Source organism: Onychostoma macrolepis, chromosome 05, assembly GCF_012432095.1.
Source record: "Onychostoma macrolepis isolate SWU-2019 chromosome 05, ASM1243209v1, whole genome shotgun sequence".
In the NCBI taxonomy this organism is placed as follows: Eukaryota; Metazoa; Chordata; class Actinopteri; order Cypriniformes; family Cyprinidae; genus Onychostoma; species Onychostoma macrolepis.
In genome coordinates, this window is record NC_081159.1 from 21,802,455 (window position 1) to 21,928,312 (window position 125,858).

The 125,858-nt window shown below is 36.9% G+C and overlaps 2 protein-coding genes across 7 annotated transcripts; both read right to left on the minus strand.

The window, feature by feature from the left end:
* Positions 1–1,520: 1,520 nt before the first annotated feature.
* Positions 1,521–85,548, minus strand: zmat4a (zinc finger, matrin-type 4a). 6 transcript variants are annotated; one of them, XR_009271535.1, is made up of 9 exons: positions 85,398–85,548; positions 69,439–69,540; positions 61,415–61,504; positions 44,132–44,288; positions 32,853–33,077; positions 31,610–31,678; positions 20,883–20,979; positions 2,933–3,240; positions 1,521–2,468 (listed from the first exon to the last, which is right to left on the minus strand). XR_009271535.1 is itself a non-coding variant. In XM_058777396.1 (8 exons), exons 1-8 carry the CDS (start codon positions 85,482–85,484, stop codon positions 3,213–3,215), a joined length of 855 nt encoding a protein of 284 aa, XP_058633379.1. In that variant the 5' UTR covers positions 85,485–85,548; the 3' UTR covers positions 1,521–3,212. The 6 variants fall into 6 exon arrangements, 5 of the variants coding, with proteins under 5 accessions (XP_058633379.1, XP_058633381.1, XP_058633383.1 ...); XM_058777396.1 differs by having other exon boundaries at positions 1,521–3,240; XM_058777398.1 differs by lacking the exon at positions 31,610–31,678 and having other exon boundaries at positions 1,521–3,240.
* An 18,828-nt stretch (positions 85,549–104,376) lies between these two features.
* Positions 104,377–114,599, minus strand: sfrp1a (secreted frizzled-related protein 1a). The gene is made up of 3 exons (XM_058774481.1): positions 113,631–114,599; positions 110,856–110,936; positions 104,377–105,837 (listed from the first exon to the last, which is right to left on the minus strand). The coding sequence occupies exons 1-3, from the start codon at positions 114,142–114,144 to the stop codon at positions 105,512–105,514; spliced, it is 921 nt and encodes a 306-aa protein (XP_058630464.1). The 5' UTR covers positions 114,145–114,599; the 3' UTR covers positions 104,377–105,511.
* Positions 114,600–125,858: the final 11,259 nt, after the last annotated feature.

Here is a 125,858-nt window from a genome sequence, read left to right on the forward strand (position 1 = left end):
TATTAGCTTTTCATCTTTGCAGCCCCCTGCAGTTCCCTCACAACCCCCTGGGTTTAATGCATAATGACTTTATACATAAAGGGAAAAAATACTAATGAATAATTAAAAATGTATTCTTGTTAATTTCTGATGGCTTCTAATGCTCAGAAAAAATAGAATTATAATAGCATTAAAGCTTTAAATGAAAAATGTAATTTACAGTGGAAACAAGATTCAACAATTATTATTATTTATTTACATTTACTGCTAGCCAGTTGTTCCTAATTTTTACTTGCCGTATATCACAAATGAACAATCTTTTTGAAGTATATTTTTATGTTTGCCAGAAATATTTACATTTTTCAATATTGTATTCTGGAAAGTAGAAAGCTATAAAGTATAAATTCATAATCACAAGTGACTTTTCCATCAACTGGACCCTCAGGCCATTCTTATTGCTGTGTACCATGTTATGGTTTTGGAAGATTGTTTATATTATGTACATCTATACAGGCATTCTCTGTTGACTTGCTTTGACTTCCCGTTATTTGTATCTCTACACAATGTGGATATCCTTTGAAAACACAAATGTGGAAAAACAGATACCCCTGACTGTTACAGGCCTCCTATGGATCTGCTTTTCCAGCACAAGGGCACAGAACAGGGGCTTGGAGCAATGGATTATTTATGGCTCTGGTGAGTTGCAGTCTATGGGGCCTAAAAGGCACTTACCTGTATACCAAAAATAACAATCAGGCAGACGTAGATAGCTCAGCACACCTGAGTGAGACTGAAAGCACATCGAAACTTTCACGTTGAACTTAGCCATGAGTTGTATCATCCTTCTTTTTTTTTTTTTGTCAGGCCAGTCACTGGACTCTTTTGGGATGGACATTGCTGCTTTATTACACACATCTACACACAGTCAGCTCCCTTTTGGGAGAATTCCCCATTTACATTCCATTATTTAAATTTCCTCATGAGCAGAATTAATGACTCAGGCCTTCTGATGAGGTGCTGCCATTGCCGGCATCACTTAATTAGAATAATCTATCTCTACGGGTCAGGATGCATGAAAGGGGGGCACAGCATTGGAACGTTTCATTAGAAAAGTTCATTATCAAATAAATAGCTTTGACTCGCAGAGAGACCGAAGGTGGAGATGTGCTTTGAATGAACATGGCAGTCTGAATATCGGTCCTTTGAGAGGAAAAGGAGGATAGAAAAGTGCAACAGCTGATTGTTTTTTATTATCGAAGGGTAAAGTATCGGAAGCATAGTGGGATTCTGGCAGGCAATCTCATGACATGTTGCAGCTTAATTAGTGTTGGAAATGGGACGTCTGAATATTAATTACATTTGATGAAGGCTTGTGCTCACTGCAGAGTGAATTATGAACCTGTGCCACTCCTTGCTCCTCAAATTAGGAAATAATGATGTCCCACCGAGAAATAACCTACTGAGCATATCTACTGTAAAAGCACATCTACAGTACACGTCTTAATGAAAGAGAGTAGAAATCAAAACAGTGTAACAGAAGTGATTTGAAGTGCCTTTTATTTTGTTTCAGACACTTTTATTTTGTTTTCAGATCACATGACCCAGAGCACAAAGAGGGAGAGAGTTGCTCTCTTAAAGGGAACACACACAAGTTCCAATGAAACAATGCATAAATGGATACTTCCATCTTTGTGGCGGAGCGGTGATTGTTTGTGCACTGAATTGCTCTTATATTAAAATCTTTATACACATTATAACCAATTAAGTTCGACCACACTTGGCTAAATATGTTATGTTTTGATCTAAAGATCTGGCTTTGATAAAATGTTTCTTCACGTCATGTGTCATTTAAGAGATTTTGCTATTTATTGATTGTAAGAAGGAATAAACATTGACATCTTTCTATAGAGTGTAAAATAGGGACGGGATAATGGGCGGTCAACCATTATCACAAAAAAAATGAACCCTGTCAGGTGTTTTTTATCACTTTAAAAATGATGACGCTGTAACTGTACTTACATTAACATACATATTTCCGAGTTGATCTGGGTTGAAATGACAACCGAGAAACAGACCATGAGCACACAGCAAAGAATACCTAGATGAGTGAGCAGTTGTACACTTTTGCATTATGCAGAAATATTTGACATTGGAATGCAAAAATTGACCGATCAGAATTAAGTATTTCAAAGAGCTGTGCAATTAAAAAGTCATAAAATTCAATTTTAAAGTAAACCTTCCAACTGTTACTTTTATAACAAATAAAATACAGGTAGTGCAAATGAATAATGACCTTTGAATAACTATATTATCTTTTAAAATCATATTTTTACATTTTTTAAATATTGTTAGAATACTATCAAAAACCAATTTTGTACGCATCTAATTTCCACTATGACATGTAAAACAAGTAACGGACAACCATATGAAGGATTAGCTGCTTGATCTTTGCTTTTCGATCTTCTCCTGAAGACCTTTAGAACTTCATTCTGTTCAAAATGTCAAAAATGTATTAAAAACCAGACCGGAAATCTGAATAGGCTTACATTAGCTTACAAATATTCTCAAATGCCCATTCATCAAACAGCTATATACAGATCACACATACATACAACAAACACATATAATAAATTTTGTTTCATTAGAACCCTGCCCCAAATGCCCATATTTATAGGCCAAAAACACATAGATATTTGTATAACGTGTATTGTTTGCTCACAAACAACAAATAGTGCATTAAAAATGAGAGACATAAAAATAAATGTGGACAACAGTTTCTATAGAGTGCATTCTCTTTTAAGTTAATTTTGATGATTTTAACTATTAATTTGGCAGATTTTGGACAAATATTGCTCAGCTGATAAAGTGACAACGAATACATTATTCAGTCATGCACACAACAACTGACTGAGATTAGCTATATGAACTTCTGGCGCCATAACAGAATAAGTACCGGATGGGTGTCACTGGATGAAGTCACATCTCCTCCAGAGATTCAGAGTATGATGTCTGTGTTTGAGTCATGAGGAGGAGAGCTGCTGTAGAGGAAAGGTTCAGGATGACTAAAGGCTGACTTTAAGAGGATCTTCTTTTGCAGTCAAGTTGAGAGTAAGACAACAGAGTAAAAGAAGGACAGAGAGAGAAAGGGAGGACAGAATAGAGGCAGAAAATCCTGGGCAAGCTGATCACAGCTTGTCTGACATCAATCCAATCATCTTGTTTTTCCTATTGGTTCACTGGACACACAGCTGATTCTTTAGGCTGGAAAGAGAAAAAGAAAGTTCAGAAGGTCAGGTGATCCAATAGGATGTTATGGTCACTGCAGTTGAGAACCACTTTAATGTAGAAACATTTACATTTTCACCTATCCAACCCTGTCATTTCATCCGAAAACCTTTCAGAGCTCAGCTTTAGGGCTTTGAGTGGTTGGTGTTTAATCCGGTGTCTCTATCTGATAGGTTTAAGAGTTAAAGTCTAAAGTCAAAACACAGTAAATGTACCCCACACTCCACACAGAAGAACCCATCCATTTCCCCCTCTAATGACAGGGCTGTGAAAAATTTCACTGGAACAAAAGATGATAATGTGCTGTGTAGAAACATGAGGGTGTTATGTCATTACACATTACCATAACTCTGACTCTAATGCTCTACACCGATGCAGCCATAGAGAAAAAAAAAACAGGTTGAGTGCTCACAGTAAAAGATGAAAGGGAAATTATGCTTGAGGCCTGTAATTTGCCAGCAGAATTATTTCTATATCCCGTAAACCATGTTAACGTCTCATTAAATATTTACATTGAAATATTGATAAGTGACTTTCGCCCTTGCAAAAGACAAATCTTCAGAAGGAACATTGCTGTTATTTGTCTTCTGGTTGTCAGTAAACTCACAGATGAAGGGCCCTATTTTAACGGTCTAAGCACATGGTCTAAAGTGCACGGCGCAGGTGCACTTAAGGTGTGTCCGAATCCACTTTTGCTAGTTTCACGACGAGAAAAACAGTCGGCGCACCCGGTGCACGGTCCACAAGGGTTGTCTCTATTGTCTTAATGAGTATTAGGTGTGTTTTGGGCATAACGTGCAATAAACCAATCAGAGTCTCATCTCCCATTCCATTTAAGTGCAGATGCATTCGCGCCATGGCAGATTTGCTATTTACATGGTGGAATTTGCAAGTGCAAAGACCGAACGTGTCTCCAGAGAGGAAACGGAGCTGCTCGTGCACGAGCAAATAGGTAGGCTAATTCTGATACATGCAATGACTATCCATTATGACATATTTTTATATTCATGTAGCCTACACATTAATAATCTTTTACATTGTAATCCTTTAATTTTTGATATTTGGCATGTTTGTGTGCTGTTGCCCTGTGTGTGTAATAAGCAGAGTGTACGTCCGTTGTGGACCTGCCTATTGCACATATTACTAACGTGCTCTTTAATTAACAAAAAAATACTGCGCCATTGACTTTAGACTAGGTTTTAATTGCTCAATGGCGCGGTCTATTTCAGTTGCCTCAAAATAGCAACGCGCCAACAATGCGCCTGAACACACCTGGTTTTCAGACCACCACAAATAGGCGCAAATGCATTTACTATTTAAACAACGTGGCGCAGGACGTGAAAATGATAACTGCGTCGGGCTGAAAGTAGCAAAAAACACCTGCGTTGCACCTGGCGCCGCATTGCACCAAGTGTATGATAGGTCCCAAAGCCAGTAAACGTTGTCATCTAGTATATGTTGGAATTTGTGCAAGTTTCTTGCAAGTTTTAGGTGACAATAAAATATGACACTGTTTCCTTTTCTGGATAATTCCTTTCTAAGGATCTTAAAGACAAGGACACTGTGATGGCTCAAAGAACATTCCTTGAAGTTAGAGATTTGAGGGCACTGTTGATTTAACTATAAAGAACAAGAGGCTGTATCTACCCAGATATTGCGTACAACAGGTTGTCACGCTAAACTCCCTAAACAAACAAGATAAAGGCTTGTTCAGGAAGCCACAGCGAAGCCATAATGAGCAGTAAGAGCTATGGAGACTGAAGTATGGAGGTGGTGTAACAAAAGAAGCTACTAACTAGAAACAACCATGTCAAAAGATGATTGTGACTAAGCTAAAACCAGAGTTATAAAACTATTATTAGATGACATCAAGAGACTTTTTAGCCTTAAATTCAGACTGCTTTTAATCAGCATCGATATTGTTCATCTTTAACAGTATGGAGTAATGAATGGTTTTAGTTTACCATAAATTCAAGCTTTCAGGACAATGACCCTAAATAGGCTACTAGATCATATGAACACTGGAGTGGCCCCAGAACATGCTACAATAGTCCGCTAAATGTTCTGACATCGATCCAACTGAAAATCTGTATTTCATATCTGTAAAACAACAAATTTTTTCAGCTCTTTAAAAATGAAAGCATCAAGGAGGTGAAATGAGAGACTTGCACTGAACGTGATATATAACCATAAACCAAAGCATGACAGGTAAATGCATTTGGTGAAGACTTTTTAACACGGCTCATTATGTTAAATTTAGCACATAGTTTGAGTAACACTGGAACTGATCGCATAGAGCAATAACAGCACCAGTGAGAGCACTTCAGGCTTTAATTACAAACTTAATCTTTGATGCACCCCAGTATTGTTACAGCCAACGTAAGCCAAAGAACGGACACAAAATCCTGTGAAAACACCAATTCATGTGACATTTCGAAGGACTCTGCTGAAGTTCAGGTCACTTGATACAGTGAGAGGGAGAGGATTGTTTATCTTTGCCATAGTAATGAAATACCCTAGATGCCTCTTCAAAGCGCAATTTGCATTTCAGGCCTCAGCACTAAAACCATCCTTCATTTCCAAATGCCAGGCCTCAGAGGGTTATTCACATAAATTCTGCAGTACACAATCTCTTTAAAACAGCCCAGTAAAATCTAGAAAGACCTCCCCCACCACCTACTTGTCTCCTGACACTGCTTCAAGCCTAAAGTGAATGAAAAGCCCTCTTTGACAGTAACTTGTTTTGCTAATTGTTTCATAATTGCTTAAATACAGTATGCTATAATTTTATTTCCTCACACAATGTTTTTGTATTGTTTTTTCCCACCCAAAAAACAAAAACATTTAATTAAAAAATAAATAAATAAATAAAAAATGCACTGCTTGGGGAGTTAAACTAATATGCATAATTTATCATAGTGATACATGATGATGTATGATTCTAAGAGATTTATGAAAGTGCACAACAGAACTATCAGCATCTGTGGATGAACCGTTTGTGTATATATATATTTAATATACATAATTTAGACATTAAGAAGAAAGTCAGTCCTAAAAGATTTGCATGTGAAAAATGTTGCCCGAGCAAGTAACATAAGCTGCTAGTACTCACTCGATAATAAAATTATGTATTTTTACCTAAATTATAGTGCGCATTTAATGCACAACAAAGCTAAACCCTGGATAGGCAATGGGCTCAATTAAAAATATTCTACAAAATCAAAAAAGCAAGATCAAAAAGTTATGTGTATATTTATCCAGTTGCTGAGGCAATTCAGAGCCCATGTGTATTTCAGTGTGTTTTTATTAGATTTGCTGTTTTATCAGCAGCCAAAAAAATCCAAGCAATCAAATTTTGGCCACATCTGATTGTCTGCATTTTTTACTTTGTGGCAAAAGTAAGCTTTATCTTACTTTCAAGATGTTTCTGATTACTTAACAGGTCAAGCTCACAAGCTGAAGGCCTACCTTCGTCATGAGGTTTTCATACAGCATTTGAATCTTTGCCGCTCCTCTTAAAATAGCTGTATTAAACATGCCGTCCGTTGTTAATAATTTACAGTGCTCACATCCCAAATTAAGCCAAACGAAGTAGCCCGGAGCAAAATTTTACATAATAATCTTCACAGCTTTAGATCCCACGTTCAAATGAAATTGCTGTTGCCAAACCAACGCTGACCTCCATCCACCTTCTCCCTCCCACCTTCCATTCATTCCTCCCTCTGGTGTTGTTTTCAAGTGGTGAACTTAAATGTAATGGAACGGTCCGATTTTCGCCCCTTCAGTGTTTTGTGGTTTCACTTACAAAGCAATTGAGACAAATACATTTAACAATGTTCCTTTCAGTTTTGTGAGGAAAATAAAGTGTTAAATGACAAAAACCTAAAAATCATAAAATGTCACAGTGACATTGTATTTTTGATTCTGAGACCTTTCAGTTCCTACCAGAATGACCACTGGGTCATTCTTGTGCGAATTTAATTATCCAGACCTCTGTATGAGCAGGACTCAGGCAGCAGAACCCTGAAAGTGAATGAGCTGCAGTAGTGGTGATTCATTCTTCTCTTAAGGCAATGCTCAAGCAGCTTCCCTGTTATGCTTCTGAGTGGAGGGTGGGTGTCTCAGGATAGAAACATCAAAGAGTCATGGTCTGATATTCTGCATTCGCAGCTGTGATGTAAAATGTAGGAAGCACTTGGGGCATACAATTTGCATTGAAGCTGTGGGATTGTGTATGTTAAATGCTGCTCTTCATGTGTAGGGTCCTCAGAATGGATCAGCCCACTATAGTGATACTGTTGCATTGTACAGTCATTTACAGTACATATTAAATAGTCAACACTGAAATTGTTTTTCAGAAATGAAAGAACTTGTTTTCATTGAGTCAAAATATAAGATAATATAAGTGCAGCTTTATGTTGGATGAAGAGGCTGTTTATTTGGGGTTGGTTTCAACAGACCTAGATGCTTATTACGATCTTTCAAGTCTAAAATCCAAGAGGCAATCCACAGGCGTAAATGACATGTAACAGTTTAATATTTACAATAAATAATAATTAATAAAGTGATACCAAAAATTTTTTTTTTTTTTTTTTTTTTTTTGGCATCATGGTTCCACGAAGAACCTTTAACAATAATACAACTTTTCCATTACACATTTCTTTAGTGGTTACCAGAAAGAATCAGCAACATTATAATTTTGATCGGCAAGTTAATAGCGTGGTGAAAACATCTTTTTTTCAGTTAAGAAAATTGTCTAAACTGAAATCCATCCTTTCAAAAAATGACTTGGAGACTGTTTTGCATGCTTTTGTTTCTACAAGGTTGGATTATTGTAATGCTCTCTATCTGGGCGTAAGTGAATCTTTGATTACCCGTCTTCAGTATGTCCAGAATGCTGCAGCAAGGATTTTGACAAATACTAAAAAACGAGACCACATAACACCTGTATTGATATCCCTTCATTGGCTGCCTGTAAAATATAGAATACAATACAAGGTGCTAATGTTTGTCTATAAAGCTTTGCATAATCGGGCTCCTGAATATATAAAAGACATGTTAATTCCTTACCAGTCCCAACGTCATCTACGTTCCTCTCAAAATATGCTTTTAACCGTTCCGCGCTCTCGGTTGAGGCGCAGTGGAGACCGTGCTTTTTCTGTGGCGGCTCCTACACTCTGGAATGTATTACCGTTATCCTTAAAATCATCGTCGAGTATGGACATTTTTAAAAAGACCTATTTATTCTATCAAGCTTTTGGCGTTTAATTGGGTTGAAGAATTGTGAATGGTTGGCTATTTGTTATGTCTTGTCACTCCATGTTTGTATGAATTTTAGTATTTCTATTATTATGGACAGCACTTTGGTCCATTTTAATGGCTTTGAAAGTGCTCTATAAATAAAAATTAAGTTGAGTTGAGTTGAGATTGTCACGAATCTGGTCTGCGAACTTCCGTTAACCCTCCACCAGAGGTCACTCGCTCACCACATGGACTCTTACACTGCACAGATCGTTACACTTACACTGAACTTCAGTTCCCACAATCCATTGCACTCATTACACTCAGCTGCAGCCAATCACACACTTACACCTGAGTCTGATCACACAGCTGATTCCCATTTCACCCCTTACATAAACCATGGACTTCCTCTTGCCCTCTGCCGAGTATTGTATGCGCTTATCGCTCCCCTAGCTACAGCTACTCTACAGTGCCCTTGTTAGTTTTCCTAGTCTTGCCTTGCCTTGCCTGTTTTGGATTGTGTTTTCCCCTGCCTGGACTTTTGCTTCTTTTTCAGATTACCTCTCTCGTCAAGCCCCTTTGGATACTGTTCGCTGTCGACCGACCCAGGCCCGTTTTGGATGACTCTTTGCCTTGCCTATGATATACCTGTTTGCCACTGTTCGACCCTGCCTGTTAAGACCACGTCTCTTCTCAATAAAAGCTTGCAAATGGATCCGCATGCCTCTCGTCTCGTTGGTCCCGTTACAATCATTGAATGTCAATGAAGAGTAGGAAAAATGCTTCTTTCAAGAACATTTGACTGAAAGTTTCTTTGAGGAACTAAAGTCATTATTTTTAAAAGTGAAGCTTATAGTGAACTATAAAAACACTACCTGTAAATGATGGGAGGCAGAAAATAATGTGTCAGAGCCATGTCTCCATAGGGTAGTGTACAGCTCTTGTCTATTTCTAGCTCATGTCAAAGCAAGTTCAAGTTCTTATTCTCTTATCTTACCTTCCATTTTACTTTATTTTACAAAATAAAGCAAAAAGCCCATGAATAAGAAACATAGGCATTCTAAAGTTAGGTTTTCATCTGACATTTCTTAAGACAACTAATTGTGAATAAAAGGAAAGTAAATGCAAAGCAGAGAAGGAAAAATAAAACCGAGAACAAACCCACAGATCACTGTCATGCTGATGGGAAACACTTTTTTTTCTCTTCAAAGAAATAATGAAATAATGAAAACAAACAAGTCTATACAAAGGGTGGCTTTTCAAGATGAAATACAATGTTTAAGGAATGAGTCATCCATTAATGTCACAGCAGGTTTTTCAATGTCACATTTAAAGCAATGTTTCTGTAAGGTTAACTGGTAGATAATGGCACAATCAACACCAAGGTCAAAGATTTGAGGGAATACATAGGCCTACTGATGAAATATATACATAGAAACACTTTGAATTGCTATGAATAAAAGTCCTTGTCAAATCAATAAATGTTAAAGTGGGGTTGACGAAGCTCCAACATCCCTGTGATCCTGTACAAAGGATGAGTGGTTTGGAGAATGGATGGGATAAAAGACAAAAATTCTGTCATCATTTACTCACAGTCATGTTGTTCTAACCTGTATGTTATACTCTGTGTTGTGAAACCAAAAAAAAAAAAAGTTATTTTTGGAATTTTTAAAAAATTTTGCACTATACAGTGAAAGTCGATGAGGTCCAGTGAGGTTTTGGACCCCACCGACTTTCCTTGTATAGACAAACAGTTGAGACATTCTTCAAAATATCTTCTTTTTATGTTACAAAGAAGAAAGTAAATCATACAGGCTTGGCATAACATGAGGGTGAGTAAATGCTATATTTTATCCTTTTAATTTACAGCTGAACCAGGACCATTGAACACAGTCGCTATTAAACATTTGTCTTCTCCACATTGTAATTTTTCAAGACAAGTAGCGTATCTTAGTTAAGTGGAGAAGAGAATTTTTAAATGCATCAAATCAATCTCAATTTCTCAAAAGACAATAGTCATCCAACATGATATAAATCATGTCGATGCTACTGAGTTTTGTAAAAACTTTTGTAAATTTAAGAATTTACTGTGAGATGATATTGGAATTATTGTTCACCTCAAAAAAATAAAAAGCTCCATGCTCCACTTCTGTCTCTGTTTTTATCTTGTGTCACACAAAATAAGTCCTCATCTTGTCTCATCACAATATGATGCAAAAAGCAAACAATTTTGTTTGAAGACTGTCTTAGGCTATTTGTTCAGACTGTAACAAAATCAATACTTCATGTTTTATCGGCGCTTGGAGTGTAGACATGTTTATTTTACATTGAAAAATCAAGATTACCCTAGGGAGCTTACTTCTTGTGTGAGACAAACAAATCAGCCAAGATGGTGTTTGGAAAATGGGGCAAGCGAGATTGAAGGCAAATAGCTTGTTTCAGACAGGATGAGACTGGAATGAAAGAGCTGTCAGGTGGCTACGCGGAGACATATCCTCCTGGCTGTAAGGTTGCTGAGCAGGAGAATTGTAGGGGGAATAAGATGATGGACAGGAGAGGGATCAAGATGAAGGAATTTCATTAACCAGCAGGGTTAAAAGCAGCGGTTGGGGTAAAGGATGGCTAGGGGAGGGGGACGGTGATGAGAAGTTATAAGGCAGGCGTCGTACTGTGTACCGTTTAATGTACTGAACAGCACCTTTAATCACTTCAGCTAAAGAGCAGCGGGGAGACAGACAAGATCCCTGATGCATTCTATGGGCACTTTCATAACCTTTAAGTTGTTGTTTGTGACGGCTAGTAAACTGAGATGTGTGGGAGTCTTTTTTATTTTACTCTTGAGGCAAACATTTACAGAACAAATTAATAATGACTGAAAAGGTGTTTGCGAGACAAATTAAGTCAAAAGTACCCACACTTTTGTACCAAATTAATACTGCAATATGAAAAATAGTCAAAGCTAATTGTCTTTGTTATCGTCTTTCTGCAGTTTCTGATAGTCAAAATAAATCTGTATTATTATAGTATTATTATCAAAAAATACTTGAAGGCTACATGCCTTTGTTGTGTGCCCCTGTGGTTAAAGTCCGTGTAAAGTCAATTCTGAGAATTGTTTGTAAACGCATTATAAATGTTAGAAATGCATCGCTGAAACATGTTACAAAAACTGTGAACTATGTAGTGCTTAATTGTGGAGTTAAACCGTTAAACAGTTTTTCACCATTTTTGTGACGCAATCGAGCCAACAAGCACGGCCCCTTTCCCAACACTATAAGAACTCAAAACACACATACACAATCGTAAAATTTCAATTGTATTTGTACCAACTTCTGAGCTGGAAAACCAAAAGCTATGGAAAACCCATTTTCCTTGGGATGCCCTGAAGAATAAAGCAATGTTAAACTAAATCATTATGCATGCTTTAGATTTCCTTTAATGATACTATAAGAGCAAACAACAGCACGCACATCTATCTCAAATGGGTGCTCGACTAAAAAACAAGTAGAAGCATATTGAAAATGCAAAGTCAGCAACACCTAAGCTCCAAAATTGGTTTATTCATTATTACCATTATTATTTTGGTTATATTGTGTTAGGTCATGTGACCTTTTGTTCACATGTATAAATAGAGGCACATCAGTGTTGTTCATTTGTCTGATGAAGAGCCTGTGTGCTTGAAACGTTACACTCTATGTGAATTTTTTTTGGAGCTTAGGTGTTGCCGACTTTGCATTTTCAATATGCTTTAATGATACTATAAAATGGTGTTATTAATTTATGGGTTCTCACACCTTATGTTTTTGAAAGAAGTAAATAGTTTTATTCAGCAAGGATGCATTAAATTGATCAAAAGTGACAGAATCTTTCATAACAATAGAAGTTTTTACTAATTCAAAATTAATCCTGTTCTTTTGAACTTTATATTTATCAAACAATCCTTTTTTAAATAATAAAAAAATTAAGCACTAAATCAGTGTAACAGAAGTGGCGTGACACAGATGGTAAGCACACTGAACAAAATTATAAACGCAACACTTTTGTTTTTGCCCCCATTTTTCATGAGCTGAACTCAAAGATCTAAGACTTTTTCTATGTACACAAAAGGCCTATTTCTCTCAAATATTGGTCTAAATCTGTGTTAGTGAGCACTTCTCCTTTGCCGAGATACTCCATCCACCTCACAGGTGTGGCATATCAAGATGCTGGTTAGACAGCATCATTATTGCACAGGTGTGCCTTAGGCTGGCCACAATAAAAGACCACTCTAAAATGTGCAGTTTTACTGTAAAAAATTGGTTTTCTGGGTCTGAAAACCAATCAGTATCTGGTGTGACCACCATTTGCCTCATACAGTGCAACACATCTCCTTCGCATAGAGTTGATCAGGTTGTTGATTGTGGCCTGTGGAATGTTGGTCCACTCCTCTTCAATGGCTGTGCGAAGTTGCTGGATATTGGCAGGAACTGGAACACGCTGTCGTATATGCCGATCCAGAGCATCCCAAACATGCTCAATGGGTGACATGTCCGGTGAATATGCTGGCCATGCAAGAACTGGGATGTTTTCAGCTTCCAGAAATTGTGTACAGATCCTTGCAACATGGGGCCGTGCATTATCATGCTGCAACATGAGGTGATAGCCGTGGATGAATGGCACAACAATGGGCCTCAGGATCTCATCACGGTATCTCTGTGCATTCAAAATGCCATCAATAAAATGCACCTGTGTTCGTTGTCCATAACATACGCCTGCCCATACCATAACCCCACCGCCACCATGGGCCACTCAATCCACAACATTGACATCAGCAAACCGCTCACCCACACGACGCCATACACGCTGTCTGCCATCTGCTCTGTACAGTGAAAACCGGGATTCATCCATGAAGAGAACACCTCTCCAAAGTGCCAGATGCCATCGAATGTGAGCATTTGCCCACTCAAGTCGGTTACGACGACGAACTGCAGTCAGGTTGAGACCCCGATGAGGACGACGAGCATGCAGATGAGCTTCCCTGAGACGGTTTCTGACAGTTTGTGCAGAAATTCTTTGGTTATGCAAACCGATTGTTGCAGCAGCTGTCCGGTTGGCTGGTCTCAGACGATCTTGGAGGTGAAGATGCTGGATGTGGAGGTCCTGGGCTGGTGTGGTTACACGTGGTCTGTGGTTGGATGTACTGCCAAATTCTCTGAAATGCCTTTGGAGACGGCTTATAGTAGAGAAATGAACATTCAATTCATGGGCAACAGCTCTGGTGGTCATTCCTGCAGTCAGCATACCAATTGCATGCTCCCTCAAAACTTGCGACATCTGCACATTTTAGAGTGGCCTTTTATTGTGGCCAGCCTAAGGCACACCTGTGCAATAATCATGCTGTCTAATCAGCATCTTGATATGCCACACCTATGAGGTGGATGGAGTATCTCGGCAAAGGAGAAGTGCTCACTAACACAGATGTAGACAGATTTGTGAACAATATTTGAGAGAAATAGGCTTTTTGTGTACATAGAAAAAGTCTTAGATCTTTGAGTTCAGCTCATGAAAAATGGGGGCAAAAACAAAAGTGTTGCGTTTATAATTTTGTTCAGTGTAAAAACAATGACCTTTATTTTTGCACAGAGGAGTCGTTACGGATAGTTGGGAGATGCAAGGGCAAGTATAACAGTCTTTAGACGTCTTCCTTGGAGATCGGAATAGAGTGTAACATGGAATCCTTCCTTACAGATGACCAGGAGACCAGGTGACACAGAGCACACACCTCAAGAGCACGGAGACTGGAGAGAACGTGGAGACACAGAACACTAAGGAGGAACACAGGAGGTAAGTCACACAGGTACGTAATATAGAATGCTGAACTAAGTCAGAGAGTCCACTTCGTAGATATGAGACCGGACAATGATGGTGACTGAGGTGTGTGCTTATGTACTTGACTGGTGATTGGGTAATTGGATGCGTGACAGGTGTGGGTGCTCAGAACTCAGGTGAGAGTGATATCTGTGATTGGGTGGTGGTGGAGCCTGGCCGATTCGTTACAGTACCCCCTCCTCCACGGCCCGCTCCTGAGGGCCGAATACCCAGACGTCGTGGTGGTCTACCTCTGCCACGGGGTGCAGGACGATCAGGATGAGCAGCGTGGAATTCCTCCATTAAGGAAGTGTCTAAGATGTCATTTCTGGGTACCCATGAACGTTCCTCTGGTCCATAGCCTTCCCAGTCCACCAGGTATTCCAGTTGACCACCACGGCGTCGGGACTCCAGGATCTCTTTGACCTTGTAGATGGTACCCTCTTCAAGGATCAAAGGAAGAGGGGGCTCCTCCGTCTGTCCAGGCTCTGTGGGAATAGGAACAGGTTCATGGTGAGGCTTTAATAGTGAAAAGTGAAAAGTGGGATGAATTTTATATTGAGGAGGAAGTTGAAGCCTGTATGTGACCGGGTTGACCTGTTCCAGGATGGTGAAGGGACCAACAAATCTGGGACTGAGCTTCTTGCTGGGCAGGCACAGCCTCATGTCCCTGGTGGACAACCAGACCCTCTGGCCTGGCTGGTAAGTTGGTGTTTCAGCTCGTCGAAGATCTGCGGCTATCTTCTGCCTGTGCACTGCCCGCTGAAGCTGATGGTGCGCTGCGTCCCAGACCCTCTCACTTTCCCAGAACCAGTGCTCGACGGCAGGAACATCGGAGGGTTCCCCTGACCAGGGAAACAGGGGAGGCTGGTAGCCGAGCAAGCACTGGAAGGGAGTGAGACCAGTAGATGGATGTCGCAGGGAATTCTATGCATGGGTTACCTCCAGAGGGCGGCAGGTCTGTTATGAAGTCAACTCCTAGGTGTGACCATGGGCGATTGGGTACGGGTAATGGAAGGAGCTTGCCAGCTGGTAAATGGCAGGGACTTTTGGACATCAGTCTGGACATCCCTGAACCAACCTTCACACATCCCTTGCCATATTTGGCCACCAGAAGCGTTCTCGTAGCAGCGAGAGGGTGTTGTTGGCCCCTGGGTGGCCAGTGCCCCCAAAGGTGTGAGAGGAGTAGATGAGTGGAGTGCGCTGTGATTGTGGCACATACTGACATCCTGGTGGGCAGCCCGGGGGATTGTTGGGAGCTGCATCCGTGGCGACTGGAGGAGTGGTCCATTGGATGGGACTGATGATCAGTTTGGAAGGAATGATGCTTTCGGGCTCCTCTTGTTTCTCAGAAGGACTGCAAATTCGAGACAGGGCATCAGCTTTAACATTCTTGGAACCTGGACGATAGGAGATGGAGAAGTTAAACCTGGTGAAGAAGAGCGCTCATCTTGCTTGTCTGGGGTTGAGAAGCTTGGCATCACAAAGATATTGCAAGTTCTTATGGTCGGTAAACACAGTGAATGGATGAACAGTTCCTTCTAACCAGCCTCCTCCAGCGCTAATTTGATGGCTAGCAGCTCCCGGTTACCAATGTCATAGTTAACCACTGCCGGGCTGAGCTTCCGAGAATAGAAGGCACATTGATGAAGTCGAGCTTGTTTCCCCTGCTGCTGAGACAACACCGCTCCCACTCCTGTGGTAGATGCATCGACCTTGACTATGAAGGGTAGATCTGGGTCAGGGTGAACGAGGAGCGGTGCGCTCGTGAAGGCTTCCTTCAATGTGGCAAAGGCTGTAGAGATGGAGACCAGGACAGAGACTTGGGTTTACTGCGTAGAAGGTCTGTTAATGGGCTGACAATCTTGCTGTAATCTTGGATGAAGTGGCGATAGAAGTTGGCAAATCCGAGGAATCTTTGGAGCTCTTTGATAGTGGTGGGTTCTGGCCAGGAAGTGATAGCTGCTACCTTCCCCTCGTCCATCTGAATTCTCTTGTGGTCGATGTTATATCCCAGGAATTGCACGGAAGGTTGGTGAAAGGTGCATTTCTCTGCCTTGAGGTAGAGATTGTACTCCCTGAGTCGTTGTAGGACCTCCGCAACGTGACGGCGATGTTCGGCCAGGCTCCGGGAGTAAATCAGGATATCATCAATGTAGATGATCACAGAACGATGGAGAAACTCCCGGAGCAGCTCGTGCATAAAGTCCTGGAATACGGAGGGGGCGTTGACGAGTCCATAGGGCATGACCAAATACTCATAATGGCCAATAGGGGTCACAAATGCAGTCTTCCATTCGTCCCCCTCGCGTATCCGGATCAGATTATAAGTGCTGTGGAGGCCCAACTTGGTGAAGATTGAGGCACCCCGGAGACGTTCCAAAGCCGATGGGACGAGGGGAAGTGGATAGCGAAATTTGACTGTGATCTTGTTAAGTGAGCGGTAATCAATACAGGGCCTCAAGCCTCCGTCCTTCTTGGCCACAAAGAAGAAGCTAGATGCAGCAGGGGAAGTCGATGGTCGGATGTATCCTTGTTTCAGAGCTTCAGCGATATATTCTTCCATGGCCCTCTGTTCTGGAAGCGAGAGTGGGTAGATCTTTCCACGGGGCACTGGCTCACCCGGTAGGAGATCGATAGCACAGTCCCATGGCCGATGTGGTGGTAGCTGGGATGCTCTCTTGGGACAAAACACGTCACTGAAGGGGGCATAATAGGAGGGAATGTTGACCGACTGTTTCTCTACGGGGCTTTCGATGGATGTTGAACACACGGGTATCACTTCAGCAGGAGATCTTTGTGGTGAGAGAGTGTTGGGAAAACATCCTGGAAAGCAGTTTTTGCCCCACTTCAGGACTTCTCCCGTCTTCCAAGAGAGGATGGGATAGTGTTTTACCAGCCACGGGCGCCCTAAGATGATGTCACGGTGGACCCCTCCAGAACGAGAAGATGGATGGTTTCGGAATGAAGTTGACGAATGAGCAGGTTGATGGGTCCCACACCATAGCGCACGTTCCTTCTGCATAATGGTTTCCCTGTTACCGACTGGACTTGGTAAACTGTTTCGGTGGCGATGGTTTGAAGTTGGAGCTGGCGGCAGAGATTTCTGGAGATGAAGTTTCCTGCTGACCCGGAGTCGAGTAGGGCAGATACTGAAACAGACACAGAGGCAGTAAGCATTACACAAGTAGTGAGTGGTTCCATCTTAACCTCCGCAGGTTGAATGACACTCACCACAGGTCGTGGAGGATGAAGGGGGCATGCCAGGATCATATGCCCACTCGCACCGCAATACAAACAGAGACCCCGGGCCAACCTTCTCTGCCGCTCAGCTGGAGTGTGTCTCTGGTTTTCAACCATCATGGGTTCTGGAGATAATTCAGGAGGGGTCGTGGGATCTGGTCGGCGGAGGAGTGATGCAGACACAGCGGGTGATAGCTCTGCTAAACAGGACTGCATGTGGTTTGCACAGCGAATCGTAAGAAGCAAGTTGCAAGCGAAGTTTTGGAACCAATCCCTGCCGGTAGGTGGTAAGTAGCGATCTTTCATTCCATCCGCTGTCAGCTGCAAGGGTTCTAAACTTGATAGAATATTCTTTAATATTCATAGCGCCTTGCTGTAGATGGTAGAGTTGCTCACTGATTGTAGTATCTCCATCGGTCCTGCCAAATACCTCACGGAAATGAGAAATTAAGACTTTGTGTGGCGGGGCTGGTCTGAGCCCAGATTGTTTCTGCCCATGGCAATGCAGTTCCTGTTAGAGAAATAATGAATGCTATTTTAGATCGTTCAGTAGGATACATTCGTGGTTGCATCTCAAAGGTGAGGGCACACTGTAGGAGAAATCAGTTGCACTCCTCCGCCGAACCAGAGAAGGGCGCTGGTCTGGCCATAGGACTGGCGATGACGGTAGGCGAAGAAGTGCGTGCGGTGTTTGCGGAAGTGACTGACGGTGGTGGTGATGGCGGAGCTGGAGCCTGGAGTAATACTCGCCGGAGGGAATCCACGAGCTCCTGAAATGGGTCGTGGGAACTCATCTGTGCAGATGGTGTTGGTTAACAGAAGTGGTGTGACACAGATGGTAAGTAAAAACAATGATCTTTATTTTTGCACAGAGGAGTCGTTACGGATAGTGGGGAGATGCAAGGGCAAGAATAACAGTCTTTAGACGTCTTCCTTGGAGATCGGAATAGAGTGTAACGTGGAATTCTTCCTTACAGATGACCAGGAGACCAGGTGACACAGAGCACACACCTCAAGAGCACGGAGACTGGAGAGAACGTGGAGACACAGAACACTAAGGAGGAACACAGGAGGTAAGTCACACAGGTACGTAATATAGAATGCTGAACTAAGTCAGAGAGCCCACTTCGTAGATACAAGACCGGACAATGATGGTGACTGAGGTGTGTGCTTATGTACTTGACTGGTGATTGGGTAACTGGATGCGTGGCAGGTGATCTCTGTGATTGGGTGGTGGTGGAGCCTGGCCGATTCGTTACAATCAGCATATAAGAATGATTTCTGAAGAATCATGTGACACTGAAGACTGGAGTAATGGCTGCTGAAAATTCAGCTTTCACATCTCAGGAATAAATTATAAAAAATATATAAAATATATTCAAACAGTTAAAAATTTGGCAATATTATTGCTTTATTTGATTTTTTATCAAATACAGCAAATGTAGCATAATATATATATATATATATATATATATATTCAATCTTGTCAAATACTTTAACTTCACTATATAAAATATAAATATATATATGTGTTTTTTGGGGGCTCAAGATTAGGATGTTAACTTAGAAACATTCAGATGTCAAACTGTCCTGTGTGCTTCACACAAAACACATTTTTTTGTGTGACACAGAATTGCTGCATACAGAGCACATCAGACAACATATCAGACAACAGTTCACTGTTACCTACTGCCTCATGTCATAATCCTAGACAGAGATACCACATTCATCAGCAATGAATGCCCTCACATAAGAGAAAGAAAAAGTGTCTCCCCAAATTAAAATACTCTTAGAGCTGAAGTGAATTACTGAATATAAGGTTGCTCTCAATTTGGCAGGGGAAACATATTTGGCTTGTTGTAGGAGTGTGCTTGACTGAATGAAGAAAGGAAGGGGCAGGAGGGTTCATTTAGTCTGTCTGAGGAGACGCGGAGTGTGTCTATTGATCTGCAGACTTATCGATACTCTTAACACGAGAGGGTCATTTGTTTCACCATCCCCCCACAAAGAGTGCGAACTGAATTTCCTCATTGTGCATGTGTGTGTGTGTATACTATTATTGAGTTTCTGCGTATATCTGATGATTGTTTTTATCAAATGAAATGTTTGTGAAGTGAACTCTCAAAGCCGCTTCGGAGATGAAGTTCATGTGGAGTGCCTTTAATGAAAATGGCACAAATGTGTAGTAGATGAAACAGAACATACATGTCTTTTCACTAATTAATATTCACAGACATTATTCCATATCGTGATTTAAGTGAACAACACTTATTAAAATTTTGCCAAATCCTGTGTTGCAGAAATCATAGGGCCCCATTATTATATGCAGCATGCCAGCATGCTCTCTGTGTTTGGTTATATGTTTGTGTGACAGTGTGTATTTGTATCTCAATCAGTCAACTCGTTGAGGTGGTCCACTCAAAACAAACCACCTGCATAAGGATCAGCAGGCAGAGTGCAGAACAGTACACCCCCAAAACATATGCTACTGGACTACACGACAGGGAAGACATCCAATATGACGGCAGAGGGTGATAAAAGGGCTGGACATCTGACAGCTATGTAGATGGAGTCAGGCTTTTTTTTTTTTCTTTTTTTTTTTACAGGGCTCAGAGTTATAGAGCAGTAGATTTTGTCTAGTGAGGAGCAATGGAGAAGGATTTTTAATAAGTGATGGAGAGCTGACTGAGAGTCTAGTCTCAGTGCTCACTAAAATCTCAATTTTGGATGTGCTCCTAATGTTTGCACAGCTAATGACCCGCATGTGTGTGTAAACAGAGGAACTGGGGTCAGCACCAAAATTATGGAGTAATTGCTTCAAACACGCTTGGAGCAGAGTGTTTAAAGAAGGGGGAAATTCTGAACAAACAGTCAGACTGCCAGTTCAGAGGTCTGAAAGACTGTGAGCGAGAATAAGAGGTAGTAGGCTATATCAAAGAGAACAAAAACTCCACTTTAGGGACAACTGAAAGAAGAACAGTCCAAAAATTCAATAACAATCTAGGAACATTCAAAAATGCCCTGGAACCTACCAATACTTCCAGAAAATCTGTCTAGTAAACTAAACTATTGCGCTCTGTTTGTATTATTATCCTCATCACCTAGTAGAGTTACAATTGCAACAACTCTATGTTTTATGTATGTGTGCGTATATATATATATATATATATATATATATATATATATATATATATATGTATATATATATATATATATATATATATTTAAATACATATAAAACACAATGCATAAATTAAATAAAAGACATGTTGGTGCACGTTGGCGCTTACTTGTTTTGGTGCTTGGATCCCTGCAGGTGTGCATGATACTGTGCCACTGAATTCAGTGTGACACTGCAGACATCACATGTGTAGCAGCGTTTTAAACCTACACAGAAAAGAGACACACACAAATTTTGTTTTTAGCAAGTACAAATTCAAATGCACATAATCTAGCATGACAGTCATAGCAAGAATATTCAGCTGTGAAATCTCATAATGTATATATTTCAATGACATCATCATTTATAGGACAAAACGATTTTATTATATTTGGGTTGAATCATAAAAAATAACATTACATGCATATCCTTTGACTATCTTTTGTCCACGGCCTCTGCACCATGCTAAGCTGAAAACAGAGTGGTCAATAAAGCCTTATCATGTCATTCCCGAGAACAGAAGGACTAACTGGGGAATAAGATAACGCTGGTCTCTATCTCTCTCAGTCAGCCGGGGCTCAGCACGGGTCACTGCTCGGCTGTGTTTCGCGGTTCTGCCTGATCAACTCTCCTGATTACCGTACCCTGAGGGAATGTGTTTGTAGAGAGAATCAATTAAAGAGATATAAATATAGAAATGTCAAGCCTTTTTATTTATTTATTTGTGTTTTTAAGAACAACTATGAAATTACAATGGAAGATCTCTACATGAAATGCGATCCGTGTCTAGGGAGGGGGACCTTAGTGGAGACAAGTTCCTCTGTTCTTGTGTGTGTGTGTGTGTGTCAAGTGACATTATAAATATTTGAGAAGGCCATGTGGCTTGTAATGCAGCTTGGGATACTGATGTTGTTGCACCCATAAGGACAAGAGAGGGGAAGCCACGAACTGTGACGGTCTTGTGCAGCTATGAAGAAATATAAGTGGAGTGAAATTTGGCCGAAACGAAATAACACTTCATATTATCATTCAATGGAGAAGCCACTTTAAAACTTTAAAGCTACTTATAATTTTAAGTAGTTTATAAACAGATGATACTTTTAACATTAAATTGAACTTATGCTCAAGTTAGATTCTAAACAACCAAGAAAGCTATATATTTATATTACTAATTCAAAAAACACTACCTCAAAACCTCATTTGTTTACATAAACAAGTGTATTTATTATATATGACAAAAAAAGACAGAGCATGTCTGATCACAGCCTCAGCTTGCTCTGTCTGCTATAAAATAAAATGAGACAAAAAATACAGTAATATAGCATTCTGTCACACTTCTACCTCTTGGCACTACTAAAAAATGTAGTTAAGTTAGTAGCATCACTATTTACAGTTACCCTCCTCTACCTATTTGTGTGTTGACTCTGGACAGCAAAAAGCGTGTTACTAACGTGACACAGCAGCACTTTGGCTCTATCAGTGCTGTTTCCTGCCTGCGCCCCCGTTATGGATTAAGCGTCCCGTATAATTGCTGTCATGTTGCACTAATGATATTGCAGCTGAAAAATGGCCTTTGCAATCTCCTCCTCTCCAAATTGAGTTAAACCCATAAACAACATTTGCAGGAGAAGGGCACGGAGAAATTAATGTTGTACTGTTGATTCATCATCATGCTTAATTTTATTCATTCTCATACATCTAGAGTTTGCTGCCTCTGTTGATATGCACTTGCTGTGTATTACAGTAGATTGGCAAAAAAAAAAAAAAAAAAAACCTGACACTGACAGACCAGGAACAAAGTCTTCCTTGTGTCTATCTGTGTTATACCCAAGAGTCTGATTATTTCTGCCACTGTCCAGCCAGCAGGAGTTTTTAAAACTTGCTAATCATATCAGAAACAGTGAAACTGAAAAGCACAGCAAAAAAAAAAAAAAAAGTCCTTTCCCTCCACAACTTTTTAAAGCTCCTAGACACATGGTGATAAACCAAATATTTTTTGACTTCAGCAGTTTAACATTTGTACAATGTGCCCATGGTTTGTCTCAGGCTGATGGCCCAGAAAGAATTTGCATATGTTTATTGTGTTTTTTGCACTGATTTTTTGGGCAGAAATTTCTGCATAATTCTGCATAAAAAGTCTGCTGAGTTTTGTGGGTACCGATTCAGCTGACCATATTGTCAACTGTTTAGTTTAGCTGGTATATTTTATTAGTGGGATAAATACAACCACTTGCTTTATTCCCCACACACACACACTCTTGGGTACTAACATTGAGAGGATGTGGCAGAGCCGTGTAGCTTCTGGTGACTCCCAGCTGGCCTTTTGACAGGCCGCCTCTCAAATGCTTTTTGAAAAGGTGAAATAATGGAGCACCGCCCAGGCATCCATCAATGTTAGCCATCCGTTCTGCTTGTCGCACTGCCCACGAAACACATGAGCAATGAAGAGTTGACCAGTACGCATCTCTTATGAAGTCTCTCTCATCTGTGTCACCCTTGCCTCAGATTTATTGCCGTTAGCACAGAATATCCTCCGAATGGGAATAGAGGAACCACAAGTGGAAAAAATTAGATGGAATGTTGACTCTTTGCACGGTGAATATATATATATATATATACAGTGAGGAAAATAAGTATTTGAACACCCTGCTATTTTGCAAGTTCTTCCACTTAGAAATCATGGAGGGGTCTGAAATTGTCATCGTAGGTGCATGTCCACTGTGAGAGACATAATCTAAAAAAAAAAAAAATCCAGAAATCACAATGTATGATTTTTTAACTATTTATTTGTATGATACAGCTGCAAATAAGTATTTGAACACCTGTCTATCAGCTAGAATTCTGACCCTCAAAGACCTGTTAGTCTGCCTTTAAAATGTCCACCTCCACTCCATTTATTATCCTAAATTAGATGCACCTGTTTGAGGTCGTTAGCTGCATAAAGACACCTGTCCACCCCATACAATCAGTAAGAATCCAACTACTAACATGGCCAAGACCAAAGAGCTGTCCAAAGACACTAGAGACAAAATTGTACACCTCCACAAGGCTGGAAAGGGCTACGGGGAAATTGCCAAGCAGCTTGGTGAAAAAAGGTCCACTGTTGGAGCAATCATTAGAAAATGGAAGAAGCTAAACATGACTGTCAATCTCCCTCGGACTGGGGCTCCATGCAAGATCTCACCTCGTGGGGTCTCAATGATCCTAAGAAAGGTGAGAAATCAGCCCAGAACTACACGGGAGGAGCTGGTCAATGACCTGAAAAGAGCTGGGACCACCGTTTCCAAGGTTACTGTTGGTAATACACTAAGACGTCATGGTTTGAAATCATGCATGGCACGGAAGGTTCCCCTGCTTAAACCAGCACATGTCCAGGCCAGACTTAAGTTTGCCAATGACCATTTGGATGATCCAGAGGAGTCATGGGAGAAAGTCATGTGGTCAGATAGAACTTTTTTGTCATAATTCCACTAAACGTGTTTGGAGGAAGAAGAATGATGAGTACCATCCCAAGAACACCATCCCTACTGTGAAGCATGGGGTGGTAGCATCATGCTTTGGGGTGTTTTTCTGCACATGGGACAGGGCGACTGCACTGTATTAAGGAGAGGATGACCGGGGCCATGTATTGCGAGATTTTGGGGAACAACCTCCTTCCCTCAGTTAGAGCATTGAAGATGGGTCGAGGCTGGGTCTTCCAACATGACAATGACCCGAAGCACACAGCCAGGATAACCAAGGAGTGGCTCTGTAAGAAGCATATCAAGGTTCTGGCGTGGCCTAGCCAGTCTCCAGACCTAAACCCAATAGAGAATCTTTGGAGGGAGCTCAAACTCAGCGACAGGCCAGAAACCTGACTGATCTAGAGAAGATCTGTGTGGAGGAGTGGGCCAAAATCCCTCCTGCAGTGTGTGCAAACCTGGTGAAAAACTACAGGAAACGTTTGACCTCTGTAATTACAAACAAAGGCTACTGTACCAAATATTAACATTGATTTTCTCAGGTGTTCAAATACTTATTTGCAGCTGTATCATACAAATAAATAGTTAAAAATCATACATTGTGATTTCTGGATTTTTTTTAGATTATGTCTCTCACAGTGGACATGCACCTACGATGACAATTTCAGACCCCTCCATGATTTCTAAGTGGGAGAACTTGCAAAATAGCAGGGTGTTCAAATACTTATTTTCCTCACTGTATATATATATATATATATATATATATGCTGTAAATAATTTTTCACATATGGATGCAGATGAAGACTCAGTTAAAAAGAAATGTAGAATTTTCAAGGAAATCATTTTTCTATACATTAGGAATTACATTTTGACCATTTGGCTGAGAGTGTTATTCAGAATAAAAATGTGAAGTAGATGGAATGGAACACACAGCTTTCAGAATTCCTAGAGCACGATAAAGTTTAATGATGCCTTCAGGGATATTATCACCTCAGGCTTCTGGTCCCGTCAGGGATCATAACACCACTGAACTGGGACATGCTCCGGGACATACTTACTGAGATTCCCATCTGTCGATCCTACAGTTTATCCAACTTAAACTAGTTAGAATAATAGTTAGACTATTAGTCACTAACCATTACACTCTAAGACTCAATTTGTTTTGCCATCAATAATCAGGACACACTCACCACAGCTGGTATTTCAACAGACACTAATGTGTAGCAACTATAGGTGCTATAGGACTCAGCTTCAAACAGGCTTTAGCTACGTATTTACTTTTTTTAAGGTAAAAGTTAGGTGATTGGCCATTTTTCATTTCCTTCTTTATATACAGTGAGATTCAAATGTCGGAGTCAGCTGTTTAGAACGTTTTTTTTTTTTCTTTATATAAAAATGAATTTCTATATTCTTTTTGAATATATTTTAAAATGTAATTTATTTCAGTTATGACAAAGCTTAAATTTCAGCAGCTATTACTCTCATTCTCTGTCTCATAATCCTTCAGAAATCATGAAATCAGAAATGCAGCCTCGCTAAACAAACTACTACTACTAATTAGAAAAATGCTTTAGCACGCCCACATGTTTTTTTTTTTTTTTTTTCAATCTTGCCTCAATAGGACAAACTCTCTGGCAAGTTGATCATTTGTGAACTTTAAGGCAACACTAGTTCATCTATTTTTACCTCCAGGCATCTGTCCTCCTGATGGTACAGCACAGATCTCACTTTGACTCTCTCAGTGAGCCAGAAAACCCAAGCATATGTTTTATTATAGTATGATTCTGTAAAGGATAAGGTGTTCCAACTACTACATCATTTACATGGGCAGTGATCATGAGGGCAGAGGTCATATTCACAACATCCTCTCATATTCAGCACATTATCAACCACTCAAGCATGTTTGCACTGTAAATAGACACTGTTTCTGCCTCAATTTGTCATCAGCTCTGCTGTGTGAATTCAAACATGAGCAAAAATATGCTAAACAACAATGAATGAGAAAAATATGCCCATATATGTACAGTGACACGCAGATGGCATATAAATGGTGGGTAATTCAGCAAACACTGATCCACTTCTGCTCCAGAAGAAAATATATCAACCATATCAAATTGAAAAAGCCCATGGCTAGTGCCCATATTTAGCAGTGCACATACAATACAACACAATTCATTTAGCATCTGATTACATTTACATACTAATAATTACAGTATCTCAATTATGTGATAAAAGTACCTTATACAGTTTATTCTGGCCACCATTTACTTTCTTTTTTTCTGCAGAAAACAAACTTACTCCTATATGTAGCATATTAGTAACTTAAAGTGCACATATTTTGAAAGGATACCATCTTAAGTGACAGCCGTTGTACCAGCTGTGTAAAGATGCAGAGTGTAAAGACCGTTAAAACATTCCTCTGAACATTTTCTTTTGTGTTTTACAGAAGAAAGTGCAACATAAGGATGAGTTAATGATGACAGAATTTTATTTTTGGGGTGAACTATATCCTTTAAATAAATTCTGACAATTGCTGGTGCAAGATGTCTTAAATTAGATCTTTTTCCAGGACATAGAAGCTACAAAAATAAAGTACTGCTTTTTAAGTCTTTCCAAAATCATTTTAGAAACAAGAGCTAACGTCTTACCAGTACAATAAAATATAATTTCAACAAAGCCTAAAAGAATACAGATAACATGTCACCTTGGCATGAAATCGCAATAACCACCAACACTCCTCGATTGGATTCAGGGTGGCACGTAAGACTAATGGCTTGTACACTGAAGCACTAGGCAGGAAGAATGTAATTGCACAGTCCTTCGGAGTGAAGATGCTGATTACCAGACGAGCCAAATTATATCTCCAAACTTGTCTTTCCAATTAACCAGCAGGACTGTGTTTGGATAGATGGAATTTGTCACAGGCGTCGCCTGATTGGCTTGGTGATGACACTAAAAAAAAAAAAAAAAAAAACTCAGAGAAAAGAGCCATAATCACTTCTGAAATCATATCAGTTTGAATTATATCAGCATTCTCTGTTAAAATGAGGACAGCTAAGCAGACTTGATTGATAAAGTGTTTGAAATTAAAGCTCTTTTCCTCAAAGGCAAACCAAAGCATTAACTAAAGTCCAGCTTTCAACATTCATTCTGGTCACTGCATTGCTAAATATATGCCAATAATAAAAGAACTGTTTGAGACCATGATTAAAAGCAGGTTAGCATGCTGTTTTATTGAAAATATGATGAAAACCTCATTCTGTTGTTATTCAGGTTTTGCATTAGTAAAAAGAGCACAGAGATTGAATTATTTTTGTAGTTTTGAAAACATAAAATGTTGTGATAGCTGATAGTTACATGATAGCTGTGTGAGACAGAATGTTAAAAAAGGCCACTATGTATAATTCCAACAGGACACATTGGAATGCCGGATCAAATCACAAGGGCTTCCTCCACGTCCTCCACGGAGTGCTGAGAAAGAGGAAAATAATCCCAATTTGCTGCCTCTCCTTCAAAATGACTATGGATTGGCCCTCTAATGAGTTGAGTTTTTGTGCAGTGTGCAATGTTAAGTGTTAAAAGGACAGGTTGGATGAATGTGAGGGTGAAAATAGCAACTACACACTCGTACATGAGAAGAGTGAAGAGCAAAGAGACATTAAATGAGGTCTGCTCTTCAGTTCTCTGCTGAAAAACTAACATTTGACAGGCTTTAGAAACCTATTACTGCACAGAGTCCTAAAAAGCCACAAAAGACAAAATAAATATAAAGAGGAGATAAAAGGAGGGAAAAACCCTATGCAATAGTAAAAGTAAAAATATATAAAATATATTTAATAAATATTATATAAATATATACATTTATAGAAATTCAAATATCATATGTATTAAATTATTTGTGTATTTATTCTTATGGTAACACTTTAGAATAGGGAACACTTATTCACTATTAACTATGACTTTTTCCTCAACAAATTGATTATTTTAAAAATTAATAGTTAGTAAGGTAGTTGTTAAGTTTAGGTATTGGGTAGGATTAGGGATGTAGAATAAGGTCATGTAGAATAAGGCATTAATATGTGCTTAATTTGTACTAATAAATGGCTAATATTCTAGTAATATGCATGCTAATAAGAAACTAGTTAAGAGACCCTGTGTTACCATTTTTATTTGTGTTATACATTTAAATTAAAATCTGATCAGTACATCATGCTAGTTACAAAGAAGAGATAACCTCCAAAAAAAGGTGTCAATTATAATAAAAAATTAATAATAATAATAATATTAATAATTATGTATGTCATGAATGATGAATGTGTATATACATAGATACATTAATCATACTATATAACAATTATATATAACATCCCTCTATCTGACTGAAATAAATTTATTTTGATCAATAATTGATAGAAATGTATTAAATGATTATGTATTTTTGTCCTTTTTAAGGCTATATTTAGCATCATGATACATCATGATAGTTGCGAAGAAAAGACGACTTCCAACATTTTCTGTCAGTCATCATCACCTTTACCAATAACTGCATACAGTTTAAGTTCATGGGTGTGTAAACCAATTTTAACATTCAACTGGTATCGCCTGGATAGTGGCCCCATTTCTGCAGTTTAGAAAAATTCAGGAGACCCACTTGATGTTCACCCTCCCAAAAATCTACAGAACACAGAAGCAACAGTTAGCCCTCCCTTTGTGTAAATAAAAAGGTGCTGCAATTCAAAGCAGTAGGAAAAGAAAACGTGCCATGCACTCACAGATACACACACACACATTCATGAGAAATCACGCAGACATAGTGCTCAACAGAAAAGCTATGAATATTTCATGATGTTGCAGTCTTCAAAGTGTGACTGCTGCCTCCCTCTCTGATGCTCTGAACATCAGACAACACTCAAAGGATGCCCGGGACAGATATATACAAACAGAGAAATAGGCAGAAAAATCTAAGGCGAGCAGACTAAAGAAAAAAACAAAAAAAACATGGGATGGATACTGAAAGAAAGACAGAGGCAAGTGTTGTAGGTGCTAACGCTTTGTGTGAAAGATGAGCCTGCCACCAGCAGCTCCCAGCCCGATGAATTAGACAGCAAGTTCTCCTGCAACATTTCCCTCTCTGCCAAACTCTCTCTCGCTCTGGCCGTTAGGGTGATTTGCCACATCATTACTAATTGATAATCACGTTGGAGAGAAGCCATCAGAGGCGTACTACCGAACGCTGCGGTGTCTGCGCTGACATTTCCTGGCTGGAGTAATGACTAGGTGACATTAGTGAGAGACCTTGCAGGGCAGACAGTGAGAACGGGCAGCCGAGGGGAAAATTGCAGAGATGGTTGGCCCATCCATTTTTCCCTCCTTAACCCAGTGAAGAGGAAATGTGTGTGAAAGATCAGCTATGGTGCAGTATACCGACTGGCTATTTCTAAAGGTCCATTTTTGTCCTGGTCTTCCTGATGCTGAAATCACAGTGTGTGGTAGTAAATGCAAACTGAAAATGGATAAATAGGAGAGGCCGAGGATAACTATGTTAGACCTTAAACCAATTTAAACTGAAAGAAGTTGTAAATCACGGTGTACAATAAGGCTGGACGGTAAAACGGTAACAGCAATTATCACGAAATAATTTTCCTCGATAAAATGATAAAAAGAGTTCGATAAACGTTCAATATAATGTTTATGCGCCAAAAGCGGAACGAAATAGTGCTATTTGTTTATCTGCTTGGCTCAAAGTTCAAACGGCAGCTCAGCGCAAGCTTACTACAGCAGATGCATTTACTCGCTGATAAGATTCGGTAACGCAAGCACTAAACAGCGCTGTGAGATCCAGTGTGATGCGCTTGAATTCAATGAAGAATACAAATGAATCTGAGATTTAAACTAAAGCCAGATGAAAGCGCTGACAAACAGGTGAAACACTGTGCGCAACGATACAGTCAGAAGGCTATTCTACAAATCTAATCTAATCTAAATATACTAATCTACAAATCGCCATAATTTACCATAATTTACAGTAGTAACACAAACTGCACCATTGTATTGTGGGAGAACCATATTTTACCATGGTATTGAGGTGCTATATGTGTGGTTTTAACTGTAGTTATCATAATCTAAATGTATGCTAGTATGGAAGACCAATGGTTAATTTTAATAAAACTCTCACCAAATAAAAAATTTCACCATATAAAAACGATGTTGCAGATGTTACTGTTTTTTGTTAAAGAACATAAATCCTAACTCAAGTTACTACTGTCAAATGTGCATTTCTAAGAGATAAAAACAAATAATACATATATACATTATATTATTATTATTAATATTGCAGCCACAATTAATGGTCTGGTTTCTACAGCTTTCACTTAGGAGCAAAAATCTGCCTTTAAACTTAAAGATTTGAAATTTATCGGGATAATTATCAATTTACGGCTGATATGAAAAAATGTTATCGTGATAAGATACAATAGAAAAAAACATATAATGGAAATAAAAAGGATTTACAGAAGAAATAAAAACCATTTGGAGGTAGAAATGTTCAAAAATTATGGGTGAAAATTTCATTTGCGATCATGTTGATGTTAAATGACAGAACTGGTATCATCTGAATTAGCACATTCTCTCGTTTAATCTCTTGTTTTAACTTCCACCTTTACTACCAGTTTGGGATTGGTACGATTTGTTTTCAAAAGTAGTCTCTTATGCTCAGCAACAATGTAAAAAAATAAATAATAGTAATATTTTGAAACATTATTCAAATTTAAAATAACTGTTTTCTTTTTTAATACATTTTAAAATGTAATTTATTCTTGTGATGGCAAAGCTGAATTTTCAGCAGCCCTTACTCCTTTCTTTTTTCCCCAGTTACAATTATTAAAACGGTTGAGAAAATGTGATAAATTATATCAAAGTTTGGGATAAATAGAACAAAAATCACTTACAGTTAAAGGGAAAAAGTGGACCTAAAACAGTGATCAGTGAACTCTCCCACTTTAAAGTGTAACCTACAGCTTTGAGCTTGCATGTGAAGGAGGATGTTTGATAAAATCTTAAAATAATTCATAAATCTGTTGTGATCTTGGGAAATGTAGATAACTTCTATCCTCAAGTGAAGTAAAAATCTGCAGTTTATTTTCACATTCGGCACTCAGCCTAATTGTTTTCCATTTTAATCTTGTGTTGACAGAGTAATAGTCACTATGAGCCTGGCCAAGTCTTCAGCGTGTCTTCCATTAACAAGGATGCCCTGAATTCACCATCCATCACTCTAAGCTAGGGATAACCTTCAGTCCAAACAAACTAAACCCAACCTCAGTCTCACAGCGCCAATCTCTCCGAAGCTTTGATCTGTACCTCAATAGCTCTAATGAGTTGAAACATCCCATGTTACCTAATAGGTCTGCTAGGAGGTGGAAGCCCTCACAGCAATGACTGCTGGTCTGGTCTCTTTCCCTCTCACCTAAGAGAAAATTTATTTGTAATTGTCATTGACATAATGTGAGTCATGAGACAATGGAAAAGCACACTCTTCATCCCTGAGAAATTAATAGCCTGTATCAAAGTCTCTGGACGCACAAACCTATTGCTTTTATTCTCTTGGAGCCCAGGCTGGAGAAGAGGCAAGGGAAGTAAAAGACACATTAAGAAGTTTTATTGTATTATGTGAGCGCTTTCATTAATCTATCGAGGAAGTGAGCCCCACGGCACCAACTGCCGCTCTGAGCTGGGAATAGCCTTCAATAAAAGAACACAGTGAAATATAACATGAGCAACATAGGTCAATCTTTGTGACCTCACAGTTTGCCATTGAGCTCTCATTCCTTGAGTAACAAAGAGGTCATATAAAAATTCACACAACTCTGAATTCCTTTTTCAATGCTGTTACTTTTAAAGACATCACAGCATCAAAGGAAAAGGAGCTGAGATTTATGACATATCTGTGCTGCATGATAGACAAAATAAATAAAAATAAATATCAAAAAAATACTGAGACCAAAAACAGTTTATAAGATTTTTCAAAAAAACCCATTATGATGTTTGATGAACACTGATTATGGGACTTTCGGTTCACAGAACCAAGTGCTGCTATCAACAAGCAAAAAGGTGGCAAACAATTGTTTTGTTTTTTTTACTTTACATTCTAATTGTTTTGCTGATAATATAGTTTGTAATGATTTTATATATTTAATAAGAAAAATGGTAAAATAGATGCATTTTGAAGAATGGTCTCAGCCTTTTGGACCCCATTGTAAATACTTGGGTTATTTAAATGAAATATAATAAATTACTATTGTAAAACATTGAAATGTTTTACAAAAACCATAAGGTAAATATTTGCATGTATTCAATACATTTCTCATTAAACCTCATTTACCATTAAATGACATCACACCTAGTCATTTCAAGCCTAATTATATGACAGAGTATGTAATTTTGCATAACCAATTCATTTCTAGGCAGTTGCACTGGCCATTATAATCAACATTCTCATTTCCATCAAAGACCAGCAGGACAGTAAAGCAATACAAATCTTTTATCATTCAGTTCAATGCTTCATCATCTAATGAACTAACAGCCAAATTAATCATGCAGCCAAACAGCCATTAAGAGAGAGTTTATAAGTGTGTCTGTACCTTTCATCTCTCCCATGTCTAACGTCTTCCCTAGTTGTTCCAGTAGGTCTGCGCGTGCTGCATTTTTCTTGTGCTTTTTGCCATCGTAGTGTTGCTGTGCCATTCCAGGATTGTTGAACCAAGCATTGCACAGCTGACAGTAGCGATCAGAATCCCGGTGCTGACGGGTCGAGCTCACGGGTGAGGTTTCTGTGGAGGGTGTTTTCACTGGACTAGGTGTCACCTCTGAAGAAACAAAGCAGAACAAGAATTAGAACAGAATAATGCTTTATTTTATATTTGACATATTTAAAGGGGTCATGAACTGAAAAATCATAATTCCCTTAATCTATTGACATAAGAGGTCATTGTGCTATAAAAACTTTCTGTAATTTTCAGAACTCAAAACTTTCTCGTTATTCTAAAATCAGCTTATATTGAAGCCAGTCTGCCAAAATGATAGGTTTTGGAATGTACCACTCTATGATGTAATAGTGTGGCTTAACTCTGCCTCTGCAGAAGATCAACACCTGCTTCTACATCACTGCCTGTTTAGCCCCACCCACCGATTCACACACGTAGTGTAAATAACGAGAGAGGCGAACACAGGTCTACGCAGAAACAAAATGATCAAGATTCAGACTGCATCAGTAAGAACTTGGTCCTTTGTTCACTTCAATACCATGGATTTGTTTACAAACAACGCACAATTCCACACAGGATTTTCAGAAAGACTGAAACTAAAAGACGATACTGTGCCAACTATACGGATCTGACAGTAATGTTTTCATTAGAAATTAAAAAAAAAATTGATAACATTATAAGTGGACCTCAGAGAACAGTATGCAGTTTATGACCCCTTTAAGACCAGATTTGAACGCAAAAGCAAAATATGTTGGACAGGTGTGTTTGGTAAGGCAGCAGAAGTTTGGCAGCCAGGTACAAGATGGTAAATTCTGTAGATTGCTATATAAAACTTAAGGCAATGGCCAAGATTCTGTGCTCTCTGGGACATACCCATAAATACTGTAGGAGAGATTCAATGCAAACTGCAGGAGACTTTTTTCCTCCATATTGCCATCACACTCTCTGTACATGTTTGTTGGAATTGTGATACAAAGTTACTGCTAACCAATTCTGGAGAAAATGTACATAAAAGTCATAAGCATTTCTTACTGCCCATTAAACTATATTTTGTATTATTTTATTTTATATATATACACTACCATTAAAAAGTATGCATTAAATGAATTAAAAGTGACATTAAACACTTCAAAAGATTTTCACTGCAAAAGATTTTGATTTCCAATAAATGCTGTTCATTTGAACTTCCTATTCATCAAGAATCCTGAGGAAAATAATCTATAGTATAGATATGGTTATTATATTTCAATTATGTTTTTATAGATTGCTATTTATATTTTTCCATTCAAATTCCATTCACTTGCAACACTTCTGTTTCCACCTCTCAGTGACGTGAAAATGCTACAAAGTCAGACATTTTTCTAATTGCTGTTTTAGAAGCTTAACATGAAGAATATTCTATACTTTTGTCACAACATGGTTTTCTGAGGAAAAAATGCCTTTGTTCTGGATAAACAAAAGTTGTTAGAAGAGGTGAGGTTCGGGGCTAAGGTTTTACAGTTTGTGCTGCTTTGATTCTACTGCTTACATCACAAGGGGCACACAATCTGTTTTAAATCATGTAATGTTGCCATTTCTAATAAAATTATCCGCCAACTTGCAATGAATTATGTTTTATTCACTTGCCAAAGCCAAGTTTTACTCTCATTTGGTGCTTTAAGAGTATGATTTTGGACCCTGGTTGCAATCCAGATAGCTTGAGGATTTTTGGATCTTCTGTAAGTACATGCTCAGAAAGCAAAAGGGAAACTCACAAAACAAATTATTCCCAGCTATGTGATGACATTTTACTGTTTGGATAACCCAGTGAATCAAACAAAAGTATACTTCAGTGATTCTTGTCGGGAATTATTTCTGATCTTGACAGCAACAACCCAATTATTGAGATTTTATTCATCGTTGTGTTTGAATGTGTCCTCTGCTACATAACTAACAAGCTGTTGCCACTGACTTTATCAGGAAGGTGATGCTTTGCATTGTTTCTGACAGTCCTGAGTTTGACCCACACACACACACAAAGCCAAGCTTCTTTACTCATTTACTGTTGTGCATGGATATCACCACCACAGAGCAGACAGAATAAACACAAAACACACCAGAGAATCATAATGCCAGGCCAAACAATCAGGTTTAACACCTCAGTGGCTGTTCACTCTGCCATGGACAATGTTTACTAAAGCTCTGTTCAGCCTTGACATCATATCAATTTTTTGGCAGAAGGGACAATTGGAAAGAATAAGCCACTTCCTGTCTGAGTTTATTAGTGTTCATAAGTATTATTGAGCGGTGAGATTGAACTGACCCAATATCTTTGACAGAGTTTGTATACATTTACACTGCCCTAAACTCAAACTCTGTTTTTCAGCCCTATTTGTACCTTTATATATGATTTGATATATAAACTACATTAGTAGTGACTGCAAAAGCTATGGCAGAGGCTAAAGAGCTTCCTACAAAGCTTTGATTTATTAGCATATCTGTAAAAACTGGGACGCGAACAAGAGACGTGCTGAAAAGTACTCTTGTTGTGCCAGGAAATTTATACCCTGCCAAAACACGTGCATTATTCCTTCAATCTGTTTTTCGCTCTTTTTTTACATTCTTTCCAGTGGGGTTGATAAAAGTATATTGCATGGTTTGGTTGGGACACAATATTTAATTTAGGCAATTAAACCACTGCTGCAAAAATTAAATTTGATACCGTAAATTAAAATGCTACATGAGATGAAAATTTAAAGAAGATAAATGAGCTGCCACAAGAGAGGACGCCTGTACATGAGCAGACAACTTCATTTTGAGAAAGCTTAATCTAGTTTATTTTTAACTGACGGTCATTCTCTGTAAAAGAAATATTGTTTATTGCAGGGCCTATGAGTTCTTGGCACAATGAAAGACAATACATTTGCATTAAAGCCATTAAATTAATTAATCCTGCCTGAAGTGGGGTCACACTCCTCTTACAGGAAATTTACATAGCATTTTATGTGTGGCAACGCTTAGCTGTCTATGAAGAAAAAATGTTAAAAGTGCAAAGCAAGTACAAATTTAATAAAAGTGACAGTAAAGGAAAGCACATAATGTGTAATTCAGAAACCTCCCTTAAGCCCCAGCTGCCGTTATTGGAGTATCTGACAGACTCTTGCAGTATAACACTATGGATATTAGCAGAATCCGGCACTGAAACATTGGAGTATTGATTTACAAGCTCAGGGGTTTATGGAATGACATCCATCAAAAGGAAAAACAGGAAAGTTTTCTATAAACACACGACCGAGGCATCCCTGGCTTTAACTCAAGTTTTTCATTCCATGTTTAATACAAGGTCACCAAGCTTTTTGACATTATTTACTAGATTATCTGCATTTTTTGTATTCGTTGTTACCTTTGAGTCATGTGTCACATGGTGACAACTTAATAGCAGTTCCTTGCTTTAATAGTGAGTGTCACTGTCACTGTGTTTTGTGTGTAGAATGCAATATGCATGAATGTCTTGATTTATTGTTAGATTTGTGTACTAAAATGCCATATACTCTTATGCCTGTTTCACACCGCAAGCTTGAGCTTCGCATTAGCTTCATGTCAGTGTAAATACATCATTACAGCAGCTGCAGGATCAACAAAGTATTCACATTGGAAGTGTTTGCACAGCGCCACAGCAAAGCTAAATATTTCTTTACAAAGACAACTATAAATTTGTTTTCAGTCATACTACGCTATAGAACAATAATGTTCAATAGTGTTTTTTTTTATAATACCATAATTTACCCAAACTAAATAATTAAAAACAAGTTTAAACGAGTAAATCTTCTATACATATTTTTGATTCTGTGCATGTTCAGCACTTTTTATGTGAAATCATATTTATTTTGTCCATCAAAAGTGCTGTCACTTTAATTGAGCGTGAGCAGCGCAATAAAAACTGAAACCATCGCTTCAGTGCTGCTCATGCGCCACTCCTGCTCCCAGCGTGAACACACTCATTTGTTAACATGCATGCCGAAAGAAAATATGCATTGCTCATGCACCACTCATGCTTGCAGCGTGAAACCGGCCTTATTCTGCACAGACCCTCATTATAAAACATTGCTCACATGACATCACATGACAGTCCACTTGTTTGGCGAAACATTCTAAAATATTACAATTTAAAATAACACTTTTCTTTTTCAAATATATTTTTAAAATGTAATTTATTCCTGTGATGGTAAAGCTGAATTTTCAGCAGCCATTACTCTAACCTTCAGTGTCACATGATCCTTCAGAAATCATTCTAATACACTCATCTGGTGCTCAAAAGACATTTCTTATTATTACTAGCGATCTTGAAAACAGTTTAGCTGCTCAATTATTTGTTATACATTTCTCAGGATTATTTGAGCAATAGAAAGTCAAAAGGTAGCATGCATTTGGAATAGAAATCTTTTGTGACATTATAAATGTTTTACTGTTACTTTTGAATAAAAAGTAGACTGAAGGCTGGAATACACTACACGACTTTTAAATTCTGAACAGATTTTTAAAACACCAGGCATCATACACTTACATGACCGAGGATCATACACTACCAGACTTTAAAGTTGTTCCGATCACGACAAACTCACGCAGAAACGTGCGCCTTGTTGCTAGGAGACGCATGACAAATGAAAACCATATGTGTTCTAAAATCGGCTGAAAATATCAAACATGTTTGATATCCTCCGACTGGATGGAATCAAAGCCAGAAGCCAAAAAATCGGAGTCTGTGACCATCATACACTATGCGATTTTCTGTGGAATCTGTCAGCTGTAATCTGTAGACTGGCTATGACTTTCCTCAACTAGCGTCAACTTGTTCAGACTGGAAAATTGGGGCAAAAATCGTGTAGTGTATTCCAGGCTTTACTGACCCCAAACTTTTGAAAATATAGTTCATGAGGACAGTGTGAAGTCCTTCCAGAAATATCACACAGCAATTCACTGGGTATATTTAAGCATATTAGCTAAAACACTGAGCCTCACAAAAGTGATAAAGGATAAATGAATATATTCCCTGGGAATGTCCCCAATAACACTATCACTCACCATCACTAGTCTCTCAATGCAGACGGCAATGTCTCACCCAATGTAATTACTGCAACCAGACTTCTGCCTTAATAGTCCTTCTGTATTGCCTAAATTAAATTTGGTGCCACAGGCCTGTGGCACTAAAGTCATTCATTACCGCTATTGCAGTTTTACTTAATGTTCTCTTGGTCACCGGGGGTGGCCAAAAACTTGTTCAGAACTGTTACTCCTTGATCTTTTTTTGGGCATGAAACCAGCTCTTGCACATTATTTTAGTGTATCATTAGCACCTCACTGTCCACTCCCCCACTGTGCCTCTTATTCGCAAGCTCAGGGAGAAGCGATGAACATGTCTGTTCCCCAAAAGACAGATACACCTCCATCCTTCCATTTATTTGCTGCCCTTTGCCTACTGCAGCATAAAAGCACTTTAAAATCTCTTAGAAGGCTCCCGAGTATCCCTGGTTAAGGAAAGGCTATATATATATACAGTAACTGAAATGGAATTAGGAACAGACAAGGGGATAGCAGGTCGCGAACAGTGACAACAAAAAACAACAACAAAATGTTCATAGTGCACTGATTGAAATCATTTCATACCCTCTCACGTTCTAAAAAATTCAGTTCATGGCCACTGCTGCAGTGAAAAACATTCACCGGTAATGCGTTTCCTGTCTTCTTTATAACAAACAATAGTCTGACACCAGCAGGCAGGAGATTTCAAACATTAATGAGATTCTGTGGGAGGAAATAACAGAGAAACTTCAGGTAATTCCAGGTGACAGTTTAGGCAATAAGGGAAGAGTCATCTATCAGGAGATTTACTGCAGGCACAAAGACAGCTACTGGATTTGGGTGACATAAAGATGGAGAGGGACTTTCGAAGAGATCATTCATCCAAGCAGAAAAACTGCACAAGTCATGCACAACACTTTGTGTGATTTCTTAGTGACAATTGTTGCGGGTCGTTAGGTCTGAGTACAACCACACGTCTACACATTTTTATCACATTTAACTGTGGGGGGAAAACATGTAAAATACCTGATATATTTATTAAGCGAACATGCAAGGTGCAGGCGATGTGTGTATAACTTTATGATGCTTTGTCAAACTTTACAGCTGTAGAATCCATGCAAGGCCTAGTTATGAAGTTTATGCTGCCTTCACATGTTACCTGATTTATCGTGAAATTTCAAAGTTTTATAAATCGTTTCTGACTCAGAAGTTGCACATGAAAAAAATCATTATGACTTATTTAATTTTTCCAAATATAAATTGCCATACATATACACATAACAGAAACCATTCAATGCATATGATATTATAGGCTATTTTTTACATAGAAAAAAAAAAAAAAACATAAAAAAACCGCCGAAATTCCATATATTGCTATTACTATATTTCTGTAAATTAAGGTTTTCTTATTTTCTTATTTACATTCAAACTAAATTCCTAATACATTTCCCCCAAATACACAAATCATTCTAGAACCTTATAAACAGCTTTAGTGCATAAAAAAAAAAAAAAAATGGCACAAACCACTGAATGTGCATTTCACATGCAATCTTATCCTAATGCAATGAAGGTGTACGGCTTGAGAGATTCCATTTCTGGATCAACCAGAACAGGATCAAAGGCTTTTTTTTTCTTTTAAATCCTTGCAGTTATCCGCTTTCCTCTCTAAAAAGTCCTCACTGGAGTTTCTGTTCAATTTTCTCACTGCTGAATCTCATCTAGCCCCCTGCTTTATATAAGCAGGGAATTTTTGACCACATATTTGAAATATTTTACAAGATAAAAACACTTCTCATTAAAAAAAAAAAAAGCTTTCTGAAGATGCTGGAAGGCTTAAAAAATGAAAATCGTAATTATATTTAAATTATAATTAGGTAGCTTGCTCAGTTTCCACAATAAAATGCTGTGTCTAGACACACATTTGCACAAACAATTTTCCCATATTTACCAGAAGCAAAGATGTTTATTATAGTAACAGGATGCACAGGCAACCAGACCTGACTGCAAACCACCCTGCTGAGTAATTTAATAAGATGGATGCAGTACCCTTAAATGTCATGTATAAATAAACAAATGTACATGTAGGTCAATACACACAGCCTTCAAATGAGTGAGTTTCTCATTTGTCTTACTGAATACAAAAGAGGAGGAGGAGAAGGAGAAAGAGACAGGATGTTTTGTATTATTAGCTGATATCCGGCAGAAACAATAGTGTTTCCCAGGAGATGAGCTGGGCTCAGGTCACTGGCTTCACTCAGCCGCGTCACTTATGTTTGTTATGCAGAAATCAATAAGGGTGGCCTTTCAATGGCCTGGTTTTATTTCACACAAACTGAGCTAGAGCCACTAAGATCCTAACACATCACACAATACAAGCTAACTTCTTAAAACCAGCATCACTGAGCATTACATTACTTGCATGCACAATTATTTTTAACCTGATCTATTAAGCTGAAACCTTAAATTGTAACCGATGCAATGACTAGAATATAAATCATTTCAATTTCTAAAATTATGTTGACATTTTTTGTGGCGCTTAAAGTCACAATGTGACTGTGATAATGATTTTTATAAAAAGCCAACCTAGACTTCTGTTTTTTTATAAGGCGGCAAGGTTAGTTCAGATCAAACAAGTAAGCAACTTAATGACATGAATTCATTATAAAATGATCACGCAACATTTTTAAAGTCAATAATTACATTTAAAAATGTTATAAACATGTTTTCAGAAATAAAACCAACAAGAATACAAATAATCTTTCCCTCTAAAAGCACCAGCAACTTGGTTTCCGTGAACATGTTGAAGTGGCACTGCAACATGTTTACAGTTTGTCCCCAGATTGCCAGGGCATTGAAAAGCTTACTGAGTTTCAAGAGAACTCCTCTCTGCTCAGTTAAGCTGGGCCTGAGCTAGTCTGTCTCAGTATGCCACATGTCAGAGGGATTGATGGTCTGCCTCAATCCCCTCGGAGTGGGACACAAGCCTCGTCTGTCTCTAGCCATCAGACGCAGATGGCACAGCTAATGATGGCATCAGTCAGTGACAGGAAACATGGGAGGAACAAGCAGAGAGAGAGAGAGAGAGAGAGAGAGAGAGCAAAGAAAAAAACAAGACTACAGTGGTAATTCATTTTAAACCAGATATGCTACATAGCCTTGCATTTAAAACCAGACTGTGAAACATGGCAACATGCAAGACCATTAAACAATAATTTGTACCATGACGTTGATAAGTAATGGATAAATGTGCAATCATTATCAAAAATAAGCCCATTCATGGTGATAAGGTAAAGAAGTAATATTAAACCAAAAATTCTAAACCAAAAAATTTATAAAATAATAATGGTAAATATTACTGTTTATTGTATTTAGATGTTTAATAATAACAATAATTTATGATTCGTTTTTATTTAGATGTTTTTAATCACTAAATTGATTTTATAATTATACTAAATGTGTAATATTTGAAAAAGCAAAAGGATAATTATTATAATAAAATATTAATAAATCTAAATTAAAAGTATTTTTTTATATTTATACTAATTTAATAATAACAATAATAAATATTACTATTTATTTTATTTAGATATATTATAATAAATATAATTTTTTAATAATAATAATAAAATATTATTACTTTTTATTTAGATGTATTTTTACTTTTTTGTTTTTATTATAATAATTATGATTGTTTTTCAAATAGTATGCGTTATAATAATAAAATCATTGGGCCTCATTCATGAAACATTTGTAAATATAGGAGTAAATTCTGAGTAATTTGCGCGTAAAACGGACCTTCCCGAAAACTCTCGTCCTCCGGATTCACAAACGCTTCATAAACGTCCGATTTGATAGTAAAACATGCGTATGTTAATGAATTCCAATCATTCATAAATAGGGCTCTTGTGCACGCTCATTCAAAATTTGCATAATCCCCGCCTATGAGTACAGCTATGCAAATTTTGTGTCCAGGAATGCAGTGGAATATTCTGGTTCACTTTCTCAAGTTTGGCTCCAGTATATTGCATAAATGCAATAAAGACTAATAGGCCATATGGCTAACAATAAATATTCAATAACGTGAATTACACCAAAGTGTTTTTAGCCACCTGAAAAATGACACACAGCGTTTTTCCCATTGGCTGTAAAAAAAAAAAAAAAAAACAGAAAGTACAGAAAAAAATTGTAGCCTAATATTGTGAATTATTATTACAATTTAAAAGAATGTTTTTCTATTTTAATATACATTTATACTATTTTAATAAAATATCATTTATTTCTGTTATTCAAAGCTGAATTTTCAGCATCATTACTCCATTCTTCAATGCATGGTCCTTCAGAAATCATTCTAATATGTTGATTTATTATCAATGTTGGAAACAGTTGTGCTGCTTAATTTTTAAAATGTTTATTTAATTTTTTTTATTGGAATCTGTGATACTTTTTTGGGGTTCACTGATAAATAAAAAGTTAAAAAGAACAGCATTTATTCAAAATATAGATTTTTTTCTAACAATGTCAATCTTTATCACTGTTTGTTTCTATCAATTTAACAAATCCTTGCTGAGTAAAAACTAATTTCTTTAAAAAAAAAAATACTAAAAAAATACTGACCTCAAGCTTTTGAACGGTAGTGTAGGCTATATTGTTACAAAAGTTATATTTTAAATAAATGCTGTTCTTATTTAACTTTTTATTCATCAAAGAATCCTGAAAAAAAGTATCACAGGTTTTCAACATTGCTAATAAATCAGCATTGTATAAAATGCAATAAGTAAAATAAGTAAAAGTAAATAAGTAAAATTTTGATCAAACAAATGCAGGCTCGATGACTATAAGTGACTTCTTGCAAAAATATAAAATAGTAATGTATCTAATCTTTTGACCTATAATTTTTCCCCCCTCATATTGCCCCTTTTTTACATTTGAGCCCCTGAGGAACTCTCTGCACGTCCCTAAGGTGTAGATTTATTTCGTACCAACTAACATTTTGACATTTAACATGAATCCAAAAATTTACGTCAGAACAGCTTTACGAACAATTTACACAAAAATTTGTTCTGCTCGTGTTTCATGAATGAGGCCCAATGTAATTATAAAAATAACTCTATATAATAATAATAATTTTATTTAGATGTATTTTATCATTAAATAGATTTTTTATTATATTAAATGTGCAATATTTGACAAATCATATTAATAATAATTATAATAAAATAAAACTACATCTTTTATGCTTTATATTAATAATAATAATAATAATAATATATCCCACAGGATACACTGTGGTGTTCATCCACCAGTTTGCCTTGTACGCCCATTAGATTACATCAGTTTGACATAGATAGTGGACAGACTGTGGCTCCATCTCAAGCGTTAGAATTGTGTAATTGATCCTAAACACTGGATGTGATGTGGTGGGCCTCCTAACTATGCCATATGCGGCACAGCTGCCCAGCGAAGAGTGTAATTAATAAACACATTGGGCATTTGGAGGCACAGCCAGTAGGAAAGCTGGTGACTAATGGATACTGAACACAACTGAGAGCCAGTGTAGTCTCTCTCCATTGGCTGAAATGGAAATGGACATGAAGCCTCTCTCTACTGTACACACTGTATATCCTTTGTGCATCTTCCTACAGGCAGAGGATTTCTGAGAGCCCACAGATCCCTGAGTGTTTCCTGCTCATTTCTATTGTGCTGTAAACAGGTCAGAAACCTAACATGCACAGCAAAGCACTGCATGACAGAAACCTAATGCAAGAATGAACACAGACATAAACACAAATATGCAGACAGTGTGACAACAGTATTCTCAAACTCTCTGCTTTCACTCGAGTGCTTCTGTAAAGCTCCTTTTACAAAGTCGCAGACAGACACATACACACTCCTATACCTTATTTTTAGGTCAATTACCCCTGTAGGCAAGTAGGCGGTGAGCAATGATGTGCAGTGCAAGGCTGTGAGTGTCCGTTTCTGTCAAACGCCTGCCCTGATCCTCCAGCCACGCGCTCATCTACGACAGATCTCCTCATACATAAACACCCTCCAAGAGAACTTTTTAGTGCTACGTGTGTGTTTGTGCGTGAAACACGTACCTTTGGCTGTTATGGCAGGCTGTTCCCCCAGCAGAAGTTTGAGCCTCTTAGCATGGATCTTGCCTTGGTAATGAGACTGCGCTACCACCGCTGAAGTAAAGGACATGTTACACAGTGTACAGCACTTGTTCTTATCCACATCTCCCTCCTCACTCCCCTGCAACACATCAGACACATTTATCACGGTCAGAAGGTCAGATGGAGCAAGGGCACGGGGTTAAAAGAGGAAATCGAGAGCTTAGCACAATATTTCTCACAGCAGATTTTCTCCTCCTAACCCCCCAGTAATGCTTGAGGGTAAATGAGCTACAAATGTAAGAGTGAAGAATGAAAGCGAGAGGGGGGAATGTCTCGGCTTCTTTGGGATTGCTAATGTGGTTACTGGCGGGATGCAAATGGTGGTGATTTAACAGTAATGGGGCCAGTTTGATTGAACTATCACAGGCAGAAAGTGAGGTGATCGCCCACTGCCAGCAGTAAGATCTATTACATACTTTACATCAAATACAAGATGCGGAATCTATGGAGCCATTTCATGACTGAGTTCATCTTCCTTGTGATGCATTCATTAGTATATGCTTGGGCTGAAGATCCAATAGAATTCACTTTTAGGGATGCACAGTTTCTTGTCTATACCAAAAAGCCGAAAGTATATGTGACCCGTGCTGGTAAAATGAGTCGGAATGCGCACAGTCTAATTTTGAGCTACAGGCAAAAAAGTGAATAATGTCAGTTTATTTGTCATCTTTGTTCTAATTTTTTTAATAAGATAAAATAAGATAATTTAATAAGATAAAATAAAAATTGCTATATTGTGATTAATAATATAGTAATTATTATTAAGAAAAGAATTGAAGGAAAATATGCAACGTTGCTTTGGTGATTTTGCTTTGGAATCTTCAGAAAACTGTAAATCGATTTTTCTCAAAATCAACTCTGCTGACTCTATTGCCTTCAAATGGCTGTAACGTCCGATTCCAACAAGTCATATATCACTTTGAAGGCATTTTTATGTAGAGTGTGAAAATAAAAATAACATTTTGCCAGTACGGGTCAATTATAAATGATTAATAAACAAGCTAATTATTTGTATTATTAAATATTAATTTAAAGTTATTTAGTCAGTGTTTAAAAGAAATGCATTCAAACAGGCCGATTAATTTGAGCAAATGTAACAGTAAAGACATTTATAATGTTACAAAAGATTTCTATTCCAAATAAATGTTGTTTAGAGCTGTCAAACGATTAATCGCGATTTGCATCCAAAATACATTTTTTGTTTACATTATATATATATGTATGTGTACCGTGCATATTTATGTATATATATAAATACACACACATACAGTTCATATTTTGAAAATATTTACATTTATACATTTATATATTCATATTCTTATATTTTATATTATATATAAATATATTTAATATATAAACATAATTTTTTTCTTAAATATATACATGCATGTGTTTGTATTTATATATACATAATAAATATACACAAATATATTATGTAAACACAAACTTTTATTTTGGATGCGATTAATCGCGATTAATCATTTGACAGCACTACTGTTCTTATATAATAATAATAATAATAATATGTTTTGAGCACCAAAATCAGCATATCAGGATGATTTAGGAAGGACCACGTGACACTGAAGACTGGAGTAATGGCTGCTGGAAAATTCAGCTTTACCACCTCAAAAATAAATTACATTTTTTACATATTAAAATACATTTACAATTGTAATATTATTTAAAAAAATTGCAGTTCACTGTATTTTTGATCAAGAATAAATAAAGCAAAGCTGTATTATCAGATGATATCCAGAATTTTGCCTTCTACAACACCCCTCACCTACTAAGGGCTTCAACATCATCAAAACAGAAATAAGGCGACAAATCTGATGTGATGTCTTTCTCGTCTATTCATTCAACTTTTCTCTCTTCCTTTCCCCAAAACACTGCAATTTTGTTAAAATTCCACTGTGAAATTTGCTAGTCTTTGGCCTTGTTAGATGTTCCTTACAGGCATTGTAGCTGTTAACTGTAATTACAGGAAGAGACTTTATATTGATAGTAATCAAAAACAATGGGTGCCCTACAGCTCAGGTTCCAGCTCTATGAATAAAACAAGGAGCTTATTTGCATAAATTTTCCAGCAATTTTGTTCCATTGCCACACAGAGCCTTGGACCATAGGAAGGGCAAAATGATATGACACATGTGGAGTGAAAACAGGCTTAGGTTGCGCTTGGAGGCATTCTTACACAAGCATATAAACACACAAACTCACTCTGTGTCTGTCTTCCTAAACTACTAGACTGAAATACTAACACTGCTGAAGTATGTTAAAAGAGAGCTAGACAACAATGAGGTCAGAATTCCTGAGTATGTTCTATCCATATGGAGAAACTTTATCGGTCATACTACAACAGCCATGTTGGTTTTTGTCCATTGCATTGAAGCTATATTTGGTCTGCAGGTTGGTCTGCAAAAATCCATTGTTTTCTCTGTTTGTAAGTATCATAGAAACCAAGCACCCTCAGTGTTAATGGAGGGAGCTGAACACACAGCACACACCAACACAGCACTTCTCCAGATGACCTTGCTCTGTGCTTCGGTATGTGTACTGTACATTCAATATATCCATTACCACATCACCTGCTCTGAAAAGAAGAATCTCCCACACAAGTCCTCATATAGTGCATTCAGAATGTTGTGGTCTTTGTGTTACAGTGGCATTCACTATGAAATACAGCAAAATAAAATCACTGAGAAGAGCAAAACAGAATGACTCTCAATTAAAAGATAATTTGATAAAGAACACAGGTGTTAATGACTGCCATCTGCAAAAGGGGAAGGTCACCATGTTGCAAATTTGCATTGGCTCGACAAATTACAGCAGTTTAATTGTTAAATTACCGTCTATGTTTTTTTTGGACATGTATGATTTGGATATGCATAATGGTGCAAATTACCATTGCATAGCAAATTTGCACTGGCTGAGAGTATTTCAGTTGTTAAAACTGGTCATTTTGGGCATGATGAAAAAGTTTGACTTAAGTTATGATATGAAATGAACAAGCAATTAAAAGAACTGCTAAATGAACTTTCTCACTTTAAATATTTATGTAAATGGTAAATTTTAACAAGTGGAAAGATGTTTACGAGTCAACATACTTTAGAGTCAATTTTTTAACAAAATGTTATAAACTGCATAAAAAATTATCTTCATTTTAAACAGTTTTCTTTGTCTGCTGACATTGCTTAGGTTGTCTCAAACTCAATTTCTGGAGGGCCACAGCTCTGCAGAGTTAAAGTCCGAGACACACTGCACGATTTTAGCAATCCTATAAGATAATTGCATGCCACACTGTGCGACATGTATCTAATAAACTTGGCTACAACGTGTGTAGATTGTACGATGATGACACCTATTGACTCGGTACGCTACGAAGCACATTACTACAGAAGAATAAAACGTCATCAGCATGCGCTAGTGCTAAACAAAAAGAGCATGATAAATCACTTTTTAGCGGTTGTAGTTTTTATGTGTGCTGAAAAAAGTGGAAGCAGTGAAAGAGGAAGGCATAAGAGCTTGAAGTAAGCAGTTTTATGTTTTAGTGCCATGTTGCATTGATTTCAGGTCGCATTTTTATTGGTTGGTCAGTAAACGTGGATCATAGCGGCAAACACTGTGTGATGATCATGCCGTATCGTAGGCTATCTTTAGTTGCAAGACCATGACAACGGCCGTCTTTGAACCTCTCACTGTACGACACAGGACCACCGATTAGGAGCCATGATCACAGAAATCTCCACGATTGTTTCACGATGCCAATCTTTCGTCTGGGACAGCTTCAAATCACACCTGCTAGGAAGTTTCTAGTGATCCTTAAGACCTTGATTAGCTGGATCAGGTGTGTTTGATTAGGGTTGGAGCTAAACTGTGCAGAGCTGTGGCCCTCCATGCGGACTAATTTTAACTAACAGCCAAATGGCTACTTACTTTGGGATTAAAGGCATTTTGATGTGTATCAATTCCCAATGGAGTGTTGAACTATATTATTTTCATATTGACTGTCCTTATTCACTTGGAAATACATCAGATTATGGAAGTGAACTGTGCCACATTAACAATCTATGTTGTCTTTTAGATAAATGAAAAATAAATGCATATATTTAAGCATCAAATCCAGAGTCTAAGGCAAAACGCACAAACATGTGCGTGCATGAATAATATTGATAACATTTGAACCGAAAAATGACATCCAGGGCTCTTCTACAGGAAAACGCAACAGAAAACCCCTGACTCAGCTGTATCACCCCAGATTTAATCTCCAATGTGATTTGTCAGATATGTGCGGCTCACTTATTCTAAAGTCATGCGCAAAGCTGAAGATAATTACACGTCTGAATATACGTCTACACAGCAATTCACAGCCTGTCACTAAGAAAGACGCATTGCTCTTCAGCAAAACGGATTTGTGTCTATTTCATTCATGCAATAAAATAATCTTTTTATTTGAAAGCGGAAAATTCACTTTACTGTCAACACAAAACAGTGTTTTCCATAGAGCTTTACTCTCATAATAATATCAGTGCAACTTCAATAAGCAAACAAGCAAAAAGCTTATTGTTGTCCCTATATATTAAGGTTGGAGATGAGAAAGTATTTTAAATAACACACATCACTTTAACAGAAAATAAACATTCTGCACATCTCTGCATTTCAAAGAACTGCAACTATGACCTAGGTAGACAACATGGTCTTTAACGTTGTTCTACTCAAGACTAATGCTTGGTGAATGCATGTTTTCTAATGCAGCCTATTCACACACAACAATGAAGCCTCTTTGCATTCAACCATCATCAGCTTCAGCTAAAGCTAATCTTTTCTGAATGCATGCATGCATGTCCATGAATACCTTTTCCAACCCTACTCAGTTTAGACTAGAGCTTTATTTATTTATTTTTTTTCATTTCGGGTTTTAGGTTTTATTGACAGACAGTTGAGGGCAGACAGGAAATGAAGGAGAGAAAATGGAGTGAGAGTGAGAACAGTACATGACACCATAGCCACTGCTCTATGACATCATGGCTTTAACATAATCAGTTTTCTTCATAATTATTATAATTACTTACAGTAGCAAGCAATATGAAGATAAGATTTCAATTAATAAATGAGGTTTACATTCAATTCCAAACTTTTTTTGGCACAAAAGAAGTGTTACCAAAGCATAAAGCCACATGCAACAGATATATAAATGAAATCTTATTAGGTTAATTTACCACTCCTCAGAGGACTTAAACGGAAGTGTTTTTGCAAATACTGTTTTATGTTGTTAAAATTCTAAAAATTCTATTGTTAATAGTGCTAACAGTTAATAGTGCTTTTCGTCACTTTTTGCCTATTTGCCTATTTTAAATTGTAATCATATACTGCACATTTAAATTAACTTTGTACTTCAAGATGTCATTCACAATTCTGACAACTGCTGAGAATAAAATTATGGCAAAAACTACATACAATATGCTGGTTAAATGGATAGGCTAATTCACCACTTGCAAGAGATAAAACAGAGAAAAAGGGATTTGGCAAAAAAACGTAGGAAAACATCAGCATCCATAATGCAGTGGGCTTAATCTGACTGTCTGTGAGCAGGTATGCAAAAATGCAGAAGTACAATCTGTAGTTCCCACAAAATCCATGGAGTACATCATCATTACATCATCTGGCAGATTTAGCTGTCAAATAACATACAAAAATAATAAACAATGTTCATTTACTTATATTACTGACACTCAGTGATGGGAATAACGGCGTTATAAATAAACGGTGTTATTTTTTCAGTAATGAGTAATCAAACGAATGACAGTCTGAACAGCACAAATCTGATTTTTTCAAATCAGGCCCAGGCCACTTTCATATGTGGTCCTAAATCGTATATATATCCGATGTTTTGCAATGGGACTTCTGTTTTTTTTTTTTTTAATGAATCACTCAAATACAACATTTTACAGGAGCCAGGGGGTGAACACACACACACACACACACACACACACACACACACAAAAGAGATACAAAATTACAATGAAATAGAAAAAATAAAATAAAATAAAAATAATATTAAATAAAAACATGGAAATGTTTACATATATTAATACACTTAACAGCTTTCTTGTTTATCAAAGTGTAAATAGATTTTAGGTATTGCTTAACTTCTGATTTCAAAATGAGAAACAATGGTTTGTAATTGCCGTACTTACATTTATGAATACTAAACTTTGCCAGCAAAAGTAATAAATTAATCAAATAATATTCCTTATGGAATGACATGTTGTAAGTGAAAAAATCAAATAAAACATTTTCAAAACAAAGTTGAAAGCTGGGCACGATATGATCTCTAACAAATGAGCAGAAGTCCGACCAAAAATTGGCTGAGTAAGGACAACTCCAAAATAAATGAAAAAAACGTTTCTGTATGTAGACCACAAAATGTACATAGTATATCAATATCACAGTTAAATCTGTTTACAAGGAAATAGTTACTGGGGTAATATTTATAAATGAGTTTGAAATAAATTTCTTTTACTCTATTTGTGATTAAATATTTATAAAAAGAGCAAACAACAGCACGCACATCTATCTCAAATGGGTGCTCGACTAAAAAACAAGTAGAAGCATATTGAAAATGCAAAGTAGGCAACACCTAAGCTCCAAAAGTATCAAAGAAAAATTTATTTATAAAAAATTCACATAGAGTGTAACGTTTCGAGCACACAGGCTCTTCATCAGACAAATGAACAACACTGATATGCCTCTATTTATACATGTGAACAAAAGATCACATGACCTAACACAATATAACCAAAATAATAATGACAATAATGAATAAACCAAAATAACCACAGTCAAAAAGAAAAAACAACAACAACAAAGAAAAATAACAAAATACAATTCTCAATAAACAATACAACAACATTAATTAATACCTGCCTACATACATAAATTCAACCAATACCATCAAAACCTTTATTGGAGCTGTATAAAAAGCCACAAACGTCGGGTTAATTGTTATATTCAATATTCGCCTGTTTCGAAGGACATTCATCATGTTTTATTGAAACATTGGCACATCGTAGAGAGTGATCCCAGGCTCAAGAAGTGTTTTGATGAACCACCTCGTTTAGTGTACAAGAAAACACCCAGTCTTCATAATATTTTGGTCAGATCTGATTTGAAACCTGCTCCTCATTTCTTGAATAAAATACCGTATGGGAATTATAGATGTGGTAACTGTCAACAGTGTAATTTCACATATAAGACATTGACTTTCACACATCTTCATACGACGAAAATATTTAAGATTCGGGGTACGATTTCGTGCAAGACGGCTAATGTTATTTATTTGTTGCGTTGCCCTTGTGGTTTATGTTATGTTGGTAAGACTAGTAGACCTTTGAAAAATCGTATTTCTGAACATCGGTGTGCAACCAGACATCGCGATCCGAAAAGTCCAGTGGCTCAGCATTTTGTAAAATTGAGACATTCCGTTTCCACTCTTCAGTACATAGGAATAGAGGTAGTTAAGTGTCCACGGCGCGGTGGACACATTAATAAATTACTTTTACAACGTGAGGCCTTTTGGATTTTTACATTAGATACTTTGTCCCCGAGAGGTTTAAATGAGGACTTTGATATTCGTCCATTTCTTTAAATATGGAATGCCTATCCAATTATGTGGCTTTTTATACAGCTCCAATAAAGGTTTTGATGGTATTGGTTGAATTTATGTATGTAGGCAGGTATTAATTAATGTTGTTGTATTGTTTATTGAGAATTGTATTTTGTTATTTTTCTTTGTTGTTGTTGTTTTTTCTTTTTGACTGTGGTTATTTTGGTTTATTCATTATTGTCATTATTATTTTGGTTATATTGTGTTAGGTCATGTGACCTTTTGATCACATGTATAAATAGAGGCATATCAGTGTTGTTCATTTGTCTGATGAAGAGCCTGTGTGCTTGAAACGTTACACTCTATGTGAATTTTTTTATAAATCAATTTTTCTTTGATACTTTTGGAGCTTAGGTGTTGCCGACTTTGCATTTTCAATATGATTAAATATTTATGCAATGCGACTTCTGTCTGAAAGGCCATGGGCATGATTTTTACGTCATTGAAATGCGACAGACTCACAATTCTGCGCTGGAGGAAATCGCGCTCTCCTTCTTCTTAATATTCTTCTTCTTATCACTTCGTTATTTAGGCTCCGATTGCACATTAACGTAAAAATTTCTAAACACGCGCTAACATGAGCAGCATCCATTTTTATTTCTGCAAATACAGTGCGCTGTGTCTGACGTCACGTCTTCTTCTGCGCATGCGGGTCACTTCAGGGCCGTATACGGTTCCCACGAGACTGATGGCAGTCGCATTTAAATGACAATGTGAACAACAGCGCAAAAAAATCGGATTTCAGCAAAAAATCCGATCTGAGCATGAAGACCTGCAGAGTGAACCAAGCCTTAGGGTTGTGGCGACAGACGATTGTATCGTGTATCGACAATAGTCAGAGATATCGCTTGTGGATGATGCCTTTGACGATAGCAAGGCGATTATTATTATTATTATTATCAGGCTAGTAATACTATCTAATTAATATTCGAGCTTAACTGTTGCATTATATTTCTTTTTCCGCGTTTTTACAGTGTTGCACGTTATTATAACCAATCACACGATTATGCTGAGTTTACGAATGCAATGGCCAATCAGAGGCGTTCAGATGAGTCATCGCTGGAACAGCAGAGTTCCGTTCTGCGCGTGCTGACTGAATTCTAACTCGCGAGTTCTCTCATCATAAACAAAAAAGTGCAGATGTATGTGCGATGTAAGTATAAGAGATTTATTCATCATACAGTGTAGATTCACTGATTATAACGGGAGTGTTTTTAAAGTGCATAAATTCGCGCTAGGCCGAGCTTGTGATGATGTTCTTTGGTAATGTAATGTTCTTTGCTTGTTTTCTGTAGCTGCTTTTTGAATAACTGAGGAAATGTAAGCATTATAATTAGTAACTTACGATGTTTCTACTAATTTGTTATCATGTTAAATACAAATTCAGTCATATTAGAAACATTAGGCTGCTTTTAGCCTTACGCTGGAGTTGGTTCACTTTCCGGCAATGAAACTAAGTAAATAAATAATTAAATAAATTAGCATGATAATATCGTGTATCGGTGATCTCACAGGCTGATGATAGGACGATATAAAAATTTAGCATATCGCCCAACACTAACCACCATCAGTCCTAAGTTCTGTCAACATGACAAATATGCATTCATACATGTTTATTCTAATTACTAAAGTTCTATCATCATATAATGCTAAATTATCGTAATATCATATTATAATACTTGATTGACTGATGCTAAGTGTCAGATATTTATAAAAAACTGTTCCATTTTACAAACATAAGCTTTATATATATATATATACTGTATATAATATAAAATAGTATATCAGATAATTAAAATTAGTCTGGCGAGTAAACTAAAAAATTGACTAGCCAATTGCAATTCTATTGCCAAGGTGTCCATATGGGGTGGATAATATTTACAATCATATATTGAATTTGATAGGTGTCTCTCACATTGTCCCACAGAAACATTAAAATAGTGTAGATTAGTGTACAATATTTTATAATAATAATTTATTCTATTTAGTGTCCATTTCATTCATTTAACATATTTAATATTGTGGGCATCCAAGTTATTTGACATATTAGAATATTTTTTTTATTTTTTTTTTAAAGTAACACAATAGTTACTTTCCCTGGTAATTAGTTACTTTTATAAAGATGTAACTTAGTTACCAACTCAGTTACTATTTGTGAGAAGTAACTAGAAACTATAACTAATTACTTTTTTAAAGTAACATGCCCAACACTGCTGACACTCTAATGGCATTTCCATGAACTTGTGTCAGAAACATGCAGTTCAAACTGAGTTAAAAACTGAAATTAGTTTGTCTGTTATTTTAGTGCTTCATTTATGCAGCAGTCTAGCATTTTGCATATCTCTGCTGTATCAAATAAAGTCAATTCAAAGTGACAAATGACTGCCTATTGCCCAACTAAGCAGAGACAGAACTGTTAAGAGTCTGACAGAGTTCATCAGGGCTGTGATGGAATAATCAGGAGGCTGATAACCATCTGATTGGAACAGCAGAACCAGCCTGTGGGAAAGAGATGCTGAATTTGTAATTGCTGTTCAAATACCAAGAAGAGAGAAGGAGATTTGACTGTATACAGAAGATCAACGAGTCTCAAATGGAAAGATAAAATGCATTCTTTTATGTACAATCTCTGTGTTTTATATTTTTATGTAAGAAAATAACTATAATATACTAATAAAATTGTAATAATATCAAACTGCCAGTAAATTAATGACAAAATATAACAACTGTATGTAACAAATGCAATATACAAATAATTAAAAATAAAAAGTAGATTAAAATAATATGTCAACTGTATATAATGTAATAAATGTTATATTAAAAAAAATATATTTTTCAAAAGCCATGTATTTTCTTTTTGTTAGGTTTTAGATCTGATGCTTAAGCCTGTGCACCTATAGGCCTATATATGATCATAAAGCAGAGTACATTTTTGTGAACAACGAAAGACTTCAATTCAGCACTGCGTCTGAGGCTTTCAGGCAGTAGTTGCTGGTGAAAGCGTTCTGGGGGCTTTGCAGAGATTGCTTTAGTGCAAAACCTTTTGAGACTTAATTCTGTTTACACTGTATATACGGTTACTGTGCAGCATGGCTATTGCTTTGTGGATTCAGAACGCTCAAAACCAAATGTTACAAGCACAATGTGCTTTTAACTGCAGTTTAATTATGGATTACTCACTTATTTTTTATTTACTGTTTACTACTTATTTCTTCCAGCGAGAATGGAAGAGTGTCCACTTTGAGAAAGAAACACAATGATAGAGAAAAAAAGGTCAGAGGACCCATGACTCAGCCTGGTCTGCGTCACCATGAGAACAAGATGCTATGCCAACCATGGCAAGCACAGTGCTGTCAGTTCACATCACATCAGTCAGGTTTCAATGGATACTTCAAAACCATCCCCATATTTGAGGAACTTATCTTGTAAGCCATAGTGTAAATATATTTAATTATTACAGCATCATTCCTTAAACAGTAGGCAGTACTTATTAACACTGGAAAGATACATTAGATCTTAGCTTTTGAAGACTAATGTTTAAAAATCTAATGTTTTGAGAAGTATGTGTTATCTGTCAGTCAGCACACCGGTGTGAATCCTATACTTAGTAATCACAGATTCTAGCCTACGTCTTGGAATATATGGCCCAAATAAGAATGTGAGAAAAGGCTATAAACAATTTGCCACCTGCAGGATCCTCACATGCGATAGCCTAGAAGCCGGGACAACTTATTTATGTTTACAGACGTGACGTAATGACGCAGCAGCATGCTCGAATTTCCCGCGAAAACCTACCCGTACCACTCAAATTAGAAAACATTATTAAAAGCTAACCGTTGTGAATCAGGCTAAAGTAAGGCGATAGTTTTGAACACTGGCTGGTTATGTACTTGCTCAAATATTGATTTTGTATAATTTTTAACCAAAAAAATTTATGGACTGCAGCTTTAAGTAAAACAAAAGCATTTATTAGGTTATAAAATTACTAAAATTACCAAAAATATAATGAAAAAGAAAACTGAAAATATAAAATATAAAATATAGATACAAAAATATATAAATAATAATAATAAAATAACACTGATCAGCAATGATAATACACAACCACTGGCTGCACAACACTGACTAGGCAGCAACAGAGCAGGTTTTAAGGGGATATCAGATGAAATTTTCACTTTTTTATTGCTTTCTTTCTTTTTATTTTTTTGCATTTAGTTAGGTTTCTGGTGTGTCTGCCAGCTCCAAAACTCTGAAAATAAAACACGCAGCAAGTTTTTTTTTTTTTTTTTATGGGCTGTCTGAGTCTGAAATGGTGTCTTTCAGTGAGCTTGAGTTGTTTTTGACAAGGTAAAAAGGTTGTTGTTTTACACAACCATTGAGGAATTTTAACCAAAGTATGTTACAGACATTTTATGAAGACCCTGAAGAGTCATACCAACTTGGAAAATGTCCCCTTCAAACAAAGCTTCATCTGTGCATACATCCTATTAGTTTTTCAGTGTTTTTATAGGTTTGCCATATACATATATTGTGATTATTAATGCATATGGAACCCTGACAAAATGAGTTCTGCTGATACCCAAGAGAGAAGCGTAAACTGAAATGTAAATGTAAAGAGGAAACTGCTGTATCACTCTCAGGCTGTCTGGACATTCCACACACAGTCACTGATCTGTCATTAACTCAGTGAAACAAAGTTTAGAACAAAAGCTGAAGATCCAGGCTCGAGTTCCAGCTCACTTTCTTCTCTCACTTTCTGTTCTTGTCCTCCACACACGCTCCGTCTGCCCTGCTCTCCCCTGGAAACACGAGCCCCAGCAGGGGTTGATTTAATCACCGCTAATTAAATAGGAGTAAGTATCCGATGGGCTATTCGATCAGTGCAGAAGTTGTCCCAGGCCGCTAATTGTATCCTCCGCCACAGCCCTTGCATTGAGTTACAGTGTGCTGGAGACTTGGGGAGAGATTTTTAAAGTGTCCTTAGGGGACCATGTAGCTATTAGTAGCTGCTGCAGACAGCTGATTTGTGTTAAGCAGATGGATGTGACCAGTGATCTCCTGTACGATCTGTGGCCGCTTTATTAGGCGTTGAGAGAGCAGAGGACAGCTTGTTGGAACTTGGCTGCTTACTGACTCTTAATGCCGATGAATTTTAGTTCTCCGCTGGTCAAGGGCCAGTTTACCCTCATATAACCCTGTGCTCTGTACAGTTGGACTGGTTGACAATATAATGAAATGACTTACCTTTAATTATTAACATTTCAGCACTCCCCTTAACATTTAAACTGTAGGTGTAGTTTTAAAGAATGGTTTGGAAATAAATGTTCACACAACATTGTTATTGAAGAAATCAAGAAAATCAGTATGTCTAAGCTTTTTATGCTGAAGCAAAATTGCTGGCGCAAAATTTTCTGTTTTTCTTTTTCGTTGCTGTGGACCCAAAAACATTACAACAGCATTCACACAACAGTAGCCATGTAGAGTTCATTGATCTATAAATATCAGAAAGAGCAATGTGGTGTAAAAATAATTGCTTTCAGTTCCACTCTACTCCCTCGGTCCCACTGTGAAAAGTGCTGATTTTGACTGAACGCCACCTGACTTCGTTTTCTCTATCACGTTTATAGGTTAATGACTGAGAAAAGGTAATCACAAAAATTCCACATCTTGCACTATTTTTATATTGATTTTCAGAAGTACATTAACTGATTAGTGATAAGAGAGTATAAGAGGATTAACTCAATATTTAAGTGGGGAAACATACCCTAAACATTCAGATTTAATTAATTCAAACTAAAGACTTAAATGAACAGTTCTCTCTCTCCACTTAAAAAAGTAACATAAAATTGGCTAATATGATTCACATGCTATATATCAGGTCTCATGGAGTCTTATGATAACTTTGTTTGAGAAACATACTGAACGGGTGTTTTCACCCCCTGGCTTGTTCAGAGCATTTGTCTTGGAACCTGGTGAATTTTTCCCTAGGCATTTATGAGCATGACAATCACGCTTGGATCTGCATCAAAACAATTGTATGAGACTGTATGAGATTGCCTAAATGAGGTGGTGAACTCTGGAGTGGCTCACTTGCGGTGAGAAAGGAATCTAACCAAGCTGTATCATCATTTATAAAGCATAACGTAAAAAGCAATAATGTTTAATTCTAGAGGTGGGCACATTTTTCTTTATTGCAGTTCAAAACCAGAGTGTATAATATACAGTTAATAAACAGTCAGTTACTTGTTACAAAATCAAACAGTCTATAGGTCTGAAAGTGCCCTAACTAGTCTCTTAACACTAGAACCGCCAGAGGTCGCTGTATACCTAAAAGCGCCAGTGGGTAAATTTTACCCGCACACATGGCAACTGTTTTTATATGGCTAAAGAACATATTATTTAACTGTATTATGCCACTGTCTTCACAAAGAAGTGTCTAGAGTCATGAAATGATTGTCTAGTTGTCAACTATATTTTTACCCTGTTGTTTTATGTTCAAGACTTTTTAATGCAGCTTACACTAATCCATAATGGTCAGTAAGCTAAAAAAAAAAGCCTGCATTGACAACGAAAATTAGAAGGTAGTAAATATTTGGGTGGTGTAATATTATAATACAATGTCATTAATCAATATATTAGGATAACCCATGTTATTTAAATTACTAAAATAGCCAATAGACAATAATGAGCAATAATAATTCTCCACACTGCATAGGATGATGCTATGACAAATTCAAGCGCACAGCTTCACCTAGGCCCAATTATTAATTTGTTTAGTTATATAATTTATAATTTGAATAAGAGAACAACAACAATAAACTTTGGGTAATCAAAAAAAAACAAATGTTTTATTCATTACATCATAGATCGGATTTTTATTTTTTATTTTTCTTCAGGAAACGGCCAGACTAGAATAAATAGCAGCACCGTACGTAGCGAACAATAAACGATATGGCAAGACAAAAATGAAATAATAAAACCAAAGTTTGACCAATTATGAGTAACGTTAGGCTAAAACATCTAAATATGATGTCTGGATCACTGTCAGATGAGCCGTCAGATGCTAAGCCGACCCAGGACGCATAACTTACCATCAGACTCTCCATCACTCATGGCATTTAGTGTTTCTAATACATACCTTCCATAAATCGCCTTCTTTTAGTCATTTTGACTTTATTTATGAAACTGATAACCGCTAAATCAGTGAGTGAAAGGCGTTGCCTAGAAATGTACAATGTTAAAACATAAGCGGCAAGAAAATGACAGCATGAAAATACATGCATTATATAGCGGGTAAATTTGACCCGTGGCTGTTTTTCAAATGTACATAACATATTCTAGTGTTAAAGGGGTCATAGGATTGATATGATTATTTAGGGTCTTAATTAAAAGTCTGTAATATAGTTTAGTTAAAATTTCTCAATGGCTTTTTACCCTGTCAAAAACAGCTCTTTTCAGAGCAAGCCTTTTGTAGCATTTTCCTTTAAATGCAAATGAGCTCTGCTGACTCCGCCCCTCTCTTCCGAGCCGCTCTCTGAGGGACTGTTTACTTTTGCCGCATTCATCGTGAAACTTGCTAATTAGCACATTATATTTCGATTTGCAAAGATTCATTAAAAAACCTTATACTCACTTCTGTTGGTGAAGCCGGATCACGAATGATTCGCGGGAAAATAGACGCATTTAGGTAGATCAGGGGGCGCATTCCCTTCAAAAACAAATGTAATCCACTGCATCTTCAGCGGCTCAGATGTCGGGAGTAAATGAAGACTGCTATGTTCATTATTACATCCAACAACAAAACGCCTCAATTCCTTAAGAGACATTCTTTTCTAGATCTGCTCCAGCAGTGAAACAATGGTGGACTGATGACAGCTCACTCAGGGCGGGTCTAAGGTAAGGCACCAGTCCAGTCTGTGCTGAAAGGCTACTGTCAATCAAACTATCATGGGAGGGGCCTGTCTGCGTGACGTCACACAGACAGGCATCTGAGATCGGCTCGATTTGAGAAAGGGGAAATGATTTAACGAGATTAAAAAAAAAACACTGCGTGGATCTTAATCATTACAGTGTGGTTTTGTACACACACTGCCAACACACATTTCAGTTTAAACAACTTGTAAAAGTGCATGTAGCATCCGATGACCCCTTTAAATGTAGCCACTTTTAATTTTGTTCTCTCTCTTTCATTTCTGAAAAAATGCCAGTTTTGGCCTATGATCTGTGCTCATTGACAAGACATGTCCATATGTCTACCTCATTAACATCAGCTTCAGTGGGTAACAGCTCATTCGAGTTTGTCTGCAGAGCCTATTGACAGACAACACATGGACACATGGAGATCAATGACTATTTGAATGTCTGTTCATTGCTATCGATCTGATACAAGCTATAGTTCAGTCAAAGAACTCAAAATCAGCATGATAGTCTTTTGAAATCTGGCCATTGAAGGTGACAATTCGTGTATACTAATCACCTTCATTACTGCAATTCTCTGCCAGTGTCCTCACCTCAGTAGCTTGTGTAATGATGTATAAAAGTACTGTTACCATAAGGAATATTAATAAAACATACACCGCATTCAATATCATTTAATTCTAACCGTATCCCATAGCCGATGGCTACGATTTCGCATTTTCTGACTCTCGCATAAACATTTAGATGTGCATTTGGTCTCCTGCAGTGAGAGCTTTGTTGGTCTGTTTGGAAGCTGTCTAAAGAACATGTAACATCTGCAAAAACCACAGGCATCATAGACTTTCTCTGCCCAGCCGAGAATGCAAAAAGGCTGATCCCAGCAACATTCACACATCTTTGTGTTTGTGAACCCCTCTCATTGCGTGAATAGCCCATCAAACACGGCAATAAAGCAGAAGCCTGCTTTATCCTACTGAGAGAAGCAGAGCACATAGACTATCATCTCAGCGAGACTCATCTCAGAAGATGGCTGAAGTTCAGAGTTAAGACTTTATTGAAATTTCTTGTTTGTTTTTTTAATTTAATTGGCCTTCATGTAAAATCTGCTCCATTATTAAACCCAAGCTTGAACACACAGGCTCACCTATTAACCCAAAGGGACAATGCAGTGCAAAACCAGATGGATCAAAACATTTCACACATGCCAAGCTGTTGTCTCCTTGTGATGAAATGTTGGACTGACGTGCTACAACCATTGAGTCACCACTACAATCATCCATAAATAGGGCACCAGTCAATCACCAATATTCACCGCACTAACAAACATACTATAAAGAGGGTTTTCTAACCTGGGATTGCTAGAGCTCTTCCAGAAGTCTGCAATACACTAGTTATGACCAGGCCCGGCGCCAGAGGGGCTTTTTAATGGCTGGGGTTCATGAAGCATATTATTGTAAAAAAAAAGTTGGCTGTGGAAAACAATGACTAGAACTTATTAAAAGAAAAAAAGGTTTGCCACCTTGATCTTTTCAAGGAATAGTTTAGGGCAAGTCATTTATAAACACATTACAGAGGTGTCATTTGTGAAAAAAAGAATAGGAAGAATAGAAAGAGATACTCACGTCATCTGTTCTGAGCTTCTTAGCTGGACATCCCCCGTCTACTGGATGCAACATGTAATACAGACGCACTTTGTTTGCATGTTTCCGGCTCTGAAAAAGACGAATGAAAAAAATATGATGTATGTGTGTTTCTTATTCTTGCACACAATGAGATCTGAATACTATAAAAGAATAAGATGATGTAATAAATCAAAGTGAAAGATCTGTACCTTTATTAACAGACTTAATTGTGAAGAAAAAGTACACAAAATTACCAAAGAAAGATGAGCATTAGAGCAGGAACTGAGTGAGAAGTGAATGGCAGTGCCCGTCTCATGCACAGGCCAATAAATAATTACTGTGGTTGGTGTTAAGTGAGTGTGGAGCCACAAATCACAAACCCATCAATTACTTGGATTTGACGGCACAGCTTTCAGAGAGTGGGCCAAATCAATTCACTGCTCAGTTTACCTGAAAATGATGTTGTTTGACAAGAGGGTAATTGAACTTCATCCTCAACACAAAGGAAAGAGGCAACATGTGGGCAGAGAAGGACAGAGAGTGGCAATGGAATAATCTGCACTGAAAGCCACTAATTTCCTCTTGAAGAAGTGAAAGATTGTCTGCTTTTCTTGGACTCCCAAAAAATGACACATGGACCTGGATAAAAAAGACCTGACTGACTACAGATGAATGTGGTTCAAAAATATGATCTGTCATCTTGTGTTTGAAGATTGCCTGAGAGAATCTTATTAGCCTGGTCCTCCTATTTCTCCCCTCAAGAGAGTAAATATGAAATGAGACAGAGAGAGATGGAAAGGGACAGATGGAACTCAAGATTTATTGAGAATGCTGCTGCTTCAGCACCTGAAGTATGTGCAAATACAAACATATTTCTCTTCAGCCTCTTCAGCAACAATTCTATCCATAATTTCTCAGTTTCCTATAACACCAGCATGCAATAAATATGCAAATTTGTCTGTCTCTGTTCTTGCCTGTCAGTGTGTAATAGTCAGGTATCTGTTTATAGGTATCTATAAATAAATAAGACACATTATATATTTATTAATGAACTGTAGTTTTTAATTTTTTTAAAAATTGTATTATTTTTTTTTTAATTGTCAGGCCAAGCACGTTAATATAAAATTTGCATAAATACATATTATACATGCATGTGTGTGTATCATGTTTGAGATAACACTCCACAGCCACAATCCTCAGCAACAAACAGTGGGCTTGTATTTGAATAAATGACACTTGTGGACTAATCTGACCCAAAGTTTACCATCAAGTACTCTTGACTTGAGGGAGTCTTGGGTATTGGGTATGTAATTACATGGAGGTAGACCAAACTAGTCTCAAAGGGTTAGGGAAACTCAGATTGGGGTTGAACTGTCACAGCAATAGATTTAGAGGGCCACAATTTAGCTCTAAGCACATAAAGCCCATGATGTTCCAAACCCTACTGTCATTTGGCCAGAGGAAAACATCAAGCTCTACTCATGGGTAAGCACAGGGGAAAAATAACTGGCAAATAGAGAAAGCTTTCAAGACTCGTTAATGTAAAAGGACCCACACTCCACTGATAAAGGACTGTTTACTGAGACATGTCTTCTTCGGGGTTTACTTTATGTTTTCATATCAAAAGTGAGTTAAAGATTAGATGACCCCGTCAATACTGCTTGCAGGATTCACTTTATTCAAGTTTATTCATTTGAAACAGACTCATGTTTACCTACAACAACATTTTATCTTTCCTCAAACGTATAGATGATGCTGCAGCATCTGATACCCTTTTGCTAATTAACTTTTTTAAACAAGTAGTTTAAGTAGGCATTTTTAATGGATTCATCAAGCAAAAAGCAGACTCTGTCACCTTTAGAGATAACAACAGTATGTGTGCCAGAAGGACGCTGAAATTAAAACCAGTCAAAGACTGTTTTTGGTGGCATGAAGACAGTTCACTTCCATGCTGAGACAATTTAGAGGAACCCAGACGGCAACCGAGCACAAAGTAAAATTTTGTCTCATAGCTTTTAAACCCTCCCATAGACAGCAAGGGTCCTAACACAAAATTCATATCAGCTCCTCAAATAAAAATACCAATACATTTACAGCATCCTCCAGTTCCGCTTCTAATAGTATACCAAGATATAAAAAAAAAATGTGTAAAGGTGCAAAAACCCAACAGATGATGCTGAAAAATAAATTTCCTGCAATACATTTTAATTAGTCATTTGCATCAAATAAACTGGATTATCAACATGCCACAGATCCACTGCATAGGCACTATATGCATCCTCACTATTTGGCCTCTGGTTGCTTAGTCACTAGAACAGAGCCAGTTTTGGAAGCAGGAAAACTATCACAGAATGCCAGGAAACTGAGTGGAATTTCAGAATCACGCCAAAACCTCCTTGCGCAATCGGATTCACTATGATGACAGAAGATTTGTAGACAAAATCACAGCACATCTGTAGATTACAAAAGGGGAAAAAACTAGGACAGGCTATTAGAGCTTCTTATTGTTCTTTTTAAAAATATTTCAAACAAACCTTCAAACATATTTTAACAGGAGCACCTTGCATTTTGTTATTATTAAAAGGATAGAATACTGAAAAGTACTACAAAAAGAAACAGCCTCAAAATAATGAACAGACTAAATAAATGGCATTAGCATGAATACATGATATACCAAATACTTCTTTACTGGTAGTTAAAAATCCTGAGCATCAAACAAATACGTGACTTGACATTCTGAAAACGTGGAGCATGGTGAATCTAAATAGGAATCAAAGTGTGGAAAAGTGAGTTCATTAGCAATCAGTCTTTGTTTTGAGTATGGAAGACTTTCTTTTAGACCCAAGGACTCTTCACATGATATGTTTTCATGTTTTTCCTGAACAGGCCCTCGTCCATATTTAATCAGAGCTTCACAAGCCTTTGTTCTGTCCATTAACACCATCTTCTTCCAATTTGATTGACGCTCCTGCCCACTTCTAAGAGCTAAAGAAAATATCAGCAGAGACAATGAAAAATTATGCTACGGCTTCAGTTTTACCAGATAATCTGTAAGATCCTCAAAGCATAAAAATCCACTGCAGCAAGATTTAAATCCATCAAATGCTTTCTTCAATGAATGTATTGTGCTTTGTGCCTTCAATACGGTGTTATGTTAACTGTTTAGGAATTTCATGCCAATTAAAAATGAGAACAAAATATCTCTATACTCATAAGAAAAAAAATTATCAAAGGTCAAATACAGCAATTATTGTATTTTTTTTGTGTGACGTTTTTGCTCTGTATCTAAATATACATGTATGGCCATTTTATCTTCACACTGAAAACAGAGAATCCCCTATTGTTATGGCTGGTTTGACCTTGCTGTTATTAGTGAGAGAAAAAAACCTGTAAACGCACCACTCTGACAATGAATCAACAGAAAAACATTTATGGTGCAATTATGCTTTCTGCAGTTTGTGCAAGAAAAGTTATATATAGCCTTTACTGCAATTGAGTGCTGGATGCAGTCATCACAACACAGACAAAATAAACATAAACACACTGGACAATGTAACTGCATAACTTTTGAAAAAAGCATAAAAAAAACTAAATAAAACAATCTAGACTGTTTTGTATATCCCAGAAAGCAAGCTGTCAAGGTTGGCCTGGTAAACATTCTTTGTATAACTGCCTTTGTTCTTAAAATCAGCTGACAATGGATTCATTATTTTGTAACTGTACAATATGTGCTACTAAGAAATACAATTACTGGTGCTTTTTTTGCATTTGCAAAAAAAAACAAACACATTTTGTTGCGTTTGAAAGAGATGCTGGGATGAGAATCACATTTATTGTTTGGCCTCACGCATCCCAATTTTATTCTAACTTGTTTTAATTAACACTATCTTAAGAAGCGTCTCTTTATACGAATCTAACGGCTGTTAGGCCAACAAGAACGTCCCGATTTAGCCAACCGTACAGGAGCTAATTGAGGAAGCCAAATTTAGAGCCATATTTAAAGACATTACTGATCCTCACTAAGATAATAACAGAGTAGATGTGTTTAATAGAGCTGTGCTGAATCAAAGTCAGACCTCTCACAGCACAGTGGCAAGTTTAGCTCACAATACAAGATTCACATGCAAGGCAGCCTATATCCTACAACAGCACGAGGCCATTTAACCTATGACATTTTGCCTGACTGATTTACTTTTGTGGAAGCTGATTTCAAAAGAATAAAAAATGACAAAAAGGTTCAAATAAGAAATAAAGTCACACTGCAAGATATCAAGTCACAATTTGGGTCGCTTTTTTTGAATTCTCTGCAGCAGAACTGGCTTAGAGGCTTATTTATGCATACATAATTAATATATACAGTACTGCTCAAAGTTGGTTAGATTTTTTTCATGTTTCTGAAATATATCTCTTTACACTAACCAAGTCTGCATTTGATTGAAAATATAGTAAAAACAGAAATATTTTAAAATATTATTTAATAAATAAGTATTATTGGAAATTTAAATGAACTGTTTTCTTTCTTAATATTAACAGTTGTGCAGCTGAATATTACTGTGAAAACTCTTGTGCCATTTTTTTTCCAGAATTCTGAATCAAAAGTCCAAAAGAACAGCATTTATATAATAAATATTTTATATTATAATTTATATTATTATTTATATATTTAAATATTTTGTAACATTATAAATGATCAGTATAATGCATCTTTACTAAATAAAAGTATTTCTTTCAATAAAATCTTACTGACTCCACATTTCTGAATGTTGCATACACACGTTCAAAAGTTTGAAAGATCACAGAAAAAAATAAAAAAATAAATAACAGCCAATGATTCAATCTTATAATATTTTTCTCCACTTTCTGTCCTAATTTTACAGGAAAATTAACATCAATTATGTAGAATATATTAAACATGGTAAACTATGTTAAAAAGAAATAAGATTAAACATTGATATTATCATGATAATTTGCATAGGTCTAGTTTTGTGTCGTGTTGGGAAAAGCATCAATCAACTTCCAAGCAATACATAGTAGTGACTGTTTCCTAGAATTATGCACATTAATAGTTACATGAAACAAGAAAAGTTCACCTGTGATTATTGTCCTTCAGTCCTTAGTGTGAATCAGGAATCTCATTACATTTAGTCATTTAGCAGACGCTTTTATCCAAAGCTATTTACAAATGAGGTATCTCATTAGAAACAAACTCACATGGATCATTCCAATCTTGTAAAGGAGGATCCAGGACAATGAGAGGGCGGTTTGTCCTTGAACGCTGATAATATCACCATGACCAGGCGTAAATAAAAGTCTTCAATCTTCCCGCTCTCCGCTATTCTGCTCATACATATGTAAGATTAGAGAGCTCTGATTGGAATTGCATGGACGAAACACATAAGCCAAGGGCACACAAACAGATAGAAAGAGAACAGGACAACAAAAAGAAATCAAATAGCATAGCGCACCAGAGAGATTACACTCAATAGGAGACACAGGCCACAGACCTCGCTTACTGCTTAAAAGACACCAGATAACTTCTGTTTGCTTTTGGTAATGCATACCTGATGTCAGTAACGGAAATGTAGAAAAAATGTCACCTTGAAGCATGGTGTTAGCAATTATAACAGCACAGCAATATGCTTGGATTTAACATTAAGCGGATGCTAGCCTGGAGCTCAACCATTACACTTACAGTATCACACCTGTACTTGTGTTAGTCTCACAGTCTTACATGAAAAGGTATGGAATAACCTTGAACTCATAAATAGAGTTCCTGGATCAGTGCCTTGAGGACTATAAAATGAAACCCAATGCTGGAAGTGCTATTCCTGTCCATGATTGTCTCTCTGCATTATTAAGGTCCCTTTTAATACAGCTGCTGTTAAATTGTTCAGTTCAAATGTCTGGATTTTCTCTCCCTCCTCCAATCTGTCTCACTCTCTCTCTCTCTCTTTCTTTCTTTCAGTCTTTGATGTTTCAGGAGTGAGGATTAAAAGCTCATCGCAGAGGAAAAATTGTGCCCTCAGCATAATTTCTAAAACCATGACCTGAGTGCTAAAGCCTCTGTCGGTGTTACAGTCCCTACAGTTCAGATCCCTTCCCAATAAAATGAGCTTCAGGGCATTTTCAATGCAAACACAAATTATTTTGTTTTTAAATTAAATCGAATGCCAAAATTGTGACAAAGCCCCTCATTAGTTAAAGAAACCACATTGTAAGTTTCTTCTGAATGTCAAAAAGGATTGAGTAGACTATATAAGGATTTAGTAAATGAACCATGTAATTAAAATGAAAAGTTTTGTCATTCGTATTTTGTTTCAGTTTACTGATTACCGTCAGAGTGTACTTGAGAGACCTTTTATGTTTATGATTTATATTAAATTTCACAAGAATGCTGTTACTCCGTATTTTATGATGCAATCTGCTTCTTTTTTTTTTTATCATTTCAACCATACTTTCCCTTTTGCTGCCACTATAAACATTGAGCATCACGGGTGATATTTGCTAGGCTGCAAATAAACAGTGATTGTCCACTTCTTTTGTACACTATAGTCAACATTTGAAGTGGATCAAAACCTTTCATCAAAGTTGTCCTAAAACCTAAAATGCGTTCTTGTCTTTGGACAACTTTCATGAACTTTTTTGATCCACTTTAAATGTTGACTACTATACTGTATATATCCCCTAGTACTATCTGATACACTTTGGAGTTTGTCTGAGGTGAGACAGAGTAAGAGAGACAAAAACTCTCCTCCACAAATCTGGGTCTCCACAAACAATTACTGTTGCCCACTGCATGTCTTTCCAAATTAGGAGCATGACAGCATTTTTCATTTAATGCCTGTGGAGGTTTGCAAAATTTAAGCAAAAATCAGCAAAAAGATTTAAGCTTTTTAGCAGCTTTTAGTAATTTACCCAGCAGCCTCAGATGCACCAGATAGCCTTTTTCCACTGAAAAGACTAAATTAATGATGCACAGAAACATAGAAACTAAAAATAACGAAACAAAATTAAGTTATTTATTTATCCAAAAACTGAAAACAAAAACAAGTCGTATGTGAAAAATTTTTCAGCAACGAGCCACCTCTTAATATTTCAACCAAACAAAACATATTGCTCTTGCCACACTTTTGGTCATGATGAAGTATACATCCACACTGCTGACATGTTTGCCTGTTGTAGCTTATCCATGTTTTGTGCAGCTGACAGTCAAAACACATGATAGAAAAAGCCGCAACTGTTTCTGTCAGTGATTGTCCCTCCAAAAATACTTCAGCCAAACTTTTGGTTGCTGAAATTTCATTGCATCACTATTCACTAACGTAAGCATTGAGTTCTTTGTGCCAGAGCTTAGCTTGATATGACAGAAGTTAGGCTATATTAAATAATCTTCAATGCAATCAATTTACATTTGTCAACTAAATCATTTTAGATGTGGTAATTTGTTCAAGACCAGCAGCTTTTAGGGATTCACAGGAAGCCAATTTTTCTGGTCGGGTACTGTCTTACTACAGTCAGATTGGGCATTGGCAAGGGACAAAGTGGCTCAATAGGCCTGCATCACTCAGTCCACATGGGACAATTCAGCCAATAACACACTGCGCTCAGACAAACAAAACAAACCCAGAATTAATATTTTACACTGCCCAGCACACTACCTTCTTCTTGTACTCCATGCCTGCCTGGGCAAATACATTATGTTCCCATCTGGGCCCGTTCAGGTTACAGCTCTGTTGACGAGTGGCCATATAATTCACTGTTCAATGACCACAGGGTAACACTCTGTAATACAGCTTTCCTCACAACACAGACCAGAGGACATGCACACAGAACCTCTTATGAGTAATTGTAGAAGATGTCCAGAAAGCAGGCTAGTTACTAGTTGTCACTGTGTGTCACAGGATTGTCCCTGTAAGTACACTTTGGATAACAACATCTAAAATGACTAACATCAAACAAACAAAAGGGCAAAGGGAGATTTGTACGTACAAGTAGACATGATGTAGACAGAAAGCAGGTCTCACCTCATAATGTGCCACTCTCTGTGACTCTGAGATGAGCTGAGCGCTGCACACTTTGCAGTAACTGTCTGTGAAAAGGCCTTGATCCACCTCTGTTGACTTCATCTGAACAACGACAACAAAAAAAAACATTATTATATTTCAGCACTTTATTATACACTTCCATCACTAAACACTGAATTTGAAAATTACACAAGTCGAAACCACTGCACGTACTGCACTGCTAGACGTACTTTTGGGAAAAACAGTGTCATGAAAACATGTCTCGCATGAATTATTCATGAAGACATGTTGTTTCTGTCACTTTAATTATTTCAGCATGCGTCACACATAATAAAACACCGAACCAGCATGAGGACATGACATGCCTCTATTGGAGCTGCAGTTCACTCCCAGACAGACTGCAGGGATTTTAAAGCAACAGATAAAACCTTCATATGACCTTCATGTGATGAAAAATAAAAATAAATGCATTTAAATGGCAATTCACTGCAAAGCACAAAAAATAAAATACATGTTATAAAGTTAACTTTAAATACCATGTGCTTTGTGGATGATAAGTCAAGGGCCTAAAATTCCCATATTAGTTATTTGATGGTTGCAGCCAGATACAGGTGGAGGGAAAAAGCAATAAAGAGATAAAGGAACAGTAGGAAACATTTTGCAGTAACTAGAAATGCTCTCGGATTATAAGTTTTACTTTCGGCAAATGCTAAGCTTTACTTTAGATTGAAATTTTTGTTCAGTTTATTTGTGTGTGTCCTGGGTAATGAAGGAACTTATCACTCTGTAGTTGCCCTTTGCACACTCTGCCTCATAGACCAATTAGAGTGTCTTTATTACCACCAATTACTAACAGTTAAGGTTTTAAAAGCCTACAGACTGTGTTTGAAAGCAGCTGCCATGCTGCACAATTGATTACTGATTTAACAGACAGCAGATTTGTATGAAGGCACTTCCTTAGGAAACTGGACTCAGGCCAAAGAGAGGTGTAATACCTGGAGAGAGCTGTCCGTTAGCATCTCTGTTCATCTTAACAGCACATGTGGAAGGATACAGCACGCGTGCTGCCATCTTTGCTCAAGGGCACACAGTTGCACTTAGACACGTCTTCCCACGCACACAGGATGGTGGGATATCATATATATATGCTGGCTTAAAAAAAAATTACCAGGCAACAATACATTGGATTCAGACATGCATTGACGCCTTTCAATCTCAACATACTGTCTGCAAGCATTCTTTAGTTTGCAGGCAAGCAAGAGTTTGAAAAAAGTGCTGGTGGATTGAGCAGCTGGCATCTTTGATGTGTTTTTGTAATATATATATTTTTTATCATTTTGTTTTCTTTCTGTCTGCTTTATCACACACACCCCTGCAAGGATGCAAACTTTTTGCTCTAAAGTGTGATATCATGAGACTTTAAAAGTTATTTTGATGTTTTTGGTGTTACTTGAATGTTTAAAAATCCATTAGACCAGGAGCCTTCTGGCAAAATTCAGTTCCAACTGTGCTCTAATGAATTTGTAATTTAACCGAACCCCAAAACTTTGATTGGCTAGTTTGAGTGTTTTAAAGTCCCTATAAGACAAGCCAGTTCACCTGAAGGCTATTGTGAGTGAAAAAAATAGGACAGGGACCTGGCTTGATCTAGCGGTTGTTGATTGGATGGAGGCAGATCTGAATGCAGTCAATTTTAAGAAAGAAAAGAAATTGAAAGTCCGGTATACGCTAGTACCAGGGATCAAGTTGACATTTTGATTAAAAATTACAAAAGATTTAAAACAAGATAAATGCATGGATGGATCATTCACAAGATCAATAACATGCATTTAAAAAGATAGGTGAATTTTCATGCAAGCAGATTAAGACACTGGGATTTTCACATTTTTAGCATGGCCTGATTTGCAAATGCTAATGACTGCAACTTCTCGAAGACAGAATAAAAAAAACATACTTAAGAGTCGGTTTGTTACACTAATTCATGCATACATAGATATCACACCATTACCATATTCAAGCTATTCAAATAAAATTATTATAATCTTTCATTCAGTGGCTCAAATCTATCCCAGGCTGTTGCTAATCTAGATATTTTCTAAATCTTCATCAGATTTAAAACTCAGGTAAATCTTCAATAGTGCTCAGTTGCGCTTTCTAAATTTTTAACTTCAGATTCTGACTCTCTGCTCTCATACTTTGAGGGACATGTGGAAAGTACTTTGCTGTTGTAACTTGTGATGCATCTGCAAAACCATACACCAACATTACGGATACTGTGCATGGTTTTTCAGCTTCCTTTTGTTTGTGGCCTCAGTTTGCCCATCGTCAGAAAAAAAGGCAACCATCTCAAACAAAGGACTGTAGACGTGCTGAATTCAGACAATAAGTTTGCACAGACATTCCAGCAGCATAAGTTTGCAGAGATGAAGATAAAAAAATAAAAAAACACTATAAAAGATAACCAGACCTGCTGCAGAATAGGGGAGGAATGGACAGAGGGAATGAAAATAGAAGAAGTCGAAAGATGGTGTGGGGAGAAGAGCTCACTCTCCCTCTCTAAGGAAAACGTGCATAAATTCAGCAGAACAAAATAGGCAAAATGCCATCACTGAGCCCAATGCTGCATCGCTCTCATGTACACATAAACACACACACACACACACACACACTGCACACATCTAAAAAACAATTGCATTATTAATCAGTCTGAGGCCTGCTTAGAGAGAGGAATGGGGCTGACAGAGTCGAAGAGTTTTCCCCCTTACTTATTTGCCATGTGAATGTGATTAAAAGGCAACATAATACAAATTTACCCTATTTCCTTTCTTATTAAAATGTCTCTGGCTTTAGTGTGCACAGTTTATCAGTGCATGTAATTCAAAAGCTTTTTTCCTTATCTTTAATCAAAAACCATCTTTGCCTCAGCTGCTGTCACACAACATGGATCACAGAACAAAATGCAAAAAGCACTAATAAAAATAACTCGAACTCCTCTGCTGATAAAAACAAGAAAGTCTACAACAGATTTTCAGACTGCCAAGGACCTTCAAACTTGCATGGAAAGCTTTAATGGAAAGTTCATAAAGTGTTTTCTTTCTTTCTTTATTTTTTATTTTGGAAAAAAAGCAGTACAACTGTTTGCAACACTAATCTATTTCTTGAGCACCAAATCAATAAGAATGAGTGCTAATTATAAGAATATTGATAACACTTTAGTATAGGAACCAATTCTCACTATTAACTATTAACTAGTTGCTTATTAGTATGCCTATTATTAACATATTAGCCATTTATTAGTACTTATAAAGCACATACTCTGATGATATGATGATATTATACATTCCCTAATACCTAAACTAGTGTTTATAGAGGCAAAAGTTGGTCGAGGTCAAAGGAAGTTAATGGTTTGTTAATGGTGGGAATTGCACTTTATTTCATACATAAAATAAAGTGTGACCAGAATATCATTAAAGAAACATTATAGCAACAATTTATGGTCACACTTTATATTTGGTGGCCTTAACTACTATGTACTTACATCAAAAAATAAGTACAATGTACTTATTGTGTTCATACTGTATTGCAAAACACGCTGCTATTGAGGTGGGATACGGGTAAGGTTAGGGACAGGTTTGGTGGTATGGGTAGGTTTAAGGGTGGGTTAAGGTGTAAGGGATGGGTCAACAGTGCAATTATAAATGTAAATACAAAAATTAATTACAGATGTAATTACATATAGGTATTTTTAAAAATATAAGTACAATGTAAAAACATGTATGTACACAATAAGTGCATTGTACAAAATTATTAATTTAAATGTAAGTACATAGTAGTTAAGGCCACCTAATATAAAGTGGGACCCAATTTATATAATATACATTGAACAGTACTGTATGTTTTATTACATTTTCCACTTAAATGTATGGTAAATGTACCTATTAAGCTCACCAAAATCTACATTGAGTCATTTTTAGTGCACAAGATATTGGTTTCAGTACAAGAAGTTATGTTAAAATAAAATATCAATCTCTCACACAAAAATATTTAATTTTATTTTAAATGACAAAAGCATTTCAATTAAGATGTACATCATTAAATGCAAAAAGTCCGGCTGTGCTTAATGGGTAAATTTCTGTACCCTTTAAGCACACCCCTGTTCCCATTAAGCTCACATCATGTTTTATAAAAAAATATTGTTTATTTTAAAAACACCTTTTTAAAGAATAATTGAAAAAATGTTTTATTTGAAGGTACAAAGTCAAGAATTACAAGAAGAACTACAACCCGAATTCTGGAAATGTTGGGACGTTTTTTAAATTTGAATAAAATGAAAACTAAAAGACTTTCAAATCACTTGAGCCAATATTTTATTCACAATAGAACATAGAGAACATAAGTGTTTAAGCAGAGAAATTTTACACTTTTATTCACAAAATGAGCTCATTTCAAATTTGATGCCTGCTACAGGTCTCAAAAAAGTTGGCACGGGGGCAACAAAGGGCTGTAAAAGCAAGAAATTTTGAATAGATTCAGCTGGGAGAACATCTAGCAACTAATTAAGTTAATTGACCTCAGGTCTGTAACATGATTAGCTATAAAAGGGATGTGTTAGAGATGCAGAGTCTCTCAGAAGCAAAGATGAGCAGAGGCTCTCCAATCTGTGAAAGAGTGTGTAAAAAGATTGTGGAATACTTTAAAAACAACGTTCCTCAATGTCAAATTGCAAAGGTTTTGCAAATCTCATAATCTACAGTGCATAACATCATCAAAAGATTCTGAGAAACTGGAGAAATCTCTGTGTATAAGGGACAAGGCCGAAGACCGTTGTTGGATGCCCGTGGTATTCAGGCCCTCAGACGACACTGCAGCACTCATCAGCATGATGTCCTGTAGGCCAAGGCTCATTTAAAATGGACTGTTTCAAAGTGGAAAAGTGTTCTATGGTCAGACGAGTCCATATTTGACATTCTTGTTGGAAATCACGGACGCTGTGTCCTCCGGGCTAAAGAGAAGCGAGACCTTCCAGCGTGTTCCATCAGCGTTCAGTTCAAAAGCCAGCATCTCTGATGGTATGGGGGTGCATAAGTGCATTCGGTATGGGCAGCTTGCATGTTTTGGAAGGCACTATGAATGCTGAAAGGTATATAAAGGTTTTAGAGCAACAAATGCTTCCCTCCAGGCGACGTCTATTTCAGGGAAGGCCTTGTGTATTTCAGCAGGACAATGCAAAACCACATACTGCAGCTATTACAACAGCATGGCTTTGTAGTAGAAGAGTCCGGGTGCTGAATTGGCCTGCCTGCAGTCCAGATCTTTCACCTATAGAGAACATTTGGCTCATCATTAAATGAAAAATACGTCAAAGACAACCACGATCTCTTCAGCAGCTGGAAACCTATATCAGGCAAGAATGGGACCAAATTCCAAAGCCAAAACTCCAGAAACTCATAACCTCGATGCCCAGATGTCTTCAAACTGTCTTGAAAAGAAGAGGAGATGCTACAACATGGTAAACATGCTCCAATCCCAACTATTTTGAGAACTGTAGCAGGCATCACATTTGAAATGAGCTCATTTTGTGCATAACATTGTAACATTTCTCAGTTTAAACATTTGTTATGTTATCTATGTTCTATTGTGAATAAAATATTGGCTCATGTTATTTGAAATTATTTTAGTTTTCATTTTATTCAAATTTAAAAAAAACGTCCCAACATTTCCGGAATTCGGGTTGTATCTTTTGGATCTAACTGTAATAATTTCCCACATCCAAGTTCCAGGTTATAAGTCTGAACATTAATCTCTTAATTTTACAGTAAGTAGTGAAATTTACCCAAAATAAAAACTAAAAACTGCACATTTAAAGGGCTTCTCTTTTGGTGAAAGTTTTCAGACAGCTTTCAAAATGGCCACCAGACAGTGTGAACATATGGAGACCCATATCTGGACCCATATGCAATGGTCTGATTGACTTGAAATTACAGGAGGTATGTTGTAACAAACACATCAATTGGTTAAGACATCAAGTAGGACAATAAATTATTTTTCTTTTTATAATCTGAGTTCAAAAATGGAAGTGTGCTTAATGGGTACATGAGCTTAATAGGTACGTTTACCCTATTTGTTAATGCTTTTCCATGTAGTCCAAATCATCATCTAAAGACTATGCAAAGCTGAGTGAACAGATACCATCCATCACTCAAACTCCCAAATCACACATGACTGCACTGAACCTAAGACTAAGAGGATGAAATATAATTTAGAGAAATACTGTGCATGTGTGTGCACAGTAAGGAGCATGCATGTGGGCTGCAGCAGGAAGTGCAGAGAGGGCAGTGCAGTGGGCGGCCCTGACAAATGTTCTGGCTGTCAAAGGTGTGCTGTAATCAGTGAGGGGAGGGACAGAGCTGGACGCCAGCTGCTTCAAGGTCTTCTACTGTCACTTCAGCTGAAGAAAGTCCCGACACTGAAAAAACACTTTCAGATCTCACTCACTCTTTATAACTGCAGGAAATAACTGTCACTCCGCTCATAAACTCCATTCCAGCTTGGTGCTTTGGATCCTTTGACCTCGACCCTAAGGCCAAAAAGTGATATTCAGAACAACAGCACACTTATTCATGAGTATATTGCATTTGGCTATTTTTCCAGTGATTTAAAATAGGCTCAAAAGGATGCAACCAAACACAGCAGCATATTAACCAAGTCAGTACGTTTCCTACCCCTGCTGGTGCTTTAACAGGCATGCAAACACATCAGTGCTGGTTGCTGAGTAATGTCCTCATGTCCTACTTGAGCTCATTAGCATTCTGAGGCAACACATCCCAATGCACAGAGAAAAGCAACTGGAATCACAGGGAGAGTGTCTGTGTGTCCACTATACTAGAAGAATTGCTATATGCAGCAGGTAGATACGGAAAAACAACTTTTATGGTTTTTTATTAGATTGTCTTAATGCAAAAAAAAAAAAAACAATGAAATGAAATGAACAACGATACAGTTATCAACGTCAACGAGTGTGCTGCAATCGTACATTGTTAGTACGACAAATGGATTTTAATGATGCATGAGGGGTCTTGAGCAGGATGATATTCATTAAATTACAGCAACTCCAAACTGCTGTTTTGCTTGTCAAAAACTGACTGTTTATCAATTGGTTTTAACACTATAATAATTTAAATGTTTAAATGACTACTAACAACATTGACTATATACTATATACAGTATACATGCTAGATGCTACCATTAAAAAGTTTGAGGTTGGTAAGATATTCAAAATCTTTTTTTAAGGTTCTTATGCTTACAAAGGTTGTATTTATTTGATCAAAAATGCAGTAAAACTGTAATATTTTGAAATAACAGTAAAATTACTGTTTTTTAAATATATATTTATAATATATAATATAACTCCACTACAGTCGGTGTTAAATGATCCTTCAGAAATAATTTTAATATGCTGATTTGGTGCTCAATATATATTTGTGAAAATAGTTGTGCCGCTTAATATTTTTGTGGAAACGGTTACATCATAAATGTTGTAACATTATAAATGTCTTCAATTGCACTTTAATATTTTAAAAAACGTAATCAAATTTTCACCTAAATTATTATTTGTTTATACAAACTTTTTTTCTTTTTATCTAAACTTGATAACATTAGTTAAAAGTAGGGATGCACCGATACCGATACTGGTATCAGGCCCGATACTGAGCTCATGTACTCGTGCTCGTTAAAATGCCCCGATACCAAGCGCCGATACCTCACAGCATGTGATAAGTGTCATATTCCGACAAAGTAACAGGACAACATGCAGCAGAATGGAGTTATTAGAGATTAAGGACGTCTACGAAGCAAAAATATCATTACAAGTGACTCTGTGTATTGAAAATAATATAATGGACATATACTTAAAATAACTGTGTGATTAGTAAAACAAAATAAACGCAAAAAAAACGTTTTAAGTTCAGAAATGTTTTGATTCCCCCCTCCCTTTCCTCATAGTGGTTTGGTCCACTGCCTGCTTTCCTTCTTTACAGATACACACACACGAGTCCGGTGAGAGAGAGCAAGTTAGTTATGTGTAAGTAGGCTGTCAAGGCTATTTTATTCTCTTTAAACATCGGGTGAAATGACTCTTTCTCTTTAATACAGATGATGCTGGATCATTAATAAATTAGTCATGACAAAAAAATTATGACATCCAATGTATTTTCTATGAGCAATTAGTTTGACAAGCTTAATACCGTAGCTTGTCACCCACTACAACTAACACGGCGATAAGCCTGTGTGTGAACTGATATTAGACTAATATTGTAGACCTATGTGTTGGGTTTCGTTCAATATGATGTTAAGTGGCAGATCAGTGGGTTTAATGCAGTCGAATTAATGCGAAAGAGACTTACTCGGATTCAGACGAAACCTAAAATACTATGGATGACACAAAATAATAATTATAATATGACCGCGTGGTGAACCATGAACTCATATTTAAACACGGTCTCCATGCTATGTACACATGCTGTGTACACATATCTATCCTTACAAGTACAATTTTGGCTGTATTATTTGTGTCCCCTTCAAAAATTGATGAAAAGATGAAATTTACGCCCCTGGATGTATGCAATGAATAATGTTAAACATTCAGTATTAATGCCTTTATACACTGATAAAAATGATTTTGTGCTGAAGTAAATACTACATAAAAACAAATGTAATTTCTACATGAAATTATTTAGTTCAGGCAAGAATTTTAAAAAAAGGAGTAAAATCTATATTAGTACTCAATTTATGCTTGTAGAAATTAAAATTTGAACTTATAAGTATATTTTACCTGAAATTGTTTGTTATGTTTACAAGGATTCTTTAAGTAAATACCAAAGTTATGATACTCATCAAACTCTAACTGGCAATGTTAAATTTACTTATTTTCTTTGGTAATTTTAAATAAGATGACTAGGATTATTGTGTAGTAAAATATATAAACAAACAGTCAATACAATTTACTGGGAAATTCCAAGTAAACTTTACTTGATATTTTCTAATTAAAGCTACAGTTCTTTGTGTTTAGTTCTTACTTGGGAATTCTATTGAAATTACTCACATTTTCTAAGTGAAAAAACTTTCCTAACTTTGTTCAAGTAAATCCTACTCAAAATTGTTTTCAGTGTAGCTGATGTGCGCGAACTGAAAAGCAAAGCGCTGAGTGGATCGAGCGTGCGCCGGCGCAGATGCGCGAGCTTGTCGAGTGAATATACTTTTCTCACAGACATCACTGGAACGTTTGTAGTTCGGTCGGATATGTCAAAAATAAGTGCAAAACAATGCACAAGTTACTTAACGGTAGGGAGGGAGGGAGAGAGAGAGAGCATGCGCGCACTTCTGTGATTTGATGTTCGCTCACATAGCATCACTTGGATTAAAACTGAATCGTAAATATAAGACAATTTATAGGGGCATTCACTATAAAATAAATAATTTATTTTCAACCTTAAGCATACACGACTTTCTGGTGAAAGTGAAACTAGCAGCCTGTGTGAAATGCGCTAGGCTGTACTGTCCCTCTCATTCTGCACCAGTACAAATACGTGCGCGCGTTGTGCATGTTTTGCTTGCTTCATGAGTATTTCTGCATTAGAAAGAAAAGCAAAGAAAAACGCGACTTTTATTTCTGAAAATATCACAGTTAGGAGATTTATAACGAGTGGTTCCCTGCATTATTACAGCAAAACGCGTGATTTTAGCAGCTCTAATGCAACTGAATTAGATGATGTACCATAGAGCAAAAATATATAAAAATGAACAGTGAGAGTAACAAAAACTTGTAAAATACATTTTAATGTGCATAATTAAGTGTGAAAATAACCGAAGGATATACAGTCAAACCAAAAATTATTCAGAGACCAAATATAATTTTTGATATTTTTTACTAGTGGGTGCAGGACTCTATAGTTCATTTATGTAAGTGAGGATAGCAAAATAAAGTAAACTGTGACATATTATATCCAAAAACTCTTCATACAGTGGACTACCGATAAAATTGATACAAATTTGGGACCAAAAATTATTCAGACCGAGTCTGGGAAAAAAACTGAAGTTCAGGTTTGCATGAACCTGGTTGACAGCATGCCCAGGAGACTACAGGCTGTCATTAAGGCTAAGGGTTGCCTGACAAAGTATTGATAGTTGTGTAAATATTGTCATACTAACAGCTGTCTGAATAATTTTGGTTGATTGTAATGCATCACATACCTTTCTATCAAAGTTATCTGATATTATCGAGCTGAATTTGTTCTGACACCGTTTAACTCTGAGTTCTTGTCATATTTTACTACCATAAACTATAGCGAATAAACTGTGATAATGTGAGAAATGTTGAAGGTGTCTGAATAAATTTTGGTTTGACTGTATCTATTTGATAAATTAAGTTAACCAACTAACATTATACATACTCTGTTGGTTTCTGTACCCAATATTTAAAAAATGTACAAATGCAATGAAAATATCGGTATCGGTACTCATTATCGACAAGTACCAAAAATAAAAGTATCGGTATCGGGCGAGTACTGGAAAAAGTGGTATCGGTGCATCCCAAGTTAAAAGATAAACTCTAAACAGAACAAGATCGTCTCCATAAGCATACATACTCAACTGAAAATTGGGACAAAATTAAGACAAAAATTTATAGCAAAATGAAAAGAAAAGATTCATGAAAGCACAGAGATAAAATGGGATGTTCATCTCTCAGGAGTGTTACTGAACTCCAGTTTATCATGATCATTTCAAGAGCAGACAGAAACGCAAGATCGCTATGAAGCTGGATTTAAAAAGTATAATATCAAAACCATGTTTTATATAACTTGGTGACACTTTTGCAAAAGTTAAATTCAGAATCAACATCCCTTAAGTAGGTCTATAAGCAGCCAAAAGCAAACAAAACTTCAGGGCAAGAAATAAGATTTGTTCCCCTCTGCCTAAACAAAATAACACATCCTGAGTAGCTCCTCATACTGCGTAAACAGGACTGACAAAAGAAGATATGTCTCAAGAAAATAAGATAAATAATGTAAAAGAAAGAAAAGAGAGCCTTGCACTGCTCAGCATTTGTCTGTTCTCATCTGCTAATCTTTCTAATGTTGTGTTGTATTCACAAAGTTGTTTAGCCTCCCTGACAGGGCTTTGAAACTACCCTTGGAGTGCTTATGGATAATTCAAAACCTGTGTACAATATGTGCCAAGATAAATAATGAGAGGAAAATGATGCTATTTGACTTCATGAGCCAAATACTGGGTGGGACGAGTCCACTCCTGACCCCCGATGTTTTACAAAATAAAGCGACAGAGGAGATTCTTTTACACAGCAGATGTTTCGATGCACAAGAACAAAGTATCTCTCTTTGCCAGACTCATGAATTTTGGATGCATCATGGACATGGGCTGTTATGCGGGCATTGTACAAAATGCTTTTTCCACCATCCTACAGAAGACAGTGGTGTTATGTGACAGTGGTGGTGTGGGGAAAACATCTGCTGTCATGTGCAGAGGAGCAAGGAGATGTGATAGAATTTACTGTAGCGTGATGAAGGAAAGAGACCTGTTCCTGACAGCAGATAATAAATTTGTCACGGTGGGTGATTATCATGGGGTAAATTAAGACGGCTTTATGTAATAATGTGGCCATGCTACGATATAAGCCAGCATCTAACTCATTTAAATGTGGTGTTGGTTGGTGAGCTAGACCTGTTTGCAATCAACTTACAATAGAACCGATTACATATCTGACATTTTAAGCACATCTTAAAACAACACAAAACATAATTACTGATTCACTTAAAGGATTAACATTTATCCACTTATTTCCCTCCTCACCTTTGCAAATTTTCTACTGCTTCAAAGTCAGTTCATTTCTCAAAGCAAAAACATTGCTCATTACTTCTTCCCTGTGGCCAGCTGAAGGTCAAACATCATTATCCTGTTCTATCGCTTTAATTGGAAGCCGTGCAACATTCAGATGGGCCTCATGTAAGCAAAAAAAAACAAAACCAGACAGACAGAAGGTGTGTGACCCTTAGGGGGCCTGTGACAATGCTGCAGGTGATCTGCCAATTATCTTGAATTCATTTTTGTGAAAAAAGTATATAATAATACAAGAAAATAATCTTATTGTATCAGCCAGAATTTGAATATCATTGCATCTCTACTATACACTTGGGCAGTGGTTTTCAACCAGCAGGCTGGGGCCCAAGATTATTTGAAAATTCTTCAAAATTATGTAGGCTTTGAATATTGTTGAAGATTGAGAACCATTACACTAAGGGTTCATTTGACTGTACTGTTGTACTGTAAAAACCTGAAGAAACAATTAGCACACGGGAATTTTACAAAATAAACAATTAACTAGAAATTACATAGACATGCCAAGTAACACATTAAAATTTTAAGAATATAACTGAAATAGTCTTTTCTTGTAAATCATACTCCAATACTCTTAGTTTTACAACTGCACAAAATATTTTTTTAGTCTAGCAAACTCACGCAATTATACACTCACTGGACAAAAAAATGCATTTTTGCAATAAATAGTTTTATCATACAACATTATCCAGTTTCCAAGACATAATATGGAAACACCATTCCAATGCTGTGTAATGTAACTTTAATAGAAAAGTCCACACCTCTTTCACACCTGAACTATGAATCAGCCTGTAGCGCAAAGCAAATTGTGACTTTTTGATTTAATTCTACACAAATCATGTTTTGCAATGTTCATTGGAAAACAGTTCATAACATGTACTGCAAGGTTCTCAAACCGACAATGTATTCACTGGGTGTAAGGACAAAAATCGACCTTGAACACCGCCATCGGTTATGCATTGTGCAATTTCATTTAGAGCTACCTTTTTTGCACTTTTAAAATCTGCAGGGTGCTTTCAACGCCAGCTGAGAATATACACCCTCAGTGTGAAATCACACAACAAACCTGTCTTACTCATACTAGAGTAGGGCTTTTTATCTGGACCATGTATTATAAATTCGATTAAATTAGAATACTCATTTTCTTCATCACACTAGAACCCCATGGACTCCGACAACATCTGATAAAATGAAGGAAGGGTTCATATAAAGGACACATTCCTCACTCCTTCAAAGCTAATAACCCTTACTTCCGATAAACAATATAATAAGATTTGATATAAGCGGTATGTTTAGACAAACAATTGAATTTTTCTACCTATTTTATAAAATAGATGACTAGACAACACCATATTTTCAATAAATAAAATCACATCTGGCATTTTAGGAGGTTTTTAATCAGGATAGCTAGTATTGCTGTAAATATTGCTGGGAGTCTAAACCTCAGCTTTGCTACTTAATGCCTGTGAGCAGAAATGGAGATGGATAGTGTAAGATAATATCATATCATATCCCTGGGCTTTGGCAAGGCATTTTCCTCTCCATAAGCTTCTCCATAATTGTGGGCTTTGTCCCTCCCAATGGAAAAACAGCATTGGAGAGGCAATGGGCTGTCACTTCTGCCTCAGAAGTCCTGGGAGACAAATTAAGATGCTCTGGTTATGGAAACAGCAGATTCTTCTATTCTTTTTATGTTAGAATCTCACTTTTTTTAAAAGTATGTCTCAAAGAATTCAACTGCTTGTTATTACGAAAGATATCTGCTTTTGAAATCTCAATTATTCAGATTTTTTCACAAATTCTGATGTTATTAAGGCCCTCCATTACTGTGGATAGGACAGTCCACAAAGATGAACCTCAACAGAATGTGCAATTGTAAGTATGGCAGGCTTTGCACAGGAGTCTTGAAAAAAAAGGTCCAACCAGAGGTAATTCTGAGGTGATTCTACACTAACAGAGCCACCTTGTGGTGCACGGATGATTTTCTCTGACAGTTTAAACAAAACACCCACCCACCCACCGCTGTGCAATTTTACTGCCCCCAATACTGAGAAAATGGCTTAAATCTAAAAACATGGCATGAGGTAGGGAGGCTCACATGTGAATGCTGAGGGGAAATAATGTTCAAATAAGCAAACTTTGAAGTTGTTCTACTCCCTTATCACTGAAAACCACACTACAGCGGGACGGTTAGGACTATGATGCATCTATAATGAATAGATTATAAATGCAATAAGTGTGATGCTGTTACATCTGGCATTCCTCTCCCCTTATACTGTTTTCCACTGGCTAGCTGGCAGGCAGAGACTGCTAATTCGTAAACACGCCATAATAACAAAAATTAAAGATGAGCCTCTTTTCTCTGCACAGAAAAAGAGTGTCAAGAAAACATCAATAATTCACATCTTACTCTCTCTCTGCTCTCTCTTAACGACTGTTTATCAGCCCAGCTTGTTAGACAGTACACTAATGAATGGCTAAAAATGAAAACTTATAATGTATTTCTCATCTCTAATCCTAAATGATAATTATAGAATTTAATACAGACAAATAGACAAGTTCAAACTAAAGGAATTAGATTTGGCTCTTCACTAACTACAGCAAATGTCATCTGTAGCAGACAAAGTACATATCCAGGGTTAAAGGAAAGGTAAGGCACTTATTACGAAAAAGACATCTGCTTCTGTGTCACGTATTTGCACTCCAAGGAATATGAAAGGGAATATTAATGCTACCATTGTTCCGCACAAAGATGATCTAAGCAGCACCTGGAGGAGAAACTTTAAAGGGACAGACTCATTTCAAAGGCCTAAAATACAAAAACAAATGGTTAAATACTTATATATAAAACAAAATGCTTAATGCATTATTTAAAGTTAATAACAATGACTAGAAAAATAACTCAAATACCAATGGTTGTTCTTCAATTCCTCAAAGCAAGTCAAGTCACATTTATTTATATGATGCATTATAAAGCCTACACACAGTTTCAAAGCAGCTTCATAGTAATGAACAGGAAAATAACTGTTAATAATATTATTAAGACAAAAACATGCTTTAAAATAACTTTGATTACTTATTTGGGCATAGTGCTTTTATGGTGAGTTTCTACTAAACTTACAAAGACTGTAAAAATGAAAAAGTTTATAAAACATTCTGCTTCTTTTCTTTGTTTATTCAATGTACTGTACAGAACAACCTGTACCCTAAATGTAAAGAAAACCTGTTAAAGCAAGATCATTCAATCAACAAGGATTCTGAAAATAAATAATATATGCACAAAACTAAACTAATTTGCTTTGCAGAATTGTTTTAACAGGTCTCCTAGTACATAAGACTGCAAATTGTATAAGTCTAAATCAATTGGTCGTTCACTTGGCTAGATCAAGGACAGGTAATAATCCCACAATTGCCCAGGGCACTACATTAAATCTTCATATATTCAAGAGCTGACACTACTACAATCAAACTGTCTCGGTAAATTACCCAGATCACAACAGGTGAAAACGAAGATCAAAGCGCACTTGACTGAAAACTGACACTGTCTGCATCGACGGGGTTCTCGGGACTGTACAGTGATACATAATTGATCGTTTGCAGTAAATGAAACAGCTGTGAGATTGACGAAACCGAGAGCAATCTGTCAACACTGCCTCGTGCCACCGAAATGTGCCTTTTTGGGGGTCATCATCACTGCTTCTTGGTACAACACAAAGCTTAAGAAAATGATGCTGGTGAGGTCTCTCAAATGAAACGCCAGGTATGATACTATTCATTGTATTTACAGTTTCTGTGTTCCTTATCATGTAAACATCACAGCACGCAACGCATTCATCGAATTCGCGCTACAACCGGCTTTCGTGCGTCACAGCGTCAAGAAATCTGAGAAAGTGTAACACCACCATATAATTTTAGAGTATCCCGTCTAATGTTGTTCGTGTGTTTAACAAGTATCTCCAACTGTGTCGAGAGAAGGGTTAGTTTGCAGCCGCGCGTAATCACCGCTATACAAACTAGCACAGACTTTGACTTCGTTTTTATAAACATACCTGTAACTCTAAGCTGTAGTCCTCGTATAAGTGTGTCGGGTATACGGTCAGATGGTGTTGCACTTGGAGAGAGAAGGTGTAATCCATTGACTGTGTGATGTGGGCGCGTGTGTAGAATAGAGGATGCTCGTGTACAGCTGCCTGCGGTCCTTTAGTTCAATTGCAGAGCGTTCTCCGCCCCGCCGTCCTCCATTGGCTGGATGGCTGGAGTAGTTTTTTTTTTTTTTCTGCAGTAGTGGCTTTACAAGCTCGGGTTTATAACAAGACACTAGTGCACAAATGATACGCATCAGAGGTAAGATGAATGTGAATTAAGTCAGCGTATGTATTTTGTTGCTATTATGCTTTACCGTTTAAGTAAATACTATTCACTTAAAGTGAAAACAGACCAGAAATTTGGCCTTAAGTGGTAACACTTTATAATAATAAGTATACACTAACAAAGTAGCCTACTTACAGATTATTTGCCAACTATTATATAGTTAAATCATAGTTTAGAAACTGTAGTTAATTTATTAATAGACTCTTTACAAATAGTGAGTTCTTCATGCATTGTCACTGTAATTAACCAAATTATTCTTTTTTTTAATTAGTTCATATGTAAAGAGTTAGATAATGCTTTGTTAACAATTTATTAACCATAAATAGTTGTAAATTTAGATGAGGTCATGGAAAATGGGAAAATGTAATTGATTAAGTGCTGTACACCAACCTTTAGCTACTTTTACATACAGTATGTACATGTACAGTATGTCTTTATATAGACTAGAAAATTATGTTGGCATTAGAGGAAGTGCACTGGCATGGTTCAAATCGTACTTATCTGACCGCCATCAATTTGTGGCAGTAAATTAAGAGGTATCATACCAATCACAAGTTCAGTATGGAGTACCTCAAGGCTCAGTACGTGGCCCCTTACTTTTCACGCTTTATGTGTTACCCTTGGGAGATATCATTAGGAAACATGGTGTTAGCTTTCACTGTTATGCTGATGATACCCAGCTCTATATTTCTTCGCGACCTGATGAATCTTACCAATTTGCAAAACCAACGGAATCTATAGTTGATATCAAAAACTGGATGACTAGCAATTTCTTACTGCTAAATTCTGAAAAAATTAATTAATTATTGGACCAAAAACTTTTGCATGTAATAACCTAGATCACTGTCTAATACTTGATGGCTGCTCTGTAAATTCTTCGTCATCAGCTAGGAACCTAGGTGTACTTTTTTATAGCAATCTTTCCTTCGAAAAACATGTTTCTAGCATTTGTAAAACTGCATTTTTCCATCTTAAAATATATATCTAAATTACGACCTATGCTCTCAATGTCAAATGCAGAAACATTAATTCATGCGTTCATGACCTCAAGGTTAGATTATTGTAATGCTTTATTGGGTGGTTGCTCTGCACGTTTAATAAACAAACTTTACATTCTACATTTTAAGATCTTGCTAATTACCTATAAGGCCCTGAATGGTTTGGCACCTCAGTATTTGAGTGAGCTCTTATCGCATTATAGTCCTTCACGTCCGCTGCGATCTCAAAATTCTGACCATTTGATAATACCTAGAATATCAAAATCAACTGCGGGCGGGAGATCATTTTCCTATTTAGTGCCCAAACTCTGGAACAATCTGCCTAACACTGTTCAGGAAGCAGACACACTCTGTCAGTTTAAATCTAGATTAAAGACCCATCTCTTTAACCTGGTTTACACATAATACACTATCACATTTCTATAATTCAAATCCGTTAAAAGGATTGTTAGGCTGCATTAATTAGGTCAACCGGAACCGGGACCACTTCCCAAAACATCCAATGTACTTGTTACATCATTAGAAGAATGGCATCTACGCTAATATTAGTCTGTTTCTTTCTTATTCCGAGGTCACTGTAGCCACCAGATCCAGACTGTATCCAGATCAGATGGTCATTGCAGCCACCCGGATCCAGTTCGTATCCAGATCAGATGGTGGATCAGCACCTAGAGATGACCTCTACAGCCCTGAACGTCAGCGGAGATGAGGACAACTAGATGAGCCCCAGAGACTGATCCCCAGTGAAGACCCTGTCTCCTAGACGGCCATCAGGACAAGACCGCAGGAACCAGATGAGTCCTTTGCACAATTTGACTCTGCTTTAGCCTAGATTTAAACTGCTGATTTCCCATTTTCTGTGACCTAATCTAAAATGAGAACTACTCACTCTTTATTAGCAATTAACAATTCCTTTACTATTAATAATAAGCTAATTAATAATAATAATTTTGTTAATTACAATGATAATACATGAAGAACTCACGGTAGCACTTTAATATAGGGGCCAATTCTCGCTATTAACTATTTGCTTAATAGCATGGGTATTGCTATCATATTTGCTATTTATTAGTTCTTATAAAGCACATATTCTGCATGACCATACATCCCTAATCCTACCCTACACTTTATTTTAAGGTGTCCTTGTTACAGTGTAATTATACATTTAAGTACTGAGTAATATTAATTAACTACATGTACTATTTACTATATGGTTTGGTGTTAAGATTAGGGTTTGGTTTAGGGTTATTTGCATGTAATTATGCATAATTTGTTGTTGTTATTATATTATAATAATAATTACATGTAACAGGTGTAACAAGGACACCTTAAAATAAAGTGTTAACCTAATAATCAGCAAATTAGGAGTTTATAGTTCATGGTTTGTTAATGGCGGGAATTGGACCTTAAAATAAAGTGTGACCGAACTTTCTATTTGTATAGAGTCTATTAATGTATTAACTACCGTTTATAAACTATGAATAAACTATAAAAAAATAGTTTGTTAATTTATTATTGTATACTTATTAGTGTTACCCATTATATAACCAATGGATCTTCTGCAGTGAATGGGTGCCGTAATACAGTTCATACAGCTGCTAAAAGCTGTGTTGTAAAGTAAAAAGTTGATTGTCTAAAAAAAAATTATAATAAAATAAATAAATAAATAAATGAACCCATCATTTAGACATTTTTAATTTCAAACTGTTGTTCCCGCCTATCCACACTTCAGAGCAATATCTGAGGCTAAGCGTATCAAGTCATTTAGCCTATCATGTTCAGGAACTCATATTTCCCAAAAGTGCAAGATTTTAAGAAAACCTTTCTAGTGTATGTTAAATTAATTAGATATTATTGGTAGTAAAATGTAAAGTGTTGCATATTGTATTGGTGAGGAGATGAGTCTGTGTATTTTGTTATACTTGACTAGCGGCTATTTGTACTAAGTGTAAATAGCGATATATGCTATTTACACTACGTGCAAATAGCTATAGATTCTATTTACACTATGTTAAAATAGCAAGATTTTCTGCTATTTATACTACTTATTGCAAATAGTGGAAATTATCTGCACCTCAGTATTGCAGTACATTATAAAACAGTACGCAATAATAACGTATTGAGTGTAAATTATAGTTTTAATTCAAATTATTAAATGGATGCCACCTTATTGGGACAATAAAGCCCTCCCTACACCTACCCTAACCCTACCCGATACTCTTATTTTCAACTTTTTGATTATTTCCTTAATTTTTATTGAAAATAAATGCCTTTCCAATGCGATATGAGATTTGAAAAGGGAGAAAAAAAAGTTTGGCAAAAGGCAGGCTTGAATTCGGGTCGATCGCATCAAAATATATCCGCTTTACCATCCACGCCCCTGAAACTGATGTTGAAAAGGCTTCTTTTTTTAGTGTTGACTAACTCAATCACACGGTAGTGGGCGGAGTTAGTGTAAATAGCCTTTGCCAACAAGACGGGCTATTTGCACTTAGTGTAAATAGACACTCCGTACTTGTTATATGTGTTATCACTTTAATTGGAACTGCCACAATTAAATTGTGTTGTCTGTCATAGGAACTACTAAACAGATATTTAGAATGTTTTTTAAGGTGCTGACAGTCAAAAAAGTGCTGACAATCGAAATGCATAAAAAACTCCCACACACATGGGTGTGGTTATCATGCCCACTTGAACACTTGGGGCAAATACAAGAAATACAGTCATGTACAATAAGTAGACAAGTAGTCAAGTGCAAAGATTGGAAGTGTAGGTATTGCAGGTCTTACATCTCTGCATTTATTTATTTATTTATTTTTGAGGTGGACTATTTTTTAGTAGAATATTTAAGATAATATTTAGGTAAGATCATTCAAAATGAATTAAAATCAATATTTAATTGAATAAATCAATAAATTAAGCGTTAGCGTTAGTTCTGGCAGGTCACGTGAGTCAAGCTTGCATCAGCTGATTCTCAGCTAATCATATCTACCTATAGGAATACAACACCTATCGCGGCATTCCTATATAAGCTCTATTCCGTATCAATCAGCAGCTTTTTCCGCTTGCTCAGGAGCAAATCACCCTCCTCCTTCCCCAACTCCTCCTTTCGCACAGTCAGGACTTGTCTTTCTGATATTCCTTGCTGAATCAGACTTAAATACACTTAAATATCTTAAATATCATGCTTTAATGCTTTGTTCTGTTCTGTTTACCCTAGGGGGGTTATTATTGTTGCTCTCCCTGCTCATTCATGACAGGCTGCATGGATGGGCAGGGAGTTTTTGCACAGAACAGAACCATACCGCCAAACCAAAACTTTATGCTAAGTATCTATCATTTGACGATAGTGGTCCTGACAGAAGTCCACTTATTTATTTATTTGTAACACCTTGTTGCAATTATTTTGCAATTTTATTTATTATTTATTATCCTGTCATACATCATTCGTCACTGTAGTTTTTATCTGGGAACTACTGTTTGTAGTTGTGGAAGGTTTTTTTTTTTTTTTAATTGAACATGATTTTTTTTTACAGCGTGAACCTATGAATGAAGTCCTTTTCATAATAGACCAAAAAAAAAAAAAAAACAATGTATGCCCTGCATTTTCAAATGTAAATATTTACCTCGAAAAAGTTCTAAAGAAAACATACTGCATCTTTTAACTCTGAAAAATCCATTGACCTTAGAGTGAATTTTGATTATGATTTGAAGTGATACCAGGCTGTGTGGGGAGCAGTTCATCAGAATGACACTAAAGAGGATGTGGCCTTAGGCTAAACTCGACTTTGAGATCCTTTGCAAAACAGCAAATATTCCCTTTTGTTATACCATTCATCAGATAGACGGCCACACATCTGTTCACGTCAAATTAAAATTCCTTTTTAATAAAGGAAAAAGATTCATATTGTGACATGATGTACCCATCCACATTTAAACATGCCCAATTGATTTTGTTCAATCTGCTCAACATTGTTTATGTTATGACGTCTACTCATTATTGACATAATTATCTCAATGAACGGTATTCTGTCATTAGTGTTTCTTGTCTACATGGTTTATTAAAGCATAAATGCCTGAAAGGCTGCTTTATCCTTGGGTTTGCACAAACGAATGAAAACCGCTCCACTCACTTCCTGTGTCTGTAGAGTCACTCAGCCTCAAATCTCATTTTCAGGTCACCATGTCTGGTAACAAGCCAATCCCGACTTACGCCAGTTTTACATGAGCTGTCACACTCTGAAAATGTGTGAGCATTCACTCAACAAGCTTCACAACCCCACATAAACCGTGTTTGAAAGGCAGTGCTCCAAATTTGTGAGGTGTATAATGTAGGCAAAAGTATGATAGAATAAATGGTGTGTGGCCTCTAAATAAAATGTATTTTTATCCTCCTCATAGTCTGCTAGTTCTCCACTATTGTTGTGTATATACACATATGCACCTGATATATCTGGACTTTATTTCTTGCCATTTTTGCCACCAATGCTTCTGTTTGAATAAATGGTTTGACCATTTAAAAGGAACAGCTGTCTGGATGGGGAAGGGACAAATGTCTTGAGGATTCATTTGTGGACAGATTAGGAGCACAAAGCCGTTTGCAACTGACCAGCTGTTATTGCTGTGGTCTGAATCTCAGACAGACTGTTCAAGAACTTTGCAAAATCACAAGCTCAAATATTACATTTACATTTATGCACTATAGCAGATGCTTTTATCCGTATCCATGCTTTTATCCAAATACGATCAGCTGGATTCTTTACTGGTTTTAATCGGACTGCTAGATTTATTGCAGTTTGCAATTTTCATAGTAAATGAGATATCATTGAGCTTAACTGTATATTCAGAAAGCCATGAACTTGTGTGAGTAGATGATGGCTGAATTTTAATTTCTGGGTGAATTTTGTTTTTACTTACAATTCATCAGAATAACTGAAATTAATTTAAGCAAATCTTTGATGTCTGGGCTACTGAAAGAATGGAAAGAGCTGTATATCTTAAAACATAAAAAAAGAGCTTTCCAAAAATTAAAAGGGCTTAGACATTACTTTTAAAAGACGTTCAGTTCAGTCTACACCAGAATGCTTTGCAGTACAAATCCCCAATGTTAAATATAATAATGGAAGGTTCTTAAATATATCAACCCAATCATAGCTCCAATAGTTTCCTTTATTAAAGTAAAAAGGCTAAATCTGGGTTCTAAGCCTACTTCTCATTCTCAAAGAAAACTATTGTGAGATTCTGGGGAGTGCCTTGGAGAAAAATCTCCTGTGGCTTGTATATTCTACTCTTCCTTTCTTATTCCACTCTTAGTCTCATAGCTGGCTACATTCAAATTTCCATCGGCTCATTTACATTCTCTACAGGAATTCTAAATCTAGAATTCAAAAGTAGAAGCTGCTGGTTACTGCGTGACTTTCACTGTTCAATGGCCATCTCACAATAAATCACAAAGGCAAGCAAAGCATTCATGGCAGACTGAAATGGCAGTGCAGTGTTTTTTTGTTCTGTGATAGTGTTTCTAGACTTCAATACTTTTCCAGTCCGCTAGGGGCTGTGAGAGTGTATGTGGAATGACTGAAAAGAGGGGAGACTGAGAAGTTATAAATAAGAATGGCTATGTTATTGAACTGACCATCCTCTTCCCTTGATTTGTTCGATTACACTGAAAACATTACAGTGTGCACAGAGTGTGAGAAGGCCTAAATGGTTGAAGCAATTAAAAACTCTTTTTAAATTGAGAAAATAGAGAATGTGGGATAATGTGGTTCATAAAGGAAGCTAAAATAACTATCCATTATATGTGAAAGCAGATAACACACAATTTTGCTAACTTAGCTAGTCATATTTGTATTTCATCCCACATCTGTTCCATGTTCTAGATCCGGAGTGAGAAACAGTTTCTTTAAGCCAAAATTAGTTTGTCCATGCCTCTGCCGGATCCAAATGTGACATGTCAGGACATAGACTTTAGACCCAGCCTGGGGTCCTTTACAGATGACACCCACAACCCTGTCTCTTGTACTTTTCATTTTGTCATCTGGGGGTCACTAAAAAGCCATGCCCACTGTAAAAAAAAAATCTACTGATAATTTTCTGCTAGGACATCATCCATTAATTTTATAGACATTACTCTAAAACCTCGCAATACAAACAACAGTTTTAAAAAATCATATTAATGCAGTGCATTGTGCCATATTTTTATAGATTTTATTAGAGTGCATCTTGACTCAGTATTGATTCATTTTGGATCAGGAAAATCTGGTTTTGAGCAATTAAATATACATTTTATTAAATGTAATTTATTATTTATTTGCTCATTTTAAATGTAAAAGCTGTTAAGCAGGATTAAGGGACTGTTTGATAGATTGTAGCATAAGAGGTTATAGGATGATTTTCAGATCATGTTTGTTTTTTGTTTTTTGTTTTTTTACATGAAAATAGAATTGCACTGACAATGTGGTTGCACAGTACCCAGGCATTTATGTCAATTTTAAAAGTAGTTATCTTATGATACAGGTTACAACCTTCTTGATAAGAACAACAAAGGAGAAGATAACATGTGGAGAACAGGTTTGCTCTTTCATTCAGGCTTTAGGCAAACGCACCTCAAAAGTTAAGCTAATGTTCTGCTTCACAGCCACTGCACAGCTCGCTGCCTGAGCACACACACGCACACGTTTTCACACATGCACGCATACGCATACGCACACACTCATACCAGTTTCCATACGGCTGTGGCTGACGGAACCAAGGTCACCTACAGTGATGTCACAGCTTCTTCCTTAGGCAACTCCAATCCCCCAACACAAACACAGAGAGAAAAGAAAAAGAGGAGAAATGGGGGATGGGAACTGATGGGGAAATTTTCTATATGGTACATACATACAGATAGACATGCAGTGTGACAGAATTGATACAGCAATGGATTTGATCCCATTTTTGCTTTGTAACTTAACAGGATGTAATGCAGGATTTAGCAGACTGTTCCAGTGAACATAATAAAGCATTCAGTAATTAAGACACATTCAACAAATTGTCATTGTCACTTAATTTGACACAAAGGTGTTTCCTATGGAAGCTTAATTCATCAATACATCAGCCAGTTGTGATTTTTATCTCACAATTGAGATTTTATTTCTCACAATTTTGAGGAAAAAAGACAGAATTGCAAATATAAACAATTACAAAAAAAAAAGAAAAAGTGTCACATATACAGTATATATATATATATATGAAATGTCAAGAACTGTTATACAAAGCACTTTATTTATATACTGTACAGCAGAAAACTGGTTCTCAGGCTAAAACATTCACAGTGATGTCATGTTCAATGGACCCGCAGGTGTCAAGACATTCTTGGTGATGCTTGAAGTGGTTTCGGGCTGAACCCAGACCAGTTTTGCTGTTTCCTTTCGAACGGTTAACGTCTGGATAATGGAAGCTAGTCTAAGATAAGCACATGAAGGCAGCCTCAACCTGGAGTCTGAAGTGAAATAAATTCAGTTTTCAATTTAAAGGTAAGATGTCTTATCAGTGCATGGTTGATTCCGCTGGGCTGTCAGTCACTTATGCACAGGTATTTTTAAAGTTTGATAAGTGGTAAGGGTGAATGAATACACCCAAGGAAATGATGTGAGGAGATGTGATTTTTTTTCCTCCCCTCTGACACCATTCTAAGTGTGCATCAGTAGTGTAGTAGAATCAGGCCCTTGTGAAATTGAGGTCACGCAGTAGCAAGCTCTTGTGTGCCACCACTGGTGATGCTGAGGGTTGTAAAGGGCAAGGACAGCCTGTAGCGCTCTGTGCAAGTGTTCAAGGCTAATTTAATAAACATATTCCTGTGTGCTTACTGTTAAAAAGAGCATTCATTCCTTCCTTTGTCTTTTTGCTGACATAAATCGCTTCTAGACATTCTGTTGTGTTCTTGTGGTTGAGCACTTGTTCAGAGGTGTATTCAGAACTTGTGGCGTATTTTTGATTACCATTTGTACTTCCTTATCTTATAAAATGCAAGATGCTCTGATGTGTCAGAGGCACTTACAATGGAAGTGAATGGGGACACTCTGTTCGTGTTAAAATACTCAAAAGAATAGCTACAAGACATAAACAAAATTTAATGTGAAAAAAAAAAATAATAATAATAAAGTCCCCATGAAATATAAATTCGGTGAAACGCTCATTTAGACAGATTAAACCCTGGATTATTCCCTTAAATTTTATTGGAAGGTATTCTATGCTATACTTTTAAAACATTGTCAATGTCACCCGGTCTGCTTTTATTATCAGGAGAGAAAGAAAAAAAATCTTGATAATAACCTAAAACACACCATATAGCCAATTGTTTTGTGTGTTGTAGGTCTACTGTAAACAGCACAGCTACAATACAGTGTTTTAATATACAGACAACCTGTCTTTTCTTATAGCAGTATCTCTCATCATTGTCTCTATCATGTTATAAAGAGCATAAGAGATTTGAAAACACTGTGGGCAGAGAGGACCAGGGCTATTCATACAATCTGCCCACAAACACCCACAGATCAATGTGCCCAAGAGCAAATACAGCATCCATCAAACTACACACATGAGGATATGCTGGCTAGTGGCTACGGTGGAGATAGATTATGTGTATAGAGATCAAGTACTATTTACAAATTATTGTCTTAATTCTTTTATTAAAATGTTACCTGGAAACTGTAAGTTCTTATCTAACTGGATAAACTAAATTGAAAAATTCAGGGCCTATTCGTGAACATCAAAGTGGGCTGTTGCAAACGATTTTGTCTCCCTCTTGTGGTGGTCTGGAAAAATATTGATTAACTACAGAAAGTCATGACTGAGGGTGGTAGTCAGGAAGCGAGTAGTTATTGTAGATTACCACAGGAAAGTATAAACGGCTTCCCACTTCGCACTTCATTTCATACTATTTCATTCCAAATCAAAGCTCTCGCTTTCCTAAACCACATCTCTAGTCTGACTCCATTTAAAGAAAATCTTAGGGAGAAAAAATATGAGCTGGAAAACTGAGTGAGGCATTCTGGGAATGCGTGGTGCTTGCAATTAGAGAAGGCAGTCAGAGCCAATGAGGTGCTGGCAGAGAAGTGCATGATGGGAGCCAGCCTTGCCCAGAGGGATGGAGAAGAGCCAGTGACTGTGCTGTTAGTCTTGGAATCCCTCTTCATCACATACTTGAGCTCGGAGCAGTGAGAAGTCCCCATCTTCCTCTCAGAGGGAGTATCAGGTTGGGGTGTAAATGTCCAACAACGTCTCACCTCCTTGCACACTGGAGATCACAGTAAGTGAATCACAGTGAACAATGACTGCCAGACAAGACAGTTTTCTTTTCCCAAGTAAGGCAAGTTTCTTCCTGGCCTGGTTGACTTTTGAAAATACAGTTTACAACAGTATAAATAATCTGCAATTAACAATCACAATGGGGTGTAGAAACATTTTTGATGTATCACTAAGTTAAACAGATGTCTCTGCTCACAGATAGACTTTATCTATGCAGTAGTTTCAGTACATTCTGTTGTAGAAAATATGAACCTTGAGGCAATTTTGTTCCTGAAGTAATGTATTTTCTCAATGGGGAAATGCATTACTGCAATTCTACAGAATTTTCTATAGAAAGACCATGAGCCTGGCTTTTAAGAGTGATATTAAGAGATAAAAGATAATCGTTCACCCAATGTGGTGGAGCTATTGATAAGATAAATTAAAAATTGATGAAAAAACAAAACTATTACAAAGAGAGGAGTTTTTTTAATGTTTTATTCACAGACTATGTCTGGGATTTGGGTTTAAATGATCTTAATCTGTAATCTTTTTTTTTTTTTGCCTGTTATTGAGTCTATTTTATTAAATTAACCAATCAATCAATCATACCACAGAGGGTTCAACTGGCAGTGCATAAAGAAAACAATTATGTTTATAATCACAGCTGTTGTTTGCCAATTAAATTTTTTTTATCACCTCAGGCTAAAATAAGAGTACTATTTTGCACGTGTTTCTCTTTCACATACATAAACAGATGGAAGAGTGAACTCCTTGCACTCAAATAGCAATGGACTTATCAAAGACAAAAGTCAGCTTCAGAAACAGGTTAATCTTCTTCATTTTCCACAGGCTATCTGCATTCTGCTGAAAAGCCATGTCAATCTCCACTTTTCTCCAACAGGGGGAGACTTGAGACAGACACTACTGTGGGAGTTCTGGCAAACTTCGGGGAAACTTAGATTCTCCAACAGATAAAATCTCCCTAGCATTATCTGTTCTTCTCCCTGTTTTCATTTTTTATTTTTATTTTTTTTAAGCAAGCTAATGTCCTGTCAAATTTAGAAAGAAAGAAAAAAGGTCTTCTGAGATTGGTATCTTTCCTCTTGTCTCTCTCTTTCTCTTTCTCTCTCTTTCCCTGTCTGACTAGCCATAGGCACTTGGAAAGATGATAGTTCTCCATCTCCAAGTTGAGCACAAAGAAACATTGTCCAGGAGAAAAACGCAGGTATGACTCTTGTTGGAGCTCATTAGTTTGAATCTAATCTCAGACCATTCTTTAATGAGAAGGTAATATTTTATTTTATTTATTTATTTTTTGGGTGCTTCACATAAGATGTGTGTTCAGAAATCCTGTTTCATTATTTTCTGGTTCCAGTTGGAACTTTGCATGCACAATGAAAATAGAGGCAAATTCATAAATTACAGCATAGCTGACCTCATAAAGGGATAGTTCACCCAAAAATCATCATGTCAGTTTAAACCTGTATGACTTACTTTCTCCTGATTAACACAAAAAGAGATATTAGGCAGGACACCCATGATGTGTTAAAATGACCTGGGCTGTCAAGCTGCAAATATGACAAAACGACACATAAAATAATTAATATGACATATGAATTGATTTGTGTGAGGAACAGACCAAAATTCAACATAAATTTATAACCCTCTCAGCTGTGCCTCTCAATTCTCATTTGTGAAAATGTAATGTTGAAATTGATCAGGAGACACATGAGAACCAACAATGTTAACATTATTAACACCAAACCAAAATCAAAGGTCTGACACCTTTTGATGCACCATATTTCATTATGAACATGAATGAGATTCAAGAGATGTGGTGAAGTTTGTCAGTGAACTATGATGTAAATTTCGGTCTGTTTCTCACACAAACACAGGGACGTGCAGAGAGTTCCACAGGGGCAGGGGCTCAAATGTAAAAAAGGGGCAATATGAGGAAAATAAATATATATAGAGGTCAAAAGATTGGATACATTACTATGTTATATTTTTGCGAGAAGTCACTTATAGTCATCAAACCTGCATTTATTTGATCAAAATTTTAATATACTTTATTAATTTACTTTATTTACTTGATTTATTAGCAATGTTGAAAACCTGTGATACTTTTTTTCAGGATTCTTCGATGAATGAAAAGTTAAATAAGAAAAACATTTATTTAAAATTAGGGGTGTCAACGTTAACGCGTTAACGCATGCGATTAATCTAAAAAATTTAACGCGTTAATATTTTTTTAACGCAAATTAATCGCTTGATAAGGTTTGACCCAAACTTCTTCCCGTCATCGCAGCGTGGAAGGTTATCTATCATTGTGTGATGAGGGTACAGACCACCAGTGTTGCCAGGGTAGTGGCACAAGTGGGATATTCTGAAAATACAGTCGCGGGGAAAAATTACAGAGCCATGGGTTGCGGTTTTTTGGGCTACTTTTATAATGTGACGCGGCCGCCCAAGATGTATATAGACAAATAAAAATAGATCCTTTTACTAATGTGTATTATACTTGGAATGTATCCCTGGCAACTTAAGAGCAGAGAGGCGGTTGTAAACATCACAAACAACGTGAGTTTCAGCAGAGCATACATGGCTTTTACACAGCAGAAATAAACTTGACAACAGCCACTATAGATTATATAAGATAATAAACACACGATTACGATAGGATATTTGTATGTGAATGTGTACGTCTGAAATGTGAATTTGTGCAGCAATATAAAAGGCTATAAATAGCATATTTTAACAACAGTAAATGACCAAATTCCACATGTGACCACAGAAGGAAGTTATTACAAACACTCGATGGTGGTTTGAAGTGAGTTCTGAGTAAAAGTGCACTATTAATCTCATAAATTGTCTTATGAAGCATGATGCTAATATTAGCTCTAATGCACCTGCAGAACAGGTCCAATTCTTCTTCATAATGCATTTTGTCATAATACTTCATGTAAGGTCGCAAGAAAATGTTTTGTTGTATTTATTTAGAAATACTTTTGATAATAGTTGGGTAAATGTATACTGGGATTGAAGCGATGTGGCTTGGTAAACGTTTCATTGCCAGTATAAAGACTGATAATGGCTGAATAAAAACAAAAGAATAATGATAAAAGAATAATACAAATTGTCATGTTAATTAGAATTCAAATGCATTTTGTTTTACTGACCACAATATCATTGCTATTTGTCCGAGAGGGGCACTTTTGAATAATTTTGAAAAAGGGCAAGGGCTGGAGCCCCGAAAGCCCCCATACCCCCCCCCCCCCCCCCCAAACCCCCACCCCCCGTCTGCATGTGCCTGCACAATCATCTTTACAATCAGAACACTTCAAATATACAGTAGCAAAGGAGTTACCATTCGCTTCAGGTTCTCTCTGTTATCTCTAAACTAATCTATTCCTTTAAATTCCTAAAATCATGTGAAACTTGATGTGTATAATGCATTAAAATATATATGTATAATGCATTATAAATATATATGAGAAAGTGCTGTAGTTACTTTACTGGCACTATACACACAAACTAATGATGACTGAATGATGGAATGAGCAGTTTGTAGAGCATGTACATTTATGGCTCTGTGCTCTGTCCGAGTGGGTTTAAGTGTGTTTACAATATGAATAAATGTGTGTGCTGTATATGCCTGGTATAAAACGCATTCTAACCATGACTCACCTCCCAAGCTCCACACTAAAATGAAAAATCGAGCCACAAGTGTGTTTCTGGTCAACGTTCTACAGTCAGTTGTAAGTGGGAGCTGGGGGAGAATAATAAACAATAGTGGTCTGAGGTGCCTCAGGAGTAAAGCTCCCCTTGGCAGATCTGGGAGGCGCTTTATAAATTAGAAATGAGTCTTGTGGCCAGGTGCACCAACAATAGCTGCCTGAGCTGCTTAGCTGGCAAACCCTGTCCTCCCACACCCCCACCCTGACACTCTTTTGGCCCCCATTTCTCTCTGAGCACCCCCTCTTCTTGGTGTGTGAGGGGCCCGGGACAGCTTTGTACACTTGTGTTCATATTAGTCCCGTCATGAGACACCTCGAAGACAGAAGGGAGTTACAGAGAACGGCAAGTATGGCATTTAAACCAAGATAAAGCTGCTTTTGTATGATCATGTTTTGTTCTGGCAAAGCATAAATTATATGGCATGTAATGTACAATTATTGCACATTTCCCTCAGACTGAAAGCTTTAGTGCGACATGTTTCAATAAAACACTCAGCTAACCTGTACATTTATGTCTGCAGTAATGCTACCATTTTAATTTCCCTGGTCACTTAACACTTCATTACTCAATGTAATGTTTATGGCTAATTTCAAGAGAGTTCAACCCCTTAACCTTCATTCCCTGTCTGGTTTTTGGGAGGCTTAAAGGTGAACGTTTCAGGCTGTAAATTACTTTTACATTTAGGGTTTTGGTATACCCAAAGGAATCCAACAATTTCAACACAGAGCACTGAACTTTCAACTGAAAATCCTGCATGGAGGAAATTTCATTTTTTCTTTCTCTTGCAAACTCTACGTCAGTACACAGGAACCTGTTAAATAAAACCCTGAGTATGCCAAATTGCGTCCTTTTTTCCAGCAACAAGAGACTAGAAGCTTTCATATGAGAACTGTAGCAAATAATGGAACATTATGTACTAAAACAATATTAAATAGGTATTTTTTTCCATAATCTATAGGATTTAAGGTGGTTTTAAATTAAGTGTCTAATTTTTAAGTATGAAATGCATTTGTGATGAGGATTTGATAATATATATTACAAGACTGATATGTTTATCCGTTTATTAATTTAAATTGATTTTCAAATTGATTTATTTATTCATTTATTTTTTTTAATCAGTAAGTGACATACACTGAAAAGTTAAGATTTCCCCCTCCCAAATAATTTGTATCTTCTGTTTAAACTAGACCAATAAGCTGCAATTTAATTCACAGTCACACATCCAGTTTTGGATTTATATTTTATTCCTATCAAGCAACAATGAACATTTAACATAAAAGTGACTGACTAAAATATTTTTCACTAGCTAATATTTGTGATTAATGGTTACAGATATTTTTGTGATTAATGGTTACAGATAATTTTGTGAGTTACATTATTATTTATTCATGTAAGGAATAAAATGCATGTACGTCACAGAAATGGCACCACTTTTAAGATTGTCATTTTGTTGGCATCCTCATATTTTGCTTGTCATAGGTTGTTTACCTTTGCTTCATGTACTTCACCACAAAACTATCATTGCTAATCTTTTCATAGGCTCCAAAGATTGGGTACATAATTTGATTCAACAAATATGTTGAACTCTTGTCATAGAAATTGAATGAATGATATTCACTAGAGAAAACAAGTTTTTTTTTTTTTTTTTTTTTCTTTCCTTTTCTCTAGTCAACCGTACCAAGGCATGACCAAAATCTACAGGAATTCAGTCAGGTCAAATGAGTGTGTCCACTTATCAAATATCAGAGTTGCTGGAAAGATCAGACCTCCCAAGTAGCGCCAGAACTCTGTTTTGGATCCATCTTAGCCACTGCATGAAGATAAGTAGCACTTACAGTTTATATTATCCCTTTAAAAATTGCAGATGGCTTTTCCAGCTTCATCAGCATTTATTTAATCAAGATGTTGCCTGTTATCTATTCCTGAACATTATGAAGCAAATTCCTATGTAAGTAAGAGAGGAGTCGGAAACCAAATGGAGAGAGAGGTGACTGGGAGATGCAAAGCACCTTAGCATTCTTTGATGCAAGCATTTTACAGAAAGTAATCATTATATAATATCTGTAAGGAACCTAAACCCTCATCCTCAGACTGCCTCATGAAAACACAGAATTTTAAGTATTGTTTTGGTTTTGGAAATGAACGCGGTACAAGCAGGGGCGTAGGAACGACCTAAAAAAAGTGTTTAAATTTGATATTTTTTAGGTTTCAAATTCCATCAGCCTTTCATCACTACATGACACAATTTTAAACGCCGTTTAAACAGATAAATTCATATGGGACACAATTTGAAAGCATAACAACTGAACGTTAAACATCTGTCAATCAAGCGTCCTGAATTAAAATGCGTGTTTTTCATATTAAACTGAATATGGGCTAGTAGTGGTGGTTGAGACATTACTGGTCATTCTGGTTTTCTGAAGGAGAAAAAGTAGCTAATTACAACAGTAGAAGACATCTCTATTTTGCTCAGGTCATTAACTGTCAGCAGCTGAGCGTCTGTTGCTCCTGGCTCATGAATATTAAACAAATTGTTTAAAAGTGCCAAAAGTGATTTGCTGACATCAAAACACGGACGGTAAAATGTGAGCACTAGCCAATCAGATTACCGTTTGTGCGTTAGTCCCGCCCTCAAACAAGCCTATGCAAGTAAAGCTTGTTGCAATAACTTAAAATGAAAAAATGGCAGAAATTTACCTGTAACGTGCCATCTTAATTTATGGTGCGTTGACCTTTTTGTATGCCAAATTGTTTTATCTGATAGTTTATCATAATACAAATAATTTAGATGAGAAAGAATTTTAAACATATTACACAACCTGTCATATGGATTGTGCATCTAATTTATTTGCCCACATATTTTTTTCTTGATCAAAACCATGATGTTATAACATATTTGCATAGCATTCATTATTATTCAAACTCACCTCGCTGATGTTTTGCAGTTGTAAACTCTAATAAACTCCACTTGGAGTATGCAAATATGGTCTGTTAACAAAAACTAATTAAAAGCAGAAGGTGTTGTCTGACCTTTGGAAACAGAGAGAGGGTTTTAATCAAAGATTGTTTCCTAATAAGGCAAAGCTGCATCCTGACTCTTTCCAGGCTTTTGAAGACAGCTGCAGTAACTATGACGGGGATGAAACCACATCTGAAATACATTTTGCAATACTAGGTCATTTACAAAAACCATATGTCCAAAGATTGGACTTGGTATTATTCCTGCATTTTTCATTCTTGTATGTTTTTGTACTGAGATGCACACCAAAGTAATTGGCTTTTTTATTTCTTACCGGCATTAACAGGAACTCTGCATTTATTGGCATTTTAATAATAGTTCTGTGATTGAACATCACACCAATCAGTCTGAGGTTATGTAGTTGTCTCGCTGATTGATTTAACATGTTAGTCGATCGGTTGATGTGGTTTATTGTTACCTTAACAAGTGAGTCATTGTGCGGAGAGAGTGCTAGGCTAGACCACAAAGAAAGACTATTAAAATGTATTACTTATTTTCAGAGCATACTAATGTTGAAAGGTGAAGAACCATTATCAACATTAAAACGTATCACTTCATATGCCATTATTAAAACAGCTCTGTCAGCACCGACCGTCATGCGTATAGCTGGTACGGATATGCCATCATCCAAGACCAACTGTGAAATCAGTTTGACGGCTGAAACATAAGAGATTTGTTAGAGTTAGCGTTTCATATCATAACCATATTGAAACAAATAAGAAAAGCATGCCTAGGTTGGGATTCTTCTCAAAACACTGCATAGGTAAAACGAAGCATAAAAACAACAATTAGCTGTATTTGGCAGTCATGTCTGAGGATGCAGACAGTTTGATTAACTCTGACAATCTATTGTACTCATCCATGCAATCGCTTCCAGAGCTGGCTTGTTTTTTTTACATAGAGCATGGCCCATAAATCATCTGAAACATGGCAGTGAAACTAGCGTTTATTGAACTTGTGCTCATTGTTGATATAAGACTGTTGCAACATTCCAGACAGGATTAACATGCTCGAAAAACATGCAGTAAAAATGAACACCGCATTTTATTATATATTTATATATAAATGTATATTGAAGTAATTTCACTTTGTGAATAATTTATCTTGGCCACAGTACGTGTACTCTTTTCTCTGTAATTATGTGCCAGTCTGAACTTTCCAGCTGCTACCTGTCATGGCATAGCCCTCATTATGAAAAGTCCCTCATACACAGATCAACTCATATCAACTAAGCAAAATAAATGAAAAATAATCTGATTGTGCTAACTGAATTCTACTCTTAAAAATAAAGGTGCTTCAAAAGGTCCTTCAAGCGATGCCATAGAAGAACCATTTTTGGTTCCACAAAGAACCATTTAGTCAAAGGTTCATTAAAGAACCATCTCTTTCTTACCTTTTTATTCAGATGTTAAAGGTTCTTTATGGAACCATTTAGACAAAAAGGTTCTTCTATGGCATCGTGAAGCACCTTTATTTTTAAGAGTGTGGTCAGGATGTTTTGTACATATTGTTCCCATATGCATGGGAAAATGACTGTACATGACCACGACATATACATTTACAAAATGTTTTCTGCCTAAAACTTTGAATAACTAGTTTAATAAAGACTGGTATGCAAAAGATATGAACATTTTTATAGTCTTTATTTTATATTTGTGCTAGAATTTTATGTACAAAATGATTGCCAACATAAAAATGGGAATTGAGAAACATTCAAACTAATAGTGCTACGCCACAACAAGATTATAACTTTAAGGAAAAAAGGAAGTAACACTTCACGCGATTCGTACTATGCATTCTTAAATGAGTGGTGACATGCATTTTAGACAAAGGTGTGGACTAAAATGTCAAGAGTTTTGCAAAACCTCCTTTCACCTGCAACGCTAACAGCATTATGCACTAATAACAGTAGCGAGTTGTGAGATTACATGGAAAAATGTCTTGTAGCAATGAACATTTTTATCAGTATTGTTGATGTTATATGTCATTGAGTACTGTTCTTTTATAATAATTGTACTAGTCAGAAAACAGTTTGTTCTACAGCAGATAAAGTATAGGCCTATGTATACAATACTCTATTATCAAACATGTCCATAATCAACTCAGTTATATGGGATTGAGCAGTTCAATTTGTCATAAACATGGCTTTAGCAGTGCAATAAATGTTTTGCATATATATATCTTGCCAGTAATTAAGCAAAGCAGACCTCTTATTCTTCACCAGAGGTAACAGAGAACTGCCAAACATGTTTGATGACTGAATGGCTCAGGTCACAGAAAGGTCTGTGACCAATGCCCATCGCAAAATAATGAGTATCTCTAGCAAAATAGACTCAATATGCCTAAAGAAATGGCTTGTATGGTATGTACTTTCACAGTGTGTAAAAAATTGTATTAATAAATTGCTAAGATTTTGGCAGAGAACTATGCGTTGGAAATCTGTTTCTTAGAAAAATTTAAAAGAAAAGTTAACAATCAATTGCAGGTGAATTCTGATCATTTTACAACACACTATCAACAGTTTGGATATATACAAAAGTGATCAGTTGGTTGTGGTGGAGAGATTGTCTACTGTATCTTTCATTATCTTTTCAGTCTTAAACAGCACAGATCCAAGACAAAACACCTCAAGTGTTTGATCTATAAAATACATGGGAAATATATATATATATATATAGTACATGAACAATGAAAAATAAAACAATATTTTGGGTTGCCTGGATGTGCAAGTTCATAAAGTAAGTGGGAGCTATGAGAATGTTTATTTGAAGACGTTCTCAAAGGCAGGGCACTTGTGGCTTTTGAGTTTTTTCATGGCCTTTTTGAACTCCTTGCTGGATTTGTCCCACTTGTGAATGCCGGTGAGAAGGTACTGTTTGTCCACCTTGCGTCCCATGATAAGGTATGTGTTTCCGAGATTTTCTAGCTGCGTGCAGGGGCAGTCGGCTCCGTTCTTCAGGTATAGAGTCAGTTTCTTCAGGTCCTTCTTCTTCAAAGGGCCCAGCTTTAGAGTTTTTTTCCTCTTCTGCAGGATCACCCTGCGATCCGTGTTCTCCCGTTTGACCTCCTTGATCTTGGTCTTTATAGCTAAAGAAAACAGAGATATGGATAAGGTTGAGAATATGGATAAAGAAAACAGTGAGAACTGTGATCAGCTTTCTGAATCTTCTCCAGTGGGTGGAGAGGAAACTGAAGATTACATCATCCTGACAGTAAATATTAGTTTTCGGTATTTCTTCAAATTGAGCCTTGTGTTTATTTCCATAATGACATGTAGATTGTGAGCTGCCTGGAAAAGCCCCCACAATGTTTTTAAACACTGCTCCCACCTACTGCCTCTGTTGTGGTCTATGATATTGCAAAGCTTCGTTCAATCTTGCATCGTATCCCTGAACTGTGCAGAGCTCTCTCATCTACACAAAGTCATCTAATCCCTCAGGCCATGTGCTCGGTTCAGAGAGGCCAAGAAGGGTTTGGGTTGCACAGGCCATAAAAGAGAGATTAGACTGCTAAGTAATGCAGGGGGCAAAAGGAGATGAAGGAATGGAGAAAAAAAAAAAAAATGAGGAGAAGGTGTAATCAATATCAGGCCTGTCTTCTCTGCCAATGGTCTCAGGGCAAAGCCATCATGATACTGGTCTCTCTGTCAAGAACTCTGTCAAGTTCAAGAAAAAGCATCGATATCCTTGCAAACCAAAACCGCTCTCATTGCCTTATTCTTTTCCCAGGGGGCAAGAATGTCCCAAATTGCAGCTTCACTGCCCCCTGCCCCACTAGATGTAACTGGATACTAGGTTTTGTTCCTTTGAATACCTCTCTTATAAGCTTAGGGCAATTAGTCAAAGGTCAGAATTTTTCTAGATGGATATATTGGCCGTAGGTGAAATGGTCTCCTAAAAGTAACCAGGGATGCACTGATAATTAAAATTCTGGTCGACAAGCCGAAATATAAATAAATGAGCAATAAAACAAAAATATATCGTTTTAAATGCTAGAAATGAATTTAGGCATCACAATTTAATGTGCAGTATGAAAACAGATATTAATTTTGAGATTTGCTAAAGATCAATTAAATATAAATAATTATTTATATTAATTTTTAAGGGACCATTATTGGACTGCAAAGGTAATCTAAATGTAAAAAAGGGAAAATGAGCATGAACAATTATATATTTAACAGCCATTGATACTGATAAATAAAAAACAATGTCTAACATCAACATGCACAGTTAAATAAAAAAATATAGCTAATAACTCATATGGTGTATTCATAAATGAAACAGAAAATGGTTGTAAAAACCTCTGCAAAGATTTCATAAATGATGTACCTTATCAGACTCTTGACTTCGGGGAAAACATGGGGAAATTCTGTCATGATCGTTTAACTCCTGGTTTAATCTTACTCCACATTCTTAGATTTGCCTTAATCTGTCTGATCTGTCAGTAAACTCTCTTTAACCTGTTAATCTTTTCATTTCCTATGCACGAGTCAGCTCCACGGTGGTCTTGCCAAAGTGAAACTTCAATGGCTGTTTCTCCCTCACGCCGCCTCGCAGGTGATTTTTTTTTTTCCTTCTGGGTTAACGATGGAGAAACATGCAGAGCGTAACATCTTATCAACTTCAACGGTCTAACATCACTGACCCACCAGTGAACTTCAGGCAGTCTGCCACCTACAGAAGAATTTGGTCCAATTAGCAGGCCGATCCTGAAGACCCGTGGAAATGAGCAGACATCGGTATTGAGATTTACTGCTAATTATGTTTTAACAACCTGATCAGTCTCCATTGGCTGTCATTGAGCAGACCACAATGAAACTAAATCCTCCTCATATCCTCTTGAACCTTGACTTCTATATATATCCTCTGCAGCCTGGAACATGAAAATATAATGCTTGATCATTGCCAAGGAAAGTTAAAGTCCTCCATGGGGACCCCGTTTAAGTCATGAGAGCAGCTCTTCACACTGTTACACTGTTATTCAAAGAGCTACATGATGAAATGCGTTTTAGTCCGCAACCCATAACCTCATATCTTACACCTCCTCACTTCTAATGACTCTTGCAGAAATAAGCCAGTCTTCCCAGTATTATTAGTGCACATGGAAGGGATTACAGCCTGATCTGAAGACTATAAAGGAGCTTAGTGTTTGAAGAAATAAAAAAAATGGTCTGAAGGTTAAAGAATTATCAAGTCAGGCTAGAAAGAGTCTTGCCTACCTCCCACAACCACTTTATCTTAGTCCAAATCCCACTTTAACTCCACCGTGAACTCCATTTGCACCTTGTGTTTGTGAATGTAATCCTTACAAATGCAGGGACATGGGTACAGTTGAAAACCTTCAGATGTGGCTTTACAGCTAATACGTGTAACACCACACTTTCCGAACAATAACAATGGGAAAGCTATAACAGGGTTAGTCTCTCTTGTTCTCTGTAATCCAGTGTCTCAAAAAGGGCAAGCCACAATAAAGCACCATATAAATCAAGCCGTTTGAGATGCCTTTCCAATCTCCCACAAAGTGATAAGACAATATCAGTAAACGAGGGGTGTTGACTAGCATACCACACTGCAAATACTTCACAGATAGATCCGCATCAGTAAAACCAGTTTACTGAACCATGTGAAGACAGTAAGCAACGCCAACACTGCACGCCAAGATCGCACATAATTGCTGCGTTCATACTACATACTACAAAAACACGAAGCAGCCACCATTTCCAAGCACAGCCGGTGGATCAGACTCTAAACACAAACCCGGGGCAGATAATGTTTCAATCTCAGATGGTCCAAAGAAGTACTTCACGCTTGAAAGCTCTGGTAAATATTTGATAAATAAGATATAAACAAAGAGAGCATATCTCAGAAATTGTGTGGTCACAATCAGTGTTCTTTCCAAACTCAAATTAATCATTTTGATAAAAAGCAGTGAGAGTATTTACATTTCATATGTGATAAAAAACCTTTTAACCTTTGTCCCTGATCTTTGACCTGGCTTCCTCTGTCATTTTGGAGACATGTCCGCAGCCAGATGTAACGATGCCATAAACTCAGTAGGGAGAGTTTGGGCTGAAACAATTCACAAACATGGCACCTGTGGCTTGGGGTGAGCTCCAGTTAAAATGCTGCTTTTACTACAGTTTTACTACAGGAAAGCTGAGCATGCATCACTGACCACGGGATAGACAGCCAACTAAAGTGTGTTAATGCGGTACTGTTTTTCTTCTGTTTCCATGTTCTTCAAATATCTGGGATTCAAACATCTGGAGGGAAACTAAACTTTCATGGGAGTATCCAGGGCAGATCAAAATGTCTAACAAGACAACATGTATCTAAACTTGACGGAGAGACTAATCCATACATTTACTTAATTACTTAAAGCAATACTTCACAGCGTGAACCCTGTCTTCCTTCACTGTCTGTCTCTGGCAATATCCCGAAGAAGTAATGTAGTGCTGAGGTCACAGAGAGAGTGTCGGTGGGGTCGGTTTACATAAAGCTGACCAGAGAAAGACGGCAGCTTTCCAGAGATAGCTTACCCATTTCAAACACTGAATGAAACTTTATGGTTTTGTCAGAGGCTAACCAAAACCAGCTTTTGTTTTCCTCTTCAGAGGAAAGCAGGAAGTCACTCTCGCACTGCTCTCCTTTTGTTGAGGTAACTCCTGCTGTGATTGGCCTTAATGGCTGCAGTTATAGGCTCATTTAACAGTCATTGTTGTTAACCATTTTCAAATATAAATGTGCAGTCACACTGAAAATCCAATAACAAGAAATTAAACCCAACTTTCTTAAGATTAGGGACAAAGACCAGCAATGTACCAAAAGTTTGTGTTTTTAAGATATTTTTTAATTCTCATGTTAACTAAAGTAGCATTTATATGTTCAGTAACAACATCAATATTGTCAAATATTAACATCATTTAAAAAAAAAAAAAACATTTTTTACTTATATAATTTATGTAAATTTAATTTAAAAAATAGCATTTATTTTAAATATTTTGTCATGTGTGTAATGCAATTTGTAATGAATTTCTTTACTGTCACATTTGATCAATTTAATGCATGTTAAGTGCATTGATTAATTTCTTTTTTTTTAAATTTACTGACCTTCCGAATATATTATATAAGAAAAAGCACTAAGCGTCCCAGACAAGTAACGTGATATATAGAATGGACAAAATCCAGTAATAACAAGAAGGAAACTGTTGGAAATGACAATATATACTGGATACTCCAGTTTACTCCAGTGACCAAAGAGTAAACTCAGACTTTGTCAGTCTCTGCCCAGAGGTCAAGCCCTGGGCTGCTGTCACATCCAGACAGGAGAGCAAACATCCCAATTTAGAGCTGTAAGTAACAGCCAAATAAAGACTTTAGGGCCTCTGTGAATTACTTCAATTCATTAGTTAAACAGTCATGGCCTCTCAAAGGGTAATCCAAACCATGACATAGATTTACAAGGGTTAAAACATTCTGCTGCTGCTGTTTTAAGTGTTTTAAACCATTCCATTGTTCTATTAAAAGTGGATTTGGCAGTCAAGACAGTCAAATATGTGCAAAATAACAAAATCTTGATCCAGTGATTCTAAAAGTGCTTGAATCTGTCCCAAAAGCAGTGTTAATGGCCGTGAAATAAAATATCATTCTGGCACTCAACATTCAGGGCTAAGGAAAGTTATGACTCAACATGATGACTTAACACTGGTGAAAGGTGGACCTCATCTTAAAACTAAACGAAACTGAAAGATTTAATATACCGGTAAGCAAGTCATTATAAAAAAAAATGAATTGCTATGGTTTCCTCTCCTGGAAGAATAAAGTTTTCCCTCATTATTCTATCACAAAACCATGAGAACTAAAGGCATCTGTATGAGGCTGCTGGGGAAGCTGAAGGAATAGGTGAATACTTTTGGTTCAAGACTGTGTGGTTTTGGCTGTTCTATCAAACTAATATATATCAGTCTACTCCATTTCCAGAATACAGAAGATGAGAGGGGAAGATGGGCTGCAGTCTTGGCACGTTCAGTATGTGAGTGCAAAATAGAATGAATGTGCGTTTTTTCGGTGTGTAGGCATGTGCGATGTATGTACTGATGTTCTTACCAAATTCACTGGCGCACATGTGCTCCAGAATCACATCCGTTTTCATTTCATTGTCACAAGGAGGACAAACAGGAGAGTATCCTAAAACAGAGGAAATGTTGTCAGAGAAATTCACCATCAATATCAAAATCCAGAGTAATTGTGACCAAATGTTTTTGTCTTTTGTCTACTTTGGTGTTTGTCCCAAATTGTTTTTGTGTGCAACTCTTTGGAAGGTTTGCAACTGGCTTTTAACAGCAGGGAACCAATCACAGTGCAGTTTTCTTTCAAAAAGAAGAGAATTCAAACTTGTTCAATTTTCTTTAATTATCTCCCCGTCAGGCAAGCTACGGGATTTTCTCCTGGCTTTCTTCTATTTTTGAAAGGGCCTGTAAGACATTCTGTGCTTTGAATTGTTAGTATACTTCCTTTGTTTGAATCCGCTTTTCTCATAGCACTAAAATATTAGAATCAAGTCTTTTTACATAGACATAAAAATGTTTGCTTGTTTCTTTCTTTGCCTGTCACGTGGTAATTTGAAGTGAACCAATTTGATCTGCGGAGTTTACATTTGTATATAAACCATTTTACAAGTTATGCAGGTTAGAAAAAGGAGGCACAGGATAACACCCCAATAACTGGGGCTGACTGTAATTAGGACAACTATTGTTCCACAGATGCCTCCCTATAGTCATGGAAACAGAGGAATTAACCCCTGAAAGTAAATTCACTTAGTACCTTTTAAGATTTCAAATGAAATTATAATCATTATAATCTACTTTTCTAAAACTCCCGTCTGTCTTTATTTACGCTATTTGACAAGACTTTGATTTAATTTTTGGTGACTAGTTGTTTTTTCATTTGCATCTATTTAACAGATTATTGTGGAAATTGCACTCAGGTGAAAAGAGCTTGTAAAGACAGCTGTTGGCAAGGAATTTCAAAAGGTAAGCATTTTTATGTCCCAAGTTTTCTACGTAATGCAAATTATCACCCACTTGCAAGCTGCCAGTGGATCAAAATTGTGCAAAAACTAGTATTTTAAAGCAATGCTGCATTTTTGTGTGGTGATATCAGCAGTAAACGTAAACTGCCCTGCGGAAGATAAAACAGAGTTTAAATTTCAGTGGCTCTTGTTGAGTGTTACTTTCTCCACAGGCATTATTGCCACGGAATCACAAGAAAACAGCGAACAAATGGTTAGGGCTTAACCCCTTGTAGAGAGTAGGAAGAGAGGAAATCCTTTCTTCTCTTTAACCCGGCACTGCTTGAAGCTTACAGTGGGTCGATATGCGAGGGAGGGTCTAATGTATCTGTGGCGCTGGGTTCATTTGACCGTGATGCTGACAGCATGTGATAACAGCTGACGGGATCTCTGTGGGGTGCTTATTAATTTAACTTCTCTGGTATTCCGACTTCCAAGCCACCATGCTAGTGATCTCTCACTCAGGACTGTGCGTCACTAACAGCAGGCTAGGGCAGATGGCTGAAGTCACAAATGTATCTTCTCTCAGTGTGGTACATCGTTCTGGCACAGTCTGTTCATTCTAAAACACCATGTTGTAACTTTTGAAATGGAAATTCCCTTGTAATTTATGAGCCATCTACATAAGCTAGTTGTACTTTCCCTTGTCTGGGACATACAACTATAGGGCTTGAGTGTTTCCATAGGGAAAGTCTGACTGGTGCCAGATGCCCTGACTTACCTGGTAAAAGAAAACAGTCCGCATGACTACAAGAAGATACACTATAACCTTCCTACTAACACACCTAATTTGCTTTAAATTACAGGGGAGGTTTTTAACAGGAGTCTTTTTAAGAGTATGGAAATGTATTTATTTATTTTCTAACCCCGGAAAATTAAAATTTTCTGCTTTGGTGCCACCAGTAAATAAAAGCAGCTGTTCAAATCTGTCTTTGTCTGAACTAAAGTACTATCCTCCTGCATTGCCTTACGAAGAAACGTGTTAACAGGCACAGCGGGGAAGCCTGGTAAAGTTTTTGCTGTTGTCGTATTGAAATAGCATTACATTTACAGAAATAATAGGGTTATTCCTGAATACAGCAACTCATTTTACATCACTTTTGCTGCCTGCCTACAATGTCTTATTACAAAGAGAAACTACACTAAAGAAAAGGATCTATTCTCCAAATTAGGTGCCGCAGTTGCGAAATAACACCAAATAAATAGATATGTAATGGTCTGTTGTTGGAACACATCCCAGTGTTGTCCTGGAACTCAAATAACACCCTGAAATCAATTGCTACCAGCTGTTAAACAAGCAAAAACTATATTCATCTATCATGCTTTACCGAGAAGCCACATCCCCTGCATCCTCTACAGATGTTATTGTTAGGAACACGGTACCTAGAAATGTTCCCAAAACTGAATCATTTGTCAAATCAGACACAAACGTGAGGTATTTGAGGGGCTGAGAGGCAACAAAAGGTGTGATAAGTCTAGATGAAAACCCCCAAATGGACACCAGTCCCTGAAATAACATTGCAACTGCCGTTAAAAAGTTTAGGTGTTACTTCTCACACACAGCAAAAGGTGAAAGGTTGTAAAGTAGGTAAAATTATACTAAATGTATACAGTATACATTGAAACATTCAGTATAACCTTACATGTTTATCAGGATAATTATTCAGTATTTGCTAAATAATTACAACTTTGTTTCACCAAATTCTCTTTGCATGTCAAAATATGCATCTTGGTATATTTATTTGACAGGTTTTTGATTAGCTGCACAAAATGTAGGCTATACGTGTTTGTGTTAAGTCATGTGGACTTACCAGTGGGCTTGGAGGCCTCTGTGGCATTGGGCGCACTGATGCACACATCATCTTGCGGAAACTTTTCGCAAGTGAGCATCTCAGGCCAGGGGAACCCAAACGCTTCCATAATGGGCGTGCAGCCATCACGCACATTTTCGCAGAGCCAGCGGCATGGGTAGATGGGCCTCTCCAGGCACACGGGCGCAAAAAGGGAGCACAGGAACACCTGAGTGCCCGGGTGGCAGTTCTTGTGCACAAGGGGCACCCAGCTCCCAGCCTGCTGCTTGACTTCAGCCATAGTCTCATGCTCCAGCAAGTTGGGCAGCAGCATCTGGTTGTAGCCCACTCCGTGACAGAGCTTCAGGTCATCTGGGATGTCCACACACTGCGGAGGCTTGTCATAGATACGGCCGCTATTGTACAACTCTGCCTTCCAGGTATCATACACATACTCAGATGTCTGGCCCAACGAGACCATTGGCATTATCAAGATGATGATCCTCCAAAGCAACAAAGATGCAAGGGACTTCATTGTGAACTCCTGGTCAGGATCCCCAGTCAATGCAGCCCCCAAAGTGGTGAGCCTTGAGTGAAATGAAGTCCTCTTTGTCTAGAAAATGAGGAGGGAGAGCCAAATACCTCTGAATTTTATAAGACTCCGCAGTCAAAGTATTGAAGTTGTGGAAACTCCACCTCTGAAGCCCCGTAGCTGTTGCTGACTCACACGGCTGAGTTGCTTGAAATGCGCTGCGCTCGAGACCAGGGGAGACCGAGACCGCCTCGGCGACCAATAGGAAACTTTCTGCACCTTTTGCTTCTCACGTGTCAATCAAAGTATTCAATGACCCAATGAATGAGCCAATATCCCCGCCCGCATGCGTTTCTCTCACTCGCCTTCTGTGGAAACTGATCCTTAATAACTTCATTTCGATAACATTATTCGAAGCATTGAAATGCATGAGGAGTTACTCGCTGAAGGCTCGTGATAATTGCATTTACCATATTCTGAAAAGCCGACAAGAGCCATTACCTGAGTAAAACGTGCACGCATTATCACGGAACTTTGTGGCTTGCCGTGCATTTTTAATTCCGTGCAATGTAACGTTATTCTGCGCGGAATAACCAACGTAATACCGATTTTCTTGTTAAACCGTCACATAGGTAAATTATTTTCACAGAGCGAACTTTTAAAGGTGCATAGTTTCATAAGACTTTATTTCGTGGTCTCATTTGTATTTCAACGAGCCAAATTAAGTTAAAATGTGAGGTGTGAAATCGCCCGACGCATGTTAGCTCTCCTCTGTGCAGTTGTTTTGTTAATCACATTCGTGAGATAATGAAGTCTGAAGATAGCTCAGGGCTCATTACCACAAAACTCCCGTTGTCAAGACCATTTTAAAGCAAGACGGTCATTATGTGCTCAGCACCGTTTTAACATAATCTAAGAGTGTAGGAAAATGTTAGAAATTAGGAAGCTGTCAGGATAGATAAAATGTGTGTACATTAAAACACATTCAGTCAAAGGTTATTTTTCCTTTCTTCGTTTATTTTTAGAAGACGATTAAATCACCACAAAGGGTGATAGTCCTGGTAATGTTTTTATTTTTTTACAACAATTAATATAGCTATTTAACTTTAATTTACTTTAGCCAGCACCGTTTTAACCCTATAAAGTATTTTGTATCATTTGTTACATTAATTTCTATGGCCTCTACATACCGTCTACATATCTTCTGCCTTCTGACTGATAGTTCATACTTTTTTTCTTGAAGTATAATTATAAAAATGTCCACCTTAAGGTTGTGGTATGTGTGTTTTTGATGGAAAATCTATTAAATAAATGCAAAAATAACTTTATCAGTATTTCAAGATAAATATTTAGGCTACTGATCATAAAATGAATTATCTATCAAGTGACAACTTATATGTATATGCATTTCATGCAAGTAATCAGAATTTCATCTTTTTAGTCATATAAATAACAACGTCTGCACCAAATTGTATTCATTGTATTATTATTATTATTATTATTATTATTATTATTATAGTGGTGACACTTTTGATTTTCAGCGTTTGACAATCTAATATATTTGATCAAATATCCTGACTACATATTTGTTTATTTATTTCAGAAGGCTTCACAGAAAAAATAAAAATAAATAAAAAGGACAAATAAAGATAATCTAGTGATTGTGATTGAGAGAAACACCACAGGCTTCATTTCCACAAACACTACTTATGCATAATCTCTTATAGTGTGAAATACTATATGTTTCTATGAATTTGGTTAAACATATGTCAGCTGAGATTGCGCTTCATCTGTGCTAAACTAAACAACATGACATGGGCTACATGAGGGTGAACATATCTGAAAGATATGGGGCTAAAACAGCAAAAGTGTCAGGAAAAGGGAGTGCTGGCTTATCGGAAGAAACAACGTGAAGCCCTCAACAGCTTTTCGACTGAAGCATTTTTCAGCCAGCACCTTTCCAGAGAATTTCTTGGCCGGTGGGTTGGCTGGCCTGGGAGTTTAGGGAGTCGCTTAAGCTGAATAAATGAATGCCTTTTCTGTTTGTATAGCCTCTGGTATAGAGGAAAAAGGGCTTGATCAAGCTAATATCACACTGAGAGATGCCTGCATGAATGCTAATTGAATGGCTGTGAGTGGAAAAGTGACCCAACAGTAGGCCTCTTAACATAACATTTAAACTAACAAAGCAAAACTGTGGTAGTTGTATTGAGTGCCCATTGGACCTTATGCGAAGTGGTTTCCTTAGCCACAATAGAGATGATTATCAGTAAAATGCGCATGTGGGTACACGAAAGGTCTAATCTTATACTAACTGCAGCACCTAAACACAGCAACAGTCCTAATTTAAAGGAGAATAGATGGCTAAATGCAGGAATGTAATGATGCATAATGGGAGGTCTTTGTCTCCCGTTTGTAGAGTTCCGCACCCATGTGTGAAAAATAAGAATTCTTAATGAAGTTACTCAACAAATCGCATCAGGACTAATTAAACCTGTGTCACATGAATTCCAGATTAGCTCATGTACTCTGATAAAGTGAAAATATGCATGCCATTTCATTTACTCACAGCTTATCCCACTTTAATATAATTGAAGACTAAGGCCCCATTTAAAATAATGTTGTCCTGACACCTCCTGGGGAATTCACAAGATTGTATACCACATTTCCACATTTTACACCAACCTGTGAGTGCTTGTCTGCATGTGTTGCAAAGCCAATGACTAACATTTACAGATAGCTTAAACTTTCATGTCGGGATGAGGAAACAGTGAGAGAGAGAAAAAAGGAAATAGCCGTTCATACACTCCTGTTGATTTAGGCTGAGAGATTCATTTTTTATATGTCACATGTCAAGTTATAAAACATGTTCACACTCCATAATCACTCAGGAGGGAGAAAGCAGTCAGCTTTACCGTAGAGAAACTGATTCTGGTTTATTGCTCGTCTCTCAAGACTCAGCTGGACTTGAATCAGTTGCTTAATTTGTGTCTTTGTTAGGGCTTGTCAAATGAGTTGAAGCAGAGTGTCATCCTTGTGCCTTTTGGGGGTTGGCTGCTCTGTAAATCTTTAATTTTATGGTTTAAACTAGGCCCAAATTACAAATTAATTATAGCCTTTCTATGTGCCATTGATTGCCAAGGTGGATCATAGCAACCATTATATTTACAAACAAACAACTAGTTTATGTGGGAGTAGAAAAAAGTAACTGCATAGTGAAAAGGAAATTATGACAGTTGAACGTTAGTGCTCAAAAACCCCTTGATGTGAAGCTATATGAATCTTATGAAGAGCTGATTTGGGTGATGTATTTTAAGTTGATCTTAGCAGGAGACAGCATTTAAAATATTCATTTTTAATTGGGCATAGCAATTAAATCCTTTTTCTGTAGCCCACCATAACATCTCCAGGGCTTTTCGGGATAAAGAGACAATATATCCACCACACTGCACCGCAGGCCTTCAGAAAGTTTGCCAAAAAGTAAAGGATGGACTCTCAGACATTCGCAGTGTTCTCTCCAAACTGCCGGCAAGGCTGACAGATTGATTTGCTCTGAGGAGAAAAGAGGAAAAAGTGAGGAGCAGTAAAACAAACATGCTGTTACTTTTCTTTCACAGCTCAAAGCCAAGAAAAGCAGAGAAAATCCCTTTGCCTCTGAAAGTCCATTTAGGAGCCATCGCAACTGATAACCGCTCTAGTCTACCAACCCCGCTTTTTTTTCTTCTTTTTTTTTTACACAGCAATGATATCATCATCTAACCTCATGGGCATGATTACCAGCTTGCGTTTGATTAAATCAGCTCAGATTAGATGTTGGCGTTTTCTAAATTTTATGTCTGTTTATAATCACAATACAATGACAGCATGCTTTAAACCACTTTTTACAAATACAAGCCAAATGGAGCATAACAATATGACTGCATTTTATCTTCTAAGCCACTTGCAAGCCTTACCATCCATTTATTATGATTTTGAATATTTATTTGTAAAATAGCGGTTTGCAGAAAATGGGTTGTATATTGTTAAAAAAGAGTCACAGACAGCGGGGATTAAACAATGTTAAATGCAAATAATAACATTCAACCAACCAGTCAGGATAGCTTGGCTTATCATAAATAAAGGACTTATTTGAGTTTTGAGTTATTAGTCTACATCTCTCAATCACAGGAGGCACTCATAGCGAAACAGTTTTATGTTCCAAAGAGGAACACCGCAAACTGAGTTTTTACCAAATCCATGTCAGAACATCTTAATAAATATGGGGAATGGGTTTGTGACTGGGAGGGAATGCTGGAGCTCAGAGCCGTTTTGACATCCATCTGTTTATAATTACAGGAACCTCATGCCACCAAAGAACACACTTTTTCCTCCTCTGTATTTTACCACCAAAACATATTTTCATCTGTAAATCATATTCAGCTGGTGTGTTGTTTTATTTCCTTCTTCCACATAAGTGCTTCAATATCCCTGAGGGATTTTTTGTTTAATTTGATTTTAATGGGACAAACTTTCAAAAGAGTATATGTTCTCTTTATTTATATAAAAAATAGAATCCAATTAGTTTGTCTTTTTTAATTTCCTTCAAAAATCTGTTTTGATCCATAACATGTACATACAGTGCTGTCAGCTGTAAAACAAAAAAAACATGTAAATAATCATTAAGATCTATAAATTAAACAGTTTAATTATAAGGCTGTATACAAATCAAAACCACAAAAGCTTTTTCACCCATGGCTCTGAGACCTCCAGCACAAAGAAGGACTGAAGTAAAAGGAATTAGGTCAGCTGATGCATGACATTCACCAGACATAGAAACATGTGTTGCGGTGGCTCTGTGACTTCATGCATGGGCAGAGACATTTGTCCAGCTCTGCAGCCTCAGGGCTCTCATCTTTCTTTTGCACGCTACTCGGTATGTGGCTAAACAGGGCTCTTGGGACACCCTGTTTGACATTAGCACATATAAACCATCACATAAACAACATTTCACAGCAATGCTAGCTTAAATGAGTGCCAGACATATCAGCTGTCATTTCAGCGCATTTAATTGTGAATCACTGTTCGCCTGAGACTATCAGCAAGTTAGTAAATTACTACAAATCTTCCCCTGCTAACTACAAGCGCTCACTAGATTTATTTTCTAATCAGTTGAGATTTGCTGTGAAAGTAGTGCCTTTAATTAAAGAAATTATATCCCTTAATGGCCCTCAAATTTAGTGGCTGCTGATTATTGCAGATAAGGCTATTTGTATGGCAGTTCTTCGTTGTCCAATGAACTGAACGGAATGTAACTGGCACTGTGTTCTTGACAACAAAGAGTTAAGTCATTGGCACTGAGAGCAACACCTCACTGGTGACCATTTGTAAACAAAATGGGAATCTGTCCAGCTCTATGCATTTCTTTTTTCACAAAGCAGCCTTAATGTGGTCTCATCAGGAACTCATTGCATTTTAACGAGGAAGGCATGGTGTGTTGCATTTAGTTATTCCAACCACTGAATAATCTGTCCTTCCAGAACCTCCACATTTCACCCACAAGTCTTTCCCCTGTTTACTGCAACATGGCTTTGCATTCTGGCATATGTGCAATAGTTTTTGTACATTACAAAATTAAAATTATATCGATATCCCAACAAGAAACATTCTCAGATTGAACGTTCTTTCAGCGTTATTAAGCTTGCTAAACATTCACCTCATTCTTTATTGTAAAGTTCTTTAGACATTACTATGGGTCGTCAGTTTGACCATTTTTGTTTTAAATAACTCCATGACTTAATGAACAAACAGCAATTTAATAGGTTGAAGACAATTAAATTAATCATTGCAAGACACTTTAATTATTGTCAGAGTAAAACACCAAACTTAAATAAACACACAGTTGTAAGTTAAGAATGAAAATGTATTGATTTAATTAACTTTTCAAGTTGCAAACATTTTTATGAGTTCTGCTGACATAAGTAATATTGTGTGTAATTTAAACTGTAATTCCTGCATTAATGGAGATTTAATAATAATAGTAATAAATAAGTTGTCTTGATAACTGGGGCAGTGGATTTGCCATTTGCCAGTATGCTTTGCGTATAGGACTGAATAAAGAGAATAAATGTTGAAATAATCAAATCCTCAATGTAGTTTGTTGGTTTTAGATGATGCCGTAAAATATGGATGCAAATTGTTGTGTTGTTTATTTATTTATTTGAGCCAATATATTTAACTAGAAGGCTATCCAGCTAATATGTTTGTTTTAAGAATGTTTTCCTAGCATTCCCATATAGTTGTAAAAAACATTATTTCCAAAAGTGAATGATTAAATATCCAGTTTTTTATCTTTAAAGAACATTTTCGCTGGTTACACAAATGTTCAGGAAAACATTAACATAAACACTCTTCGAACATTGTTAGCTGGGTAGGGGATGCAATGTCTAATGTGCGAAACAAAAGCAAAAAACGTATCTGTTTCTGATTTCTGACTTACATGTATGTTATACCAGCGTGGACGTATGATTAATGATAGGTCCAGGTGCTGCTAAGAGTGAAGGAGAGGCCAGGAAGAGGGAGCTCACCTGCCTCGTGGCAAAGTTCCCAGAGAAAACAGCGTCCAGATTCTTGCTTATGGAGACAGGCTGGATGTGACAGGAAAAGGGAGGGTTTTCCAGCCCGCAAGCTTCATGGGAGTGCTGCCTCCACCGGTGCGCAGTAGGTCATCCCGTCGTCTCAACTAACTGTCAATGTAATGTGAGTTTTGGCAGCCCATGGGCAACTTGATGCCATTAAGTGCGGTTCTAATCGGACTTGTCTGGTCAAGACTGTTCCAATGATTACACTTAATCATGGTCTCTAAATCTATAGGCTACAAGGGAACCTAAAACTGTTAGGATATAAAATGTTTTGGCAGTGATTTCATATATTTCTCTCACCCCTGAGAGCTTAGTCCAGGGAGAGCATTTCAAGGCACTGGAAAAGCAATTAAATCAAACATGGGTGAGTGACTACAGGACAAATGCCTCGTCAGCACTTCTCAACATAGCAAGAGAAAGCTAGTCGGCTTTTTGAGGGAAGGGGCACCGAAGGAGAACCCAAACAAAGAGAAGGAGAGAGAGAAACCGAGAAAAGGAGAGAGCACGAAGAGACAGACAAGAGGTCAGTTACATGCTGCCTCGGTTTGAGGACCCCCTTCAAATTTGGGGTCAGACACAGAGTTTGACCTTTGACCTCACAGTTCACATCAGCCCATAATTGCCTTTTTGCAGCAACCCTGCTGCCATCCATGGCCAAAGACAATGTAACAATTTGTCTTTTCAATTGTCTGTCACTCATTCAAGCCCAGAGTCTTTCAGGGGGCGTATATGGTTTCTTTCTCCATCCCTATTTATTTATTTTGAATGTTGAATGGCAAAAGTGGGGGTCGTCTGGACCCTGGAAAAATGGGCTCTTTGTCTAAGTTGCTTTCACATCTACCCCCTCCGCTGTTCACTACCACTCCATATTCAATCCTCCTCGCTTTATGCTCAGGGGTCTTTAAGCAGGCTATGTAGGCTCTACCCTTGGGTCATTTCAAGGTGGATTTAAAATTCATCAGTAAGGTTTTTCTTTCCCTTAAATCCCAACCTGTATATTGTAATGGTCGGGATTTTAGGATATACCCTTGTTTTTCTCAGCATTATCTAAACAGATGAACACAGTTGTCAGTTTGTTTTCTTCTCCTTCTTGTATCTTCCTCTTCTTGTATACAATCAAACTGTCTTGATTGCGCCATTTGAAGCATTAGGACACTCTGTGCCAAATCTATCATTTAAACCTGCGAGGAAAGTTGCTTTGCTTGTTGTTTGAGTCTAAACATGTACTGCAGTTCATAAATCTTCAGATGGCTACATTCATCTCACTTGATGATAAAATGAAGGAATTCTAAAGAGGCAAAATTATATTCATTATTGCTTCACAAGAAAAATATACCTGTCACCCAGTGAGTTGAGATGAAAAAGGAAAAACATTTTTTGTTATTCCATTTTCTTTGCTTATATCAATATAAGTGTTTTCAAGTGAAAGTAATCAGAAGAGAATGAAAGACAACATGATTGTTTGCTTGCTTAGGAACAGCTTGACATGCTAGTAATTGAAACAAAATATTTATCAAGAAATTTCAGCTGGTATTAAAATGGTAGGATAATAAAACACAGATTTGGAGAAGTCTGAAACGTTCTGGCTTCTTTCTTTCGCTTATATAATCACTCATGCAAAGATGAGCTATTTACCTTCAGATATCAGAAGCATGATATCACTTTTTCCTTTTTACTCTGCTTCGTTTCTTCCCTGTGCTGCTTGTTAAAATCTCTAGGTTCTGTTCTTATCCACATCCTTCCATTTATGGAGATCCGATCTTATTGTAAATATAATCAGAAGATTAAAAGGCCTTGGAAACATGCTACATTCCTTTTACACTACTTACCAAAGTTATACTTCAGATGGAATGATGTTGTTTGTCTCTTAAATTCAAATTTGGAGAGGCTGTTTGTATTTTTAGATATGAAACTTCAGTTTTATCTCGGTGTCATCAAATATATTCTTATATAGTTCTCCACTTCCTCGTAAAACTACTTATAAGTTACCAATTCAGCGTAAAATGCATGCATAGATATTTCCTAAAAGAGTCTTATGCTTGATGAAAAATGAATCATATTTTTTATGACCCTGATGAAGAGGTCTTGACAATGAGCAGGGAGAAAAATGTTGTGTCCTTGTTTGGAGAAGAAATGGCTTTAAGGAATATAAAGGCATTCCAGAGAAATATCTGGTACAGATACTGTTACAGCTGAGATAGAGTGATAAATGCACTCTGAGACACAAAGTCTCTTTGCTAGATACCTCAGTGTTTAAACACAGCATATTCAAAATGAAATGAATACGACTGTACTGAACATAACTACAACCCTAATGCCTTCAGTAATCAAATCCAGAGGACAGAAAATATGTTTTGAATTTGGATTGTTTAATATTTATTAATTCTGGAGGGGAAAAACACACTTTTTATTGAGCAAGCAATATCTTTTCAACACCTTCAGCCTTGCTTCTCATGAATCACAACATTTTGAGAAGAACAAATAATATGAGTATGATCATTTTTTGAATGTATGGGAGAAAAGTGGCCGATAAAAAGTACAAAACCACGGTGAAGAACCCTGATTAACAAGTAGTCTGAATTGTCTGGCACATAAGGAATATAACAGTGTGTTGCATAGTCTAAAAAACGGTCAAACATGAATCATATCATCCATATTAATGTTTCTCATTAATCATACTGCATCTATCACTGTTTGCCATTTACAAAGCATATATAATGATTTTATCATTTGCAGCATTGATCTCAGCATGTACAGTTGTAAGGGTCAAAGACAAAAAGGGGTTTTCCAGCATCAAAACAATAAACTTTTTTTCTGTACATAAGAATGTGTCCTGTTTGTTTATTTATTTATTTTCCCTGAGGAAAAAAAAATGAAAGACAATCATACATTTTTACCAAGACACCCACTAAAATATCATTCAGTGTAACAATAGTTCATACTCCAAACAAATATTGCCAGCCATATTTAGATCAAGAATCATTAGATGACATTAAAGACTCTGTTTAAGGATCACATTGCAGTCATTCTTTTATATATTTTAATAAGTACAGGAAAGAATACGTATGGTTTCATTTTTAGATAAATTCTCTAAAATGTTATGCTGAATGACGATGGAACATTATTTCACCCATATCTTTACGTTTTATTTTCACAGTTAGTTAAAAGTTATTTGAAACATTAGAGCAGACACTTTACTTGCGTTTAATATGCTTTCTATGTGTATAAAATCACTTTTGCAAATTTAATTTGATGCAGACGGATGTCAAACAATCAAAGAAAGGTTTATTACTCAGTCAAGCAGTTTACACAAATGCACACACGCACAAACACGCACAGTTTGGGAGAGAGAATAATGAAACTGTCAGATTTCACAGTAACTGTTTGATTAACAGCTTTTATAGAGATGAGTGCAACATGAAGTAATTCACCTCTGGTTCAAACATGCAACTTAAATTAAATTCACTTGTTGGGGTACGACTAGACATGATCCCGTAGTGCCAATGAATGTCATCAGCATCATGCAAATGCTTTACCACAAGACGCCAAACTTTATACTCTGTTTCTAGTAAAGATTAGAGAAGCTTTGTTTTGAAGGACAAGGTTCATTATAAATCACTTTTTTTGATGGTGGCAAGACTTTGACCACAGGTTCATTGTCACAGCTTAAGTTAGAATAACAAGACTTAATGTTACCCTTGATTGTAGGAAATGGAGAGCAAAATGAGCTAGTGGGTTAAACCGGAATGTAATGACTAAAAAGGAATCAAATGTAACCAAATGATAAAAAAAAGACTCAAAGCAGGATATTAAACAGCTAATAAACATTAAGAGACATGCTTCGCTTCTCTTTAATGCTTACCAGCTTGACAAAACAACATGGCTCACTAGTACAATTAATGTGTTTAGGGAACAATTTCTAGTAGCCTTCCATGTGTTGCAAAAACAAGGCCTCATTAGTTCCAAACCAATGGTTGAGACTAGCTAAATGCAGGATATGTCAAACACATGTTATTACTTTCTTTATATATTTATTTTGTGCCAAGTACTGTGCAGTTGCATAGACAGTTGTAAAAATATGATTTATTGAATATTATTTCTGTTACCACTGGACGGCATGCTTGCCGTGTTAACACATTTCATACATCAGAAGATGCAGCTTAAAACAATTTATCAGCTTAAAACACAAATTTGGAAGCCAGGAAGACATTGAAATCCATCAGAACGTAAAACAGACTTTTGGTTTACATTCTGGTAAATAAAAGTGAAAATGTGTTCCAGTTGTGTGTCCATATTTATTAGTCTCACAGTTATAAATCGCATTTTAAAAGGAACCAGCTGGCACATCTACAAGGCCACGGGGCAGCAGCCAAAAACCAGGGTAACCCTTGTCTAGAAATCTATCTATACTCACTCCAAATGAAGTCGTCTATAAACAGTTGGATGGCTAGTTTAATGCATGGCTTATTCAAGTGTGAAAAATGCTGGGCAGGGAAGCGCTCGAAGGTTACTCGTGTCAGTGCACGCACAACTGGATGAGATGGATTAACCTGAGATTCTACTCTCTTTGGGTCCAGACCATAATATGACCAAAAACAAAGGCCGTATTGATGGCTGAAAATGTTCTTTCTTTAAACAGTTGAAATTGTGTGTTATTTGTCTTAGACAAAAATATTTTTTTTACTGTTCAAGTTACTGCTCAGTATTTGGCTTTCTGTGACGCTGACTGGCCTCAGGTAACTCATTTCTCGCTTTCAAATTAATGGTGGAAAAGACCTCATTTTTGTCACGACCATTTTATTTCTTTCTTTTTCAGCTTGAACACTGAGCCATCCTGACGTTTGGCATATTGAAGTCTGCTGTTGGACTGGATCCAGAAACAGTTGAAGGGAGCTTTCTCTGTGCCCTAAATTCACCACATCTGTTGCCGATTGTTTTTGTGTTTTTTATTTTGCCCGTAAAGCTACCATTTTAAGCACTCATTCACATCACTGTGCTACTCTGATGTAACAGTAAGTCGCCTGCCTTTGAGTTACCCAAATGTGAGAGATAACATATTTAGATTATTTCCCAGAACAACAGGTATTACTCATTATAATC

What these genes read in the sequence shown, in the direction of transcription:
- sfrp1a (XM_058774481.1), bottom strand. Translation starts at nt 114,144, where the DNA reads ATGAAGTCCCTTGCATCTTTGTTGCTTTGGAGGATCATCATCTTGATA. An exon ending in AGAGGCCTCCAAGCCCACTG is followed by an intron (nt 110,937 to 113,630) that starts GTAAGTCCACAT and finishes CCTCTGTTTTAG; the next exon opens with GATACTCTCCTGTTTGTCCT. An exon ending in CATGTGCGCCAGTGAATTTG is followed by an intron (nt 105,838 to 110,855) that starts GTAAGAACATCA and finishes TGTTTTCTTTAG; the next exon opens with CTATAAAGACCAAGATCAAG.
- zmat4a (XM_058777396.1), bottom strand. Translation starts at nt 85,484, where the DNA reads ATGGATTACACCTTCTCTCTCCAAGTGCAACACCATCTGACCGTATAC. An exon ending in AGAGAGTGGCACATTATGAG is followed by an intron (nt 61,505 to 69,438) that starts GTGAGACCTGCT and finishes CGTCTTTTTCAG; the next exon opens with AGCCGGAAACATGCAAACAA. An exon ending in CCTCCTAGCAGACCTATTAG is followed by an intron (nt 20,980 to 31,609) that starts GTAACATGGGAT and finishes TTTTCTGTGTAG; the next exon opens with GTTTAAAACGCTGCTACACA.